The sequence below is a fragment of the Erigeron canadensis genome, chromosome 5, assembly GCF_010389155.1.
Source record: "Erigeron canadensis isolate Cc75 chromosome 5, C_canadensis_v1, whole genome shotgun sequence".
NCBI lineage: Eukaryota > Viridiplantae > Streptophyta > Magnoliopsida > Asterales > Asteraceae > Erigeron > Erigeron canadensis.
The window spans coordinates 7,304,162-7,448,340 of NC_057765.1; the positions used below are offsets into that span (position 1 = coordinate 7,304,162).

The 144,179-nt window shown below is 33.9% G+C and overlaps 8 protein-coding genes, 1 long non-coding RNA gene and 1 pseudogene across 11 annotated transcripts; 5 read left to right on the forward strand and 5 right to left on the reverse strand.

Annotated features, from left to right (window-relative positions):
- The first annotated feature begins 369 nt into the window (after positions 1–369).
- Positions 370–5,676, forward strand: LOC122599296 (subtilisin-like protease SBT2.6). Its single transcript, XM_043771788.1, has 11 exons — positions 370–468; positions 641–686; positions 1,006–1,208; positions 1,312–1,456; positions 1,841–2,235; positions 2,312–2,407; positions 2,667–3,025; positions 3,255–3,577; positions 3,859–4,126; positions 4,477–4,758; positions 4,842–5,676. The coding sequence occupies exons 3-11, from the start codon at positions 1,033–1,035 to the stop codon at positions 5,246–5,248; spliced, it is 2,451 nt and encodes an 816-aa protein (XP_043627723.1). The 5' UTR covers positions 370–468; positions 641–686; positions 1,006–1,032; the 3' UTR covers positions 5,249–5,676.
- A 1,448-nt stretch (positions 5,677–7,124) lies between these two features.
- LOC122600638 lies at positions 7,125–12,631 on the forward strand. Its single transcript, XM_043773385.1, has 6 exons — positions 7,125–7,257; positions 7,895–8,089; positions 8,570–8,648; positions 9,261–9,347; positions 10,462–10,524; positions 12,327–12,631. The coding sequence occupies exons 2-6, from the start codon at positions 7,914–7,916 to the stop codon at positions 12,402–12,404; spliced, it is 483 nt and encodes a 160-aa protein (XP_043629320.1). The 5' UTR covers positions 7,125–7,257; positions 7,895–7,913; the 3' UTR covers positions 12,405–12,631.
- Positions 12,632–18,475: 5,844 nt separating this feature from the next.
- On the reverse strand, positions 18,476–25,282 carry LOC122599991 (protein HESO1-like). Its single transcript, XM_043772621.1, has 11 exons — positions 25,075–25,282; positions 24,311–24,443; positions 23,107–23,295; positions 22,789–22,968; positions 22,408–22,592; positions 21,971–22,066; positions 21,278–21,323; positions 20,610–20,716; positions 20,410–20,511; positions 19,242–20,013; positions 18,476–18,757 (listed from the first exon to the last, which is right to left on the reverse strand). The coding sequence occupies exons 2-10, from the start codon at positions 24,327–24,329 to the stop codon at positions 19,252–19,254; spliced, it is 1,686 nt and encodes a 561-aa protein (XP_043628556.1). The 5' UTR covers positions 24,330–24,443; positions 25,075–25,282; the 3' UTR covers positions 18,476–18,757; positions 19,242–19,251.
- A 9,025-nt stretch (positions 25,283–34,307) lies between these two features.
- LOC122602165 (pentatricopeptide repeat-containing protein At5g57250, mitochondrial) lies at positions 34,308–39,741 on the forward strand. 2 transcript variants are annotated; one of them, XM_043774888.1, is made up of 3 exons: positions 34,308–37,536; positions 37,867–38,271; positions 39,158–39,741. In XM_043774888.1, exon 1 carries the CDS (start codon positions 34,373–34,375, stop codon positions 37,487–37,489), a length of 3,117 nt encoding a protein of 1,038 aa, XP_043630823.1. In that variant the 5' UTR covers positions 34,308–34,372; the 3' UTR covers positions 37,490–37,536; positions 37,867–38,271; positions 39,158–39,741. The 2 variants fall into 2 exon arrangements, with proteins under 2 accessions (XP_043630823.1, XP_043630820.1); XM_043774885.1 differs by having other exon boundaries at positions 37,867–38,241.
- A 4,480-nt stretch (positions 39,742–44,221) lies between these two features.
- On the reverse strand, positions 44,222–46,013 carry LOC122602228 (costunolide synthase-like). Its single transcript, XM_043774941.1, has 2 exons — positions 45,135–46,013; positions 44,222–45,048 (listed from the first exon to the last, which is right to left on the reverse strand). The coding sequence occupies exons 1-2, from the start codon at positions 46,011–46,013 to the stop codon at positions 44,431–44,433; spliced, it is 1,497 nt and encodes a 498-aa protein (XP_043630876.1). The 3' UTR covers positions 44,222–44,430.
- Positions 46,014–57,492: 11,479 nt separating this feature from the next.
- LOC122601938 lies at positions 57,493–69,126 on the forward strand. The gene is made up of 3 exons (XR_006324129.1): positions 57,493–57,639; positions 58,403–58,476; positions 68,796–69,126. It is a non-coding gene; the product is annotated as an uncharacterized LOC122601938 (long non-coding RNA).
- A 1,165-nt stretch (positions 69,127–70,291) lies between these two features.
- On the forward strand, positions 70,292–80,976 carry LOC122602368 (annotated as a pseudogene).
- A 308-nt stretch (positions 80,977–81,284) lies between these two features.
- Positions 81,285–88,062, reverse strand: LOC122599366 (glycosyltransferase BC10-like). Its single transcript, XM_043771872.1, has 11 exons — positions 87,855–88,062; positions 85,945–86,424; positions 85,240–85,338; positions 84,671–84,771; positions 83,910–83,981; positions 83,470–83,560; positions 82,764–82,844; positions 82,605–82,664; positions 82,285–82,407; positions 82,000–82,038; positions 81,285–81,900 (listed from the first exon to the last, which is right to left on the reverse strand). Exons 2-11 carry the CDS (start codon positions 86,299–86,301, stop codon positions 81,772–81,774), a joined length of 1,152 nt encoding a protein of 383 aa, XP_043627807.1. The 5' UTR covers positions 86,302–86,424; positions 87,855–88,062; the 3' UTR covers positions 81,285–81,771.
- Positions 88,063–97,719: 9,657 nt separating this feature from the next.
- LOC122600378 lies at positions 97,720–103,136 on the reverse strand. Of its 2 annotated transcripts, none has more exons than XM_043773087.1 (15): positions 102,887–103,136; positions 102,085–102,212; positions 101,721–101,792; positions 101,538–101,651; positions 101,314–101,382; positions 101,168–101,224; positions 100,961–101,029; positions 100,503–100,565; positions 100,316–100,378; positions 99,900–100,064; positions 99,338–99,493; positions 99,137–99,217; positions 98,679–98,740; positions 98,429–98,550; positions 97,720–98,101 (listed from the first exon to the last, which is right to left on the reverse strand). In XM_043773087.1, the coding sequence occupies exons 1-14, from the start codon at positions 103,068–103,070 to the stop codon at positions 98,454–98,456; spliced, it is 1,380 nt and encodes a 459-aa protein (XP_043629022.1). In that variant the 5' UTR covers positions 103,071–103,136; the 3' UTR covers positions 97,720–98,101; positions 98,429–98,453. The 2 variants fall into 2 exon arrangements, with proteins under 2 accessions (XP_043629022.1, XP_043629023.1); XM_043773088.1 differs by having other exon boundaries at positions 100,961–101,014; positions 102,887–103,135.
- A 3,344-nt stretch (positions 103,137–106,480) lies between these two features.
- LOC122599343 (putative inactive cadmium/zinc-transporting ATPase HMA3) lies at positions 106,481–118,694 on the reverse strand. Its single transcript, XM_043771846.1, has 9 exons — positions 118,493–118,694; positions 111,703–111,960; positions 111,429–111,526; positions 111,045–111,300; positions 110,236–110,373; positions 109,313–109,631; positions 108,596–108,798; positions 108,304–108,506; positions 106,481–108,028 (listed from the first exon to the last, which is right to left on the reverse strand). Exons 1-9 carry the CDS (start codon positions 118,677–118,679, stop codon positions 106,778–106,780), a joined length of 2,913 nt encoding a protein of 970 aa, XP_043627781.1. The 5' UTR covers positions 118,680–118,694; the 3' UTR covers positions 106,481–106,777.
- Between the last annotated feature and the right edge of the window lie 25,485 nt (positions 118,695–144,179).

A 144,179-nucleotide genomic window follows, 5' to 3' on the forward strand; every position in this document is an offset into this window, starting at 1 on the left:
AATTATAATATTTAAATTTTAATCTTTAATTGTTTAAGACCATTTTTACCATTTTTAAGATTGAGATAAAAATGGTAAAAATATCTTAAACGAAACTCATTTACTCAAAGATGACGACTCCAATTATGTTGGTTAGCTTATCTGGCGCCTTCCCAAAAAGTGAAAGCCTTAACCACCTCTCCACTCTCTCTCTCTCAAACACACAGAGACACTTTCACTGTCCTTTTGCTCTCTCTTCACTTCATCCAAAATATCCTCACATTTCCATCCTACCACTATCTTTCACTGTTTTTTTTTTTAACCCCACTTCATCATTGTATTACAGTTGTAACTTTTAATGTAATGTAATGTACCTCTATTCATTTCACTTGGAAGAAAAAAAAAAAAAACCAGTTGTGTTATTTACAACTTACTGTAGTAGTAGTAGATCAGTAAAGATTTTTGCTTGATTCTTTTTCTTGGATCAATGTGAGTAAAGTTCACATCTTTTTTGGTTTAATCTTTTATGGCTATTCTTTTTTATTTCTCATTCAACATTTTAACTTCACAAAATTCAATCTTTCCCTTTATTTTGTTCTTTACTTGCACACATTGGTTGCTAATTGATATTCTTTTCTTTATTTTTGTGTATATATTTCAGGGATCAGATGTCATTCTAAGTAAGTTTTGCAGACTGAATCAACCTGGTATGCATCTCATTTCATTTCTATTTATATATATTGTGTATATATATACATGTAGATTATTATTGAATAATATTAAAAATACCCTTTTCAACACTGTGTATATATAATTTTGTGTTTTTGTAAATAAAGTTTCAAGATTTAAATTTGTTATAATTATTCAAGTTGCCATTTTTGACTATTTGTGTGTTTCTTGATTTAAATATTTTGTGTTTGTCTAAAAGATTAAATCTTTTGCTATGCAAATGATTGGTGTTCATAATGTTGGTGATATAAAACTGAATCATGTGATTTGATATATAATTTGGCTGATTGGAAACAGATATTTGTGGTGATTATTGAAGTGAAGATGATGAATGTTGAGCATGTTATTATGATTTGGGTTTTATTTGGTTTTTTAATGGTTGCAAAATCCGAGGTTTATATTGTAACTATTGAAGGAGAGCCAGTGATAAGTTATAGGGGTGGCATTGATGGTTTTGAAGCCACTGCTGTTGAATCTGATCAGAAACTTGATGCAACAAGGTTAGTGTTCTTTTAAAGTTTTGTACCTTTTTGATGATTCTAGCAATCGGATCACCGTGGTTGAACTTTTTCTTTTTTTAATTGAATTTTGGTTTATACTCAGTGATTTGGTTACTTCATACTCACAACATCTTGAAACGAGGCATGATAATCTTCTTGAATCACTATTTGATGATGAAACGTACACGAAACTGTACAGCTACAAGCATCTTATCAATGGTTTTGCAGTCCACATTTCTCCCGAACAGGTCACAATCTGGAAATTTTACTCTTGTTTATGTTGAATAAAAGTTTAAGAATGTCCATCTCGCAAAAATTACTAATGAATGGGTGAATGTGTTAATGTAGAAGTAGAACACAATATAAATCTTCATTTGTTAAAAGAGCAAGATAATTATTTGACTTAATTAATATAATTTCGTTAATCATACTAGTCACATTAATTCTAATAAACCTTAAGTTTGTTTTGGACATAAAGTGTTTTGGGTGAACCTGACACAAACTGTTGTCGACCAATATCAAAAGTTACCAGTTTTGGCTAACAGTTACTCAAACCGCCCATATTGCAACATTTGGTTATTAGAAAATCTTGCAATCATATTTTCTTATATGTTTTTCATGAATATTAGTAGGCAGAAACGCTTAGGCGAGCCCCTGGTGTGAAGTCTGTTGATAGAGATTGGAAGGTGAAGAAACTCACCACACACACACCACAGTTTCTAGGACTTCCGACTGGAGTCTGGCCAACTGGTGGCGGATTTGATCGAGCTGGAGAAGACATTGTGATTGGGTTTGTTGACTCTGGTATTTTCCCGTATCATCCAAGCTTTCAAAATCCCAGAGTCGAGCCCTATGGACCGTTTCCAAGATATAGAGGGAAATGTGAACTTGATCCTGAAACCAAGAGGAGTTTTTGCAATGGAAAGATTGTTGGGGCACAACATTTTGCAAAAGCTGCTACAGTTTCTGGTGCATTCAATCCTGAGATAGATTTTGCTTCTCCTTTGGATGGCGATGGACATGGAAGGTTGGTGTTGGCTTATATTGGTTTTTTGTTATTGTTTTTTTTTTTTTAGTTTTAAGTGTTAATTATTGTTTTACAGTCATACTGCAGCTATTGCTGCTGGAAATAATGGGATTCCTGTACGAGTGCATGGTCATGAATATGGAAGAGCAAGTGGAATGGCTCCTCGTGCTAGGTTTGATCCATTATATTATGCTTATTAGATTCTTGTTATTGTTATAAGATTTGTATGACATGTGCAACACATTAGTTGGTTATATACTTCTAATTTGGTAAATTTACAGAATCGTGTTTCCTGATCAACCCAACCTATCCATCTTGCCACCTCTAGTATTGTTTTTTACTTTCTTTGTTTTCCTCTTTCTACAAGAATGCTGTTGTTTTGTCATCAAAATTTGCTCTTCTAACACATCAATATTGATCAATTTGGATAGGATTGCGGTATACAAGGCACTATACAGGCTCTTTGGAGGGTTTGTTGCCGATGTCGTTGCTGCCATTGAGCAGGCTGTTCATGACGGTGTTGACATTATAAATCTATCAGTTGGGCCAAACAGCCCTCCAGCTACCACAAGAACCACATTTTTAAATCCGTTTGATGCTGTGCTTCTCTCTGCTGTAAAAGCTGGAGTTTTTGTTGCACAAGCAGCCGGAAATGGAGGCCCGTTTTCTAAAACCTTGGTGTCTTACAGTCCGTGGATCGCATCTGTAGCTGCTGCTGTTGATGATCGGAGGTATAAAAACCATTTGACACTAGGAAACGGCAAGATCCTAGCTGGAATCGGCATGTCACGTAAGTTTAACTAGTTAAAAATGTTTGGATAATAATTGTGCTTATGAGATAATGAGTTGCATATTAGCTGCAACACAACTGGTTATAATAACTTTGGTGACCTTTACTTCCGTCCACATGATATTTTTCTCAGATCAATCTAATTTATGTAAAGATTACTCATTATAGAGTATTTATTCTGTGAAAATTAATATTAAATGTGAATCTGATCCAATATTAATTCATGCAGCTGCTACGCGTCTCAATAAAAAATATACTCTTGTGGCTGCCAATGATGTCTTGTTGGATTCTTCGGGAAAGTCTAGTACCGCGGATTGTCAAAGGCCTGAAGTTTTAAACAAGAATATGGTGAAAGGGAACATACTTCTTTGTGGGTACTCCTTCAATTTTGTAATTGGTTCGGCGTCTATGGCAAAGGTTGCGGAAACAGCCAAGAGTCTCGGTGCAATTGGTTTTGTTCTTGCTGTTGAAAATGCCTCCCCAGGAACAAAATTTGACCCCGTACCTGTTGGCATTCCTGGAATTCTCATCACTGATGTTAGCAAGTCAATGGTATATAGCATTGCATACTAGATTTTTCATTTCTAAAGCCTAAGGTGGGCAGGATGGCTAAAGGGTAAAAATGGGCTGGGTTGAACCAAATCCCCCCCACCCCCCCAAACCAAATTTGTAGTTAGTTTTAATAAAAAACATAGTTAAATATACCGTTTTCCCCATATTTAAAGTTTCTATGTAAAAAGTTCGTTTTTGCCCGCTCCAACTCAAACATAACATAAACTGCTCCATTGTTCTGAGTACAGAGGAAACATTATAGTTTGTGTGTATTTTTGTAGGACCTTATTGATTATTACAATGTCTCAACTTCAAGGGACTGGACTGGGCGAGTGAAGAGTTTTAAAGCGGTAGGATCTATCGGAGATGGTTTAGAGCCGATTCTTCACAAATCAGCCCCAATGGTAGCGTTATTCTCTGCTCGCGGGCCCAACATAAAAGATTACAGCTACCGAGAAGCGGATCTTTTGAAACCTGATATTCTAGCACCTGGTTCCTTGATCTGGGCTTCTTGGTCTCCGAATGGAACAGATGAGGCTAACTACCTAGGTAATGAGTGTTTGAGCTTGAAAACCATAATTGAAAATGAATAAAAAACATTAACACCCACACTTGTACAATTGGGCATGAGTGGTGGGTATTCCAAAGTGTTTCCCAAAACCACCTTCTTGACATTGTAACAGATGGTTAATTTTTTTGAGTGTCAAAATGGGCAGGCAGGTTCTACATAAAAGTATCCACATGTATGGATCAATTGCCAGTAGTAGTTGGTATCTACCATAAGCCAAGTACAATGGTTTGAAAATTATTTACTTAGCAAAAAGCATATATTCACATGTTCATCTGTTGAGATCATATTATGAAAACAATTAAGGTGTTTTTTTTTCTTTTGAGAGCAGGAGAACATTTTGCTATGATCTCTGGAACTAGCATGGCTGCACCACATATAGCTGGGATTGCGGCCCTTGTGAAGCAGAAGCATCCTCATTGGAGCCCTGCAGCCATCAAGTCAGCGTTGATGACAACATCCAATACACTCGATAGAGGAGCAAGGCCGATTCTAGCCCAACAATATTCGGGTTCTGAAACAATGACATTTGTTAAGGCCACACCATTTGATTATGGTAGCGGTCACGTTAACCCCAGAGCTGCTTTGGATCCGGGCCTCATTTTCGATGCAGGTTTGTTCATTTATGAATAACTTAGGTGGCAAAAATGATTATTTTGCCGACACTCAACTTCCAACTCTTGATTTTTTTTGAAGGTTACGACGATTATTTAGGGTTTTTGTGCACCACACCTGGACTTGACTCACACGAAATCCGAAACTATACCCACCGGCCATGCAACTACACACTTGGTCATCCATACAATCTAAACTCACCATCAATTGCGGTTTCCCATCTTGTAAGAACTCAAACCGTGAGGCGAACTGTCACAAATGTTGATCAAGAAGAGACATACAGGATCACAGCTCGAATGTCACCAGCTGTAGCCATTGAAATAAGCCCTGTATCCATGACCCTCAAACCGGGTGCATCCCGTAAGTTCTACGTCACTCTAACTGTAAAGTCAGTTACCGGGACCTACAGTTTTGGAGAGGTTATCTTAAAAGGAAACCGAGGGCACAAAGTGCGGATCCCAGTTGTAGCAATGGGTTATGATCGGTAATTTCATGTGTTGTTTATTCTTTGTAAAAGTGTTCAGATAATAAGACGTAGGAACCGCTAGGTGTAAAGAGTATTAAGTTTTGATGGTGCCCCCTCCCGCTGTTATGGCTTGAAAGCAGCCTTGATTGTACTCTGTCGGATGCAAACCGAGACTGTGCAGTTTGATATGATGTGAAAAAGAAGTTTTGGGATGCAAAACGAGTTGGGTGAGACTGATCTCACAGCAACTGAGTATTGTTTGTATTTCCTTAGGATTCGAGAGGAGCCAGCAGATTTTCCAAGGGAGCTTAAGTAGCTGTGCTCTATGCCTCTATGTAATGTCATTTTGAAATCTCTTTTAGAGTTGTAACAGTTAGAATTATAGTAGTAAAATGTTGTAATGATTTGTATTTCATGTAGTAAAAGTTTATATATTTTCTTGATTTTTAAGCTTTTTTGTTTTCTTAATATTTTTATAAGACTGTAACGGTTAAGCGATTGATTAGACCCATTCATTTTGGGAACCTTTGTGCCCATACGGCTAGTAATTTTTGACACGACATGGAAACACCAAACGTTAATCTAACATGAATTAAGCAACTAGACATGAAATGACACAATTTATGTATCGGCTTCGTCTCTACGGTTCAACCTGTATTGCCATTTTTAAATCCTTTTGGATTTAACGCTACGTAAATCTTGAGTTCGGGTTAGGTATACACCAGCTTGATAAATGACTAATCCATTTACATGATTTTTGGTCATGTTTGGGTTGATGGCTAACTTTTTGGGATTTTGGGATTGGGTTAACCCAATCCAGCTCAAGTTGTCAGCCTTAAAGCCATAAATTAAAGTAAAAATTGCTATCTGTAAAACATATTAAAGAAAGTAGAAATGTGCCCACACATAGCGTGGAGTTATATAGTTTCAACGGCTAAACTAAGGGAATAAGGGTGACGAAGTCCGGCTTTGTTGACCCCGATGGTCAATCGTGATGTAAAAAAAGTTTTAATTTTAAATTTGACTATAAAACATGGGTACTGCATAAAACATATATTGTATCTTTTAATTGGGAAAATAATCTGTTTCATTTTATTGCCTTACAAAGTTAAATGGACGCAAAAAGCCAATGGGTTAAAAACCCCGGCAGCATTCTGAAGTCCTGCAATGATGCTTGGATCCTGGGAGACCAGGGTTCGAGTATGAGCAGATGAGGTTTTACCTGCAATTTAACGTCGTGCCTTCTGTAGCGGTTAAATTGGTGGATTTTCCCTTCCCGGTGGTCCCTGACTTCGTGGATCGGTCGGTAGTGACTGTCTGCCCGTGTGAATGTAACAGCTAGCCGTTCCGTGACACAAACGTTTAAAAATAAATTGGACGCAAAAATACAAACATAATAAATGAGCATGCCATGTTTAAGTATATATTTCAGCTTAATGGTCAAAGAAATTACTTGACTTTAACACTGTATTTTCGAGTTTATAGTTATTAGAAAAGAAAATATATTTATATAATGCATTCACAAGTTTAATAAAAAGCGATAGAAAATTAAAAATGATAAGAAAAAAAATAGTTATTTACATTCTTGAGTTTAAATGAAAAGAAAGAAAAAGAAAAAAATGTATAATTTTACCCATATAGCCTTTGTAAAACAAGTATTAAATATAGATTTAAGGGTGAAGTGGTAATTTCACATCTCTATTTTTCTTTTCCTTCTAAATCATGTCAAAATTGGCAAAGAAAACTTTAGAACTTAAAATTTATAAGTTTTTATTTTTATCATTTCCTATCTTTTCTTTCATAAAGAAAACAAAGATTTAAAATAATTTTCTATATTTCTTTTCTTATTTCAAAAAAAAAAATAAAATCAAAGAAGATCAATCCCTGGTTAGGAAAAAAATAAGACAATTCCTTTTAAGCCCAGTAATAAAGTGGACCAAAACTAAAACCCCCAAAATACAACTATAGTGAATACTGAAGAAGAAGAAGAAGAAGAAGAAAGAGTATCCCACCGTGTGGCCTCTAAATAAGGTTTGGTTGGTGTATAATTGTATTTCATTGGTTAAATTTAAACCTAGAAACCCTATTGTTTCTATAGAAAATGAATCATTATAATCCCCCATATGGGCTAATCTCTATTCTTATAGTTTCTTGATTTTCAAGATCAGTGTCCTAATTTTTTATTTTTTTTTTGGGGTTGGGAGTCTATTTATGTACAAAAGTAGTAAGTAACTCCCAGTGCCGTCTTCCACGGGTTTTGGGTCCCAATACCGTCTTCGACGGTGTATGGGGAGGTTGATATGTAGACAGCCTTACCCCTACCAAAGGTAGAGAGGCTGCTTCCAGGTTCTACCATAGGTAGAAAAGGACCTCCAGCCTTGCTGGGCATGAGGATCGAACCCATGACCTCTGTTTCCAGAGGCATGAGCTCCAACCACTAATCCAACCAGTTGGTTTAGTCTATTTATGTACAATATGGGCTATTTTCAATTTTTGTCTTTCTGCTTATGATATGTTTTTGTCATCATACATTTCATTTGCAAGTATTAGTAGAACAAGAAATGGTGTTTTTTTCTTGTCTTAAATATGTGGGTGTATTTATATTGGAATTTTACAGAATTATATATGATACTATTAACAATTGTTGTGTGTTTTAATTTCTTTTCAGATTATATATCAGAAGCAAGATGGAGGAGCAGTCGTTTTTCAGTAACATGATGACGAATCTTCGGTCCACCTGCAAGTATTATACTGGATATCCAAAGGATTTTGGTCCATCCAGGGTTATCCATTTCACTTCTGAGCGTGAATTTGTTCATCTTTTACATCAAGGTCACCCGGTCATCGTTGCATTCACTATCAAGTAATCTTTTTTCCCTTTCTTACATTCTCCTTTAGATAGATTTATGTGGGTATCGATCATGTGGGTCAAATGGGTATGGGTCATATGGGTCGGGTCGAAATTCCCCCAAACTGCATTTGAAATGTATTAAATCCGCCCCAGGTCATTTTATGCGAAAAATTATGCTATAAAGTTGCTAAAGTTACCTGCTTTGACTTGTTACCCATCTCCTTCTTTTGCCCCCTTTAGCATCTTTGCTAGGTGTTAGCTTCATATATGGCTTCTGTTTTTCACTCAGTAGTGTAGTTTTATCCGTGATTCGTTTGAAAAAATGTGATTCTTAATTTTATTCCTGGGTTCAGTGGCTTTCTGGCCCCTGAATATTTTTCTTACTGTTATTTTTGAGTCCCGTAAATTTAGGGGCCCCTTGTTTGTTACCTCAAGCTTCGACTCTATTGCTTGCAATGAATACATAGTTTGACGGGGTTGTTTTTGTTGCAGGAGTAACTACACTAAACATCTTGACAAAGTATTGGAGGAAGCTGCTGCTGAGTTTTATCCTGAAATCAAATTTATGCGTGTAAGTTGATTTTAGTTCGCTAGTCAATTCGAAAAATATATATGTTTGTAAATGTAGTCAATTGTGTATATCGCAACAACGTCGTAAAGATGTTAAGCTGAAGGTGGTACCACCGAGTCACTTACGAATGGGTTGATTATTATGTTACTATCTCTAATGTGTCAAACAGTTAAAATAAAAAAGATCACTCACAATGAATGAAACTCAGTGTTAAGCCACAGGTTAAAGCTTGCTCAGTGTTGAAGACACAACCTCTTGGTTGATAACCACGCACAGCCACACATACTTACTATTTCCCCATAATGAGACTTGAACCCACAACCTCTTGGTAATCATTATTAATGCACTAATTATTGAACTTTTTTTATATTGGAAAAAAGAGTGTTTAGAACCTCACCCTACCTGGATTGATTTGGAATGTACAAGAAACGACATAGTAGTTATCCAAACCTGTTTTCCATCCTGTCTACGGCTCTATGCCCGTCCTGCCTTTTTTTTTTTTTACAGATGCATCTATTCTAGGTTAATGTAACAGAATGTATCTATCTGAATTTTTCAAGCAGCCTTGGACCATCTTTTTATGATTTCCTGTTTCTTAATGGTGTATTTCAGGTTGAATGTCCAAAATATATTGGATTTTGTATGACACGACAAAAGAAGGATTATCCATTTATAGAAATGTTTCATAGCCCAGCACAAGTAAGTTTTATACTTTTTGGTTTTATCCGCATGGTCTTCATTTAAGTCTTGTTCTGATATTACAAATGCCCTTTGTATTTCATCGCATGGCTACATGTGCCCTTTGAATCTGATGGTCCTTCAACCGTGGGACATCAGAGATCAGCATTAATTTTATTGATTCTGTTGGAAATGGTGGCAATGCATTGTTTTGAACCAATTAGAAATTTGAATGGACTTTCATTTATATGTCAATAACCATTTAGTATAGTTTCTTTCTAGAACTCATTGTATAACTTTCACAGCATTAGATACATTCACTCTATCAAAAGTCGACTCACTTCGTCCTAGAAATGTGACTAGTACTTCTGCTTGAACAATACAATAGTTCAATAACATTAGATCTGTTTTTGCTTGAATTTTCCTGCTTATCTGCTATATGAATGTCGTTCATATCCTTTACTTTAGACATTGCCACATTGGTGAGAGTAAAAACTAGAATTTACCAAGTTTTTCACTTTTTTGTAATGTAATGATCAACTCCCAAAGCAACAAAACTGACATGAATAACATTGAAGAATTACCTGAACAATAATTGGATGTTCGTGGTAGCCCACTAACACCTCGTTATAGGTAGCAGAATTCTGTTCCAGTGGGTTGAATAATATGTTAAATTAGGTAGCATTTTGGACTGATTGGATTAACAACACTTTTCGTTTCAATTTTAAAATTATATGAAGAATGTGCATGTTAGATAAACAAAAATCATATTACTTTTTAATCAATAGTATACATGTTTTATTCATTAAACTATATATTTTGTGCAACTTTCGATACGCTTTCTTATTAGCTAGTTTTTTACCTGTTAAAAGATAAATCATAACTTGAATCAATCCATGTATAGCTAAATGCCGAATTTCCCACCTTTACACTGGCTTATATGTTATAAGAGATTGATAAATCACATTTGCAGTTATCACAATATGTTTTGCCAATACCCTTCCACCTAAGATATAAGTGCCCTTGGCAGCCCCGAACATGAAGTGCAATTAAATCTTGAATCATATGGGATGACATGTTAATTAATATGTGGGTCAAATGCATGTTATTACTGATACGTGCTCATTTGGTACAGGCAAATAATCAAGGAAGAGCCGCTGATCCAAATGTTACAAAGTACTCTGTTAAAGTTCTACCTGTAAGTTTTTTGAACTTCTTAAGTTTTACGATCTATCACTTTCCATATAAAAAAGTTAGAAATATTTTATACGAAACACACACGTGTAGCTGGTATCTCACATTTGAAAATACATCATACCAATCAAGTAATTGGAAATGTCTTGGTGATTGGGGACGTAGTTCCACTCTTCACATACTCTCTTGGCCTCCTAATTTTGTATTAGAGGTCTAAATTGCACTTATAGTACATAGGTATGCTCACTGTCTATTTATTAGGGAAAACAAGAACTTGTAAATCTTTATATTGTCTTCTTTATCCATAAAGTATAAGAAAAAGAAAATCAAAATCATTGATAGGATTTAGGACATTCTGTAAAATCTAAAATAAAATATTCTTCTACAATAAGTACTTTAGAGCGTGCGTTTATTTATTTCTTCTTTTTTTTTTTTTTTTTTTTTTTTTTTTTTTTTTTTTTTTTGTGAAATCCATCTGAATTACCATGCTTTGATTCTATATTTTTTTAAAATAAAGCTTGATATGCCAACTTAAAAAGCACCAGCGATTACTGAAGTGTTTATATACATGCTATATACAAAAATACAGGTCGTCAGGTACACATATCTTATTAGTATATATGTAAGTGCAAGTAGGTAATATATACGCACACAAACATACACATGTATGTTTATATATATATATAAAAGATACGTATATGCACACAGAGGAAAGTTATTAGTACATGTACTTTTTATAGTACATGTGTAAGTTAACTAACACACTTCTTCTTTCTTCTTCCTTCCATCTCCGACCACCACCACCATGATCATCTCCGACCACCACCATGATCCTCCGGTGACGGCGACCATCTCCGGCGAGACATACACATGTGTAAGTACAACTTTTTTAGCATTTTAGGGTTTAAAATTTCTAGGTTTTTTCCTTCGCGAGACAACACCACTGGCCACCATCATCTCCGACCACCCGAACCACAGCGCCGACGCCAGCAGCAAGGGTTTCGCCTGTACCGTAGCAAACCGTCACCATCTCTTAGATCGCCGCCCATCAAATCCATACGATTCCCATATGCGTCCCTTGACGGTCAGTTTAGAACGGATAAGGGCCTCCGGCCCGTGCCGTATCCACCCGAAAACGAACCTGATTCTCGCCGGAAAGTTAACTTACACATGTGTAAGTCTCGCCGGAGATGGTCGCCGTCGCCGGATGATCATGTTGGTTGTCGGAGATGGAAGGAAGAAGGAAGAAGAAGTGTGTAAGTTAACTTACACATGTACTATAAAAAGTACATGTACTACAAATAACTCACCCCTGTGCACACATGTCTACATATAATTATATAAATACACATGCACCAGTTTGAAGAATATTGCAATCTACTATTATATGACTGTAAATATAACTTTATGAACAACTTTATGAGTTCGGTTCTAAAATGATCAGCAAATGTTAAAATTTTCCTTCGGTTCATATTTGACATGCAAGGTCAAGATTCTATTAAACTATTAATTACTTTCAATACTATATTCGAATCTATATTAAAAAGAAAAAGAAAGAGAAGTATGGACTATGGAGTTGGTATACTTTCAAACTTTGAGATGGCTAACTATGTCATATTTTAAATTTCCAGATGAAAAAGATTCTCCTATAACCTCTTATGTTTGTATCTAACATTGATTCATGTGTAATTTCACTATCTGTCCCTATATGTCCAAATGTAATTAAAGAATCATTTCTCTGCTTTGATATTGATTATAAAATGCCTCTACTGACAATCTATATGGTGACTGTCAATGTATATGCAGTATAACTATGATGTCAGTGCATACGGGTTTAGAGAGTTCTTTAAACGCCACAACATAGGGTCGTTCAGCCACAAGTAAAATGGCGATCCAATGATATTCTGGGACCTTTGTAATGCATAAGTATACGTTGTTAGAATGCTTCTTTAATTCATTTGGTCAAAAATCTCCAGAAGTATGGCGTCTTTGAGTTCTTGCAAAGTCTTTTTCACTCGGGCCACAAATTTGTTTTGCTTGCAATATAGGATAGATTAAAACATGTGTAATAGTTCGGATCAAGAAAATCAAATATGAAAGTTCATTTCACATGTACTGTATGTTGATTGTTCTTTTATGCTTCAAAAAATAGATCCATAGATGAATGTCATATCTTATTGAGTTAGAATATTATATATGCAATTATGCATCATTAAATAGTATAATGCATCATTAAATAATATACCACAAGACAATGTTCATGATGCATATCTAATAGAGCCATCATTTTTCAATTGTTTTTTATACGTTAAACGTGTAATTAAAATGTTTGTTTTAACATATCTTTGCAAAAGCCTTTATAATCAAATATATTCTCTCTCATACATGTCGACACACATCTTACTCTACACGATTTGGGGAAAGTTTTTCTAGATTAGTCTTTTAATCTTGGAGTAATATATAACTATTTACGTTTCACCTCTTTACATTCATAACGCAATTGAGTATCGTTATTTTTCAAATCAATATATTAGCTTTTTCTCACGCCATAACAATTTGGGAAGACTAGTGGAACAAATTTATTTTTTTTAACCTGACCAGTCTTTATTTGACTGATAAGATTGCTGAACTTTTAAAGAAAATGGAAGAAAAAAAAATATGCATACTAACATGCGTCAATTTTCCTGCCGTCTCAAAATCGTCCCTGCGACCATAGCCATTAGTTTCCTGCCATTAACAAGCATACATCGGTTCCACCTTCTCATCCACCATTAGTTGTTTTAATTTAATAAATGGCTAGATAATAATTAATAAAAAACTAAAGTGATGAGTTGTAAACGGCCAAAGGGTGTGCCAACTCAAAAATCAACCTAAAGGTATTGTCGTGATGGTAATGTAACAAAATTAACGAGTAGTGATGTACGTCACCATTGGGGCTAAAAGAGAGTCTACTTCATGAGCTGACGAAAATGTTTATGGATTGGTCAAAAGATTTGCTGAAGAGCATAAAGGTTTGAGCCGGTCTCAACTTCTTAATCACGCTTTAAGTGTAGTCAATGGTCATTTTCCACATGAGGGCTAAGTCTTGGATAACTTGGAAATTGTTTCTGGCTAATTGCCAAGTTTGTTGAGGTTAAAAAAGTTTGTAGAAATTTGGGTCTACTATGAAGGGTAACCTAACTTTGCTACCTTTCAATATCAAATCATGCGTTTATGAAATAAGATATCTGTATATCTATACCCCTTGTAATACAAATTAGGAGTTCTTAGATCAACATTTTTTTCTACCGAAAATATCTTTGTACACATATCTCACTATAACCACCCACCGTCGTTATTCACCGCAGTTCATTACCACTGCAACCATAAATTCCTAAAACTATCACCGTTAAGCCACTGCAACACGTGGACATCCATCTATTTATACATTGGAAGTGATATATCGAATAATCAAGAAAGAGTCTTGTCGGTCTCTTCATCACTCGTATATAGTACGAGTACTACATTGCTACAAAAGTTTCTTTCCAAATAAGTTTTTAAAAATCTGAAAACTTTAAGCAATTAAATGCTAATAGAAACATCTAACCTTCATCTTTTGGACTAATGCAAAACACATGCTTAATTAATAGCTAATAAAAACCATGGGTATGTTTGATAATGAGTTGTTTAAACTTTTAGGAATTTCCAAAACTCATTAAATACAAAGTTGTGTTTGTTTATGAGTCTTATTAATAGATGGTTACATTAGTTTAAACTTTTAGGTTGATCAAAATTTTATACAGAATATAAACTTTTGTTTTTTAGGTTTTGGAATTTTTAGACTATAAAATTACATCAATACCTCTTTTAATTCAATAACTACCAACAAATTCCATGATTAATTATTAGCTTCTGTCAATTCTTATCATTTTACATATTTTATTAATTTTTTGGACATTTTATAATTATCTAATTCTAAAACAATTTCAGCTATCAGTTTTCAACTATAACTATTGTTTAGCATCTAGTAATCCGCCATCATCTATCAGTCATTAGTTGTCAGCTAAATTTGTCTAACACATCCATTAGCAAAGTCTTCCACGATGTTACACGAATAATTGATTATTATTATCCTGGATAAGTTAATGTTCCATTTGATTATGCCAGATTGCCAGATGTATCAAGTCATTATCTAATTGTACGTTTGTACGTGGAAAGGCTTATATGGCATAGTAAATATTTTAAACAAACAATTAAGATCTCTTCACTGTATACAATATTTAAAAAAAAAACAGTAAATTATGCGAAATGCGATTAGGGTATCTTTTAAATCCACTATTTGGGTCCCGGAGGTAAGTTTTTTTCCAAAGTCTTAGATTCGAGTATTGGGTTTCTCATCTCGAAGGTATTTTCCATGAGGAGATGGTTAGTGGTCCAACAAGTCGCTGGTTAAAATTGTCTCCAGCACGTCTGAATCAAAACTAATTTTACAAAAAAAACTGATAATTATAAAATTTCATCTTTAGTGGTTAGAAAATTGACATTCCAACCTACTGAATTCCAACATGTACGTCAAGATGACCCCATTGAATGTTACATAATATTCTCTTTTTTTTTTTTTTTTTTTTTTTTTTGGTGTTCTACTTATGAACTACTCAAATATCAAGGATGAAACTATGGATTTTTGAAAATACCCCAAATATCTTTATCCACACAAATGTGACTCGAACCCTGTTGGAAAACTTGAAGATACAAAGATAAAAACTTCATCTGGTGCTTGTGATTATATCGTTTTTCATTATTCTTCTAAAACTTTAATACAATTTTTTTTAGCATAACAAAATATTATAATTATCTTACAAGCTAGCCAGCTAGGGAAGAGCTACAATACAATAAAATCACACAATATCACAACATATGTCTTATAAAACATACGCTAAAAAACTTGGTTTTTTAAACCATAAAAACGATTACAAACTGCTAACATGTAATTAATCACCTAAATCGGATTCACTTCTTCGAGTAAACGATATCTCTCTGATCATCGACAAACGTGGCCGCCACGAGAAACGTTTCCTCGGTGGTCTAGTATCATTATCTTCATTGTTGGAGCCATCACTTGACCCTTTGTCTTGTGTGCTTACGGCAGGCGCGGCTGAAGGGTCCTCGAGCCCATGAGTCTTGGCTATATTACTTAGCTTCTTTGAAAGAGAGATTTTCCTTGACTTTTTATCTTTTGGGCTAGCCGAAGGAGGCTTACCCATGGACCGAGTAGCTAATGGGCCCGTTGGCTTGTCCATAGATTGAGTAGTACTAATCAAAGGCACTTGCTTGACCATTGAGTGAGTACTAGCCAAAGGGGCTGGCTTGGCCATGGACCCACGAGCCTTGGCTACACTTGTGAGCTTTTTTGTAAGGTTGATCAAGTTGTCGGAAGACTCATTGAACCTAAGGATGGCTTCGGGTAGTAAAAAGTATATTCGGCCCGGTTCAAGTTTTGTGTCGGGTTTTAATGGTACTAATCCGATTTGCAAAAGTCTAACTGGAGTAGTCATGAAGTGTTTAGGAAAAACTGAAGTTACCTGATCAATTGTGGTTGAACTTTCATAATCTTCTATGTAACCATCTAAATGGACCACTCTTATGGCTTTCACTTTTGGCTTAGTTGCTTTTGGTTGGGTTGATCTTTTGCGAAAGCAAAACGCATCCATCAATCGGTTAAGCGTGTCTGAGCCCACAACACACGCGAAATCGGTTCACTTGGTACCGTACTCGATCGTTTAGTATGGTCACACTAGGCTCTCAAGTTTGGTTTCACTCTGTTAGACAAGAACTTCTGTTCTTTATATAGAAGCATCAATAATAATATTCCTTCTCTAACAAGTGGGTGAGACCCTTCTATTTATAACTTAACTTATGTAATATGTATGGACGGAGAGCATGAATATTTTTTTTTATACATAGCATGTCACCATGGTATTTGTTATTATATTTATATGTATATACTATATTAAATTTAAATATTTTGGCGTCACTCAGCCATTAATTTATGTCAATATCACATCAACACCACATCAAAATACTCTATCCTCACTATTAATCCACACCATTAATCTCTTATGACATTCCCAATCCATTAGTCTATGAGCTATTTATCTTTTCAATAATCCCTTGTAAATTCAAATATGGTCATTATTATGGAAAGTAATTACTATGTTTTATAATTATAAATAATAACTATTTCAATGATATATTTATGGGAAATGATTCTTAAATTTTATGTTATCTTATTTAAAATCAATTTTTGATTTTTTTTATATAATGTTTTCTATTGTTTTGTGTCATGCGTGTCTTTTCTTTTTTACCACTATTGGTTATAAGTATTTAGTTTTACGTCATAAATATTTTATGCTATATAAATAAAAGATAGTATCGATATGTATTTGGTGCCTAGAATAAAAATAAAAGATTATAAGAATGACAACAATATTATTTTTCAACCCAATTGTATATGTTACTCACGTATTATGTGGTATAATAATCTAGTTTATTAATATATTAGTAGATAATAAAGGTAAGCATTTCCACATATTTTTCATGGGTTTTACATTGCAAAATATTATAGCTTAATAAAACTTTTGCATGGGCATAATAAAACTATAATACTTCTCTAAATTATTACTACGTGGTTATGTAAAATATAATTTACAAGATAATTTATTATAATTTTCAAATATTTTTAAATAAAAAGTATGACTTAAAGGAAGTAATACATCTGTTGCGGGACGCTTGTTTGAGACTTGAGATGCTTATTATATACGGCAAGTTGACCCAAGTCATGCCAAATTCTATCCTTTTCTTTTTATTATCAAAAACATAAAACAATCAACTTTATGTAAGAAACGTGTATTTTGGTTCTTAAAATAATCATTAAATATTTTTTTTTAAAAAATAAATTTCATTTAAAAATTCGTATTGCGATTTGACAACGGTAGATCCGCCCTAATGCTTTATCGAAGTAAAAATGCCTAAAACTTAAACATTAAACCTCTTTGAATGAGGATCATTAAATACTAGCAGTTGTCTCCCCTAGAATTTTGTTATTTTATTTATAATTGTCTTGTTTTTCGTTCAAAAGTATTGCCAAAACTAACTCTGTAAATATATTTCGTTTTAACACATAAGTTTGTTTTTCGTTAAAGGTATAATCGACGATTCATTTACAACGATTTTTTGTACTATTGTTGATCTTTAAAAGTTAAATATCCTTTTTGTTCGACTTCATGCATTTTGTTTAAAATAAGCAGGCATACGTGCTAGTATGCTGGATGTATGGCTTATAAGGTTCCCCGAGACTTGAATTAAAAGTGAGTTTTTAAGAATTTACACAAAAGTTGACTCTTGAGATGATATTTCCCTTCTTAGGCAAACAAAATCATCTAGCTAGAAAATTTTAGAAGAAATGTGTTTTGTGGTATTTGGTTCGACTATAAGATCTTGAGTTTTCGACTAGAGTAACAACATATGGGTGAGACAAAGTTAACAGTTGGTTCAAAAGAAACCCAGTAAAAAAAAATAAAACATAACTTGGCCAGGCATGCCGAGTTAGATTTACTAAACAACTTTTTTGCTTGTACATTGCTGAGAATCTAAATACAAGTGCTGTCAGTTTAGACCCGTTTTACTTCTTGAGGTTTTAAGGTTGAACATTGCCGCATGTAGGTTTGACACAGCAATCTTTTAGCCATTGAGACACTCTTGAACTTAAGAGACCATCTTGAGGCATCCGGATACAAGACTTCATGTCAATGTAAACATGCTTTATAAAGAGTTGTACCCGAAGCCATTTGGCCAAAGGCAAGTCTGACTTAGCATCATGTATAAAGAAATGATCTATGAACACTTAAAACATGTAATTAAGCGTACTACAAATTATTTTAAACCGCATATAACATATACCTTGCTAACAGTCAACATCAGGAAATCAAAAGGGCACAGTTTTATAAATGGTTCAAAGATTTTTAAAATGCTCATGTGGTTTGGTACATGTGGTGCCCCTATATGAGTTTGAATCTCAATGCTGAGTTTGAGTTTCACATCAATCAAAAAACAGGCTTTTGGGCACCATTAATTTAACTTCTATTTTTAAACAGCTATTTCTAACATGTTACCACAAACACAAGCTAAAACAAACAAACCTGATGTACCCAACTGTACCAAGTCTCGACAAAAGGGTTAGCCATATGTGCAGGAGTTCCCTGTAGGAAAGAAAACACGAGATTACCAGAGTGAGTTCATGAATGCTAAAGTTATTCGATCATCATCCGAAAGTAGAAAGGGTCATTTGACACCCAGTTAAGTAAATGGGCTAATTTATATTTATCTTGAACATTTTCGGTTAATTTGGCTGAAAGGGGAAAGGTACATACTAATGCATGAAAAATGTATAATCTTATATATTTTTATTGGACATAAAAATGTTTGCAGGTCGACCCAACCCATACCCGTTTCAACTCGCTTTAGAATCTAACATACTAAGAGAAACATTTTGCCCTTTTAAATTTTATGCCCATGATTGAAGAAATTAAAAGATGGGTTATAAAGATTAGCAAAAGAAGGTTGGGTAGTTTACGCAATTTGTCACTTCTCTAAAGCTCAATCTAGGACCAGTAATCATTGTACAATACAATTTAAAGTTTGAGAAATTTAAAGTTGAATAATTCAGTGTTGGATAATAATCACCATAAGGAGGTCACTGAAGCTTTTGACCCCAGAGGTCCACTGAATGCCGCAATTCCTGTGAAGCAGCTCCATGGATCCTGGCCCAGCCACCAGTGGATGCACGTCTCCAGCCCTGATCCCAACTGGGTTCTTCCCTAGCACCTCCCCAGCTTTGATTATGCCTGGGTATTTCCGTGGCACCTCCCCAGCCTGGATTCCACCTGGGTACTTCCGTAGCAGCTCCCCACCCTCGATTCCACCCAGTTACTTCCGCAGCACCTCCCCCTCCTTGATTCCACCTGGGTTCATCCCTAGCTTGCTGCCAACCTTTGGTTGATGGCACACCCTGTTCACCTCTCAATCTTTTCGTTGGCTGATGGTCAACCGGCTGCACTGCCCCCAAAGTGTTCAGGACTGCAGCTATAGTCTGATGATGAGTTCCACCCCAGTCGCCCACTGCTGTCGCTCTTTTTAATGACTTTCGAGAATTTCTCTGATCAACTACACCGTTGGAATTAGAGACCTTGTTCATGGCCAATACTGGGTTGGTGGTCATTATATGCTGATTTAGTTTACCGTTTTCTTTATATATATTTGGTTGCAGGACAAAAGGATGATGGTGCATTCTGTCAATGCCAAAAAAGGATACATTTAACAGTGATGCTTCAATTTGACCATTCATAAAGGAACAAAGATTTTCGATTGTCAGGTGGATACGGCCATAGATTTCTCCGACTTCTGATTTTCCAACAGCCCTCGCAACGTTTTGGGTTCGATCTGTGAAATCCTCAACCTGTAGAGTTCGGCAAAAGTAATATTGGTGCATCAATAAAAAGTCGTCTATAAAAAAGCACTAAATCAGCAAACTCGTCTTTTAGATGACATGATACAGTTGCAGGTGGCAATTTCTAAACATTAAACATATGAATGGATTGTCTCTTTTAAGCTCAACCAGGTCAAACAAGTCAAATAAAGAAAAACAACTAAAAAAGAGTAGGGTCAAAGTGGTCAAAAGTTGCCATAAGTATACTTTTTGTGCATAAAGTGGTCTGTATATTTTGGAACTAAATGTTTTTCAGGACAATCTCTAGCTACGATGATCTGTATTTTACGGATATATTCTCTACTAAGGGGCATAAGTCGTGTTTTAAAATGAAAGTTGAACAGGCTAAGTAGGTCTAACACTTACACTCATGGTGGCTATTTTAGTGTCCCAAGTTTTAGATATCCAGTGTCCTTGATATGGACTAGCACATAAACCTTTAGGCCAAAGGTTTTTAACAGATGATAGCTGCAACAAAGACATACAATGTGAAGCAAAACTTCATGCATATAAAGTAAATGAAGTGGACCTTGGTTACCAACAATGAGAATAAATTAAGATGTTACCTTCAAAAAGAATGACACAAACAGTTCACCTAATGTTTCGGTATTTTTCCTACCGTAATTCTGGAAGTTTCTAACTGAATTCTGTACCGACACAAGATCTTGTCCACCTAGATAATTATTATTCAGTAAGTAAGCAATAGTTTAACAACCAAAAGTCCTGATACAAGTTTGATAATCAGTAAAAAGCAGTGTGAAAAGAATGTCAGATAATAAAATCTATGTTTCGGATGCTCATTACTGGTCACTGTGTATAAAGTATTGTAACTGGCAATACAATCCACATTAATACTTTATACTGTCACTAATGAGGGGTTTGAATATTTGACAAATAGTAAATGAGGGAAAAATCTCCAATTTATTCCTTAGCTGATGTCAGGCAGGCTCAATTGAGCCATGGGAATACAAGTTAGATCTTATACTCCTTCCATTGAGTAAAAACTTAAAATTCCCACCAATGACAAGTAATAATTGAAATATTTCACCCTTCAGAAAACTCCAAGAGGTTATGTTTGTTCAAAAACTGTTTGCAATATATATGTGAGAGAGTAAGCGATACAAAGTAATGGATGCACGACCAATAAATACTGCCACATATTTGTAATGTTGTATAGCGCAAGTTCTCGTATGATTTAACTACTTTCAAAACCCAAACTAGGTCTCGGTGCTACCTTTTAGTATCGCAGAAAATGGAGGTAATATAGGGGGATCTCGAGTCTGCAACCAAAGAGTGAACAATAAGATCAAAATACAAAGTTAGATAAGACAATAAAAAACCAATGAAAAAAATGGTAGGCAAGAAAAGCTCATCTGTTTCACAAGGTTTGAGAAGGGAAGTTTATTATAGTCTTTGCCACAGAATAATTGGAAAAAAGAAGAAATCTAGAATAGTTCATTACTTCATTATCCATGTGAATACAATAAACGGGATGAGGTTTTTCCATTTCAGGATACCTGGAAAGGGCAGAAACTATGTATGTGGCCTAGCCGGGATAACCCCAATATCGTTTCCGACCTTATCCCTGACTACCCCCAAGATACCCTGGGGATGTTTGAACCTAAGACCTCTTTTGAAGACATCAGGATGACTTACTATTAGGCCATTCGGCCACCTTGGTGGTGGTTCATATACATAAATCCTTTGGTCAAAAAGTTAAAATTCAATTTTTGCATGCCAAATGATGTCTTAGATACAAACTATAATGAGAGTGTTACAAATTGCGTGATAACTGCTCATAAAGAAATAAGTCAATAATGGTAGGTCCAAGCATATCATATTGAAGATATAAAAACAATTGAAGAGCTTTGTAGAAGCAACCAAATAAGGGTACAGGAGCTATCAATTTAAGAAATATATACCGTACCTGCAGATGAAAAGCAACCAACAATATTATGGATAAAGAATTCAGAGTTCGATCCTTTGAACTGTTAATATTATGTGCTTTTGCCCATGCTTTCATCTGCATAAATATAAATAGATAAAAGTCCCCAACTTTAATTGGATACGGTAACATTCAAACTATAAATATTTCGCTCTATCTCCTAAACATTTACTAGTTGCTGCATGCCTGCATCCCTGTTTAGCTAGTTTTATAAAATTTCAGGCTCATCTTCACTTATAATCAAATATATACATGGGAGCATATTATCAAAAATTGGTTCTTTTAAAATTATATCTTCGAGCTTAAAGATTAAAGTCCAATATTTTGTATCAAGACATGACTAAAACAATGCAACTTTGGATATAATACATTATTATTATCTTAAGCATGGAACAGAAAAAGAAAAACAATTAACTTACCAAAAAACTTAGCTTTAGAAACCTTTCATCTATAGAAGTAATGAAGCGAATCATTGCCGATTTTGAAATCCCGTCTCTATTTTCTACTGAAAGGTCACATTCAACACCAGTTCCGGGATCAACAACCTTGAGGATGGGTACCTTAGCACTCATTATGGGCTGGACACCTTGGACATAACCTCCAGCTAAAGCACATAAAAAGTCATAAACAAATATATGCATGTAACTAAGGCTTGTAAATAGGCATAAATTATAAATTGCAAGCCTATTGAAAATGATATTCCCGAAATATAATGATGTTAATGAATGTTAGAATATGTGGATTTTTAACACTGAAAGAATACATAAAAATGCGAAGGATTGGTCTAGCTAGAAATTTACTTTGAAGTGAATAGAACTTTCTCGCAAACTTCCGAAGAGTCCTAATTTTCTGATCTCGAGGGAACTCAGTGTGACCACCATTTCTAAAGTTGACGGAAAGATCGAGATCACTTCCTGTAGTAAAAAGATCCATAGAGAAAGAACCAAATTCCTCAACCACAGGACAACTTGCATTATCACCTGAACAAATAACAAATAACAAATTGATTTAGCATAGGTAGAAGTATGAAATTACTTGAAACAAACGGAAGTTGATTCATTTATCTTTAAACCACAAAATAATTGAACTTCATTTAAGAATCAATTACCAGGGATTACCATATAATTCCCTAGCTATTTCATTGAAAACTCGGATCACTTGTCTTCTATCTTCGTATTCACTGGGTTTTGGCCTACGAATTTTGTAAGCATCATTAAGTAGTTTATCGAGAACAGATAACGACGCTTGATTTAAAGTGATTTTCTCCAATTCCTTTAACTCAAACTTCTCAGCTTTCTTTTTAAGGACTGCAATATCAGTAAAGCAATTAATAAAATAAATAAATTCAATCTCATTAAAGATATAAATGATATCAAAAGAACAATAGGAACATGCATCTCACAAAGTTTAAATATGGAAATTCACAAAACCTTGTAACTGTTTCATCTTTATAGCTCAATAAGCCCATACACAACTCATTTGGATGAAGTACAAACCGTGTACCCCACAAAACCCCGTAACTGTTTTATCTTTTCAGAAAATTTTAGCATTTTACAGTATTTTTGTATTCCTTTAGCTTTTTACGAACTTCTAATTCTAAAAGTTTTCTTCATAATTTTATAAAACAAATGGATTTTCAGTAATAATCAATCTATCACATCATTTTCCAGTATACACCGCATATGTATGTTTCCAGCACTGAATAACTTGATATGTTGGGGAAAAAAGGTGGCTTCTTCTATAAAACAGGACTTCCTCTCATTTTCTCTTGCGTTTTATCACGGGGAATCTTGAGAATGTGAGGCCATGAATGAGCCAAATGTTGATAAAAAAACAAAAAAGCCAAGTGAATAAAAAAAATCTTATCAGAGATATGGTACAGAAGCACAAATGCCTAATATCACTTGAAGGTTATGTGTACCAAGATTGGAAATATATGTGCAAAATAAGAATATTTTAGGGTTAACAATATGCCATCAACAAAGAAAAAGAAGCGACCAAAGCGTAAAGACAAATAGTAATTTTTCTTAACAAACGCAAGTGGAAAAGGAAACAAAAATGATAGCTTGCACAAATAGAAACAACGAGTATATGTCCATATACATATATGTGTTGTTTGCAAAGTATAAGATTAAACTAATACTTACAAAACAGTTTATGAACAGAAAACTATTCTAACAGTATAAATAGAACCATCATCAATTGATATATGTAAGAATTTGAAGCAACTCAAACTACGCATCAGTGAGCCAAAAAATTGAAATAAAACTATTCTGATACTTAATTCCAGTTTAGTTTCCAGTTAAAGTTTTAAACACTTACCTTTTTCTTTCAACGCCATTATTCTGCCCCCAAATGTTAACAACTGAATGCTTTAGATTAAATCAAAAAAACTTATGTGGCTCCAATAATGTAATGCCGGAAACAGAAATAAGTCATCGACAGAAAAAAAAACCTGCATACAAAGTGAAAATCAACCACATTACAAACAATTAAACTACGACGTACTATATAATCAGTATAAACTGCAAACATAAGAATAAAAGCCTGTAAGCACTGTTTTATCACTTTAATACCGCCACTAAAAACTTGACAACTCCTTATTGACGAACGATGTCAATTTCGACAATCTTACACTTTGCAAACGAAGCAATATAAATCGTCAATTGGCAACGACAAATAACTATTTGGGTCTTCATATCAAGCAAAACCCACATCCATTTTTACTTAAAATAGCTCCATAAAAATGTGTCACATAACCCATCTCAAAATCTTTCTCCCCATTTTCGACAACCCCAAAAACCTCAAGAAAATGCCAGAAACATATACCCAGAACATATACCCAGAACATCCATTATCCATCATTTAGTTATTTGTATTCTAATGATTAATAAAGTATAAACCTTTTTTATAAAAGATAAAAAAAAAAAAATCTGATTTACTTAATTAACTCACACACAAAATCCAATCTTTTAATAATTATATCTTGAAGTAAAGACAAATCAATGAAGTAGAGATTACAAATTAAAAACACAGTATTTAACAAGATTTTTTATAATATAAAAAAGAAACCTAATTTAACTTACAGAGTGGGATGTAATCCGGTGGAGCCGGCAGCTAATGACTGATCGTCGGTGATGTATGTATATATATAATAACAATATTTTTATTAGGGTTTAATTTGATTTAATTTTTATACTAGAGATGATGGATGCATTCTTTTTGCGTCAATGGTGTGTTTGTACTTGTCTTTTACAACCACCCTACAGAAACAACGTCAGTCATACCCATAGGCATGTGTCTATCCATGACTCATGTGGAGATGAGGTATATAAAGATTTTACATAAAAACTACAGTAGTTATTTTGGACTTAAATTTACATCAAGTATTTAAACTCAAATTCTAAGTATGCAGCAATACGTACCCAGCAAGAACCGTTTGATCTCATTTACTAAATTGGTACTTATATAATCCCAGGGAATAGTGTCAAGGTAATTCAACCACTTAAATTCAATTCTGTTTCTGACAAGATTCGAACCAGGTTGCTGTTAGAAAGTGGCAGCTGGTGGCCAACTCTTTTATGAAAAGTTGGTTAAGTTATATATATATATATATATAGGCCAACTCTTTTATGAACAGTTGGTTAAGTTATATATAAATATTAAAACAGTAAGAATCCTAGCATTTTAAAACCCTCTTCAATTTAAAGATATTTTTAAAAAATTGACACATAAGATTTTATCCTATATGACATCTTTATATTTTTTTTTACAATATTTTTAATACATCTCTCTAATATATCGTCTCATAACATATGTCTTAAAGAACTCTTTCCTATCAAAAGATTCACTTTCCAAAACACATAAAAAGAAATTGTATCAGGTCCTATAGTCGACCGTAATTATATCAATTTTGTTATAGAGTTCATATAATGCTATGGGAATGGGCCAGGCATGTAATAGAGATATTAGAAGTTTGGAAGATAAACAAAAACAATTTCATATACCATTTGTCATTTATAGATTGAAATGATCAAACAAAAACAATTTCATATACCATTTATAATTAATAGATTATTAAATTGATCAATTATATTTTCTTCTTAATAATCCCAATCAAGCATGTTTTTATTGATTTTTTCCCCTCACATAACATATTGAATATCCTCTCATTTTTCAAATAAAATCAAAAGGATAAGTTTTTTTTATTGGTTTATACTCATTCGTATGATATGGTAGTTATGAGTGTTTCACTAAAACTGCTATGTGGGGCCTCGGGGGAGTTTACTTTAAGGTCTCGAGTTCGAGTCTTGGTAGGTTCTCTTCGACGGTATTTTCCAATTAAGGAGGTGGTATGGTGAAAAAGCTATTTAAGATCCGCTTAGTGCGAGACCTTTCGTTGTGCGATTAGCACACATCATACGCGTCTGAGGTAAAGTTAACTTGTCAAAAAAAATATATATATCTTATTCGTTATCACATGTTCAGTAATATATTGCCTTGACTATGCAGCTCTTTCGATGGTATTTGATTAGTTTTTGAATTTGATAAAATAAAATTAAAATGTATGTTATTTCTAAAATGTTGTTTTTGTTCTTGGTCAAGAATGTGTTAAGTAATTTATGTTTTAATATTCAGTTGATTATGTCAAAGTTATCAATTAAAAGGATCAAACATATTTGTCCATTGTTTGCTAAGTTAGTTTATTTTGTCACATAGCAACTTATGCCCATTTATGTTAATTGTTTATTGTGAGAAACATATAAAGAAGAAAATAAGCATCAAGCTAATAAAGTATTTCTTTCATAACTTGCACTCTTGCAGAACTTCGATCTCTCCATACAGAACTTAAGTTAAACTAACATTGTTTACAAACTCATGTTCGAAGAAAATTGAAAAGACCTGACTCGATAAACTGAAAAATACAAGTTTTTTTTTTTTAAAAACCCCACTGCGCCGCAGTGGATCGAGAACTCCCCACTGCGCCGCAGTGGAAATCCTCGGCCAGAGCAAGAACATGCCCCACTGCGCCGCAGTGGGTTCGACATACCTCCCACTGCGCCGTAGTGGGTTCGAAATACCTCCCACTGCGCCGCAGTGGGAGAAACCAACATTATTTCCGTGGGAAACCACTGCGCCGCAGTGGGCAAAGTCACCCCCACTGCGCCACAGTGAGCCACCTGACAGCACCCCTAAATACTCATTCGACCATGAACAACTTACGATCTTCACATTTCAAAACAAACTTCTCAAAACACAATTCAGAGGTTTCCAACAACAACGTAGACACATTTCAAACACAATTTCAACATAACATGTTTCACAAATCCAAGAACAACCCTAACGGGTCATTTACCCGTTTTGGCAACATTTTTGCCCAATACCATTTTCGAAGACTTTACAACTTGGACATTTACAGAAATATTACTGAAACATGACCTCCAACCAAAATGTACTATGAGCCATGAGGTGTGGGACGTTTAAGCTTCTAAACCAAAATATCGTCATTCGTTCGAGAATGACCTAATTACCTTCAAGTTCTTTAAGAGATATCTACAACTTCAAGCTTATCAACACACACTTAGTTCCTTCTTCCAGAACTACCTATAAAAGTGTAAACCACTAAAATATAAGCAAAGGCTTAGTGAATATACTTGCATACATTTATGAATACGAAAGAGGGCATAGTACAAGGACTTTCACATGTAACCTATGGCATCGTCATGTCACATTTACATATTCACCTTGCAAACAAACAATACATATATGGATCCATATAAGCTAAACAATCATTTCTAATGGGATTCTTAGGCCCGGGAGGTTCTTAGGCCTCATATCACATCAACTATCGGGATTCTTAGGCCCCGGAGGTTCTTAGGCCTCATAAACAATGCCCCACATGGGCTTCACGCCAAATCAATTACCATGCTTGGAATATTCACATCTCATGGTAATTGACCCAACGTAAACATAAGGGTATGCAAATATACTCACCTCCTCCGCAAAAAGGGACAATAATGCTAAACAAATGAGCACAAGCAAGCTTCAACCTATAATCATATCATAAAAGTGCATAAGCTTACATTCACAACTTGACTAGCTCAACCTAGTCATACTCCAATCACTAGCCTCCCTAAACCCAAAACCCAACCCATTTGTCATTGAGCTACTTTCATCTTTAACAACAACATTGGGTAGTTCAACCTACCAATTTCATCCATATTTCAATAACTAGTAAAAATTCATCTTTTCTCATTAACTAAGATTTTCACATGAACTTATCAATTTAATAATCAAACACATCACATTGCTCAATGACAACTAGGTTAACTAAAGAATTGGAAAAAATTAACCATAATCCATTTTCTAGCAAAAACCCCCAATTTGATTCATCCATGAACCTTAATTTCAAAAGAAAGAGGAAACTAAATTTAGGGGAAATCAATACCTCAACAAAGGAAGATATTAGATTAGGGTTTTCAAGCCACAATTTCTTCCCCTTTTTCCTTCAAATTTCGGCCACCACCACCAACCTACAAACCCTAGCTTTTGAATTCTTAATTGAAGATTACTGGATGAAGATGATTACTATGGAGGTTCTTATTCTTGAACTTGAGAGAATAGTCTTAATATTTGAAATGAAGTAGAAGAAATGCATGGAAGAAGTGTTGAAGAACAAAGTGAAAGTGTGAGTCAAGGAAAAAGAAGTTGGCTGGCACCTCCTTGGCTTGCCACGACCCAACTGAAATTTGTGGGTATTAATACCCGCTATCCGCCAAAGTTCCAACTAAATTAACCCCATAATCAAAAGTAAAATACTAGGAAATTAATTTAATGTCAAAACTATAAAAAGGGGTTAATTTCTTTTACCTTAAAAATATTTTGGGTGTTACAACTCTCCCCCACTTGGAACGGATCACGGCCTCGTGATCGAGGCCATATGCAAAGACGGATAATAAACTAGTACATCATGCTCGGATTCCCAAATACAATCGGACATCCTACCATGCTTCCACAAAATCTTGTAAGTTCCCACCGTCTTATTTTGTACTCTTCTAAGCTCTTCCTCGACTATGGCAATCGGCTCTTCAATATAATTCAACTTATTATCAACTTCGATCTCATTCAATGGTACATAGGAAGACTTGTCGGCAAGGCATTTTCTAAGATGTGACACATGAAAAGTAGGGTGAATTCCCGATAATTCTTTCGGTAACTCCAACCGGTATGCAACCTTGCCAACCTTAGCCACAATCTTGAATGGGCCAATAAAACGAGGGCTTAACTTTCCACGCTTTCGAAATCGTAACACACCTTTCCATGGGGAGACTTTTAACAAGACACGATCATCAACATTGAATTTAATTGGCCTTTTTCATTTATCCGCATACGACTTCTGTCGGTCTTGAGCCGCTTTCAATCTTTCCTTGATTACATCTATCTTCTCAATGGTTTTCAGCACTACTTCCGTGCCACCTATTTCTCTTTGACCTACTTCTCCCCAACAAATTGGAGATCGACACTTCCTTCCATACAACATTTCATACGGTGGCATTTGAATACTAGAATGGTAGCTATTGTTGTATGAGAATTCTACCAATGGCAAGTGAAGATCCCAAGTGCCTCCAAAGTCAATTATACATGCTCGAAGCATGTCTTCAAGCGTTTGAATGGTTCTCTCACTTTGGCGATCCGTTTGTGGGTGATAGGCGGTGCTAAGCTTGAGCTTGGTACCCATATCTTCATGAAATTTCCGCCAAAAGTGAGAAGTGAAACGAGTGTCTCTATCCAAAACAATGGAGATAGGAACTCCATGTCTAGCTACAACTTCTTTCACGTAGATCTTTGCCAACACTTCGGATGATGATGCCTCACGGATAGGGAGAAACAAGGCACTCTTGGTTAGTCTATCAACTATCACCCATATTGTGTCAAATTGATTTCTAAGGGTCTTGGGTAATTTTGTGATGAAATCCATGGTGATCTCTTCCCACTTCCATTTGGGAATTTCCAACGGTTGCATCATACCATAAGGCTTTTGATGCTCCGCCTTCACTTGAGCACAAGTCAAACATTTCTCAACGTACTTCACTACATCACGTTTCATTCCGGGCCACCAATACTCCACTTTTAAATCATGGTACATCTTTGTGGCACCGGGGTGAATGGAATACTTGGATTTGTGAGCCTCATCGAGGAGAAATTGCTTCAACTCACAAGAGAATGGGATCTAAATCCTCCTAAAACGTAAAGTAAGGCCACGAGAATCCTTAGTGAAATATTGCATTTGGTCTTGAATTCTTTCTCTTTTAGGATCATGTTGCAAAGCCTTCTCTTGAGCTTCTCTAATTTGATTCAAGAAATCGTTAGTGATCAAAACCCAAAGAGGAGAAACGACTAGGGCATGATGAGAACTCTTCCGACTCAAAGCGTCCGCTACCACATTAGCCTTCCCGGGATGATACAAAATCTCGCAATCATAATCTTTCAAGAGATCTAGCCATCTTTGTTGGCGATTGTTGAGATCTCTTTGTTCAAAGAAATACTTGAGGCTTTTATGATCGGAATAGATGGTGGACTTGACTCCATATAGGTAATGGCCAAATTTTCAAGGCAAAGACCACCGCCGCTAATTCCAAGTCATGAGTGGGATATCGTTTTTCATGCTCCTTCAATTGCCTAGAAGCATAAGCAATAACTTTACCTCGTTGCATAAGAACACAACTGAGGCCATGAGATGATGCATCACAATACACCACCATATCTTCAAGAAAACATCTTTTCCTTGTTTTCTGTTTTCCATTTTCATTTTCCATTTCCCCCTCCCTTCCTCTCACATCCCTAACATATTTTCTAGTTTTCTAATTAGAACGCGTTTTCAAAATTTTTATTTGTTTTATAGAAAATAAAAACCCCTCTAATTTTCTAGAAAATTAAAAATGGAAAACCATAATACATATTCTACAACCAAACGAAGCCTAAAAGTTTACTGTCAAGAAAATGCAAAAGTTAAAAGATAGAAAGTTTATGGGTTACAATGAAGGTTGATAAAAGTTATTATGTGTTATAAGAAATTGTAAATTCATATAAGCTTTTAGTGTGTGCGTATATATATATATAGTGTGTATATATATATAATGGGGACCCTTATTTTGAGAACCCATTATTTTGTAGGAACCGTGAGAACTCTTAAATTTCATATTAGATCGCATGTTTTTTTTTGTTCATTCACATGTGAGACGTTATAAAAACATATGTTGCAGAAGAATTCTTTTTTCAAAACCTTATATATAGTCGTTTGTCACGTGTGAACATAAAACATTAACAAATTCATTCACGAGTTCACAAAAGGCTACTTTGAAGGTTTCTTAAAAAAAAAATTTCTACAAAATATATTTTTATCTCATTTCACATGTGAATGAAAAAAAACATGTGAACAAATATGTATTTTAAGAGTTCTCATGGTTCTTACAAAAAAAATGATTATCAAAATAAGGAATATGTATATTTATAATATATCCGTTCTTATTAACGTCCCGATTTCATTAATATGGTAAATGATGAGTGTGGTCAGAAGCGGAGGGAGGGGAGGGGCTGGGGGTGCTCAGCCACCCCCAATAAGCCCAAATGTAATAAAATCTTATTACCCCATTATCAATAATCGTATGTCGAGCCCCTGTCAATTAAGTTGCTTCTTCTTTTTTAATTAAAAAAAGAAAAGAAAAAGAGAGAGGAGATTCAAGGTAGAGAAAACGAGATATAAAGAAAGCAATCGAGCATCTAAAAAATCTTCACAAGTAGTAAGCACAATAATAAGTTTCTTTTTGACTTTTTTTGCCCTTTAATTGATTTATTAATATACATATTGCTTTGGTTTTATTATCATTATTTCGTTAAAACCTTTTCCTTGTTTCCAACGATGGCTGGTTGTGGTTGTGTTGCCGTGCTGGTGGCTGGGAGTGGCAGTGGCTGTGGTAGTGGGTAGGTGTAGATCAAGATAACTAAATAAGGGGCAAGGGTGTAGTGCCAAAAGATTGGCAAATTGGCTAAATTGGCAAGTTATTGACGAATCACAAGCCGCCACATGTCGTTGTCAAAAACATGCCAAAAGTGGTGGTGTAGTGATAAGAAACTTGCCAATTTAGCCAATTTGATAACATAGCAAAGGTAACCGGAATTATAATCGAACTTGCCGGAAAACTAAAAAAGTGACTGTTTTTTTTATAAAATAAAACTTGGGCTCAGAATTTGGTGGTCGGGAATTTCGGAAGTCGGAGACGCCATGGCTGCTAACCCGAAGGTTTACCCCGCCAAGATACGCCCCAGATCATCCAAGTCCCATTTTTACGAACATTTGTATCATCATCGCCCATTAAACCGGCAACCTAAAAAACTGTTCAACGATATCATCATCGGCTAAAAACTACTTTTTCCAGCTACCTATTGCTTTAATGGAACAAAATTCGGCAACGCTACCAAGGAAAAATTCGGCAACGCTACCGCTAACACTACCAAGCTAATCACAAACAAGCAATTAACGACAATGTAAAAAGATAAATATACATAAATATACAGCAGCAGCAGTACCGGAAAACCCAAGAAAAGGGTCGCCGAAAAACTAAATGCCGTAAAAGGAGCAGCAGCAGCAACAGTTAACGGAAAACCCAAGAAAGGGCTCGCCAATCACCACCAGCCACCACCGCTTACAATCACCACTCGCTACTGCTGCCTACAATCGTCACCAAACACCGCCGTCTACAGTCACCACCAACTACTGCCGTCTACATTCACCACCAACCAACCGCCGCTGCCTAAAATCACCACCAACCAACCGCCGCCGCCTAAAATCACCACTAACTAACCGTCGATGTCTAGAATCACCACCAAGTAACCGTCGTTGCCTAGAATCACCACCATCCACTGTCCCCCTTTCAGTAACGATCAAAATCTAAACAAGGCGGTTTGTCTTTTGATGATATACGATGGGTGCCACCGCGTCACCACCATCCGCGGCTTCCGTGATTCGTTTTTTGATGATAATGCGGCCCGGTTATTTATATTGAAATTTTAGAGAAAGAAGAAAGTGGAGAAAGGAAATGAAAGAAATATGTGATGAAGGAATGGAAATAAAGAAAGGGATTTAGAAAAGAAAAATAAGATGACTGACACAAGTTTTGTTTTCGTGTTTTCGGTGGATTGATACAAGTTCAGGAACAAAAAACCGATCAGAGAATTCCATTGGAAAAGATAATTAGAGAAGATGATTGAAAAAAAAAGAAAGAAAGAATAAATTTATTTGTATGATATTTATTTTTCGTCCAGCAAGTAGCTTAATTTTTCACTTTTCGTCCCTTGGGTGTAACGTGAAATGACCTTAGTGCCCTCGGCTTGGTCCTGTCCCGTTTGGAGAATGACCCCTTATGGCACGACTTAGTCAGTTATTCTCGCAGTTCAGAGTGTTTATCATGTGCATATATTAACGGCTAAAAACTAACGCCGTTTGGCCAAAGGACCACGATTGCACATTTTTGCCAACTTTAAGGTCAAAAATGATATTTTTTCACTTTAGGGATCAAAAGTGAAAAACGTGTCAACTTCAAGGACGAAAAACGTAATTTACTCTTTTTTTTATACATTTACTCTTATCCTATATATGTACACGAACATTGAAAATGTTTTTTTTTTTTTTATAAAATTTTTTTGCTCATCTAAACCAAAAAAACTAACCATTTATTTGAGTGGTAGAGATAAAATATTTAAATTAATAAAATCAATGGATTACTTTTTATTGTTTATTTATGATATTATATACAATTAAAGATCAAGATTTAATACTTGAAAAATGTTATCTTTGAATTTTAATTTTACATCAAAAGTCAAAATGTTTCAAACTTCATCCTTTTGAGAATCTCTACCCATTATTTGAGTGCTTGAGTCATCATCTCTCTAATCATAAAATAAAATTTTTTTTAATTTTTAAACAACATTTTATTCTACTCTTACTATTAAATTACACGTATGCCTGAAAATCAGGACTCTCGAAAAACGCAAAATTAATCCATTCCATAAATGTGAGAAGTGAGACTCAAACCTAGGTGGATACTCCCAAAGTCAAAGACCTTACCAATAGGCCACCAACCCCATTGGTAGTCATAAAATAAACTGATTAATCAGTTTATTAACTTATAAAAATCAACTTAAAATTTTAAGAAATTGATATGTATTTTCCATCTAATCTTCTTTTACCCATTTATTTTTGCATATAAATTATGTTGATTTATGATTAATTGATTATAAAAAAAGCTTTGGAGATGTCTTAAGCCAACCGAAACACACCTACAGAGAGGCCCAAAAATCAAACCATTGTTGTTTCTGAACAAACAAATGGTTCGATTCAAGCTTCCAAAATCCAAACAATCATTTCAGTCTCTTACAACCTTATTAAAAACAGGTTTCAATCCAACTCTCAAACACCACATCAATTTCCTTAATCATCTTTACAAATCCAAAAAATATCAATTCATTACACATTTCATATCATCTCGACTAAGCCAAGAAAATCACATTACACAATTAATCTTTACAAAAGCCCTTCTAAAACAACATAGTTATGAAAAAGCTTTCGACTTTATCAATACCCACATGCCAAATCCCCCAAAGATTCTTCAAAATCAGGTATTTGATTCATTGATTCAAGGTTTTTGTGTCAATTTGAAAAACCCAGAAAGGGGCTTTTCAGTTTTGGAAATTTTGTCGAAAAATGATGGTTTTTCACCTTCTTGTTTTACTTTTTGTACATTGGTTTGTAGTTTTTGTAAGCAAGGTAAGATGGATAGAGCTATTGAGGTTTTGGAAGTGATGACTAGTGATAAATTTAGATACCCTTTAGATAGTTTTGTTGTTAGTTGTGTTGTTTACGGGTTTGTTAGTATCGGAAAGTATGAGCTTGCTTTAAGGTTTTATGAAAATGCTGTGAAAAATGATGATGGTTTACGGATGAATATTGTTAGTTATACTTGTGTTTTGAGTGCTTATTGTAGATTGGGACAGTTTGAGAAAGCTAGTGATTTAGTTAAGAAGATTGAAATAGACGGATTGGAATTCGACGTTGTGTTTTATGGTAGTTTTGTTTATGAGTATTTTAGGGTTGGGAGTGTAATCGAGGGTTTGAAAAAGCATAAAGAAATGGTTGAGAGGAAGATAGAGAGGGATACTATTAGTTACACAATACTAATAGACGGTTTCTCAAAGGAAGGACTTGTGGAGAAGGCGGTAGGTTTTATATATAAGATGAGAAAAGAGGGAATTAAGCCGAATTTGATTACTTATACGGCGATCATATTGGGATTTTGCAAGAAAGGTAACTTAGAGGAGGCTTTAAATGTGTTCAAGTTTGTTGAGAATTTGGGGATGGAGTTGGATGAATTTGTGTATGCTACTTTAATCGATGGATTTTGTAGGATTAATGATTTTGATGCCGTGTTTCATTTGCTTGATGAAATGAAGGAAAAGGGTATTCAGGCAAGTATTATCACGTATAACATTATAATTAACGGGCTGTGTAAATCCGGGAGGACAGATGAGGCGAATGAGGTTTCAAGAGGCATGGAATCAGATGCTGTGACTTATAGTACAATGTTACATGGGTATATCAAAGAAAAAGATCTTACGGGGTTGTTGATGACAAAAAAAAGACTTGAAGAATCCGGAGTTCCTATGGATGTTGCACTGTGCAATGTGCTTATCAAAGCATTATTTATGGTAGGTTCATTTGAGGATGTAAACATTATTTACAAGGGGATGTCAGAGATGGGTTTGGCTGCAAATGATGTTACTTATTGTACTTTGATTGATGGGTACTGTAAGTTTGGTCGAATTGAAGAGGCACTTGAAATATTTGATGAGTTTCGACGGACATCAATGGATTCAGTAGGTTGCTACAATTGCATCATCAATGGCCTTTGCAAGAATGATATGATTGATATGGCCATTCAAGTCTTTTTAGAGCTTAATGAAAGAGGTATGCCTTTAGATCCCGCTACTTACCAAATTTTATTACAATCCATTTTAAGAGCAACAGGCCCAGAAGGGGTATTAGATTTTGTTTCAAAAATTGAAAAATTGGGGCCTGAAGTTTTTCATATAATATGCCACAATGCTTTTTGTTTCCTCTGTGATGGGGGCTTTTTTAAGTTTGCCAGCGAGTTGTACACTTTCATGAGAATAAACGGACTTGTTAATACCAAAATGTCCCATAAGTTACTATTGGAATTACTTCTTAAAGATCAAAAAACGTGTGTTACTAAAATTCCTTTAAGTGATTTTGTGAAAGAATTTGGAGTTTTTGAGCCTAGAGTTAGCAGGATCATTTTACATCACCTATGTATGAAAGACATAGGCCTTGCCATCAAACTCCTGAAAACAGATAATGCAAAAATACAAAATCTTACTTTCCCGGTCTCTGTTCTGGAGAAACTAATAAAGAATGGTAGGGCCTGCGATGCTTATAAACTTTTGATGGAATCAAAAGAAAGATTACCCTTCATGGATGTCGTCGATTACACCATTATAGTCAATGGTCTTTGTAAAGAGGGATATATTGGCAAAGCTGTAGAGGTATGTGCTTTAGCTAAAAGTCTTGGAATTATCCTCAACATTATCACTTACAATTCAATCATTAAAGGATTATGCCACCAGGGTTGTTTTATTGAAGCGTTTAGGCTATTTGATTCATTAGAAACGATTACTGTGACACCCTCGGAAATCACATACTCTACACTTATTGATACATTATCCAAAGAAGGCTATTTGCTTGATGCCAAGAAGTTTCTAGAAAGAATGGTTTTGAAGGGCCTGAAACCAAATATTCGTGTTTATAATTCATTAATAAATGGGTATAGTAAGCTTGGAAGGTTGCCAGAAGTTTTAAGTATTGTAGAGGATTTGAATGAAAAAGGCATCAAACCAGATGAATTTACAATCAGTGTAGTGATTAATAGTTTCTGTAGAAATGGTAATATGGAAGGGGCCCTTGAGTACTATTTTGATGCTAGAAATAACGGATATGTGCCGGATTTATTGGGGTTTTTTAATTTAATAAGAGGGTTATGTTCAAAAGGAAGAATGGAAGAATCTAGAAGCATTTTGAGAGATATGCTTCAAACTGAAAAAGCTGTTGACTTGCTAAAGAAGGTTGATACAGGGGGTGAAGCAGAGTCGGTGGACCATTTTCTCATTTCGTTATGTGACCAAGGAAATATTCGAGAAGCCGTTTTGATTCTTGATCAAATTATGCCTATCCTCTTTCCTGTTGGAAAGAAGGTTGATGAAGGTAAGTTTTGTATTGTTGGATCTCAGCCGTTGATCTCAAATGACGAAGATGATGCGGTGAATGGTGATTTTGATGCTTATTATGGTCTGCTTGAATCGCTCTGTTCATCAGGAGAGTTAAAGAAGGCGAATAAAATTGCAAAGTTGCTTGCTGGTTTTGATGGAGGATGATTATATACCAAAAACATCATTTTCTGTATATCTTCGTATATCTGCTGGTATGTTCTCTACGTGTATGCCGACTCTACATTTTGTATTTTTCCATTAAAACTGCCTATTCATATGTGTATCTGTTCCACGTAAATAATAGCCTCAACATTGCCAGAAGGTCACTTCATATTCTACTGGACTGCCTGCCATTATATAATGAGCTTGTTTTTTTTAATTTTCCCGTTAATTTCATTGAATCATCGTGTTCTTCGTTCAACATTTTGACAACTTCATCAGTTCATTGTGCGTGCTTGAATATTATAAACTTGTAGAAAAATAATGTGAATTCTAGTTTTTAATCCCATTTTTCATATTTATCTTGAAATCTGGCATATCAGGGGGAGATGCTTTGCCTGTGAGGGTCATCAAAGCTGAGCCTAGGTTGAGTAGTTAACGAGCTACTAAGAACAACGAAACTGGAATGTGGAAGATTTATTGTGATTGCCACCATTGTGCAATGGAAGTTCCAGTCTCCAAAAGATTATAATTCTATCAGTTGGGTCCAATAGTCTTCTGGCTGCCTCAAAAGCACTTTCTTCAATCCATTCGGCCATTTGTTGCTATACCTCTCTCTGCTATTAAGACGGAGTTTTTGTTGCACAAGCAGCCGAAAATGGAGGCATGTTCTCAGAATCTTAATGTCTTGCAATCTGTGGATCGAATCCACTTCCGTTGATGACGGAGATATAAAAACCATCTAATACTCGGAAATGGTAAGATCCTAGCTGAATATGGCATGTCATGTAAGTTTAACTTATTTTAGTTGTTTTGATACAACTACAGTTTTCTGCTTTTGATATGATCAGTTGCATATTCGCTGAAACAAACCTGATTATTGGAGGGTAAAACAACACCTATCTATCCCTTATAAAGCTAATTTCAGCTTACTACACTTTTCCAATTTAGCATTAATCATAGTGATACGAACCCATTCCATAATAGGCTCGCATCATGCCCTAAGCTAGGTGTAAAACTCACTCCAAAAGCTAGCTAAAAGGAAGAGGGTACATCTAGGCTTATAAACCACCAACCAATCCCATACTTGGCCGATATGAGATCATATAATACCCCACCCTTTGAAGAGCCAACGTCCTTGTTGGTCACGGTTGACACCCTTCTTCTTGGGTCCAAGCCACCACTCCATAGGCCACCACCATGAGCGTTGGAACCTCCAAAGGTAGGGCTGACTCTGATACCAATTGATACGAACCCATCCTATAATAAGCCCGTATCATGCCATAAGCTAGGTGTAGAACTCACTCTCAAAAGCTAGCTCAAAGGAGGATGGGACACCTTGACTTATAAACCACAAACCAATCTCATACTTAGCCGATGTGGGATCATATCAATACCCCACCCTTTGAAGAGCCAATGTCCTCGTTGGTCATGGCTATGTTGGTCACGGTTGGCACTCTTCTTTTTGGGTCCAAGCCACCACCCCATAGGCCCCGATCTACCCATCTTTTATATAAATGGTTCAATTGTCCCTTGTAGTTAGTTTTTAACATAAAGCCAACTACAATAGTTTTTAAAATCAGTCATTTGGCAAAAAGAACTTCATTTTCACATGTTCATATGTTCAATACAGTATAATGAAAGCAATTAATTTATTTTATTTAACGCGAGCAGGAAACACTTGGCTATGATTTTTGGAACTAGCATGACTGCACCACATATAGCCGGGATTGCTGCCCTTGTGAAGCAAAAGCCCCCTCACTGAGACTGGGTGTTATCGAGTTCTAGCCTAATAGTATTCGGGATCTGAAACAATGATGTTTGTTATGGCCACATTTATGGCAGAGGTAAAACTTCGAGACGGCTCCAGAGGGCGCTGTCGATGAAACCCCCGATAAAGACATTCGAGGCTATCTACTGCGTATTATTGGCGCGATAGTGCTTCCAAATTGAAACAAGTACTCTGTATCTATGTACATTCTCTAGTTTTTGGAGTTCCTTAGTTTTGTATGGAGCGCTGCTGCCCTTTCCATGCTACACTCATATTTACTTTCCTATGAAAGAGATGATGTCAAAGGTCCAACTTAGATCCTGGAGGTATTTTATAATCCCAGAGCTAGTTTGGATCCTGGCCTCATTTTTGTTGCAAGTTTGTTCTTTTATAAATGATTAGCATATCAAACATGATTACACAAGTTATATTCTTCCATATTAATTTGGTCTCATGTATAAAATGATGAAGGTTTCTGTTATACTAATTTTTAGCTTGGTTCCCTTTTGACCCATTTGATCCTTTATAGATATCACTTTGAGTTTACGCGCTTGACCCATTACAGAAAATGACCCAAGTCGCCTCATTTATAAGCATGAAAAAAATTTCCGACCTCTAATCCAAGGCTTCTTTTTGCTCAAAGTTATTAATTTTTTGTAATATTTGTGGTTTGTTCATACGGTCAATTGCTTTAAATATATATAGTAGGTCAAGGGAGTAATTTTCTTGATTTGATTTGAAGGGTATGAAGATTGTCTAAGATCCATGTGCGTCACACCTGGTTGGACTCGCATAAATCCAAAACTACGCCCTCGCTTCAGCCATACAACTACACGCTTTTGCTTCGATACAATCTAAGCTCACTCGTCAATCACTGTTTCCCATCTGGTAAGAACTCAAACCGTGACCAAAACTTTCACTGTTAGGAACAGTAGGGTTGCACAGCGGAAGCAAAACAGAAAATAAATAAGAAGAACACGAGAACATAACGTGGTATCCACACAAAGTGTGTGAACTAATCCACGGCTGCAAATGGGGATTTTATTAAGCTCAATGACACAGAATTACAATACAATAGACAGGTAGATATAGGAGACAACTAGGGTTTACAAACTTGGTCCCCAAGAAACCTAATTAGAACCAGCCTTATTAAGGCCTAATTTAAAATTAAAAAACAGGCCCAAACAAGGACTTTACGGCCAACAATCTCCCACTTGAAGACCTTGCGAAAAACTTCAGCCCGCCTTCAAGCAAACAATAACCCGGTCAAAAAAGTAATCCAAAAACACATACAACAGGTCCAGCTCAACGAACAAACCAAACTTCAAACCATAGCACACCTAGTTGTAGCGGACCCCCACTAATTAAACAGAAGACCCCGTTGGAGCCTTAGATGGCCCCAACACGGTCTTACCAGACCTCAACTTCACATCCTCAATCCCATTTGACTCCCACAAAGTAGATTCGGGACTTCTCAGAGGAACACTCTCCAATGACGGTATCTCAGAAGAGATTTCATTCGGATCCCTAGTCTCAGAAGAGTAATTTTCTTGATTTGATTTTGAAGGGTATGAAGATTGTCTAAGATCCCTGTGCGTCACACTTGGTTGGACTCGCATAAATCCAAAACTACGCCCTCGCTTCAGCCATACAACTACACGCTTTTGCTTCGATACAATCTAAGCTCACTCGTCAATCACTGTTTCCCATCTGGTAAGAACTCAAACCGTGACCAAAACTTTCACTGTTAGGAACAGTAGGGTTGCACAACGGAAGCAAAACAGAAAATAAATAAGAAGAACACGAGAACATAACGTGGTATCCACACAAAGTGTGTGAACTAATCCACGGCTGCAACTGGGGATTTTATTAAGCTCAATGACACAGAATTACAATACAATAGACAGGTAGATATAGGAGACAACTAGGGTTTACAAACTTGGTCCCCAAGAAACCTAATTAGAACCAGCCTTATTAAGGCCTAATTAAAAGCCAGCCGACCCAAATTAAAAACCAGGCCCAAACAAGGACTTTACTGCCAACAATCTTCCACTTGAAGACCTTGCGAAAAACTTCAGCCCGCCTCCAAGCAAACAATAACCCGGTCAAAAAAGTAATCCAAAAACACATAGAACCGGTCCAGCTCAACGAACAAACCAAACTTCAAACCATAGCACACCTAGTTGTAGCGGACCCCCACTAATTAAACAGAAGACCCCGTTGGAGCCTTAGATGGCCCCAACACGGTCTTACCAGACCTCAACTTCACATCCTCAATCCCATTTGACTCCCACAAAGTAGATTCGGGACTTCTCAAAGGAACACTCTCCAATGACGGTATCTTAGAAGAGATTTCATTCGGATCCCTAGTCTTTCGAACCCAACGTAGATTCCCTGACTGTGTCGAGCTACTCCCACTGTCACGAAACTCCCGTACACGTTCAGACTTTCGAATACGCTCAAGCAGATTACCTGGAGTCCCAGAGTTCTTTACCGTCGACCGAACTCGTTTAATTACCGAATCAGCGAGCCCAACTTTGGCGTTCGTCTTAACAGGGGTAGTCATTTCCCCAGACTAAACAGGCAAAAGATACAACGAACTTTTCTTGAAACCACTAGCAATAACTCGATGTTTCTCGAACACCGTCCACTTTCCTCCACCAAACTTTACATCAAAACCCTAATCATCCAATTGCCCAACAGAGATTAAACTTGTTTTGAGCTCTGGAACAACCCTCACGTTTAGCAAAGTCCAGGTAGTACCGAAAGAAGTATCCAAGACAACATTACCTATGTCAGTTACATCAAGAATCTTACTGTTTCCAAGCCTAACCTTGCCAAAATTGACCTTTTTAATATCCTGCATGCAATCAGCACTGTGGGTGGCATGAACTGATGCACTAGAATCCATGACCCAAGGTTCCACACTACCAAGTACCAGTGCATCACCATTATCTGAATCAGAAGCACTCTTAAAAGCAGAATTCAAACCTTCATCGGAGTTCTTCTTATTAGGACACGAACTCCTAAGATGCCCTGTCTCATTGCAGTCCCAACAACGCACACTTGGCCGAGTTCTAGATGGACTCTTGCCACGACCCTTGCCACTATTCCTGCTATTCCCCTTCTTGCCAACATGTAACATCTCAGAAGAAGATCCCGACTGAGTACCTCTTCGCGAATGTCTTCACCCAATACCAAATCCCGAATCTTTTCAAATGTCATATCATCGGTTCCCACCGAGCTAGTAACAGCTGTCATCGTCCTGGACCAACTATCAGGCAATGAAGATAGCAATAGTACAACCTTAGTCTCATTATCAAACTCTATCTTAACAGAAGACAATCTGGACAAGATCGAGTTCAATCTGTTAATGTGCTCGGTCACTGAGCTCCCCTTTTTCATTCTCATGATAAATAGCTCTCTCATCAGGAATAGCTTATTAGCAGCAGACGGTTTCTCATACATATTTGACAACGCTAACATGATACCACTGGCAGTAGTTTGAGACATGATGTTGTAAGCCACGTTTCTCGTTAAACTCAGTGTAATAACCCCCCTGGCTTTCTTATCTTCGTATCCCAAAGAGCTGTCTGTTCTTCATTCATCTTCTCCGGTTTTTTACCAAGAACCATGTCCAGATCCTTTTGACCAAGTAATGCTTCAATCTGCATCTTCCACCAACTAAAATCTGAACCGTCAAACTTTTCAATCACATATTTCCCGTCTTCAGCTATAATGACAAACGAAAAATAAATAGCCAAAGTTACCTAGGCTTCAACTTAGTTGATTAACACACGTCAACAAGAATCAAACAAGAAAAACCAATAACAGCAACCTTATATCTTCCAATCAATCAAAACCACCGAAATCCCCGAAACAGGAACCCTAAACCTGAGATCCACGAGCAGCAGTTGGCTGCAAAACAGCAACGGTTTTTGGTGATGTACAACAGCGGAACAGCAGCAACAGCTGCAAACCAGCTCAGAACAGATTGAACAGGAAGTAACTGCAACTTCAGTAGCAAATTACAGCAAAACAACAGCAACAACAGCTGAAACAGCAGCAGTTCAGAACAGATCTGACTAGAAGCAGACAACAGTGAACATCAGAATAGATTCGAACATCAGCAGCAGCAATTGATTTAAATAAGGCAGATCACAGTTCGAACAACAACAACAGCAATCGAATTTAAAGAAAAAACTGTCACTAAAACCCTAGCCTAGCTCTGATGCCACTTGTTAGGAACAGTAGGGTTGCACAACGGAAGCAAAACAGAAAATAAATAAGAAGAACACGAGAATATAACGTGGTATCTCACACAAAGTGTGTGAACTAATCCACGGCTGCAACTAGGGATTTTATTAAGCTCAATGACACAGAATTACAATACAATAGACAGGTATATATAGGAGACAGCTAGGGTTTACAAACTTGGTCCCCAAGAAAACTAATTAGAACCAGCCTTATTAAGGCCTAACTAAAAGCCAGCCGGCCCGAATTAAAAAACAGGCCCAAACAAGGACTTCACACCCAACATCACCAACTGTTCCCGTTGAAACATTCCCCTTGCCATGACCCTTAAACCAGGTGCAATCTGTAAGTTACGCCAACCCATACGGTTAGTCACTGGACCTACAGTTTTGGGGAGGTAATCTTAAAAGGAAACCGAGGACATAAGGTTAGGATCCTGGCTGTAGCCATGGGTTTTAAATGGCAATCCATATTTAATTCATCCTTTGTATGAGTATTCAGATAGTAAGACTTGGAGAACACTTGGTGTAAAGAGAATTAAGTTTTGATGTGCAAATTTTCACTGTTATGGCTTGAAAATGGTGTGCAACTCAGATTTGGCATCTATGTGATTACCAAACTTGACTGATTTCATCTTATTTAAAATTAAATAAAATGGAGTTTGAGGGAAGTAAAAAAAAATATATATATGAAATAATATGCAAATACAGAGAATGTTAATAGCATGCATTTAACAGTTACAATGACCCTATAAATAAAATAGAAGTGATGCCAATCTGTGGTAGTTGTACATGGCTTTGTGGCCCAAACTCGAATAGCCTAACATTGACTTGACTCAATTACGCTAATTTTATTGTTTATATATGAGCCACAAAGATACTTACTAATGCAACTAAGAACGGGAAAAATGGAAGCCATGGTTTTAGTCTGCAAGCAAAGACGACATGGTGACAGGAACAACCTGTAAAGGATGTTTAGGTAATGACGAAATCATGAAAGCTTCTGTCAGATCGACATCATCTGGCTTCAACCCGTTTGGAAGCTCCCAATTGAAATAGTACAGAAGAGTAGCAAGTGCCAATTCAATGATAGCTAGCCCAAAATTAGCACCAGGACACACTCTCCTGCCAGCTCCAAAAGGAATGAGTTGATAGTCGGCACCCAAGTAACTTATAGAACTCTTTTCAAATCTTTCCGGGATGAAGCTTTCAGGATTTTCCCAATATTCGGGATCTGTTCCGCATGCCCATGAATTTATAAGTAACCTTGTCTTTGCTGGGATATGGTATCCATCAACTTGGCAATCCACCTTATTCTCTCTGGGAACCAACAAAAGTGAACCATGTAACCTTAATGTTTCCTTTACTACTAACTTCAAGTAAGGCATGTTTTGTATGTCCACTTCTACTATCGTATTGCCCTTCACCGTGTCCCTTAGTTCAGCTTGTACTTTCTTCATCATCTCTGGGTTTCTCATCAGTTCGCACATTGCCCATTCAAGCACCATTGCAGAGGTACTGGTCCCAGCTATCAACATATCCTGCATTATGGCCAAAAAATTAATATATAGTTATATACTTACATTGTCTGGAAATATATGTCAAGAGTTATTGAGTAGATATATACCAGAATGACGCCTTTGATATTATCTTTTGTTATGGGAAGATCTAAATGACCAGTTTTTTGGACTCTTAAGAGAACATCAACCAGATCTTCTTGATCATCATTGTTGCTACTTGGTCGATTTTGGTGTTCTTTCAAGATGTCTTCTAAGATAGTATCGAGTTGTTTCTGCCTCTTTAACCACTTTGATTTCTTCCCTAGAATAACTTTAAGAAATTGCATAGTAGGGAAATATGAAGCCAAGTTGAAAGCACTCAAAGCTTTCACTATATCATAGAGTACTTCTATGAGTATCTTTCGGTCTTTACATATATCTCCAACTGTAGCCCTACAAATCACATTGTTCACCATCTCTACCACCATTTCCCTTATTATAACAGGTCTTCCGGTTGATAACTCAAGAGACATACGCATACGAATAAGCTCCTCTTCTCGAATATAACTATAGGTTTGGACCCTCTTAGGGCTAAGTAGTTCCAAAGTACAAATCTTCCTCATTTGCCTCCAATACTTCCCACGAGGAGCCCATACAATGTCTTGACCTTTATAAAATAGGATTTGGGAGGCTGTTGTGACTGGTCTATCGGAAAATATGTGATCATAGGTCGTTAAAATCTCTTGGGCTAGTCTTGGATTGGATACGACCACGGTAGAAACTTGACCTATCTGTAAATGCATAAAGGGGGCGCCATATTTCCTAGCCAAGCTTCTTAGAACTCGATGGGGGGATGCACCTTTGAGTTGGTGTATGTTTCCAATAATAGGAAGTTTTGGGGGTCCTGGTGGTAACTTTTTTGATGACTTGGGTTTTATGAATGCCCAAAAAGTAGTTAAGATAACTAGCAAATAAGCAATTAAGGAGAAGATGGGAAGAGATTCCATCACTTTCTATTTTATTTAGTTGGTTTATTCTTGGATGTTTGAGCTATAAGTGATATATATATATATATGAATATAACGAATCTTAATTTTAAGAAATAAGTAAATAAAGTAAGTAATACCCATTGCCATTTTCCATAGGTTTTAGGTATAGGCAAGGTTGTAAAACTCCCTCTTGTCGGCCGGGTACCGAAAATAAACTCTTGACTCCCCACTTCGCCGAGTCGAGTCCGAGTCATAAGTTCTCTTACATCGATATAAACAAAATGATGATGAAGCGTGAATCTATCAACTAATCTTACGTTTCATTTTCAAGTTTTGAATATTATGTTATTGTTTTTAAACAACTATGTTAAACTTGAAGTTTGGAAGATATTTTTAAAGTTACATTACATATAATTTCGAAAATACTTATGTTTGTATATAAAATTCTAATACGAGTTCTCCCCGAGTTGAGTCCGAGTCTCCAAAAACTCCTGACTCCCTCCCTCGCCGATTCGAGTCCGAGTTACGAGTTCTCCAACCTTGGGTATAGGAGATGTTAAAATGTAGACAACCTTACTCTACCTACCTATCATAAAGACCTTTAGGTTCTACAAAAGATTAAAAAAAAAACCATCTGGTGAATAACTTTTTTTTCTTAGTTTGTTTTTAAACATTTGATTTATGTGAATGAGTAAAAATGTAACTAGATACGAAAACATGCAATAAGAACAATATTATCTAATTATTTGACTGTTTTAATTTCTAACTTAATTATAGAAACTGATTTAAGCTAGCACAAATAACATGATAATAGTTATTCTAGATATTAAAAGTGAATGAAGGGCTCATGGCCACGCAATATTCCATTTAAGCAAGATAACAAATATTGAAGGATTGAAGCATACCAAATTTAAATGAACACGGTAACTGAATGAAATGGATAAAACGTAATAATTTTGTACTTTTTAAGAAATTTTCATATATATAGTTGATCCCAAAAACCGAAGGATACGTGCACTTAAATAATGGGTATATCTTTAAATACTTTATTGTACGTATTACTCTTTCTTATTTCTAAAAGTGTCACTACAACTACAATTTTTGGGGTCTCGTTAATTGTACCTTCTGACATGGAATATTACTTTCATTGCCATAATGTTCATAACACCATTAGCAATGGTTATCACCAATTTCGTGTAAGACTCGTTGTGTGTGGCTAGTACAACTGATTTTTTCGTTTTTTTTTTTTTCCGTCTCTCAAGTTAAGGGTGTTGATTAGACAAATGTGAGTCATAGACTAGAGGTTAACGATAAATAAACAATATATATTGATCGAGGGTGTCGTATAAGTTAACATGATGCTGCTGTATCGGGGATTTACAAAAAGCCAGCTGGGTGCAACATACCCTTAGAGCCACTTCAAACGATTTGTGATAAAGTTCTTTCTCGGATCCTGCAATCGGCATGATAGTTAATTAAGAGAACGATAAATAAACTAAGTTAATATCATAGGAACCAAACCCATAAAATCCTTACTTTCACACCTTATGCAAAACAGGTACCCAAAAAACCCCCTTTTTTTTTCTCCATCTACGCTCATTCAACTTGTTGACACTTTCAACTCTGTAGTCAAAATTTCAAGATTTCATTAACCTATCCCTCATAGATGGTAAAGTATACAATGGGATTGAGATTTGTATACAACTTAGGATTCAAAAAATCACTATATAAAAGATAAATATTTATCTTGGCCCTAGGCATATGTAGCATTCAATTGACAGAAAAAATAATTACCAGGGTCATAGTTTAGATGTATATATGCCAAACCATCATGAGTGAACCATGGCTGCATTTGGAACAAAAGATATCAATGTATCAACTACATATATTAGCAAATGAAAAACTATTTATTAATCCAAACCATATCAGCAGTCCAATCAATCTAAAAACAATCAATTCCCATTTGAAAAGAAAAATGTTTACATGGAAATTTGTTACATCATTTTTACCTTTAGTAACTTGATCTTATGTTCTGTACTAAATCATTGCAGCACCCTGAATACATTAAAACCATAAGCCCAAGAACTTCTGAATTTACGGTTATTAAACCATTTGAATGAAGAGACGCATGCTTTTAAACGTGTAAATTGTTTCCAAGTTTTGTTTAGCGGAAAGAATTGTTATGTAAGTTAGGGTAATGAACAACTCGTTTGGCATGAGACACTGCCTCTCAACTACTGCCAAGAGTGCCTAGTCACTTCAGAGCAGGAACCCAGCTAAGGGACGATGCCCCCTAGACCCCGGCAATGAGAGCTGCCCTGTGAGGGAGTCGTGAATGAACCCGCAAAGATATTAAGTTAAGGATATAATACTCACCATCCTTATGTGATGGCATTTGCTGTACCTGCAAAGAATTTTTCAGTTCCAACCTTTTGTGTAATTTCTGCACAAAAAACATGATAACAAATGAAGAAATGCTTAGGAGGTCTTATGCGCTCAAAGTAAACTTTGGGAGATTTTCGACTAGGTTGATCCACTTCCTTGAGCGGTTTCAACTTTCAAAATGTGCTAAAATATGACATGTTTCAACCCAAACCCATCTTGACCCTTTACCAGCGAGTAAACATAAGAGTGAGCCATAATTACCTCACGACCAGTCAAACAATCAATTGCCTTCACTTGTGACATCTTTGAACCAACCATTAAATACTCAATTTCAAACCGCATATCTGAAAATCATTCCTAGATCAGTCTCACCATTCATAGAACCCTCTATTTTCCTGCCATTTTCATAAAAAAAATTTAAAAAAAAACCCATAAAAACATAATATAGGCTCAACTTTCCCCGCATAGCCTGGACATGGATCTCTAAGATCATATATGTTCAAAATATTAGCATAAGAGCTTCCAAGTTAAAGCATGCATAGAAAAGATAAAAGAGTGAATGTTGTACCATATCCATTCAGCAATAGGGATATCTGATTTTCCAGCAAAAAGTGAGTTATACCTTCTTTCTTCATTGAAGAGGATGATTTATACATTCACACTTACTGCTATAACAAACGCAATATGATGTATCCGAATGATTATAATAATTCGTTAAACTTTTATAACGAAATAACAAGCAAAAAAGTTATTGCTACCTTGGAGTGCAGAGAGAATATGGTGAAATATATCATGACTTGAATAACACAAAAAGGAGTATATTCGGATAAAAACATAAAATCATTATAAACCTGATTGAGTTGTGTTATATGCAAGATCGTTATCATTGATGGGGGCTGACTGGAAGGAATGTAGTGGTGGACTGCAGTGGCGGGTTGGTGGTCATGGTGGCATGGTGAGGTGTTGTGTGTTTGATCAGATATGAACCGGCTTGAACTTTTGAACGGACTGAGCAGTCCAAAATCCCAAATAAAGTCGAATACCAACCGTATGACCGCATCTATGTGGGGGAGGGATATATGAATGGTTGGGATTTTTTAAATGAAATGAAGCTCGTTGGTATGTATTCTATACCTCTATTAAAAGAGAACTGATCAGTAACTCTTCATGACCATTAACAACCTCTTTATCTCTTACCTTTACCGCAGGAATCATTATCACCAATTGCAGCCGGAATCATCACCACCACAGACGCATCCCCCTGTCTCTCTTGCCTCTAATCATCATCACCACCAACCGCCGTCGGAATCGTCACCACCAACCACCCTAGGTACATCAACAACCACCACCGCCAGAATCGTCACCACCAACCGCCACAAACGAAATCACAACCATCTTTCTCACACATGTACCATTGTTTTTTCGTACTAATTTCTCCTACCTGTATTAGGGTTTCATAATAATTACATAACTACTTCTCTTTTTTTTATTACAGAAAATTCTAATAATTTAAAACGGTTGATATTTTTCAATTGAGAAAAGCACCATAATAGAAAAAGGATGCAGTTTGCTGGAATACCATAATCATACGGTATGTCCTATTGACATATTTGTGTAATTTCTGTTTTATTGGATTATAGATTATGTTTGGATTTTATTTACACTGTTCATATGCATCTTGGTTAATATAATGAATTGATGATGCTGCCCGACTAAACTGATTATGTTGCTTTAATCTTTAAGGTGAAATGATCAAATGTGTTAAAGAATGTCATCAATACCATCTTTTTTTCTTAACTAAAATATATATGGCGAACATTTTTTTTTAAGTATATATGGAGTACATCTAAGGTGTTATAAAATATACTTTCTATTGGCAAATTACTATTATGATGATGATGTACCAGTGTAATGTATCACTTTTTTTCTCTTTTCATTAGTCCAAGGTAACCTAGATGGCTAGATGTGGTAGTCAAAGGTAATGAAAGAACATGCGTTTCCTGAATTTATACTAAATAAACAAAAAAAATGCATGGAAGAAACAGAATGATGCTAACAGGAAGTTGATTTTCAACAAGACTAAGCATTACATTCAAGAGTATATATAAAGCTCGATCAGGTATGACCATCGTTTTGTGTTTATGTCGGGTTTTTAGTTTTTTGGCTTTTTAGTATAGGAACCGAATATGTGTGGATATATCATATGTGTAAGTGTAGCAAAGGAGTTGATCCACCTATAACGGGAGGCATGATTGAAAGGTGAATTTTATGATCAATATTTATACTTGCATATTTTTCTTATATTTACAGGTGAAATTTGACAAGGAAATTGCAGAATGTGGAGAAAAAAATGAAGAACACAATGGGGTTGGACAAGCCAAAAAAACAATGAACCATTTTAGAAACCAAGAACAAGAAAATAAGTTAAAAGCAGAAAAGTTGGCTGCCATATATCAAGCCACTACAACCCTTCCAACGATGCTCTTTGGTTGCTTCAGAGATATACGTATTTAAAATGTCTCCGCATTATTATCGCCTTAAATTGTACAAGTTTGTAATTTATTTTATGGGTCGTTCCACGTTGGTTTGTTTGTCATGTTGTGCAGGAAGAACAGAGATATTTTTGGGTTCAAAAACGGAAGCATGGCGGAGATAAGGACCTAATGGCATTCATTGGCACAAGACCAATAAGGTAATTATAATAGTATTTCAACTTAAAAAGATTCTTCTTATGTGCCGTTTTGAGATTCTCTTTAGCTCTTCATTGTGGAACTAGGATATTAGCTTGATAGTAGCGTGTGGTCCTTACCATTTGTTTTTAAATGCTACATTCGTAAATTGATGAGGTTCTTACGGGAGCCAAACTTTTTGAGGTCCTCAAGTGTGTATTTCCATCATTTTTTACATACATGTTGCAAATATAAGATCACGATTTCTTACATTAAATTCTTTACAAGTATGGTATCTTATATTGAGGAAGTCCTATTTGAGCAAGTTATTAAAAGTTGAATGTTCTACGTGCACTAATTATCATATATTGTTGGTCTTTCTGCTTTTCTGCTGTTCTTTAAGGTTGGGAATATTTAATCCATTTTGTGTGTCTTCAAGATTCGTTTACACAGGCAAACAGTGGGTTTAACTGTTCAAAAACTTCAAAAGCATGGTGAGCAGATTCATCCAACTTGGCTTTTCACCATTATAATTGAGGCGATTATGCTCTATATGTTTTAATGTGCTTATATAAAATTGTAGAATGTGGTGTAAGAAGTAATTTTGTGATGCTCCCATTTTCAACAAAGACAAAAAGATTGTAGCATTGTATTTTAATTTTGAGAAGTCACACATATCTACATTTTAATTTGTTTTGCTAATCTTATTTTTCGCATTGCGTGTATATTTTCACTATATACAACCAATGTGTTGTGTTCGTATATTCAAGCAACCAAAAAGGTACCGTCTCATTTAACGAGTGTTTTTCCAAAGTTACCGCTGTAACGCGCGGGTACCCTTCTAGTATTATACATATCATTTTCGATATTTATAGATAACAGAAAATAGAGAATGCATTATCCATTCATTCATGCATTAACATTAAAACATATATATGTAAATTCATTTGCATATTAATTATTCTAAAGGAAACTAATTACAGATATTAAGTACACACTGTTGTAAAACTCACCGAGTGGAGCCGAGTACTCAGTCTGAGTACTCGCTACAGGGTAGGGTGTCAAGTATGCTGATTACTCCGAGTACTCCCCGACTTGGTCACTTTGACCCCGAGTGCTCGACACGTACACCCGAGTACTCACCACTGGCTTGTTAATCGACCTGGAAACGATTAGTGACTTCCGCAACCTTGAGTAACATCGATAAAACGTCAAAAAATCGCTAATTTTTCCACTACCATGATTCAACTATATATATGGGGAATGAAATATGAGATTGTTAGGCACCTAAGTTGGATGAAAAACCTCTCACATACCTTTTTTTTAAACCATAAATTCATGGGGGGCCAAACATTTATTAAAAATATAAAAATATTGATATGTGGGGGGTTTTTACCCAAGTTGGGTGCATAACAACCTCATACTCACTTTTCTCACATATATATATATACTTGATTAACTACAACTGTATTCGCGCATTACAGCGTTGGTCGTGGCGGCGGTATCGAATGGTGTAGATAATTGATGTAAAAGTAATTGATTTAAAGGGTTAATGGAGATTTTTAAAAGATAAATTGTTGATAGTGTAATTTAATCATTAATATTAAAAGAATAGTGAATCTGAAAATATTTTAGAAGTATTAAGTGAAAATATTACATAATAGAGATAAAAGAGAGCATTTTAAGTATTTCCCTATATAACTTTTTAACAGGAAAGTAGTGTTTTTTTATTTAGTAATAGAATATCAATATACTTGTGTTAAATCTACCACTGCCTAATTAAAAATCATTTTGTCACACATAAACTTTTTTCAAATGTATATTTAATTAATGTCAAAATCACATTAGTTTCTGTTTAAGCAATGCGAAGTTTTAAATATTGTGATTACATTTTGTTACTTACGATATGTCGCTATATATGTTAGCTTCAAACTTTTGGCATATGAAATAGATACTTATTTAAAGCAATACCAAAAACACATCTAAAAGTTTATAGTATGAAATACATATATTTAATATGCACAAAGAATAAGGTCGAATGAAAGTTTTCAATATATTAGTCGAAACCACATATAAGAAAGTGGGTAAAAACCAAATAAGGTACATAATATTACGGGACATGACCATTAAAAATTTGAGATAAACTTTTTGGAAAACTCAAACGGAAAAAAGTGTTACAAAACCAATAAGTAACTTGTAATAGAAAGCCCAAACGGGATGTGATGTGATAAAATCCAAATAATGGTAATGATACGAGATTTAGACATAAAAAAGTTGCAATATATTATTTGAGAACTCGAGAGGAAAAAAATATGCAAAAAACCGATAAATAACCCGAAATAAAAAGATCGGACGGGATATGATTTGGCAAAATTTTACAAGATGTTATGTGGACGAATAGTAACTTTGCACGCTTTACTGTTCATCCGTTCATTCCTCTTAATATTATGTATAATATAATATAATATTCATATTCAGTAGCTCTCACAAGCAAAACAATTGCACATAACCAACAATGTGGCATGCATTAGGTAATTGTTGAGTATAAAATATGAATGTCTGAAAAAGCATGTGGCATGCATTAGGTAATTGTTAAAATATGAATGTACGAGGGCTTAAAACCCGTCCGTTGGACGACGGAGATGATGGAAGGTTGTTTTCATGATTGAATTTCTTGGTTTTATTGAAGAGTTAAGTTATACCGAGAAGATGTTTAGTTTGTCTATTAAGCTGGAGCTTTAGAATGACACACCAAAAGAGGATATAATTGTCAACAAAGATGTATAAGCAAACAGAAATAACATAAGTTGGGTAAGAAATTCATGATCAATAAGCATGCGATTCTTAGAAACATAAACTTTGAGTTATTGTGAAAGCAAAACTAAAGTTCCGGATTAGGAAACATAATCTGGGTACAGAATCCAGACAAAACAAGCAGGCCATGCTGCTAAGCAGAAATTTAAATCTATTGTGAAAACAAAAATAAAGTTGCAGATACGAAAACATGGTTCGAGTTAGTACTTCAACTCTTAAAGGTTGTTCTAACAGATATTAATAATAAGCTATGTCTCCATTAAGGGGGAGGTCTTTGGCCATCTCGAACTTTAAGGCGTTCCACGGTTTCAACCCTGGTTCATTAATTCAAAATCTATTTTTAGTTGTGATGGACCAAGCAAGAATAGATTTTGAATTGCTCTAGTGAATCATGTTGTATTTCGAGACTAATAGTATCAAAAGTTGTAACTTTATGCTTTCCCTCGTGTTTGTATTTGAATGTCAACCTTGTGACATCTCTTTTTTTAATGATTCGATAAATGATCTCCACTGGTGCTATATATCTTTGTAGTCCACTAATTTAAAAACTGATCTTTGAATATATATATATATATATATATACTAGGTGTTTTACCCGCACGATGTGCGGTTATTAAATTTATTTTTGAAAATAATTTTGACACGGATAATAAAAAGAATTGGTTTAATGATAAAAAATTTATTTATAAATTACCGAGTATATTTTATATGCGTGGGTAACAAACAAACTTACATGTTAATAATTTTATTGAACCTGGTTAAGTTGACTATACATGTAAAAATCTAAATAAATTTTTTTTTTTTGTCAAAATCAAACGATGACCATAACAAATTCCATAAACCCCAAAATAGTTTATTATTAATTATATTTGATGAGAATTTATTAAAATATCTTTCCCATATATAGAATTTTTGGAATTCATTAAATATGTTTAAATAAGATAATTATTATAAAAATTTATAAAAATGACACAATGGATAAAAGCTTATGTGTCAATTTTTAAAAATAGCTTTAAATTGAAAGAGGTTTTAAAATATTAGGATAACTACTCTTTTAATGGATATATATATATATATATATTTTATGTATTGTCTGTTTTTACACTGACTAATTCCCGAAATTTGTTTGACAAATTAATTGTATATATGTGTAATTAGAAAGAAAGATTAATACCCTTGGTTTTCTAAAACAGTTTTTGCACGCAAGTCATTAACTTTTCTATACACATAATTTCTCTTTGCGTAGCAAGTAATTAACTTTCATGCGTATAGGTAATTAACTTCCATCTACACATAATTAGCTTTTGGAACTCATTTAACATGAAAGATTGTAATTAATTAACTTTTATGCATTCATAATATGTAACATAAGGAGCTTTTAACATTACAATTTATTATGAAAATTGCAAGTAATTAACTTTCATGCATACACGATAGGTTTTTCTAATTCATTTAACATAAGTAGCTTTTAACATTACAATTTACTAAGATAAATGGTGTAGTTTTAGAATTGATTTCAAAGTTCAACTTTTATATTATATATAGATAGATATAGATATAGATGTATATATATTTATACATTATTAATACACATAACGTCATTTCAATAACAATGATATAATGTGTTATGCATAAAATATTAACCAATAATAAAAATAAATTCTATTAGAAATAACAATAAAAAATAGTATGGAAAAACAAAGAAAAAAAATGTCATACAATTTAGCTAGCTATTTGCCACCCAGATAATATATACCTATAAAATGTATTTATAAATGACCATACATAATTATAGTTATACATAATATTATTGTAATATTATAATATTATTTGTTGTTGAACTTATTTAATTATAATTAAAATATAACAAAAATAATATCATATAATATAATTAAATAAATATAGTTAGAATATTACAAAGTAATTAATCTAATATAATATAATATAATATAATATAAACCATCACTAAAGAACAAGTGCATATTACATATTTTTCAAAATTTTGATTTATGTTATTTATATTTATTTATGCTTTTATGCTACTACGAAATGCACACGAAACATAATTTAAAATTTTAAATTTTTTAAATATAACTAAGTTATTATTTGACCTTTTAGATACTAGCATGGTATCTGTGCGTTACAGAGCATGCCATTGAGAGGTTCTAATGAAAGAAAGAGAGAAAGAGATATTGAGAGAGAGAGAGAGAGAAAGAGAGAGAGAGATATTGAGAGAGAGAGAGAGAGAGAGAGAGAAAGAGAGAGAGAGAGAGTGTGTGTGTGTTGTGTGTAAATGACTATAAATGGAAAAGGAGAGAGTTTTGATGTAGATGGTAGTTTAGACATTACCTTTCAACATGAAATATTATTCTTTTTATTATGTAATATAGATAAATTAAATGTAATAAATAGTATATACTAGATTCTAAAATTTACTAAATTAAATGTTAATTAACACAAACAAACTTTTTCACATTTCTGTCACATATAAAGAAACGATTTATATAAAGTTTTGAGAAAATACTTTATACAATACAAACTTTTTTTAACATTTCGCATACGATCGAATGAACTTTTAAAACATGCAATCTAATATAAAAGTCAAGAGTTTTCATGGTTTGTTTATAAAGAAAAAATAGGTTCCGAAAATAAAGAAAAGCTATATATATACATATGTTTTGGTATTAAAATGTATAGGTATTAAAATAATACAAATAAAAAAGATTTAGTAAAAATCGCGACACATCATAAAAATATTCGTGCAGTATATATTTGGGCTTTTTAAATATTCGTGAATTGATTTTATTATGATCCAACGGTCAATATCTTATTTTATTTATTTTACTTTAACACTTGTTTAATAAACAACACTATAAATATGAGAAGGTTATAGTGTGAATGTGTTATCATGCGAAGCGTGCAAAGGCATTAAAAACCCATTTCCGGTATCTCATATCTTCCCGACCACCACAACCACCACCACCGACCTTCCTCCCTCCCTCGTTGCCAAACCACCACTACCATCGGAAACTGTGAAATACTTCAAGCTTAGCCTTTAACCGAACGGACGTGAAATGCATTTGGGAATGATATAAATTTCATGGTCGGCGATCAAAGTGATTGTAGTTGTTGGATGTGACAACTCAAATTTATTAATGACTGGTTAGTCTTAATCTCGATCATTATTATAATTTCGTCTAACTTGGAGAATTATAGACGTGGAAACTATTAGCTAATTGAACATTTGATATAGTTCAATTAGAAGTATCCTCATGACGTAGACTATTAGCTATTTAGACGAATGCCGAGTCTTAAATATAACTTTAAGTAAATATTTAAAGGTTATATATTATACATAGTAAATAGACTGCCTAGACTTAATATTTTAAAGTTGACTTTAACGAAACTTTATTAACTTGTCTTAACTAAAATGAGACGAGGGAAAATACCTTTACTTTAAATTATAACCGTTTGGTCAAACGGTATTTAATCGTAAGCATTTTACCGAATAAATGGTACAAAAATATCTCAAAAAGGGCCACATAGGCCGGTCCTTGTTTGTGTGGTAGGAAAAGAACCACCAAAAACCTTTCCCTCTTTCTTTCTTTGCTACTGTCGACACAAACACACACACATAGAACCCATACTAGTTTCTCCTTTCAAATCAAATTCTTGGAAAGGAGAAATCAAAGGGAAATTAATAAGGGTTTAATTATTTGGTGGATTTCAAGGAATCACCATCATCTTCATCTTTTCTTTAAGAATATCAAATTTTGGTAAGTCAACATTTTCTTCAAACTTTTGATTTGATTTAAATTCAATTAAGGGTTTCTTTCAGTTTTATTAATGGAATTAGAAGCCTTTAAATTAAATGTAAATTTAGGGTTTTGATAATAAATGGAAATTTGGTTTGAAATGGGTCTTGAAATCAAAATGGTTGAATGGGTGAAATGGTTAGCGATATGGGTTGTTCCCAGGTCTATTGAACATGTTTATACTTGTTATAATGAAAGGAATTGAGTTGAAAACGATTTGGTTACAGCAAATGGTCAAACACTGCACTCAAAACCCGTTTTCTTGATTTTCGTAATCTGCGTACGATGTTGATGAACTGACGGATGATCCGTGTTCATCACATCATCCGGCAGATCGTCCGCCAATCTCCCGTCCTCCCTTAGCGTTTTCGTTCGGTTATCGGTCGACTTCTAATGATCCAACACTTATTTACTAGTCTTATATCATCATAAAAAGAGTATCAAACTTGTTAAAACACACATTTAAACACTTTGATTTTCCATCCAAATTTAGGGAGAAAAGATGAACTTGAGTTATGATATAGACTAACTAGTAAGGTGTATATTATGGACACTTGGCAATGACAATGTCAATGTCAATGACGTTAGTAACTTGAGTCAAATATATATTGAACATTAAATCATATTCTTGGTCATCGCATTCTAGGGTCTATAGCTAAGTAGTTATACGTAGGATACTTGTCGTCGTGAGATTTGATCCTCGCCATTGGTACTCATATCCTAGGTTTTGGATAGACGTGGAGACTAGACTGCTCATTTTCTCGGACTACTCATACTTTTACCTCTTTGACCGCTAAGGTGAGTTTATGGCGCCCTTTTTCCTTTTTACTTTGAAAAGCATGTGTTTGACAGACTAAAATGTTCCCCTTATGTAGTTATTACCATTATGAGATCCTAATGGTTGTCTTGTCAGATTTTGTTCCTGATTGTCATGGTTCAGGTCCGCACCCCACTTTAGACGGAAAATCCTGTGCGAGGCATATTAGTCATATTGTCGGACTTAGGTCTGGACTGTCATTATATATTGTCGGATTTTGCTCCCGGCTGTCTTGTCTTAAATAACTACATGTCATTGTGTATTCTCAATGACGACTAAACTTTGGTCAAACACACTGTAAACTCACCAACTATTTCGATAGTTGATCCTCTCAAATTTCATGCTTTTCAGGTAACCAACAGTAAGTCTTGGATCATCTTGGCATTATAGGGCCATTCATTTGACTTTGGACGTATAATTAGCGTCAGACATTGGAGGACTATTATGTTCTTAGTTCTAATTGTACTAGACGGTCCAAATATTTATCTTGTATTAAGTGGGCCCAATTCCATATATGGATGACTTGTATCCATATTCTGGGGTCCATATTTGAACGATTGTACTTGTATTAGACTTGTATTTGGTATTAAATGGATGTATTTTCTATTAGCCTTTGGTTAGTACGCAATTAGTTTGTTAACCCTGTATTTCTGCTACAACGGGGTGTGACAAAAATTGGTATCAGAGCCAAGGTTATAGTTAATACAGAGTTTTTCCGGAGGAAAAACTCAATCTATAGCCATTGTCGTTTCAAAAGGAAATCTAAGTCTATTAAGGTTTAGGATACTTATTTCAAGAGTTATATTATTTGTCTATAATTAGACCTAACCTGATCAACTACGTCCCGATTATGTAAAATAATATAAGGCTCGAAATAAATATCCTAGATTTTGTATATACGTGATAATTTGGACTATATTAATAACATACTGTAGATGTGGTAGGAAGGTTGCGGGTGACCCTATATATAAACATTGAAGGTATGTTAGAAATAGAAACCCAAATCGTATGTGTATACATTTAGACGAAGATCTCTTTAAAAACTCATGTATTGCGTACTGTTTCAGTCATTTGACTCATATTGTCTCATCCATTAGACTTATACGGATATGTTGTCTACCTTTCAGACTTATCGTGTCGGACGGAGCTAGCTCTTATGTTGTTGCTCCTGGTACTACTTGAGTTCCTGTGGTAGCTAACTCTATTCCCCGTGTTCCTAACTCTTCTGAAGAGGAACCAATGGAGGCTTCGGGCAATGAATCTCGCCCTATTAATCTGGTATCATCGTCCAGTGAATCTGGAAATGAGCATGTGTCTATCCATGTTCAACCACCTCTATCACCGGTAGCTCCATATCAGAGGAGAACTATCGAGGGAGCTCGTCTGCCTTATGCTCCTCGAGATCCTAATGCTCCTGGTCCTTCTACACCAGTCCAGGACAACCTTGGGTTTGGTCCTTCATTCTTCCTGGGCGATCCGTATGCTGCGGGTCCCTCCAGAGTGCCTGTTTACAACCCCAATCTTGTTATGCTCGTTGCAACTGAAGCTTATAGGTCGGAATATGCTCTCCGACAAATGTCAAGGATGAACAACTCTCTCATCCATACTAGAGAGGCTATTGAGAATCAAGCTCAAGGATTGACTAGAGCTTATCAGCATGCTTCTGATGCTATGACTGTTGCTAGGGAGGGGAAGGAGAGTGCTTCTGATGCTTTGACTGTTGCTAAGGAGGGGAAGGAGACTATCTGGACTGCGATATGGATACTATCAGTCTTGGTGGTTTTGGTCATGGCTTTGCTGATCGTCGTTCTTATCAAGATGTAATCTATAGTAGTTATGTATTGTAAGCCTAAAACAGATAACAACTCATATTTTGTACCTAAACCCTAAATTGCAGTCTATCATTGTGGATGTAGTTCCCACATGTCTTTTGAATCGTACTGGTCCGTCTATGTAAATTATCATTGTGGATGTAGTTCCCACATGTCTTTTGAGTCGTGCTGGTCCGACTATGTAAATTATCATTGTGGATGTAGTTCCCACATGTCTTTGAACCATATCGATCTGACTATGTAAATTTTGGGCATCAATGAAATACGATCATCTTTTGACTTATATACTTGTTCAAACTACGTCACTTGTTCATTTTAACTCTAGAATTATGATGTTTCATATTTCTTGTCTTGTTTAGTACATGAGTTCATACAAGTCAACAGATTTTGACTTGTATTTGTACTATCATCTATATTTCAAAGCAACTTTCTATATAACTTCTCATGGAAATCTCTAAATGACATTTTTGTTCATGTCATAGACTTATGGCTCCTAAGAGGAGAAGCAAGACCCAGAAAAAGACTCCAGCTAAGAAGACTGCTCCAAAGAGAGTTACTCGATCAACTCGTAGACCTAATGATACTCAACAGGAAGAGCCTGTGATCCAACAAGGACCAGAAACTGTTGCTGCAAATGTGAACACTGGTCTTGGATCTACCCCACCTGCTGGCGGGGAAAATAATATGGCGGCATTTGTGACACAACCACTATTGGCCGCCATGCCTACTCTAGTCGCTCAGATCACAGCGAGTATGAACGCCAATAATAATCATCATGTTGACAATAGTAACAATGTGGAACCTACTGCTGAACAACTTATTCCTCGAGTTCATCTGCACGGGAGTGACTTTAAGACCTTCACTTATTGCAAGCCAAAGGAGTTCCATGGCACCGAAGGTCCTGTCGGCCTAATCAATTGGCTAGAGAGCATAGAGGCGGTGCTTCATATTAGCCGTTGTGCCGAAGAGCACAAAGTGGAATATGCTGCCTCTCAATTTCAAAAGCACGCTTTGTCATGGTGGAACAAGCAGATAAGGACTCGTGGTCGAGAGCCGGCTAATAGCATACCTTGGTTGAACTTTAAAAGGATGTTGATGAAAAAGTACTGTCCTCGAGAAGAAGTACAAAAAATGGAAGGTGAATTCTAGAATCATAGTATGGTCGGATTAGACAACGAGAAATACACAACTCGTTTTCATGAATTGGCAAGGCTAGTTCCTCGTATGGTAGATACGGAGGAGAAATTGATCGAAAGATACTGTTATGGCTTGTCACCTGATGTCCGAAGGTTGGTAGCAGCTTTTAATCCTTTGACTCTTCAAGCGGCAGTTAGTGCCACCAACCGGATGGTGATAGACTTGAAAAGAACCACTGGTTCTTCTATTGGAACTGATATGAACAAGAAAAGGAATGATTATGCCTCTGGTAGTGGTTTTGGCAACGGTGGAAATGGCAAGAGGTTTAGGACTGCTAGAAACTTTGCTGTGGTTGCTCAGGATGTCAAGAGGTACACCGGCTTAGACCCAAAGTGTAATAGGTGTGGCCTCCATCACAAGGGAAACTGCCCTACTTGTCACCGTTGTAAAAAGACAGGACATTTGGCAAAGTTCTGTAGGGACAAGACACCCCGTCAATGCTACGAATGTGGGAGTGAAACCCATATGCGACCTGCGTGTCCACGACTCAAACAAGCCCTGAGCAACAATGCTATAGTTCCTATCAGGAACAATGCAGGGAACAATCAAGCTAGGAATCAGGGAAGGAATCAAGGAGGACAAGGAAGAGGACGAGTGTTTGCTTTGGATGCTGCTGATGCACGACGTGATCCCAACGTTGTGATAGGTACATTCATACTCAATAATCATTATGTCTTTGTGTTATTCGACTCTGGTGCTGATAAAAGTTTTATATCCTTAGAATTTAAGTCTCGAATTAATGTAGTAGCTATCCCCATGAAAGAAACTTATATTGTCGAATATGCAAACGGTCAAAAGATTGTTGCTAGAGATCATTTGGTAGATTGTAGTTTAACATTGTCTGGTAAAACCTTTAAGATAGATCTGATTCCCATAGAACTAGGAAGTTTTGATGTGATAGTTGGTATGGACTGGCTGTCTAGAGTTCGCGCTGATATTGGGTGTTATGAGAAAGTTGTGAGAATACCACTGCCAAATGACGAAACATTGATAGTGCAAGGAGACAAGTCAGGGAAGGAATTGAAGGAAGCCAGAGGGTAAAGACATTCAAGATATTCCAATAGTTAAAGATTTTCCGGAGGTGTTTCCCGAAGATTTGACTGGACTTCCACCTCACAGACCAGTCGAGTTTGGAATAGACTTAGTCCCTGGAGCTGCACCCGTGGCCAAGGCACCCTATCGCCTTGCGCCATCAGAAATGCAAGAATTGTCCAAACAACTTCAAGAGTTGTTAGCAAAAGGACTAATCCGTCCAAGTTCATCACCCTGGGGAGCTCCGATCCTATTTGTGAAAAAGAAAGACGGCTCCGTGCGCATGTGTATTGACTATAGAGAATTGAACAAGTTGACCGTCAAGAACAGGTACCCATTACCTCGTATTGACGACTTGTTCGACCAACTGGAAGGTGCATCACACTTTTCCAAGATCGATCTCAGATCTGGGTATCATCAACTCAGAGTCAGAGAGATGGACATTCTGAAAACAGCCTTCAGAACTCGTTATGGACATTATGAGTTTTTGGTTATGCCATTTGGTTTAACCAATGCACCTGCTGTGTTCATTGACTTAATGAATAGAGTATGTCGACCATATCTAGACAAGTTTGTCATCGTGTTCATTGATGACATACTGATCTACTCGAGAACTAAGGACGAGCATGAAGGTCATCTGAGGACCATTCTGCAACTGCTCAAGGATCAAGAACTGTACGCAAAGTTCTCAAAATGTGAATTCTGGATTAGAGAAGTACACTTCTTGGGTCATGTAGTGAATGCAGATGGAATCCACGTGGATCCATCTAAGGTTGAGGCAATAAAGAAGTGGGAAGCCCCTAAGACTCCGACAGAAATTCGTCAATTTCTTGGACTGGCGGGCTATTACAAGAGATTTATTGAGAATTTCTCAAAGGTTGCTCAACCTTTGACCCTGTTAACTCAGAAGACTAAGGAATTTATTTGGCAGGATGCCCAAGAAAAGGCATTTCAGACATTAAAGGACAGGCTATGTAATGCTCCTATTCTAGCATTACCAAATGGCATTGAAAATTTCGTGGTATACTGTGACGCCTCACATCTGGGCATGGGATGTGTACTTACGCAGGAAGGTAAGTTCATTGCTTACGCTTCTAGACAGCTCAAAATCCACGAAAAGAACTATACAACCCACGATCTTGAACTTGGAGCGGTTGTTTTTACCTTAAAGATTTGGAGGTATTATCTGTATGGTACCAAGTGTACTGTATTCATGGATCACAAAATTCTTCAGCATATCTTCGATCAGAAAATGTTGAATACGAGACAACGGCGATGGGTAGAATTACTCAGTGACTATGACTGTGAACTCAAATATCATCGGCAAAGCAAATGTTGTTGTTGATGCACTAAGTCGAAAGGATAGAGTTTCACTATCTGTCATAAAAAGAGCAAGTTTTTATCTTGGCTCGTCTTTAAGGGATAGAGTCTTGGACGATTAAAACGAGGCCCTACAGCCAGGGCGTATCGACAAATAAGCATTGTGGAATGCTGAACGTTTGTTTGAAATGGATGGCGATGGAATCCGACATGTTAAGGGTAGAGTGTGGATTCCTAAGTATAATGGACTTAGAGAACTTTTAATGAACGAGAGTCATCGATCTAAGTATTCGATCCATCCTGGAGTTGACAAAATGTACCATGGACTAAAGGACTTTTATTGGTGGCCTGGCATGAAAAGAGATATCGCCACTTATGTCTCAAAATGTCTAAACTGTTCAAAGGTCAAGGCGGAGCACCAAAAGCCTTCTGGGCTGCTCCAACAACCCCAAATTCCTAACTGGAAATGGGAAGAGATTACTATGGACTTTATCACTAAGCTTTCTCGAACCCTGAAAGGATATGATACTATATGGGTCATCGTCGATCGATTGACGAAGTCTGCTCATTTCATTCCAATTCGAGAGAGTTGGAAGATAAGGAAATTGTCTCAATTATACATTGAAAAGATTGTGTCTCTTCATGGCATTCCTTTGTCTATAATCTCTAACCGTGATGGTCGTTTCACTTCACAATCATGGAGATATTTTCAAGACGCCCTAGGCACTCAATTGCATTTGAGTACGGCTTACCATCCACAAACTGACGAACAAAGTGAACGTACCATCCACACGTTGGAAGACATGCTTCGGGCATGTGTCAATGACTTCAAGGGTAGCTGGGATACCTTTTTGCCATTGGCTGAATTTTCGTATAATAACAGCTATCACGCTAGCATCAAATGTGCACCTTATGAGGCTTTGTATGGATGAAAATGTAAATCTCCTGTTTGTTCGCTTGATGCTTGCGAACGTCGATTGTACAAATATGCACTAGTTCAGAAGACTACTGATCAAATTGTTGAAATTAGAGCACAACTGAAGGCGGCTCAGGATCGCCAAAAGAGCTATGCAGATCGTAGAAGAAAACCACTTGAGTTTCAAGTGGGAGATAAAGTCATGTTGAAAGTGTCACCTTGGAAGGGCACTGCCCGTTTTGGCGTGCGAGGGAAACTTAGTCCTCGATATATCGGACCATTTGAAATTATTCAAAGGATTGGTTCTGTAGCATATAAGCTCGATTTACCCCAAGAGCTAGAACATGTTCATCACACATTTCATGTATCGAATCTTAAGAAATGTTTAACTGATGAAACATTGGTTGTGCCTGTGGAAGAGTTGCAAGTGAATGACTCTCTTCAATTCGTTGAGGAACCTATTGAAATTGTAGATCAACAGCTCAAACAACTTAGACGTAGTCGCATCAAGTTGGTCAAGGTTCGTTGGAACTCGAAACATGGACCTGATTCGACTTGGGAACGTGAGGACTATATGAAGGATAAGTATCCTCATCTTTTTACTGAGCAAGACTTGATTTCGGGACGAAATCCTTAGAAGTCGGGGATGCTGTGACAACTCGAAATTTATTAACGATGGGTTAATCTTAATCTCGATCATTATTATAATTTCGTCTAATTTGGAGAATTATAGACGTGGAAATTATTAGATAATTGAACATTTGATATAGTTCAATTAGAAGTATCCTCATGACGTAGACTATTAGCTATTTAGACGAATGTCGAGTCTTAAAAAATAACTTTTAATAAATATTTAAAGGTTATAATAATACACAGTAATTAGACTGTCTAGACTTAATATTTTAAAGTTCACTTTAACGAAACTTTATTAACTTGTCTTAACTAAAATGAGACGAGGGAAAATACCTTTACTTTAAATTATAACCATTTGGTCAAACGGTATTTAATCGTAAGCATTTTACCGAATAAATGGTACAAAAATATCTCAAAAAAGGGCCACATAGGCCGGTCCTTGTTTGTGTGGTAGGAAAAGAACCACCAAAAACCTTTCCCTCTTTCTTTCTTTGCTACTGTCGACACAAACACACACACATAGAACACATACTAGTTTTTCCTCTCAAATCAAATTCTTGGAAAGGAGAAATCAAAGGGAAATTAATAAGGGTTTAATTATTTGGTGGATTTCAAGAATATCAAATTTTGGTAAGTCAACATTTTCTTCAAACTTTTGATTTGATTTAAATTCAATTAAGGGTTTCTTTCAGTTTTATTAATGGAATTAGAAGCCTTTAAATTAAATGTAAATTTAGGGTTTTGATGATAAATGGAAATTTGGTTTGAAATGGGTCTTGAAATCAAAATGGTTGAATGGGTGAAATGGTCAGCGATATGGGTTGTTCCCAGGTCTAGTGAACATGTTTATACTTGTTATAATGAAAGGAATTGAGTTCAAAACGATTTGGTTACAGCAAATGGTCAAACACTGCACTCAAAACCCGTTTTCTTGTTTTTCGTAATCTGCGTACGATGTTGATGAACTGACGGATGATCCGTGTTCATCACATCATCCGGCGGATCATCCGGCAGATCGTCCGCCAATCCCCCGTCCTCCCTTAGCGTTTTCGTTCGGTTATCGGTCGACTTCTAATGATCTAACACTTATTTACTAGTCTTATATCATCATAAAAAGAGTATCAAACTTGTTAAAACACACATTTAAACACTTTGATTTTCCATTCAAATTTAGGGACAAAAGATGAACTTGAGTTATGATATAGACTAACTAGTAAGGTGTATATTATGGACACTTGGCAATGACAATGTCAATGACATTAGTAACTTGAGTCAAATATATATTGAACATTAAATCACATTCTTGGTCATCGCATTCTAGGGTCTATAGCTAAGTAGTTATACGTAGGATACTTGTCGTCGTGAGATTTGATCCTCGCCATTGGTACTCATATCCTAGGTTTTGGATAGACATGGAGACTAGACTGCTCATTTTCTCGGATTACTCATAGTTTTAGCTCTTTGACCGCTAAGGTGAGTTTATGGCGCCCTTTTTCCTTTTTACTTTGGGCATGAAAAGCATGTACTGTTGTATACACGACTACTTTATAAATGATTTTTCTTTGTCTATGTCATGTGATTTGGCTACTTAAATTATTTGCCTTATGTTTGCCATGTTGACGGCTGTCTGAAAATGTGTATACATGTTGATGAGCGTCCATTTTGTGATAAAAACCCCTAAAGAAAGGCTTCATTTCTATGCTTAAATAAGTTAATATTCCGGAACTATCGATACTTAATGAATGATATGTTTGTGCAGGTTCCCGGAAGATGCGAGAAAGGGTAAATGACATCAACTGACTCAAGAAGGAAGCCTGTGAAGTTACAAGACACAAGGAAGTGGTTCGGGAGCCAAACGAAGACTCAAGTGCAAGACAGCAGCCACCAGCGCCGCTGGACACATACCCAGCGCCGCTGGTGCTCACCAGCGAACACTCTCCAAACCACAAGCGCTGCTCGAAGCTTCACCAGCGACCGCTCGAAGTTTCACCAGCGCCGCTAGCCCATTAGCCAGCGCCGCTGGTCGGCCCAGATCAGTAACCGACTTAAACACCTATTTAAGTCGAACTAACCCTCAAAACCCTAAGAGAGAGCCGATTCAGCAGCCCTAGCCGCCCAGGAATAACCCTAGATTGAAATTGCAGATTCCAAGAAGGTTTTGGAGCATCTAAACACCTTCCGATCTTCACTCTTGGTCTAAATCTTTCATCTTTATTTACTCTTTGTCTTTGAACTATGTCTTTTATATTCTCAGACTTTGTTATTCCTTTAATAATGCTAGGCTAGTAGGCTGAATACTTGTTTGGATCAATGTGATCATGTAGACGCTTATTATTTTACTGTGTTTGTTTAGATTCTGTTGGAGTGTGCTTTACTGTTTATCGTAGATCCATGTTTATTAGTAATTCATGTTGCTATTGGTTTTATATCTGAACATATTAGTTTAATTCTGATGATTGTCTATGATCATGTACTAGGACTAATATGCTAGGACAGAAAACAACTAGTCGGTCTATAACTAGAAGTAAAAAGTGATTCACTTGTAACCGAGGGATCTAGAACCATAGTAACTAGGGTGAATTGAACATGAAGCTTAACAATACCAGACGCGATCCTTTGACTTGGAAACGAGCACTGTGGTCACCGGAGGGAATTATATCTGGTCATGGCTTAAGAGCCGGATAATTAAAAGATGAATTAGTAACACAAACTTTAGGTCATAATACTTAAAACAATGAATCTAGCGAGCATTTGTTTTAAAGGGTAGTGTGAGTCTAGCGACAACACTACTACTTAGGTAAAGTGAATCTAACGAGAATCTGAACCGTGATTAAGTTTCCAACAGGCTAACAAACCAGTAGGATAGTATTTGGTCGTACCATGAGATCGGAGATGCCAAACAAGTATTTTAATTTAATTACTGATATTCGTCCTTTCAAAACTATTTTCAGAGTAGCCTTTTGCTGCAAAGCATTTGGTTATATTTTCTTATTTAATTGCTAAAAATTAGTTTATTAGGAGTTAGTGACAAACCCCCAAACAAACTAGAATTACACGTACTACTAGATTAGGTAACGGAACGCGTCCCTGCAAACGATCCTGTAATTTACCACTAGGCTATACTCAACTGACCCGGTTCGCTACTCGTTAAAGTGTGTGTTAGTTTAGATAGTTACTTGTACAACATAAATTTTAAAGACTAGGAAATAAATAAAAAACATACACCCATCACATGTCTTATGAAATTTTGTTCTATGTGACTTAGACTTGCCATGTTGTCGGCTGACTAAATGTTTATGTGTTTGACAGACTAAAATGTTCCCCTTATGTAGTTATTACCATTATGAGATCCTAATGGTTGTCTTGTCAGATTTTGTTCCTGACTGTCATGGTTGTGGTCCGCATCCCACTTTAGACGGGAAATCCTGTGCGAGGCATATTAGTCATATTGTCGGACTTAGGTCTGGACTGTCATTATATATTGTCGGATTTTGCTCCCGGCTGTCTTGTCTTAAATAACTACATGTCATTGTGTATTCTCAATGACGACTAAACTTTGGTCAAACACACTGTAAACTCACCAACTATTTCGATAGTTGATCCTCTCAAATTTCATGCTTTTCAGGTAACCAACAGTAAGTCTTGGATCATCTTGGCATTATAGGGCCATTCATTTGACTTTGGACGTATAATTAGCGTCAGACATTGTAGGACTATTATGTTCTTAGTTCTAATTGTACTAGACGGTCCAAATATTTATCTTGTATTAAGTGGGCCCAATTCCATATATGGATGACTTGTATCCGTATTCTAGGGTCCATATTTGAACGATTGTACTTGTATTAGACTTGTATTTGGTATTAAATTGATGTATTTTCTATTAGCCTTTGGTTAGTATGCAATTAGTTTGTTAACCCTGTATTTCCGCTACAACGGGGTGTGACATTAGATATGGTATAGGCGTTGCCTTTAACGAGACCATGTATGGTAAAGATGAAGTTAAGATACATGTTAGTTTTTGAAAACTGACATGGATCTTAAAAACACAAACATACAAGTAAGAAAATTAAACTTATATATATTTTCCTATCGACACTGTATGTTGTATGTTAGTACTCATAATATTTAAGTTTAATATTATATATATTAAATTATTAATGCTTCACACGTTTGACACCTTAAAACACTTCAGTAACCTGAAACTCACTATCTCTCTATGACTCTATCTATAATTCAATATATCTATAATATAACTAAAAGAGGGATTGGGGGTATACTTGGCACCTCTAATCCACCTCTTTGAGTCTAATCCTCCCTTCTTATTAATCTTCTAATTTTTTGATATTAATCTAAATTAATTTACACTTTTTGGTTTTTCATCACCAATTTACACTTTAACCCCATTAAAACAATTAATTTACACTTTTTGGTTTCTCATCACCAAGTTACACTTTAACCTAATTTAAAATAATTAACTTACACTTTTTGATTTTTCATCACCAATTTACACTTTAACCCAATTTAAAAATAATTAATTATACTTTTATATAGTTTACACTTTTAGAATATAAGAAACTGTAAATTTTTTATTTAACTAAAGTTGAAAAAAATGAGGTAAACTGGAATCAATATTTATATGGAGTTAATTTTCGTATGTTTCTTCTTTGGGCGGATAATTTTAGGAGTATTTTGACCGATGAGGTGGCTATTCAGCTAGCAAATTTTCAAGTTGATTTTGGTATATCTATTTAATATATTTAAATTCTAATTTTTTAACTTTGATTAATAATTTTGAGACTAGCCTATGTATATATTGATAGGCCTCAAACATCCAAAGAATAAACCAACTAAATAGAACAGAAAGTGATGGAATCTTTTCCCTTTTTCTCCCTTATTGCTTCTTCACTAGTTATCTTCACTGCCTTTTGGGCACTCATAAAACCCAAGTCATCAAAAAAGTTACCACCAGGACCCCCAAAACTTCCCATTATTGGAAACATACACCAACTCAAGGTGCATCCCCCCATCGAGTTCTAAGAAGCTTGGCTAGGAAACATGGCGCCCCCCTCATGCATTTACAGCTAGGTCAAGTTTCTACCGTGGTCGTATCCAATCCAAGACTAGCCCAAGAGATTTTAACGACCTACGATCACATATTCTCTGATAGACCGACCACCACAGCCTCCCAAATCCTATTTTATAAAGCTCAAGACATTGTATGGGCTCCTTATGGGAAGTATTGGAGGCAAATGAGGAAGATTTGCACATTAGAACTTCTTAGTCCTAAGAGAGTCCAAACCTATAGCTATATTCGAGAAGAGGAGCTTAATCGTATGTGTATTTCTCTTGAATCATCAGCCGGAAGACCCGTTACAATAAGGGAAATTTTGGTAGAGATGGTGAACAATGTGATTTGTTGGGCCACAGTTGGAGATATATGTAAAAACCGAAAAATGCTCATAGAAGTATTCTATGACATAAATAGAGCTTTGAGTGCTTTCAATTTGACTTCATATTTTCCAAGTTTGCAATTCCTTGATGTTATTTCTGGGAAGAAAGATAAATGGTTGAAGAGGCAAAAACAACTTCATATTATCTTGGAAGATATATTGGAAGAACACCGAAATAGATCATGTGCCAATTATGATCAAGAAGATCTCGTTGATGTTCTATTAAGAGTCCAAAAAGCGGCTGATTTGGATCTTCCCATAACAAACGATAATGTCAAAGGCGTCATTCTGGTATGTATATATCTACTAAATGCATTTATACCTATATATCAAAACATCAAAATTTTGCAACTTTTGTTAATGTTTTGATAATTATATTTTCTCTTAACCTTTTACTTCTAAACTTCCTTTGATCTATATATATATAGTAACATCTTTTTAATCATAAATAGGTATCTCTCATGTCAGTTTGGATTATCTTTACAATAAACAACCTAATTAGTATGTCACATTAGCTTTCCATATATATCCTCCTAACAAACATTTTTATATTTGCGTTAATAATAAACCCATCATTACCACATATAACCAATATATGTACATACAATTAGTATGTGTCAACACAAACATCATATCTCTTCATTTTTCACAATTTTACCTATAAACACTCAGGATGGACACCCTTCGTATCATCACCCACAACAACCTCCCCACAAACATCCTCAACATCATTTGATTCTTCCCGTAAACATCTTTGATATTGGTAGCCTTAACAACTGACTATGTAAAACATTTATTATTAATTTTGGGTCACTAAATATCTATATCTAACCATTAATATGTAATTAATACTCTTACTTTATGTTAAATGTTTTCAAATTTAATCTATACATAATATTTATGACATGGTTAGGGATTACTTGATACCAAATGATACATGTGATTAATGAATTCTCATCCAATTACTTTTTTTTTAATACTTAAACCCATTATATAAGCATCTAGTTAACACTTCAAGAGTGCAACATGGTTATGGGACGAACTTTTAATTAAATAATTTGATGATTACTTAACAATCTAAATCATGCAAAAATGACGAAATGTAATCAGCTAGTCAATTTAATTGTGATAAACCCATTTTATAAGAAAAATGCTAAACAAAGTTCTTAGGACTTCACTTAACGTGCATAAAAAAATTATACATTTTCATATTAAAAGTCCACTCTTAAATTTTATGTTAAATGTATAACTAATTAATGCAGCTTAAAAGCGATCTATAGTACCGAATCTCTTGTATAGAAGTTATGAGAATATATAGCAACATACCTTTGAAATTTAATGTCACCATTAATGTCTATCTCAAAGTGCTTTTAACATTTATTTTATAATTTAAAAGTTAAAGTCAAGTCAAATATCATTAAAAAATTGTAGTTTTAATTACTATAAAATTTGAGATATGGACTTTTGTTATGATAAAAATATATTTTTTAATACAATAATACAAGTTATGATATTCTTAGAATAAAGTTATAAGATATCATAGTATAATGTTTTTAAATTTTCACTATATAAACATCAAGTTATGATATATAAATTTTTATAGTTCTTTCAACTCAAATGGTTCTCACGTGAACCGTTTCATATATATATATATATATGAATTTAGGTAACACTTCGGTAAAAACTCTTATATGGTGAAAACACTTAAAAACATCGTTTTGATACATTAAAAGTTTATAAACTAACATACTGCATAACTAATTATCGTTATTTAAGTTTTTAACAACACATTGATCCGTCAAAATAAAAGAAAAATCACGTTTTTGTTGGATGCATCATTTTGATGAATATGCATCCAAGTTACATGAACAAAACAAAAAAACATGAATTTCACGATTTTGACAGAGTAATGTGTTGTTAAACACTTAAATAATGATAATTAGTTATACACTATGTTAGTTTTATGAACTTTTAATACATCAAAATTTAATTTTCAAATATTTATACCGTCTTCTTATTTTAAATTTGTTTTTATTTGATTGTCTCATTATGAATTTAATGTCATAAATGTTGGTAAATAAATAAGTGTCGCCCGCTTTCAAATGGAGTAGTGGGGGTTGCTTCCCTTTGATAGTTGATAAGTTCTTGGGTTCGAGACTATTCTAGGAGATTTTTATCCTCACGGTAACGTGTGAGGATGATAACAAGTAGCTGTAGCATGGGAGCTTAAGTTTGAAGTTCGCATATTTACAAATTTGAATGTTATTCTTGAGCCAAATAACAACTAATCGATCATTCAAAACACAGATAAATAAATAAGGTTACTAAGAAGTTATGGCATCCTTTAGAGCAAGGGTGTTTTTTTTTTTATTATTATTAAGTTAGTTTCGACTCAGACGTGCTGAAGAAAATTTTAACCAGCGATTTGCTGGACCTCCAAATCCTTACTCATGAAAAATACCTTGAGATGAAAAACTTAAAACTCGAACCCGAGGTTTTTGAGAAAAAACTCACCTTCACGGTCCACACAGTGGATTTAGAAGACATCACTGACCAACCCACCTAAGTGGGTATTATTAACTTATGGTTTCTTTAAACTTTCATATAATAAGGTTACTAGATTTTAGACCCGTGTCCAACACTGTACACGGGGTTTATGATATTATGAATATTAGATCTTCATACATTTAAGTCATAAAAGCTTATAATTTTGAAGATATAGGGTTTTAAGTGTTACTCTTTGCAAGTAGTAGTACAATAATCATATATTCGTCATCGTCATTATTAGCTGAAACATATTGATGAAATTGTTTGTCGTATTCATTTCACAAGGCACATGTTATAATAAAATCTCTATTATATAACTTTTTGAAACCACTTGTACTCATAATGTGATATTATTATAAAAGATAATTAAGAATTAAAATATAAACATACTTTTGATCATGTATTTGACATTCAAGTATATGTATGTAATCATGTGGACCCATAACACGCATATGTTTATTTTCAATCACCTGTCCTATGATAATTAGATAACAATTAAGATTGTTTTCATACTCTTTGATAATAATTAGGTCCCTTGATTTGAGTGACAATTGTAACTTTAAACATTAATACGCAAACCTAATATACAAAAAAAAGAGAAATTTATGTACCTTTTTGATTTGAGATATGGAATAAATCTTGAATAGAGTTCATATTGAATTCGATTTAGTATTCAAGTAACCCTGTGTTGTAAATCGTGTTTTGTTTTGTGACAATCGCATATTTTGTGATTCCTATTGTGTTTAGCATAAAGATGTTGTATATCGTCATCTAATATTATGTTTTGGATATGTATCTAGAGTGCAAATTGTGTTTATATTAATTATTAAACTAAATATTAATATTTATAATTTATAAAAATCTAATCTAATATGTTAATAAGTCATTAGGTTTTGAAATAATTTTTTGTAGATAATATTTAATATATATTGAAATTTTTTTAACTAATTAAATGATTATAAATTTTAAAACAATTTCTCAAGTTGATGGTTAAAAGTAAATATAAATTAAGTATTTAGGGTTAAAAAGTGTAAGTTATTGATGGAAAACAAAAAAGTGTAAATTAATAAGACTTTTTCTACAAAATAATATAAATAATAATATAATAATATATTTGGATAATGATTATTAGGATTTTTAATTTATAGTTAATTTAAATGATGACATAAGCAAAAGTCAATTTGATGAAATTAAGCGATTTGATTGGTTAATAAATTATTATTTTAACTGTCTTATAGTATATATTAAGATTAAGATTAAAATAAGAAGATTAAGATTAAGTTTAAGATTAGAAATAATAACTAAAGAAAAAAAAGTATATTAAAATTCGATCTTTAAAAGTTGAGTCGCATGTCTTAAATGTTAATAATAAAGTTATGACATCCATACAACAAGGGTTATTATAAATAATGAGAATAATATTATTAAAATCCATACAATTAGTTCACTAATAATTGAGTATTGAAAATCCATGAAATAAAGTTATTAGAAATTATGATAATACCAAAACTATTATATCATACGACTAGATTATTGTCCCGCGTAATACGCGAGTAAATATAGTTTTATATTTACATACATCAAAAATATAATTTTTTTAAAGTAATAATTAACGAATTAAAATATTTAATTTTACTTTATTAACATTTGATTTTTTGATCTTTAAAATTTCACAAACATTTATTGTATTGTTCATTAAGTCTTACTGATTCAATAAATTATTCAATGCCAAAAGTTATTGCTTATCCATATCATCACAAATATCTCGATGTCATTCGGATTTTCATGTCATGTCATGAAAAATGTGACACATGGCACATTATTTCGATAGTGCCAAGACATACAACCTTCTAAATTGAGTTGCAAGGTTGCCACCATTAAGCCAATGATCATTCCAGAATGTTTTCTTATTTTCACTCCTTCTTTAATAACATCTTAAGGGGTTAGCAATCGAGTGTGCCTCAAGGAATGAGGAACATATATTTGTCCATGTATTATTACCATTTGTTTTACATAGGAACGCAAACTTAGAAACATGAATCACATGGATGATTTTAAACCTCATGGCATCCAAGTTTTGAACCATATGTCATATCATGATATATAAGCATGGATGGAGTCCGACTCCAATTTGGTACAATGTAATTTTTTTTAATGGTATATTTGAATTTTTTACCCCTACAAAATATTAATAAATAAAGAATACATACAAACGTTGACTTTCTTGTCATAAGCCTCTTATTTGAAAGTACATCACTTGGTTGGAAACATTAGTCTTGAGATAAACCTCTCTATTGGTAGAGTAAAAATTTTGAAAGTTTTGATTTTTAATAGAATAGGGAAAAAAATGTTTTTTTTTTGTTTGGGTAAATGTACACTACATTGATAATATAGTTGTATGTAAAAACGTTATATTTTTTTCAAACTCTTTTATAACAGTAATCAAAATAGTCATGCATATTTACAAGCTAAATCATACATCATTAATTTCGATAATTTATTTTACTTTGTTAAAAAGAGCGCAACTTCTCCGTCACCACATGCTCCAAAATTGCTGATCAATGTTAAAAGTCGATGTTCCCAAAGTTTTCACTCACCTAAGCTAAAATTGGTCTTCTCAACACTGTCGTTGATAATTTAACTAACCTGGACATTAGATATCAGGTTTTATGATATTATTAATATTCAATTTTACTTTATTATGGTTTGAAATATAGCTTACTATTTTTATTAGTAGAAAATTAATCTGTATATTTTAAATTAAACATATCTTAGATATTTCAATTAAAATATGCTTTGTTATATATATATATATATATATATATATATATAATATTAACTATTATTGTATTGGATAAGATATAAGATAAAGAGTATTATTTTATTATTATCTTTAAAAATATATTAAAGAGAAACCTTAATTCATTTTTGAAAAAGTATGGACCATTATATGAATTTTAACTTTTTATTTACATCTATTAGATCAAATGATGATGATGATGTATACCTTATTTAACCCTTTGATTTAATTTAATTTTATTAAATTTAAGTTATTATTACTTTCTTATATAAGTTGTAGACATTAATAATTAATGTTTTTAATGATATAATTATGATAACTAATATTTTTGTATTTTACATCATTTTTTTATCTTTAAAACTAATTTTTAATGTTATTTCAATAAAACAAAATTTTTTTTTGATGTAATACGTTTCTATTAAGTTATATTTTGTATAGGATTTTTATCATATAACGAATAAAATTTGGTTATAAGGATTTTTGTATAAGATTTTTATCATATAACGTTTTTATTAAATCAATGTTTTAAAACGTGGACCGGAGTCAAACTGCTTTCTTAATAAAAAAACTAAAAAACAAATATGGATTCTATAGTAAGCTATCATAATTATATATCAGGAAAATAGTTTTATGAAAATTGCAATGATATTATGAATAATTTTAAGTTTGATTAACACAACATGCGATATATAAATTGATAATTAGTTTGCTAAGTAATTTTAGTGTATAACTAAATTATCCGGATGAATGAAAGATATTCAAAGAAACGAAAACCTTATTTAGCGAGACCTCTAATAAATGTTGTATCCAATTTTCAAAACTATGGTTAAATAACGCACAAATATATATGAGAAACAATGACTAAGGTTTGTTACAAAAGCAAACTTTATGCCTAAAAACGAACTGTCTGATAACTGTTAACCAGAATTTAATCGAAGACTAAGATAACTTCATGTTTTCTAGTTGTTTAATTCTTACCTGGTTAAATATTTGTCAACTTATGATATTTTCAAATTTTAACATGTCATTTATTATATATGTTTCCCGCGTATTATTCCGGTATTAATCTAGTTCAGATATATATTAGCTATTAATATATTAATATATTGAATATATAATAATTAAAATTATTGGGTAAAAAGTATAAATTGTGATGGAAAACCAAAAAGTGTAAAATTAAATTTAAAGGGGTATTTTTTTTATAATCATAAAAATTATAAGTATTAATATTGTCATTTAAGAAAGATAAAATAATTAAATTTAATCTAATGGTTCTAAATCAAAGATGGAATTAATCTAAAAGTTCTTGTTTATTTAGGAATGAATTTATCACTTGTTATATATATATATATATATTGGTAGATAAGATTATTAGAAAGGGTAATAATAAAGTTGTTTTTCTTTGTTGGTTGGCAAGGGGGGGAATTTAACTTAAATATGACCAACCACAACCACAAGAACCATTGTGACAATAACTCAAAGTTTCTAATGAAAAACTTAATTATTCTATGCATTGATTTTATCTACTAGTAATATATAGTAAATGGATATACCATATATAGGTAAATACACATTTATAATTTTATTATTTTTTTAGTTAAATATACTGATACTTAAAGAGATACTTGTGGTTCAGGTTACGCCTCATATGTCGATTTAATGATTTTTAATCTTTTTTAATATATTTGTACTTGTTTTCTTTATTTCCTCTAAACTTCCTCTAAACTTTGTATGTTTATCCTAGTCTCTCGCTAGCAGGTTCATATAAATAATATCTCAATTTTAATGTTCAAAAGAAAAAATTGTTTTCTTTATCCATCACTTCACAATATATAATAAAAGAAAATTATTATGACATAAACATTTTACAAAAATAGCTAATATGTCATCTTTACAACCTTTTCTTTAAGCTTAATTTTTGTTGTTTAATTACTTGTAATGTCATAAATACATTCCTTTAAGTTTATTTTATTTTTTTTATTTATGATGTAATTTTTATATAGAGTTAATGCCATAAATCGTTCATGTGAATAGTCACCTTTCGTGCTTAAAAATCCAAAACCTCAAGGACAGTCCTTTATAGCAGTATAAGGTTCACGTTTGGTCCTTTGACTATTTGACCGTCACCTTCTCTCCTTTAAACCCCCCCACGTACCTCCCACGTGAAGGGTATTTTAGTCATTTCCATTATAAAGGATGAAATGTGACTATTTAGGTAAACCACAGGGACCATTGATGTCATTAACTCTTTACAAAAACCTGATATTTTTTCATTTTTTTGTTTCATTTACTTAAAACGTAGATATTCTAAAATTAAATACATATACACATACATAAACACAATAATACATATATCTTTATTTGAATATCAATCTATCAAATGTCATTCACCTATTCAAATGAAATGGCTGTCATTAATCAAAGGCAGAGAACACAAAAAAAAATGAATGAAGATGGGGATACCATCACTTTTCTGCAAACCACCGCTGGGCTTTTTTAGGCCATCGGACCGGCGAACCTTTCGTCGAATCTTTCAGGTCATCTGCTATATATATATAAATGGTGACGACGGAGTTAGGGGGTCAGCATTATGGTGATCGGATTTTATAGATATAGGTATATATCTGGATATAAATATCGATTGGAGGTGGGGTGCGGTGGTCGGATTAGATATATATGGATCCGGATATAAATGTGACAACAAATTTTTATAGATTTAGATACAGGCTGGCGGTGTGGTGCCCGACGGATATGCGAGCACAACAACATGTGCGTCTCCGTTTGCGGCTGCTAGATGTGGTGTGGAGGGTCGAGTGGCGGTTGACGTTAGTGCTGGTGATGAATGGGCATGACGGAGTTGGTGATGAGTAAGGCTGACGACGGCGGTGAATTGTGAGGTGTCGACGGTTTTTGGTGGTGTGATGATTAGCGGTGGCGGTAGTGTGGGTCTTATATGGCAGGTGGTTTCCCGATGGGGTGATGGAGGTGTGGGGTAGGTGTTGTTGATGTTGATGTCTAGCGTGTGGTTTTCCGGTGAGGTAGCCGAAAACTCCAAAAACAGTTTCAGAAAAATGTACAAACTGTAACTTAGCGAAAGAGAGAATGATAAAGAGAGGGGGTGACAAAATGAGATATATCTATAGATTTATACTTAGAAAGAGATAGATGCAGATGTATCGATATATCCATGGAAAGGTTTAAAGGGATTGGAAAAGAAGAGGATGATTTTTTTATTATTATTAAAAGAAATAACTACACCTTTTGGTTTTTGTAAAGAGTTAATGACATAAATCGTCCCTGTGGTTTACCAAAATAGTCACCTTTCGTTCTTTAGAGTGAAAATGACTATAATACCCCTCACGTGGGAAGTACGTGGGGGGTTTAACGGAGAGAAGGTGACGGTCAAATGGTCAAAGGACCAAACGTGAACCTTATCCTCCTATAAAAGACTGTCCTTGAGGTTTTGGATTTTTAAGTACGAAAGGTGACTTTTTTGGTAAACCACAGGGACGATTTATGTCATTAACTCTTTTATATATAAAATGTTTTTTTTTTCTTTTTGAAAACTCGAATAAATTGTAAATGGTATTTTAAATTTCCATTATCTAAATAGTTTTTTATAATAGATTTTTAAGTCATCCGTATACCATGCAGGTTAATAAACTACTTATATCTATTTGAAACATAAGCTAATTATATCTATTTGAAACATAAGGTATATTATTCTGAGGTTTATGAGTAATATATTTTTGTTTGTTGTCTATGCATACTAAGTAGTTTGACCTTTAACCTTATATTTAATACAAATTAAAAAAAACTTGAAGGTACATGTATTCTAGTTATCAAAACTAAAAAATATTTTAGTAAATTATCACATAGATATTTAGGAATAGGCTCAATCAGTTTCATCCCAATTTTAATGGCGAAGATACATTTTTTCTAAAACTTTAACTAATATGACCGAGTTGAACCCGGGTTAGTTAGCTTGTTGTGTAAGAAAATTAGATTCTTTTTCTCTACAATATAAATTTCATTTTATATTTTACGCTAACGCAGGATATGTTGCTTGGTGCGACTAGTACTACTACAATGACACTTGAATGGGGGATGGCCGAACTGATGAGGAAGCCTAATCATGAAGAAAGTGCAAAAGGAACTAAGAGCAACAGTGAAAGGAAATACAATTACAGAATTGGATATACAAAATATGCCTTACTTCAAGTCACTAGTAAAGGAAATATTGAGGTTACATGGTCCACCTTTGTTGGTTGCAAGAGAGAATAAGGAGGCTTGCCAGGTTGATGGATACGATATTCCAGCGAAAACAAGATTAATTATAAACTCATGGGCATGTGGAACAGATCCCGACTATTGGAAAAATCCCGAAAGTTTTGTCCCAGAAAGATTTAATAACAGTTTGATAAGTTACTTAGGTGCCGACTATAAACTCCTCCCATTTGGAGGTGGCAGGAGAGGGTGTCCTGGTATCAATTTCGGAATGGGTATTGTTGAATATGCTCTTGCTACTCTTTTGTATCATTTCAATTGGGAACTTCCAAACGGATTAGAACCCGATGAGGTTGATATGACAGAAGGTACTGTGCTTTCGTCGTTGCCTAAATATCCCTTAGAAGTTATCCCTGTCATTGTTTCGTCTATGCTAGCAGATTAAAAGTCATGTATGCACAAGGATTTTAAGCTTCATGTGTGGTTCCTGTTATTATGTCAAAATGGGATGTAATAAATTGGCATCAATGTTGTCAAAACAAATAAGAATATTGTTTCTTAACATGTTTTAGCATTAATGTTGAAAAAAGACATGTTTTAGCATTTGCAATACAAAGCTTTCTGTCCGTCTTAAATTCATTATACATTTTAGGTTACTACTGCTTTAGCAATACAAAGCTTTCTGTCCGTCTTAAATAGTCTTAAAGTAGATAGTAATTTTGGCACATAAAAAATAATCAAAACCTAGAATATATGTGTCAAATTTGAATTTTAATACCACTGCACAATTTTTAAATCTGCATTCTGATCTATTATATAATAACTAAACATAATGTACACATTTAATTTTTAACTAGATTGGACGATATATGAACATTCATTACAAAAAGCTGTACACCGCTAACCATGTTTCTCACAAGACGCTTTTTTGCTACTCCAAATTATGTACAAACCTTTCATTAACGCATAACAAAATTCTTAATAAAATTAACACAGCCATGCAAAATCCTATTCCTACTATGCATTATATTCATTATGGGTTGTCACCCTAAAAAATTACAGAAAAAAAAAAAAAAAATTATTGGCCAAAGCTTCTACCTTAAAAACAACCAAAATGAACCATCAAACAGATTTCTCAAACCTTTCTTCCTCACTGTCAACGCAAACCTGTCCCAACTGTGAATAAACTCGAAAACGGACCCAAGTTTGAAAAGAGTGAGGGTGGAGATGGCTTTACAACAATGTGAAAACTGTTCGGACCAAATGGGTCTGACATTGTGACCCGGCCAAAGAATAAAAAGTAAAGATATAACCTTTCAGAATCAAAATGTCATGTAACTTGGGAAAAGTTCAATCATCTTGTCTAAGGTCTCGGGCAAGAACTTTCTTGCAAATAAGTAACACGGTCGGTTTATGCCATTCCACATACAAGGCGTAACTGTAGTTACCCGCTGAAAGAGAAAAAAAGTTATATGCTTGAGACTTCGTTTTCAAATAAGAAAAAACCCTGAGAAAAGAAAGAAAACATAGACGAATTAACAGAAATATACCTTTAGATTGCTTGATTCATGAACACTTTCAGTAATAGACTGCAAAATTCACACAAACAAAATGAGTTAAGCTAGTAAAAATCTAAGTGGAACATTAAGTTCACAAAATATTTCGGATGGAAAATTTTGAATGTATTTCCACTTATCCCCCAAACTTAAACAGCCAAACAAGCCAATATTACAATTAAATAGCTTTGGCACTTTTCAGGGTGGACGAAATATAAAGAACGAATATATATGGTGCAATTTATAAAAGCTTGTGGGATTGAGAAAGAGGATTAATACCGCGAGATTTTTGATAAGCTTGTAAGATACATCCTTCTGTCCGTATGATTTCGGATGCCATTTTCGTTCAGACCAATCAACATGCGTCACCGACCAATTTGCTATCCCGTTAGGATCAAACATCTACACGATTAAATCATAAGATTTCATCAAGTTCAAAGTAATAGTTATTCAGATGTGCTATGTCCGTTTTAGAAAGAGTCCACATTTGACTTTCGTCAAACTTGAGTTTGAAAAGCAATGGGTTTGAATTTGAAATGGAGTACCAAAATTGTCTAGGAATAAGACGGAACAATAAAAAAAATTCCAAATTCCCTCACATGGAAAAAGGTTGGCAAATAATGTTCATCTGCATAACAATTGCGCCCATCCATACCAGGCTGTAGTACAGAAAAAAAAAAAGCTACAATCAAATAAATAAACTCTAACCGATAAATACAAACTATAAAATCTAAACCAAGGAATTAAAAAATATTTACCCTGCAATAGTCTCTGAACTTTGTATAGTATAGATTATCAGCCATAACTATGACCGCATGTTGACGTTTCATCGTGAACCACTACACAAAAAAGAAAATCCAACATTAAAACTTACGGTGAACTTTGGATACTAAAAATAAATTGATAAAAAAGAATAGGATCCAAAATAGTCTATCATGAAGCTTTCTAAACAATCTCAAGCCACATATGCCTATACAACAGTACCGAAAGCTTAATGACTTTTCTAAACAATCTCAAGCCAACTTTTCTAAACTCAGAAGTAGAACTTGTCTATTCAGACTCTGACAAGTGTGCGGATTTCAAATTTGAAACTATTTTAAGAAAAGTTGAAGTTACGATCATCAATTTTCAGAGTCAGAATAGACAAGTTCTACTTCTGAGTATTTTCATAAGAATCAGTTTTGTGCTGCAACAAAAACTAATTATCTGAAGATAAAACAATATACCCAAGTACCCTTAATGACTTTTACTCTCTTTTCCTAAAAGCACTCCCTATTTCATATAAAAAATGTCCTAGGTCATTCTAAAGCTCATGTGATTAATCTCTTAATACTTATATTAGTCGATTATCTTATCCAGGTAATACAATACAAATATCATTATTTAAGCTAAAGACATCCAAATACCCCTTAATGCACTTCATAAAGCTCGATACACGGGCTACAATAAAATAAAATAGAAAACCTGAGCGCCCTTCCTAAAGAATTTCTTTTCGACTTCAGGTAACATATGCTCTGAGTAACGACCACTTCCATGTGGACCAGGATCCTCAAAGCTGAAAAAATTAGATATAGATAAATCATTTCTTTATACAGAAAGTGTGGTAATTCGATAAGAAATTAACAGAGTTAAAAAAAAAAAAAAAAAGTGAGCTACATTATAAATTCTTCTGATGGCAACCCTACTACTTCATGCTAACAAGATCATTAAGAATTTCATTGCTAACGTGACCCAATATGTGTGTGAGTGTGTGACTATTAATATCTATAAATCAAGGCTATGCAGGGGCAAACATCTTAATTTCTAAGTTAACTAGCAATACTTTTGACAAGTGACAACGAATATCAAATGCGTAGCTTTCTTCTGAAACAGGGATATAGTAAATTCAAAAGGAGTGTACTAACCTGTCAATAAAGCTGACATTTGTGTACATGAGATAATTGTACACATAATCAAAATCACGCAATGGTATACAGCTGAAAACAAAATTCGATAGCAATTCAGATACTAATTATCTCAGACAATATGGACAATTCATAGAGAGTAGAGGTGGAAAGATGGGCAAGTGGTGAACCAAAATGGGTAACTTTCTACCTGTCTAGTTGGCTTGACCAAAAACACATTTTACCCAAGAAATTCAAACTTTCTAACAGACTTAGTGTGAGACATATGCTTAAAATGTTTAGATTATTCCAAAACTAATATGTATGTATTCAGTAAAATGATTTAGGAAGTTTTATGCCTTGAGGAGTATTCAGTTTGAATGTTTGGAAATTGCAGGAAGGAGAATGAAAATGATACATGGTGTTTGTTCCAAGGGATGGGTTTCAGAAAAACCACACAACAATTCAACAAAGGATTCTTTGAACTTAGCTAAAGGATTGTGTTTTATGAATACACGTAAAGAGAAACCTAAACACACCACCTACATCTACACATCTAGCGACTTTCAACTTGCCTGGCCTATCTAACCATTTCCTTTAGCTATGTTTTAATTATTTATTTTACCGATTTGGTCCAAATTGGCAAATTGCCACCTCTACATGCACCACACTAAAGGCAGTTCATGCACCAAGGGTTAAAAGTCTTGCTATAAAAAAGTGCAAAGAATTGCCATAAATTTCTCAATACTTTCATGTGAGTTTTAGGTATAGAAAGCCACTACCTGTCAGAAAGTAACACAAAATGCTGATTGTCAGGGTCTTTCAATGCATTAGCCAAAAGTCGTTTCTCAGCATCAACCATTGAAATTTTCCCCCAATCTACCTGCACAAAATATCAACCAATGATGACAGGTGTTAACTTTATTTAAAGGGATCATTATTATTCAACAATTATGTAGGTTGGTGTGCTGAGTAGCTAAGTGAAAACAGGTCGTCTTTTGTACCTACAAACCCTTTTTTTGTAAACTTCATCCAAAATTCTCTAAATTGGATTATTGCCAAAAATACATTGTTAAGCATTCACTTTTAAAACTCTCCAACAGGTTTGACCCATTCAACTCATATGTCTATTCTATTTGATACATTGGGGGATTAACCACAGCCCAAATCAAGTAATCTAAAGGTATATTGAACAAAATCACCACTTTTAATGTTAAAAACCTTCACATTTCTGATCCCTATTTGCATTAAGGGATATGCTGTTCAGTTTTAAAACCATCGGATACTGTGCAAACAGCTATATGTATACATAGTATATACAAAAGAAATATTCTACAATGTATGTACAAACCTTGTCACTACGAATTTCCCGATTCTGGAAGAAACGGCTAGAATGGACTGGTTTAACTCTAGATGCATGAATATGAATGGTAAATCTACCTTCATGACCCTGCAATATGTAAGGCATCAACTATCAAGTAGATCATCAACACTAATAATAAAAAAACAAACAAAAAAAGAATTGATCTGGGGAGGAGTCTTTAAGTGATTATCCCAAATAGAGAATCAAAAATGATATAGTCCTATAACTTGACATTCAAGTGTTTTAAGCCTGGTATGGCTAGGTAACTACGGTAATGTTTGTTTAGCACTCAATGGACTAAATTAAAATATATTAATTGGCTAAGTCATATAATAGATGTTTGTTTATATAAAGTCTCCTATAACATTCAGATTTCAAAACTTCCAGATTTACCCTTGAATAATTGCCCCGGCAATTAGGTTCTTCAAGCAGCACCTTCAACTTAATTGGTTTGTGTTATCGTATTTGGCATGCTACCTATTTATCAAAACTTAAACTCTTGGTAAAAAAAAGGTGTTAAATGTCCACCCATCCTAAACAGAAGAAACAACTCCCACTTTGACTCATTACCCAACCCAGTATCCACACACAAACTGATAGATTTCTGCATCCAAGCACCTTCTTGGATTGTAATAAACGAAAATTCTTACAGAACCAAGATATATTTGTACATAAATGTGGTCAACTTCATACCTGAAAAAATTTCTCCCACAATCTCTCAAAAGCCAATGATCCAGGACTCAAAAACATAAAAGCAATCTTAGGATTTTTCGTTTCAATTGGTGGATTATTCAGCAAATTCTTAACTACAATACGAGAAGCAATCTCCTCGTCACTAAGTTGTCTTTCAGGAGGTGGAAGCCAGCTCGAGATGGTTTTACAGCTGGAAGACGAAAAGATATAGCAGGCAGTAGAGTCTCGAGGTGGATGAACATACACCACAACTAAGAACACAGAAACCAAAGCAAGCAATATGATAATCCACATAGGCTTCTTTAATGGAGAACGTTGGCGAGTTGGGGACAATGTCTGCATGTCTTTCAGGCCCATTCACCGCGCGTACACTATATCCACTGATAACTGTTAATCACACATTTGTATTCAACAGAATAGCCCGTGTACGTTATAAAAACAGTCCCCCCAGTGTCTTTGAAATACCTACATATATGAGCTCTGCATCCAGAGATTACATCAGTAAAATCAATAGCCAATTCGGAGAAGTTTTTAAGTTAGGATCTTGATAAGTTGAACATCAATGTATTTGTACATGCACTTCCCATTTTAAGGAAAAGGAGTCTCTAGAAACTGAAATTTCTAATCAAGTCAATTAAGCGTATTGATAAAGGGTGTGTTCAGATGTGCATATTGGAAGTCATTGATGTTATAATAGATCATCAAAATTACATAAAAAAAGACGCTATAACAATCATTTTTGACAAGGAAACATAGATTAGGTAAGTAAAAATATAGAATAAGGGCATATAAGTAGTGTTATTCAACCATATGATAAAGGAAACATAGATTAAGTAAGTAAAAATATAGAATAAGGGCATATAAGTAGTGTTATTCAACCATATGATAATCACTGTAACATCACACATTACCCAAAGACTATCACTTTAAAACGCACATGCAAACATAGCTAAAACTCTAATTCTACTCCCAAAGTCCCAACTAAAAGATAACTAAAACCAAGATTTGCCATTCAGCTAGTAAAACATTTTTATAAGAGAGTGAGTAAATTCTGTTTATTCAAATAAAATAAGGACACGAAAGTAATATTACTCTAGTAGTTGGGATGATCAGATTTATTGGAGCTACTCCGCAGATATTTTAATCACATAAACACATATAAATAACCCGAACACTATGACCAATAGAAATTTAGCCCGGATGCAACTTCTATCACGTATGTTAATCAAAGCAAATGTCCTTATAACCTACGTTCACTATGAATCAATAAACTCGGTGAATAAGAGCTACGAAATGATCCTATCAAATAAACTAGTAAATACTAAATAGAAGATTGGGTAATTATACGAATTCCGAAAACATTGTGACAGATGCATACCAAACAAAAATACCTAAATGATATTTAGTAATTTGCCAACTAATTTCTTTAAATAAAAAGAAGATGAAAGTCAAACCTAACAATCTAAGTTAACCCCAAGTTCAACTCCCAAATGGATAACTTTAACAATCAGCCTAGAAACCCCCAAATGCCATACATGATTAAAAATCAAATCTTGTTTATCTTTATACTAACTATAAAGATAAAGATACCCATTATTAAAAATCAAAATTTGGATGATAAAAATAATAATATCTTTTATTCCTTGGATGATAAACCCATGATTAAATATAAAGAAAAAAGCTAATTTTTCACAAAAACCTGAAAATTGGTGATTACCAATTACATAAAAAGAAATACGTTTTCTTCAAATTTAACCATAAACCCATAATAAAAATCAAATCTTTATACATAAAAAATTAACTAACTGAACTAAAAATCAAAACTTGGAAATACCCATAAAAAATCTTGAAATAAAAACCAAGAATTATTATAAAAAATAATAATAATAAAATTTGTGGGAAAAAAATACCTGCTTCAAATGATCTTTTTCACTATTTTTTGTGATAAAATATGCCCACAAAAAAAAGGTATGAAGATCTTGGAAAAAGTATATTAAATGGATGGTAATAATAATTGAATTGAATATAATCAAAGTGGATGATGAAGATAAATATGTGGGTTTTGTGATTGAATTAATGAAGTGATTAATGGAAATTTAAAGAATGGTGTGTGTATTGACTTGGCTAGTCAACAAGATAGTACAAGAGAATTCTATTTGATTTTTTTTATTTTTGAGCCGGCGATTTTGTTTTTATTTGAGAATCACATTTGCAAAAACCGAAAGTGATCATTTGGGAAGTTGGTGAGTTGCACTTGCACATTGTAAATTGTAACTATAAATGTAAAATGAAATAAATAAAATACGAGGGTAGTAACAGCTAACTTAGGTATTTCTATAAATTTGTGAAGAAAATTTGTATTCTTGATTATTTAAGTGGTGTTTGGTTGACAGATTGTAATAAAATTTGATGAATTGTAATTAAATTTTATTATAAGATGTGTTTATTTGGAAAAAAAAAAAATGAAAGAATCTTATTTCTATGGAATGTACACGTTCTTTTAAATGATGGAATTTACAATTCTAGGGTAAGCCAAAGAATGTCATTCCATCAGTAAGTGGAATCTAAAAAAAACAGATATACCCCTTACAACCCTACACAATACACAAACCTCCGTCTCTTTTTTCATTCACTTCTATAGATTTGATCTCCTTCATATGGCCATAAACGAATGAGAAATTCGTTCGTGTTCGTTCATTTACTTAAACAACCGAACATGAACACTAAAATACGTTCGTTTAGTTAATGAACAAACATGTACAAAGCTCTCGTTCGTTCATTTATGTTCATGACTGTTCGATAATCTGTTCGTGAACTTTCATTCGTTTACGCTCGTGAACAATAATTCGTTTATGTTTATCAACATTTGTTCGTTTACATATATTAATACCTGATCAACTATACTTTATAAAATAATTTAAATATATTTCTTTTATATCATATATATATATATATATATCATTGATACCTAGTCATCTGTATTTTAAGGAAAATATAAATACTTATTTATAAATATTTCGTTCATTTGTGTTAAACTGGTTGTGTTCATGAACAAAACAAATGAACATGAACAAGACATTATGTTGGTTTATCCGTTGAGAACACAACGTTATGTTCGTTTACCCTTTCGTGAACCGTTCATTTAGTTAAAGAAACGAACATGAACAAGGTCTCGTTCGTGTTAGTTCGATTCTTTACAACCCTACTCCTTCATACATCTCCTTTTCCATCTGGTAATTTTTAGAATTCTTATTTCATTAATCGATTCTAAGTAATATTTTGATATTAATTCATATTATATCATCTTTTTCTTATGTAGATGATATTTTTTGCAATTTTCTTTTTATTTTTCTACACCCTTTTTTTTCCAATTAATTCCAAGTAATGTTTTGTTTTCTTCTTTGTTCTAATTGTATTTTAATTGTGCCATGAAGACTACACTGATAAAAGTTGTTAACTGATCAATTCTTCTGCTTATATGCTTTCAAATTATTTTTTCTATTTATGCTATTTAAGGGTTTTTTTTCAATCATATATGTTATTTCTTATGCATTTGATGATGACAGAATCTTACGTCTTAGTTTAGTAAGACTTCGGCGTAGGCAAAGGAGAAAACAAATAGTTATTGCATTTTGGAACCAAGTTATGACTTTAGTTGTATGGTTTTTTACTACCATATGCATGTTGTTGGTCAAATACAGACTTAGTAAATCACGTATTCGAACCATTTCATCACGTTTCAGTTGATCCACAATAATAGATAGGTACGTTTACCAGAGTGACATTTTGTGTATCTCAAAACTTAGGATGGATCGAAGGTGTTTTATAAAGTTGTGCGACATGCTTACGAGTATAGATGGATTAAAAGCAACTAGAAACATGAGTATTGATGAACAAGTTGCTATTTTTCTTCACATTTTTGCACATAATATTAAGAATCGCGTCATTATTTGCAAGTTTTATCTTTAGGGAAAACGATTAGTAGAGTTTTTGCTCAAGTTTGTAACGCGGTGATAAAATTGCATTCACATTTGCTTAAGAAACCTAAGCCCGTTCTCGAAGATTCAACTGATCATAGATGGAAGTGGTTTAAGGTAGAATAGTTATATTTAAGTTTTTATTTGTAAGTAGCTTGATATGGTATATTGACAGTTTCTTCTTTATGGTGCGTAGAACTGTCCAGGGGCTTTAGATGGAACCCACATAACGTGTCGGGTACCACTCGAAGAGAAACCTAGATATAATAAAAGAAAGAATATAGCTTATATTAACATTATAAAATAGGATAATGATAAATATGCTTAATAATGTGCCTAAAAGTATGCCTAATACATTTAAATTTTGACACATGATTTCCACATATTCTCTTTCATGATCTTTACCATTGGATTTGTCATGTGTCAATCCCTACTCATTAAGCATACTTTTAGGCCTATATTTTAGGCACATTAATCATTTTCTCATAAAATATTAACTTTGAAAATTTTCATGCTAATGCTACTACTTGACAAAGCTTATACTAATATCTATATAAATATTAAAAGAGTAGTTAAACAAGTCTTTTAAAGCATTCTTCAAACTTAAAGCTATTCTAAAAAATTGTCATGTAGGATTCATCTTATGTGGCATCTCCATAACTTTTTAAACAATATTTATCCTACTTTATACAAAAATATATAAAATTTATTAAAAATAATAAGCATTTTATAAGAGATTAAAATGAAAATATGATTCCATAATCTTCTTAATATTATTCCTAAAAGTAGGAAATCTCGACAACATCACTCTTTTCAAAACTTGAACTTTTAAATCTCCATTATTTTAAAAAGATTTGCTCTTATTTATTCACAAAATATTTATCTATATATCTATCTAAAATTGTTTTTTACATGTATAAATACTGATGTGTGAAATCGAGTTTAATAATTTATAACAAGATCTACCGCTTACTGACTACCACACACTTACGGGCAGTGTACCCGTTCGTATGTAATATAGTTAATTGGTAAGACCATGATCGAACACAAGGACTGAATGTTGTACTTAAGGTTGTAAAAATGTAAATCAAGAGAAAGTTTGGTTTGTGACCGAGTTGTCACTTTGCATTTCAGAAAGCTAATTAATCAACAAGTAAAATAAATGAAATACTCAACCGGTGTCAATCGAGAGTATGCAAAAATAGTTTGAGATGTAACAAATAATTAAAAAGCCATCTATGTCGAATCCGCTACACAAGAAGTCTAGGTTGCATATGGTTTAAGCTCAAAATTCGATAATGTTGGTGACAATAATCGTGATAAGTTCAAAACACAAACGGGTGCACAACGTTTGTAAAGTTCACTCAATCACCTAATCAACCCAATTTCTTGCAACAAGTGGTACCACCAACCCTATTACAATTCTTTGAACTAACTAGTTTGTTTGATTATCTAAATAACAATTTTATCTTTGTGAAAGAAACGTGGTACCACCAACCGTTAAATTCACTTAACAAAGTAATTTCTATTAAAATTATATTCTTTACTATCATACCATGACCTAGCAAAAGTTGTTCATAGACAAACAACTAAAATAATGCTTGCATTCAACTAGTACCACTATTGAAGAACACAAATATCACCAAGAACATAAATTTAAGTAGAAGAAATCACTTCATTAAGATCTTGACAAAATGTTAAATAAAACCAACTTGAATTCAAAATACTATGCAACCATAACTAATTGTTTCACTTCATCTTCATAGATGTATAAGGATTTAGCTACTCATAATGTTAAAAGCTAAAGATTGAAATAGAAAGGAAGACATAATGTACCCAATATAGAGAACAATATCTAAACCGAAGTTACAATCGAGATACAATGAGTAACAATAGCTAAAATTAATCTTCAAGTCTTCAAATGATGTTGGAGTAGTGAAAAACTCTTGAAACCCTTGGAAAAACGGCTGAAGTATAAGTGTGTGAGCTAAAGTGTCCAAGACTAGGGTTTGGGTGGAATGGTGGATGGTATTTATACCCCAGGAGAGAGAAAATGGTGATGTCAGATCGATCTCGCGCCGCTAGGGACTTGGGTCGCGCCGCTAGAGGTGTCCTTGAGCATTTCTGTCCAAAAAAACTACAAACTCGCGCCGCTAGATGATCTGATCACGCCGCGACTGGGTTGAATGCAAAGTCTCGCGCCGCTATGTCTTCTCCTCGCACCGCTATCTCATACAGGCTAAAGTTCTGACTTGAACTTCCTCGACTCGCGCCGCTAGAGCACCAGCTCGCACCGCGAGATCTAGCCTGGAGTTGCCGTTTCAGCTTTGTTCTTCTTCCGTTATTGCATATGGACCACTTCTGAGCTATTTTCTACCATTTGGGAGCAATATACCTGTTGTAGGCCTGAAACCACTAGCAAATACCATAACGCACCACAAAACAAGTATAAATGGCTATAAAACTAGTACAAAACGTCCAATTCGGTGTAGGGAAACATGTACAATTTGAGGCTTATCAATACCAAACAGGTTCATTACTTTTTATTCTTTGTGTTTTGATATTTTGTTTTTTATGTGTTCTTTATTAAATTGATGTCCTCTTTTGTTTTAGAATAATTTTGATTACAACCATTAATACAAAATTGTGATTATATATTTTTTTCATATTTTATGTATTTTTTTTTCATTATGAATACAAGTTTTTTTATGTTACTCTATGTTAAGGATTTTAAGCCCACGCATTAAGATTTATAGTGTTTAACAGTTCATTAATTAGTATGAAATAATACTTTGTTGTCTTTTTTTTTTCTATCAAGTTTTTGATTTAATCATCCATAAAAATAATTCTGACATCCTTTCTTTAACCAAATTGTTGTTTCTCTTATTATGTAAGTGTTAACTTTATTTTCTCATATAAATGTTACTAGATCGATCAATACATCAGATATTTTATCTTTATTTCACTTTTTTTTATGTATTTAGAAAAACAGCTAACTGCTAACAACTAACTTGCTGTTAATATATATATATATATATAACATTGATTTAGAAATAGCTAACTACTAACTGCTAAATATGTATACACTAGCATGGTACCCGCGCAATGCAGCGGTGGTCGTTGCGGCGACGGTGTGGTGGTGGGGCGATTTAGTGGCAGAGGCGAATGGTGTAAATTATTGATGTAAAGGTAATTGATGTAAATGGTTAATAAAGATATTTTAAACGATAAATGATTGATAATGTAATATAACTATTAATATAAAGGAGAAGTGTAAATTAAATTATTTTTAGGAGTGCTATATGTATTACACAGTTTCAATATTTCTAAAAATAAGGAATTTTTTTTTTATAATATACTAGTATTAATGATTTATAAGTCAATGAAAATCACTTTTGAAACTTACGATAGTCAGTAGGTTTGATATTTGCTTAAATAAATTTGATTTGATACTCAATTTACAATCATAAAACAAAACCAAACGTTTTTAAGAAAAACTAGTAGGATACCACACAATGTAACACAACAATACATCTAGTGTAATTCATTCATATAGAGGTAAGGTCTGCCTACATCTTAACCTCCCCCATACACCGTTGAGGTATTGGGGCTCAAAACCCATAGAAGGCAGCACTGAGCAGTTACTTACTTACTTACTATATTTTTTTTAAATGAGATCATGTTTATTTTACTGGAGTAATAGATTATAATGGATAAAAAAATATGACGTTGGAAAACTCTAACCAACACATATCTATATACTAAATGGGTGGGAGCCATCTATATACATCCCCACATCTCCCCCAACTTATCCAATCAAATTACTTCATCTCATTTCAACTCTTTAACCTTTTTTAGTGGCAATCATCACTCTAAACCTTTTTTTCAAATTTTAATAATTTATTCTTAACATTAGAAACTTTGCATAATTAACCCTTTTTTAATTTATATGTTTTATTAATAATTAAACACATTACATAATACTTAAAATACATTACATATTAAAAGTAAAAATAATACATACTTAAACTTAACCGTCCATAATAAAAACACACAATGCTTAACTTAAAAAAACATAAGTACTGATGACGACCCTCTAGTGACATACTTCCTATTCCCTGGTGAGCGTTTAGGTCGAGTCACCATTGGTCATGTTTCGGCAATCTAACATCTTCCATGGTTTTGTCTTCACCGCAATTATCATGGTACGATTCGGCCCAAGTGCATTGGTCTTCCAACGTGTGACCGACATAAAAAACAACCTTGATTGCGGGCTTGACCCTCTTAATTTCCTCCTGCAGAACACAGACATATTGGCCTTCATGCTTCGAAAGGTCATGGCCTAGCACATGTATTTTCTATAACGTCACCTCGCAACGTCGCATTTCTCCCGTAAACATTCCATAATACTAGAGATTTCTGTATGATGGAGGGTCTTCTTTGATATCAGCCATGATTAGTGCCTTCATCTCATCCACGGTCATGCAAGGTCGGTGAACGATGTTTGATGATGAGGCCATTTGGATGTGAATAATGAAATGGAAATAGAAATTTGATTGTAAAATGGAAATACGAAATGAATTTGGGATGTTCTGGAATTGTGTTTATATTGTGAAATCAACGTTAGCCGTTTAGGGGGTAAAGTTGTAATTTATTTGAATGTTTGGCCGTTTGAGGGACTAAATATGTAAATATTTTAAAATTTGAATGTTGAAGTGACTAGTTTTGTAAATAAATTTGAATTTGAACGTTGGAGGAGAGCCATCCACTTTATCTATATATATTGTCTTCATAATCAAACCTTTCTGGCCCCCAAAAAACAAACATTTCCGATCAAATATACATACACTTTATCTATATATATTTCTATCGTCCAAATGGCTTCTTCATCAGATATCATTTTCCCAAAACCACCATTGACTGTCAATCAGGTGGAGTACAGTATAGTGGCCGATATCCTAGACCACGTAATGTTTCGAGAGTAACTGGAGACAGTTATGCATAAGCTAAATGAAAAAAAGAAATGGTGTCGAGAACAAATTTCTATTTTACAAGCAAGAGAATGTTCCGAACTTGAGTGGCAATATATAAATTATTTGCAGGGGAAAATCGACAGCCTTCAAAATGCAATTGAACATCTTGATAATGCGGAATTCGCATTGAGGGACTAGAACGTATCGATGCAACGACAATATGAGATAGTTTAATTAGTTTGTAATGTCTTTTAATTTCTAAATAGTTTTAATTAGTTTAATTTCTAAGTAGTTTTAATTAGTTTATGATGATTTAATTAGTTTTAATTTCTAGTTGTTATACTTTTTTATAAATAAAATGATATTATAGGAATTAATATATTATTTTGGTTGTGTTTTTTGAAGATTAATTTGGTATATATATATATATATATGGAAAAAAAAGGTTCAGCAGCTTTACATATTTGGTCCTTGGCACCTAGCAGTCCCTTAACGGTCATATTTGTGTTTGAATTTCTGTCACTTTTAGTCCCTCCTCCCCCAACCCTCCTTCAATCTTTCGCGAGCTCCCAATTTGCCGTCCAATCTCCCTCTCCATCTCGCCGTAGTGACGGTTGAAGCTCCCCCAACCCTCTCATCTCCCTCCCATCTCCCTCCACCATAATACTTATTAATAAATTAACAAAAGATTATATTTATAAAAAGTTTTGAAAATAATGGAAACTGCAGCTGTTTTGTACTGATTCTTACATATCTTATATGTGATGAATAAATAATCAACCCCCGAATGTAAGGGTACTTGCTTCAAAGATCCGAACAGTTACAATATAGCTGATTTGCCCATAAATAATTAACTTATAATTTTTATCATGACGTGAACTTCTGAACTTTTGAATGTATATGTATGCATATATGATGTTTCTTGGAAGATGGGAGAGTTAAATGAAGGGTTTGGAAATAGAAGAGAAAATGAAAGAACGAAGAAGAATTAGGCGTGTCGGAGAGAAAGAATAAAAATAATCAACCTTAGTAAATGAATGTCTAAGATCCAATCTTAACTTAAATTTTAAAATTTTGAATATAGTTTGACCTTAAAATAAAAGACGATATGATATTATAAGTTTTGGTTCGAATAGACTAAATACTAAAGAAAGATTATTTTTTTCTTCACTTAATCATAAAATTTATTGTATCTATAATATAACTAAAAGAGGAGGTTAGGGGTACATTTGTCACCCTAATCCCATCTTTGAGCCTGATATTCTCTTCTTATTACTCCTCTATTTTTAATATTTAATTTAATTTAATAAATGGCCGACCTTACTATTAATTAAAAACTCTTTTTATGCTAAAAAGTCTGCCAAAAATTATTTATGTATATATACAACTTAGAAAAAACCCTCACGTATTCTCAGCAAAAAAAACCTACGGCAAAAAAAAAAAACCCTATTATCGACTACCAAAAGGGTTTTTTATTTATTTATATACTTTGTTCATATTTAATCATTATTATTATTATTTAACATTTAATTCTTATATTATTGTTATTATTATCTCTTTTATTTAGTTTGTTTTCCATAATAGGTTCGTTATATTGCTTTTTCTTCAACACCAAAAAATAAGACCACATTAGTTCATTTTTTGAAGATCTTAAGCCAACACATGTTAACCATCATCTACGACTCCGTGTTATGCATGTATGGATTGTTTAAGAATGGAACAACCCGAAGAAAGTCAAAATGTTCGAGATGATCTTTGTTGATGAATTGGTATATATTTTTCAAATTATATACTTTGTTGCAAATTTTTTATTTAACTAAATTTGAAAAAAAGGGGTAAAGTGGAATCAATATTTATATGGAGTTAATTTTCATATGTTTCTTTTTTAGCTTTCGTATTGATTAAGTTGTGATATTGGTCATATTGATAATTGCTCGAATCATATTAGCTTTGATTAATATATTTTGAGACTACTCGTCCATTGGATGAGTCTGAGCACTGGTATCAATATATACCAGTGTTGTTAAAGGCGTGCGCCCAGGCCGCCCAGGCACAAGGCGATGGCGAGGCAACACTTTGCCACCTGATAACCTAGGCCCAGGCCCACCAACAATTTAGGCGGCAGTCTACTATTTTCCATAAAACCCTTTGGCACCTAAAAACCCTTTGGTTATCCAAGAAGTGTATTAATAGCATGTCATAAATCACGTTTATATATTCTTCCAAATATCAACATCAAATCATCAATAAGAGTATATCAACATCAAATCATTCTTCATCAACATATTCTCCCTTCAACTTCAGGTCAATTTTCTTACTTTTTTCTTAAAACTATTTTTTCTTACTCAAAAGATTTTTCTAACTTAAATTTTCTTTCATATCATCTGTTAGAGCCAATGAATTAAGGTGGTAATGTTTCTCAACATCCTAAATCTAAAGACCCTGGGTGGAAGTACAACAAATGGGCATGGCATAGTCCGTGGTTCTATTTAACTTTTGTCAATGGTTTTGAACTTTATATGTTTAACAATTTGTCTAAAACTTTTTGGGATTAATGCATTATGTGTTATTTAGATGGAATTTGCTAATTTGAATGACATTTGGTTTGGTTTTTACTTTAGTGCGTTTTTTTTTCGCCTCTCGCCTTCGCCCCATATAGGGTCTTTGCACTTTGAGTTCACCGTCGCTTTTAACAACTATGATATATACATACTCGAGCTTTATAGTATATCAGTTTTACCATGAATTAAAATAATCTTATATTATTCCTTTTACTTTAATATCTATTTTATTATAATCAGCCTTGATACAAACATACAGAGCAATTTAATGACCAAGAAAGACTTAGTTGCTATGTTATCAGCGGTCACCAAGATTCTCTTAATTACTTCGTCCAGTCGAAGAATACATCCACAAAACAAATACATGTTAACTTCCTCTCCTTTTCTTGGTGTTAAAGAAAAAAAAGATACATCGCTAAAAAATTCCAAAAAATGGACGATTTAAGAGGTACAGAAATGCTGTTGCATTGATTTCTATCTTCTTCCATACTTTTTTTTCAATTTACAAAACATTCTAGTCTATCTTGTAGTATTAACATACCAGTAATTTTTTGAATCTATGATTCGGCTAGAGTCCTTTTACCATTCTCGATGTAATCCACCACAAAAGTATGTCAATAGCAACTGCTATGCGCTCAGGATTATACTGTTTATTTTCAAAAGGCAAAAGGATCAGAACGGTAAGAATAAGACTAACAAGTAATTAAGAAGGAAAAGAAGAAATAGGTTGGTAAGCAAACCCCGCCTGCCTCTTTCTGACATGTTTAAATTAAACACCCCGCTTTGATCTATAGAAGATTTTATCTTTTATGACTTTGGCTAAGGTTTTTTTTTTTTTTTTTTTTTTTTTTGACCTATTTGAGATTAACATAATCTAAACTTACAACGATATGGGCTAAAATCACGGCATCTAGTAGATAAAGATCATGAAAGCAAATAGAAGACCATGCTTAAAGGAGAGAATGAAACGAACATTAGAATACAGCATTACAGCCCAACTATCTTGATAAGTTTGTCTTGTCAGGATGCACCCGTCTTGCCTTACGACGTGTATGACTTGTATGGGGACCACGCGTATGCCTTCGTGGTTTTTTACTGCACAAGCAAGAAAATCCACATTTACACACCAGACTCATATAAAAAGTTTAAGATCCTCAATACATATGCATTTAATTAAACTCGAAACAATCAAAGACAAGTTTTGTGGTGGAATCCAAAGAAACCTGAATAAAGTCGCCACCCAAGAAAGTATAATCAGCACAGGGAAAACCATAATAAAAGAGGCCTACATCAGTTACATAAGATGTTGTTAGTTACACAACCATATAAACCATGTTTTAACATTAGGGATGGCAAAATGGATGGGTTGATAACAGGTAACTTAACAGCACGGGTTAGGTTGAGCTGAAACATATATTGTCCTATGTTTTTAATTAGTGTGTCACATATAATTACAAAAGTTATATAATTTCAATATTAATCTATAACTTTAATCAAAATGACCTAGCACAATTTCCAACAATATTTGACCCAACTCCTTTCACAATATGTTTTTCAACTTTCCCATTAAAAATAATATATAGCCCAAATCAACCCATTCATAAGATAATGGCTAGAAATTGCCACTACACAAAAAATGAAACAAGAAAAATGAATGAATAACATATTAACTGGTTCGTACCATAAACCACACCAACTCATTACTTGCAACAGAACGTGTAAATTCATTCTGCTTCAGCATTTCGTGAATATTAGCATAGACCTTCCAAAATAAATATTAAATCAGCCATTCAGACAATTAATTAATTGCCTTGATAAGACCACCAGCGTTTTTGTTATCATTATCAAAAAAGAAAAAAAAAAAAAGAAGGCAGAAGTTTACCTGGTGATGGTATTTTAGGGTGGTCTTAGATAACCTTCTATAACCACGAAGAACTTTCTTAGTGTAAGGCTTTAAGAACATGTGTGCCTTTTTAATATGAGGTCTCAATGTGTTCGAAAGCTGATTGATGTAGGGATTTATGAACTTCTTAGCTTCCTGAAACAATACGGAACAAGTTTTTAAGTTTTAACACAATTTATATTCATATATAATACTAGATATGAAAAAACGGTTGGTGTGTCTTTGACCCACACTTTTTTGTTCACTTTAAATTTCTTTAGATAACTAGAACGTTAAATATGATTCTAACACTAAACAATAGTAATCTTATCTTCTGTATGAATATTAAGAAGGTGCAGGCTTTAAAAGTAACTTTGGAATTGGACCTATTTGAGCCATTAACCAGTATCCTTTTTAGTTAAATATTATTTACCGCCTCACTAGATAAAACTTGTGACCCAAATCGACCCATTTAGTAATAATTGGGCCAATATTGCCACCTCTAATAAATAAACACTCCCACAAATCTAAGAATCAAATGAATGGACAAAACCTACAGGACCTTAACGTACGGATCCAACATAGTTTGTATGTTGGTAATGTGAGGCCCTAGCTTTTCCCTAGAGTCATGGTAAAATTCAACAGTCTTGGCAGTAAATATTTGCACATGTGGTTCCATATCTGTCACAAATGTAAGCCACTGCTCCTTTATGGTAGGGATCCACTTCTGCAAATACGAATATAATCATTAATAGTAGAAAGACCAGTCAAGAAACAAAACTTGGTGAAAAGAAATAAAAGCCTGATAGAAGTTCTGAACAAAAAAGTAACCTAGCCTGGCCAACCCGTACAAAAATTTAAAAAGTCCTTTTTGACCCGTTACCCAACCTGCTCAACCCACAAATTTGCCACGCCTAGAAAATACAGAGCTTATGCATATTCAGAGCAGCAACTATAACTTTATGGAGACCAACTTACCATGTGTGCCTCCTCAATGTAGGGTTGTGCCCAAATTTGCACTTGAGCTTTTGTTTCCAGTACCTACAAACAATGTTTAAATCTTGTAAGAAGATGCATGACCAAATGTAATTGGTCGCTAACAATAACATGTCTACTGCAATCACAAAATTCGTAATTATATTAAAATAACAAATGACTGGAAAACCTTTTGAACTGTAATATCCAAAGCTGGTCTTCCATATACATTCCAATGAGTTACCATGACAGACTGCACATTGAAAACAAGATGCATGATCAGATGAAATATTCCAATTAAGCCCAAACCACAGAGAGCAGAGAGATAGAGAAGTAGCAATTCCAAACCATTTACTTGCAGAGTTGATTCCAATTTTGTTTTACTTATAAACAATAAATTTATAATGGACAAAATGATAAAACAAAAACAGATCAAATGGGTTGAACGGCTTAAATTTCACCCAAAGACAAGTTATGTTGTACTGACCTATTTCAGGTAAGACACAATATTTATAGGAAATCGGACAAAGAGTGTTTCAGGTCAATCCAAACAAGACTAATGCAAGAAGATTTCTCGTTTTGACATGTTACCCAGCCCACCATTGGTTCAGCTATAGATATGCATGTTACAATACGTAGAATACATACCTGATAGTGAACTAAATAAACTGACAGCCAAGGTGGTAACCAAGACTCATAGACCTGATGCACAAACAGCTTATATACGATAAGCGTTGGTAATTAATAAGAGCAATAAGATTACTAGAAACTAAACGCAACTGAAGAGTAAAGAGAACATCTAAATATGGAGAGATAAATCAACACGCAATGACAATGACAGTTGGAAGCATATACCTCTGCCAGTTTCTTAGAGTGCCTAGCACCTATAAATTGGGCTCTGATTCTTTCTTCCTGGAGAATTGAAGATACATTGGGCTCACACAAATCATCTAAACATTTTGCCATTTTGGAATACTGGAAAACCCAAGTTTTCAACATACCTCAGCCTTCTGTAGAGCAAGTTCTGTATTAAAAATTATAATCTTCTGTTCTTCGTTAATCCTCTGGAGCTGTAAGAAGAGAAAAAAATGAAACGAAAAAGAAAGATTTATAAACATACCAAAGAACAAAAATTAAAATACTTGTATGATCAGAAATGACTGCCTTAACATAATCTAGTTTCTCAAATTTCTGGTTACAGAAAAAGAATATATTTCATGGTTACCTTTTCGAGTTTCTCGTTCAATTCTGCAATTTTACTCTCAGCAATATTTATTCGAGCTTCCATTTCATCCCTTTTTATGCTTTGTTTTGCAATTTCCTCATTAAGAATTTCAACCTATAAAACACTGTTAGAGGTATAATATAAACGTAACTATGCATTCGTCAATACAATTACAAACATCACCTGCTTTTCAAGTTCACCCGCCTGTGCATTAGCCTCGGCCTCTTGTTCCTTGGCATCAAAAGATTCCTTTTTCTGCAAAAACCGACTCATTTAAAAATAAACTCTAGTTTTCTAATCAAAACTCATTGCATACGATTACTAAACGGAATCAAGTTAAACAAAGGATGCTAGCAAAAATCAAAATGTAGCTAGCAACTACAAACGGAATTAATGGGTCATGATTCATTCAACTATTAATGTTTAAAATCATAATTGGCCGAACATGAATACAACGAACAATAGACTAAAACAACAACATCAAGTAAACTACACACACCGCGTGACTAGTAACAGTCCGTAAGTAAATACTTAACGAAAAGCGAACCTGCAGGGATTGAATTTCGCTACGTAAAGAGGCCAAACTATTTGATTTCTCAAGAACAACGGTCTCCAATTGTTTGATTCGTTCGTCTTTGGAATTAACTTCACGGCTCCTTTCATCAATGCTGGTCTCTGAGAACAACAATGTTTTATAATTCCATACAATTTTTATTTTCACAAGTTTCCAGTAGTAAATTATTAATAATAATTACACGAGAGCAAGTACCCGCGCGTTGCGGCGGTGAGATGGTGGGGTGATACTTAGGTCATAGAGTATGATAGGTTATAGGAGTTGATATGTCATAGAGTATGATAGTGAAATGCCTTAGTCATACGGGCTCCGCCCTCGGATTTAAAAATTTGTCGAAAGTATATCGAATGACATCTCTAATGAAAGAGCATGAAATTTTAAGAACACCCATACAATTTATAATTTATCGATGTACGGTTTTTGAGATAAAAAATTTTGAATGAATCGGAGGAATAAATGATTTATGGAGAAAAGAGAAAAAAAATGATTGGTTGAGATTTGAGGAGACAGGAAGGGTATTATAGTTATTTTAGATAAATATAAAATAGATAGAAGGGGCATTTTGGGAAGTAATAAATATCTGCTTTATAATATAATAATAATAATAATAATAATAATAATAATAATAATAATAATAATAATTTGTTCAAGTGGGGTTTAATTACTATCTTGGGAAAACTAACTACTAACGACTAACAATTTCCGTAAAAAAAAAAAACTTATAATAATTATAATTATAACAGGGAAAAAAATGTTAAAGAAAAAGAGAGGGTACCTAAAATGAGGATTTTTGCAAGAAGTTGTTGATGCTTGATATTGAGAATGGAATCGGAATCGGAATCAGAATTGGAATCAAAATCATTATTGGTATCAGGGAGGGTTTGTGAAGAGGATATATTGAGAAAGAAAATTAAGAGGAGGGTTATGGAGAGTAAGCGACGTCGTTTTGGTGCCGCCATTGGAGGTACGGTGAGTCAAAAATGGAGCTGCTATTGAATTTGAATGTTAGTACTAGAAAATGTATCTCTTCGGATTTACTAGAAAAATGTATCTCTTCGGATTTACAGTAATTTTGGACAACCAACCAACCAACCAGGGAAATAAATTATCACACCTTTCTTCTTACAATGTTGTTGTTCTTTTTTACCTCGGTCATTTTTTTTCCCCTGTATACATATATAATTAATTAATGACATATTAAATTTATATAATATTATAAGTTAAATATTTAACCAAGTAAGAATTAAATTACTAAAAATATGAAGTTACATTATTGGTCGTTTAGATTCCGGTTAACAGTGACCAGACAATTGAAAAATTGATACATCATCTATTAGAGGTCTCGTTAAGTAAGGTTTTTGTTTCTTTGGATGTCTTTTATTCATCCGGATACGTCTGCATTATCATTGTAATTGTGTTTTCACATTTTGTTCAAATAATTTAGTTATACACTAAAATTACTAAGCAATTTAATTAACAATCTATATATTGCATGTTGTGTTAACTGTGAAGTCCCTCACTCGATGGTTTAACCAACAAGGTGTACAATAACAAGTCAAGTATGTACTAAATTGGACTAGTATTGCTTTGAATATAAATGTAAGAATATAAATAAAGCAATAAAGACTTAAGTAATAAATAAAATAAACAAGTATGTAAATGGTGAAACACAAATGTAATTTTCATGTGTATTTATTTATTGATGTTAAATAAAATACAAGGTTGTTGCGGAACCTAGATATCTAAACAACCTATGAAATACAAGTGATCTATATTTGCTAAATAAACTCCTTGATCGAAATACTTAAAGTTGTGAAGCATAACTGTTAAGATCAAGAGTATTTAGGCAAATGCACCAAATTACAAAAGTGATTTGGACGAGGGAGATGACTTGGTATTTATAGACAAAAAGAATTAGTATTTAATTCTTTTTGCCCACTAATTCTTTTTGCTGTACAAATAAGGTTTCATGCATTTAAGAAATATAATATTTATTCCTTAAAAGCATTGGTTAAAGTACATGAATAAAGTCAATATGATGTGACTTGTAATACTTTAACCAACCACCTTTACACGCGTGTAAGAACTTTTAACAAAGGACAAATGGATTGTCCGAATAAAAGCGTGCAAAGGCAAATAAGTCAATTCCTTGTAATCAGTGTTCAGACTTGTAAGGTCTAGAACACTGAAAAGGACTCCAGTTAGTAGATCTGGTAAGACTGCTAGTGGGCCCTGCCATTTGTCAGTCTTTTTTTCTTCAGACTTCAGTCTTCGACTTCAGTGAGAATGTCTTCAGTGGAAAGATTTTGACTGGAGTGGAGTCCAGTGAACCAATCTGGTGGAATCCAGATTCCTATACAAGTAAATGGTTCACTGACCTTCTCATAATTTCTGAACAAATCTTCAGAGGACTCCAGTCTTCACGTGTGGAGCAAGTCCAGTAAATCTGGACCTAACATTAATCTAATTTAAAATTATGCACAATATCATACAATTTTCATACAATTATTTATCTGGTATATAAGTGTAATATATTAATCTAAGATATTGACGGGGCAAAGTTTTTTGGACTAAAACTGTAATTTATTAAACTTAAGGACGAAAGCTGCAAGTAGAGGTCGATGACAAGGACGAATTATGTAATTAACTCTAAAACTAATGAAACTTTTTTCTATGCATGGCCCCTAAAAAAGTTAGAGTGAGACCCCTTCTTTATAGATAAAATCCGGTCAGCTATCATAAACCAACTGCACATCGGGTATGCTAGCATCTTAAGCGAAGCCTTAACTAAACTCATTTATTCCGACTTTGTCCAAACTATTGAGACTATTTTTTGCTGATTAAAGTTATGTTTTGGTTTGGAGAATTGTATGAAAATAGGGTGGAAGCTATGTATTCATATGTGTTTATATATATAGGAACAAGGAGTTAAAAAAAAAGGTGAAACTAGTCGTTTTCCCGTTTTTGCAACGTTCAGTATTTGAAAAATAGAAACAGTGAACGGCGCCTAATCGGCGTCGTTAAGGTTTTATTTGGACGTAGAATGCTTTTTTGGGACAATGTGAGAGGGCGGCGAGTTTTCAACCATGTTTTCATGTGTCTTGGAGAACGCAATTCAAACTACATGTGTTCTCACCAAATTCTGGAATTTGCGTTCTCGTGAGGATGGAAGAAAACAGACAGGAGACCCCGTTTGCATTTAATGCAGGTTAATCAATCATCATACATCAAGTCAATATAAAAAAAGGGCTTAAAACACCACAAAAATAGGAAAGGGTTAATTGCAAGATTGATCCCTTTTGTTTGTTAATTTTTGCAATGGTGGTTTCTTTTTTAGTTCACTGGCAATGGGGGTTTCTAAACCAAGAATTATTTTGCATATTTATCCAAAATTAACGGATATGATAGTATGAGTTTTTATCTTCATGCAAGATTGGTCCCTACATGTGAGGGGCACGTCGGCACTTGACAACCCTCGCTAATAGATCCGTTGATTTTGGACTAAAATTTTATTTAAAGACCCCCATTGCTAGTTAAATTGAAAAGAGATCCTCATTGCACAAATAACAACCACAAGGACCAATCTTGCATTTAACTCTATCTTATTTTTGTGGTGTTTTAAGCGATTTATATCTTCAAAAAAGATGTTGAATCTCTCTAAGTAAACATTATAGTTATGGATAAGGAAAGGTTTGAAACTATCACGTGAGTTAAAGACTCGCTCCTCCCAATATAATCCGGTTAGACCATGTACATGCCGAGTAGGCCTTTTTTTTTAATTCAAACTAGACAAATGCGCACGCGATGCAGCAGTTTGGCAACGGTGGCAACGATGATGGTGGCGGTGATGGGTGGTCATGGCGGCGGCGGCGGTAGCGGTCTGTGTATTAATGTGAAAGTGATTAATGTAAATTAAAAAGAGTGGTATAATTATTTTAAGGGAAAAACCAATATGCTGCTAGAAACATGGATCTTCCATGTTTCCCCTTCACAAACTCCTCCCATGAAAATCACATGTGTAAATACAAAATCATCCCCCCTTACAAACTCCTGGAAGTAGGCTGCTGCTAGAAGCATATATAGTTGTTAACCCCTTATTTTAAAAGTTGATGGATATATGTTGTAAACAGTTTCATTAAGAGTATTATTGATATCTTAGGTGAAAATGTTTAGATTAGTGAACAAAAGAAAGAGATATTTTGCGGTTAATTATCAACTTAGTTGAAAAAATTGGAAGAAATAAATGTTTTTTAATGTAGTAGAGATAGAGATAATTTTAGCAGTGTGTTACACCAAAAGCTAAACAATGAGCCACGAGCCATGTTCTGCACGCGCGATGACATGTAGGTGTGTGCAAAAAATACCAACATTACTGTAAAAACCAGGACTATGCTAGTTTGGCTTTGGTCCGTCGAGTCATTGGGAAAGACTAATGTAACATACAAAGCGTTTGATTGATTAGTCATCTCGATTAACACGAGATAAAAGGCCCTTAGCCTTTCTTACAAACATATTATGTATCTACATTTACTTCCACTGCAACATTGGAAACAACTATGCAAATCTATTGCTTACTTCTAACCAAAAGGCCCAATAACTTTTAACCTGTTTGAGCTTAATTCATCATTACCATCAGCCTAAACCAAAGAGTAGAGATAGTGCATGTTTACTCGATCACAATTTCTGATAGATATCCCTTTCTGTTGAATCCACGTCCAAAATATTGCGGCCCACAGCACTTGTAACTAACGAAGCTCTTGCAGCAGCCACTTACATGCCTCTTTTTCAATCCATGGCTCCTGCAACAGTTTTCCACTGCTTTCCCCAACTCCTCTCCCGTTATGTATTCTTTCACGACATGGTGATGTTCATGATGATTATGATCGTGATGATGATGATGATGGTGGTGGTGATGGTTATCATGCTTTTTTGTGTTCACACTGGTATGACAATGTGGCTTCTCATTGTTGGCTTGGTCATGACTGCATTCACCTTTCTTTTTACCTGACCCGCAACTCTGTGATTCCAAATCTTTAGTAACGTTACTGCATTTGGTTTCTTGTATTACAGGCTTTTGTGGTCGTGTCACTTGTTTTACCTCGTGTATTTCACCATCATCTTCATGAGCACAACACCCGTGTTCTTCTTTTAAATGTTCCGGTTGGACCACATGCTTTTCTTCATGGACTTTGTTGACATCATGAGCACAACAATCATTTGTTTCTTGTGTGCAGTGACTTACCTCGTGTACATGATCATCAGCAACACAACAACTGTCATTAGGTTCAACATAATGGGCATCATCGTGAGCACAACAACTATCATCCTCTTTACTCTCTTGCACCAAGTGCTTTAGCTCTTGCACATTATCTTCATGATCACAGCAAGTGCCATGTTTCTTCACAACATTACAACACTTGTTTTGAACCTTAGAACCCGATGAGCATTGTGTATAGTTATGTGATGAATGCGTATGTGTTTTCATGTTTCTTGAGGTTGTTCCTTGAAGTAGAAGCATGCTATTGAGAATCACTACAATACAGGTCCCAACATCAGCAAGAACAGCAGCCCAAACGAGTGGATGGCCTGCAATAGCCAAGGCAATAATAGCAGCTTTTGTTATAACAGCAATAAATATATTTTCAAATATCTTCCTGCGAGTTCTTCTTGCAAGCCTCACAGCTACCGGGATTTTCCTAATATCATTCGACATCAGAATCATGTGTCCGGTCTCATTTGCTAATGCAGACCCAGATACGCCCATTGAGATACCGATATCTGCTGTGGCTAAAGCAGGTGCGTCATTGAGCCCATCTCCAACCATAGCTGTTGAGGATTCTTTTTGAAGTTCTTTGACAATATTGGCTTTATCTTGAGGTAGAAGTTCTGCATGAACCACATCTAATGCACCTCCTAACTGCATAATCAAGCTAAAATTAAGCACATATAAATAACCAAAAAGTGGAGATGTTAAGTAGAGGAAGTGATATCGGCAATCAGTGCGTTGGGTAACAGGTTAAAAACGGGTTTGTCAAAAGGTTAGTTCTGGTTGGTAGACACCTTTTCAATTTTTTGCCACTTTTTGCAGCTTTGTCTAATATTTTTTTTAATATAGCTACAACGTATAGCGTTACAAACTAAATTAAAACTCGAAGAAACGAAGAATTGGAATCAAAAAGTTTAGTTCTCAACCTGATTTTGGGCATGATTTGCCGCAGCTTGAGAATCTCCTGTAAGCATCGCTGTTCTAATTCCCATGGATTTAAGTTCTTCAAGTGCTTCCTTAACTCCAATGCGGCATGAATCAGTGAGACTAAAGGTGCCAGCCAATGTAGAGCCCAAAAATATGTACCCGACTGACTTCCCTTCATTATTTTCACTCCCATTTTCCAGAACTAGTATAATAGTTAAGAAATCAAGTTAAAAATAAGCGGGGGAATAAAATGAAGTCTCAAAAAGTGATGTTGGGAGCATTAGATTTTACCTTGTGAACAACCTGCCCTAATGGCAATCTTCTTGTTTCCGATATAAAGATCTTTCCCATCAATCTTTCCATAAATTCCTTCTCCAGGGAAATCTTTGAATTCCTCCACGTTGTCTGGTTGAGGTTCCACTGAATGAGACTTTGCATAGTCTACAAGTGCTGCCGCCATTGGATGGCTGGACTTGCTCTCTATACTCGAAACCCTTTAGAGAATCCAAAAAGAATGACTCCAATGTCATAAAAGAATATAAGGTGGCACATTCCGGGATCCATTTATTTGTGAACGGATAGATTTGGGTCATTTTTACTCTAACGGGTCAAACTGGGAAAAATAACTTATGAAAAAAGATGAGCAAAAATCGATACACTTGCTCAAATTTTAATGCGTAAAACCTCCTAATAATATAACTTCTACATTCATATTTGACACATTAATGAAATTTATAAATACATTTATAGTTCTAGAGAAAACAAAAAAGGCGGAGTCAACACAACCTAACCTGCCCCGCCATACTCCTTTACCCCTTCTACTAGAAAACTGAAAGTGCTTATGTTTAACCCAATCCGACCCGTTTTAAATCATACTGAAGATATTTTGACCTGAATATGTTTTGACCCATTATCTCAGCTTGGCTCTCCTATGTTTCCACCTCTATTAAATCCGCTTCAAATGACAAGGGAATTAAATGTGATATAAGTAGCTTGTGTAATATATACCAGTAGAGCAATCTGTCATCTTCGGTAAGTGGATGAAAGTTTGACACAGAGAACTCCCCTTTAGTGATTGTTCCGGTCTTGTCAAAGCAAATAAACTTGACGGTTGAAAGTATTTCGAGGTATTCTGCTCCTTTAACTAGAAGTCCGGATGTAGCTGCTTTTGACAAGGCACAGAATGCTGCAACAGGCGTGGACAAGATAAGTGCACATGGACATGCACTTACCAATACAACCAATGCCAGGTGATACCATTTGTCGAGATTGTGAACTTGCATAGCAGCTGGTATTGCTGCCAAGCAGGCGGCTACCAAACAAACAGCTGAAAACCAAAGAACACGGATAAGGGTTAGGACGATTTTCTTTTTTTAATAAAAAATAAATAAATAAAGGTGGCTGTTTCACCATTTACCTAAAAATTGATCGATTTAGGCTACTTTATCTCTGACGAATAAAATATGAACAATTATCTCATAATGATTTGGGGCAGAAAGTCTCCCAAATCATATAATAATTGTAAGAATCCTCTAAATCATCTTAGTCAACGTATAAATGTATAACCAAAACAATACAAAGTTGTAATCATATTTGACATAATACTTCCTCGTCAAAAAGTAAAAACAGATACGGATATGAAGTGTTCACGTTCAACCCAACCCAACTCTGTTCCTTTTAACCGTACAAAATGTTCCTTGTTTTGACATATTCATGTGTTATCCCACCTGCACAACCCGCCCATATTTCTGTCTCTACTTGCTTTATTATTGCAAGTAAAACATAGAAAATTTATAGATTTTTTGTGATATGAGTAAGGGCATTCATAAGAAAAAAACAACTACCCTTGCATGAAGAAGAAACAGGCAAGGCAGTGATGCTTAGAAATCTAAAAGAAAATACAACTTCGCCGGTAAGAATTCAAAGTTTACCTGGCGTGTAATATTTGGCAATTCTGTCCACGTATCTTTGAGTTTTTGACTTATTATTTTGAGCCTCCTCAACAAGTTTTGCCATTCTAGCCACTACACAAGCTTCGGCTAGAGCTGTAGTTTTAACACTAATATAACCTGAAATAATTGATTCAAACTCACATGACTAGCTACACTTAGACTTTTAAGGTCAACATGACTGCTTAAAGTTAGAATCGTTACATATTTTGTACGGAAATCTACAACAACAAATATACTTATTAACTCTCTGACACATTGTTTAATGTAGTGATTGAATTTTGCAGCAAGCCGTGAAGAATCCAAATCTGTTCATAGCTACATGGCAGTCCAATTGTTTTGATAATGATGTAAAAAGAGTAGCTTTCCATGTAATGGACAATGCCAAACATTTAATGTGATTAGTTTTACTCACAGGTAGCAAGATGGTAGTCGGGTGCGTTGGGTTGGCTAAAGGGTAAAAAAAAGTTAAGTTCAACAAGAGACATCTTTTTGTATGAGTCCCCAACGGGCGGTTTTTGGTTTGGGCTGCCTCGCAAAGAATCTTTTGTCCATCTCTATAAAAGTAAGTCATAAGTTAACATGAATACAAACACATTACTGATACATACTAATTTCAATCTTTTAACTTAAAGATTTATGATACTGTATGCACTAGAATTTTATTTCATACATGGCTCTCAACCCGTTTGAACCATTTGACCTAATATATTTATTTGACCTTTTTTAGACATTACCACCTCTAAATTTAAGTATATAATCTATAAACGGATTAAGAAGTGTTTTAATACCATTGAGATTGATTGTGCCTGCATACACAATTGAATCTACTTGTTTAGACACCGGAAATGATTCACCAGTTAAAGCTTTTTCATCCACTTCACAATTTCCTTCCACGACAACTCCATCAATGGGGATCATAGTCCCCGCCTTAACAGCAACCCTTGTGTTAACCATCACTTCATTGACGTTGACTTCTGCACCAGTGTCAGCTATCACAGCCTTTTGAGGAGCCATGTTCATCAATGAAGACATTACAGCAGTCGCCTATACATAAGATTTTATATGACCCGTAATTTAGATTTAGCATTCCTATATTGTATAAAAAAGATCGACAATGAACTTATTAGTATGTATGTGTGTGTGACAAAGGAAGATAGAGGGTGAAATTAGACCTTGTGACTTGCCCTTGTCTCGAGCCATTCTGATATATTTAATAAGAACACAATTGTGCCGGCTTCCCAATAATCCTTGAGAAAAATTGATCCTCCAACTGCAAGTTTGAACCAATTAACACGAGAACAATGCACTAAGATATATGTTTGTACACTTTCTCCAGCATGAAAACTGTATATCCTATTCAATGAGATAATCATGATACAATGCAATGCAATTCATAATCTAGCATTCGTTAATGAATAACGCAAATAAAGATATGATATAATGTACCTGCAATGAGCATAAGAACATTGATGTCAACTCTAAGATTGCGTAAAGATCCAATAGCTTTTAGAATCAAAGGTACGATACCAACAGCAACAGCTCCAAGAGCCAACCATTTAAAAGGTGAAAAAACATATCTCAAAAATGATAGCAAAAGTAGCACACCGCACAATATTGCATATGGGCTTGGCCACTTATTTCGATAGCTTTGATCTCCTTTCATTCTCACATTTGCTTCTAATCGTGCTTGATTTAGCGCCTTAACTAAAGTAAACAAATTGCACCAAAAGGGAGAATTATTAGATGATATATATACCCATATATAAATTTTGTGACAGTAGTGTAGTGCCATCATAGAGTACATCAGTACAACTACACTAACTACAATATACAATATCTAATCACACTGGTGTGCATGGTATAGACAGTCATAAAGTGAATCAGAACATGCCATTAAAGAGTGTTAACAATATTTTCTCCACCCAAAAACTTTTCTTTAGAATTCTAAAGCTTTTAATATGGATATTGTACGTGACTTTAGCTCTTTAAGCTAGTAATTAACTTTTACACTAGCAAGAATTCTAAAGCTTTTAATCATTCTTTATGCAATAAGCAATAACATAGCTTAAGTACCTTTCCAACTTATTTAGACTGGAACTTTTTAGTTGATTTGATAGATATTTAGAAGAAGCTAATCCACAAATTTTATATTAAAAATTACATAGCTTTTTTTGACCAACTTATATGATTCGCAACTTTCACTGCAAGTCATAAAATAGAATTTTCATCAATTATGATGTGATTATGCTGCATACATTTTTTTAACTACCTAGTCATCGGGTCCTAAAATAAGCTACAAAATAATATTAAGCAAGGTATATTGGAACACCATTAACAGGTTAGAATATTTATATCTGAAAACTAACAATAAAAGATTCAAAGAAGGTGTGACAAATCATGAATCCACTAAAAGACTAGATACCCAAAATTTATGCGCGCACACAGATGTGACTATGAAACTATTTCCACTAATGAGATATTTTCAAACTAGTGTGGGTCTCTTTAAATATTGGTGATTAAGACAAGTGTAACCATTTTAATGAATAGAGTGAAATTGAAATACTATGCTAGACATACCATTTTAATAAACCTTTTTAATACTTTGAAAATTGTCCGCGTATAATAGCAGAGGCGATAGTTCCTACTTAACCCATGGTTTTGACTCCGGGGTTTTGATTCTGAAGTTTGAGATGAGTAATTAACTCCAACAAATGTTATAATTGTGGGGAATTTTTAAAATCAGACGAGATAAAGAAAATGAAAAGATCATAGTGTTTTTAATTTTTTTTTATTGGTAGTAAGTCCCAAAAGAGACTACATGTGAAAAACTATTTCATGATTTAAAAATGTTTTAAATTACCATATTATCCTTAGTATAATATGAGATTGAATGGTCTTAATCTATCTTGTTAAAAATGAATGACTAGGACCGTGTCTCAACTTAAAAGTTGAAGTCTTCAAATTTTTAAATAGGAATAGTCATTAGTCAATATGCTTTATATATGAGTATAGATATAGATTACAGGTTCGATACCTAACTTTTAAATATTACATCAGACATAACTAAGTTATCATTTTCCATTCGGACCAAACCCACATATATCATCCATATAAATTACTACAACATTATCAAATTTTAAAAGTTTCTAAAAATTACATCAATAAATGATTATATACTCCCATTGTATTGCACGGACACTATTCTAATATAACTAATCAATATATTTAATCATTAATTATATTTTGTGAGAAAATATTATACTCGATTCATTTTCAGTATATCTTTTGTTCTCGTTATTTCATTTACCTTTTAAATATATTTCGTTATTAAATTAATAATTCATTTCTATTCATAATGACTATTATCTATAACAGGTACAACATAAATTTAAAACTTTTCACACTAAAGAATCTTTAGAGAAAAAAAAAAACTGAAATAGAAATTCTTAATAAAAAGATTAGGTAAAAACAAAAACAAAAAAAATAAAGCAAAAGATAAGGTTCTATATTTGCTATATTGGTAACCACACCATGACCGGCCTATATTAACCAAGTTAGTCGTATTCTAATGAAAGAATGTTGACTCAGTGAGAACGAGGTCATGTGGACATAACATGCTATAAGAAAACTACTCGTATAAAAATTAAATAAATCAATTTTTTTTTTTTACCATTTTCAAAAGATTTGATAAATAAAAAGTTAGAAAACTGGCGGAACCCATATACAGTTATTGTAACTGCCTATTTCATTCAATAGCTTTACCCATTTTTTTTCCCATTCCGTCCTATTTTGGACCCAATTTACTATCATGCCCTCATGTTTCAAACGGTTAGCTATTATTATGCCTGCTAAATCTCGATTTATACATGTTTGCTTTTTTCAGTTTCACTACATATCAACAATAGTATTTATGTCTACGGTCTATTAAAAATTACAACTTTGAATCTTACAACTAATTACATACGATCATATTTAGTATGGGCATTGTAGTCTTTTTCCCATTAATTCCATTCTGTTTAAATTCAACAACCAAACATTGCAAAGAATAGTAATAACTTATTCAATTACCACGTGTATTCCATTACCACGTTCATTCCATTATGTTATTATTTCATTCAATCCAACTTAACATACCCAAAGTTTCATTAGTTTATCCTTCATTACGAAATTTTTTTTATAATAATATAAACAAAGCTAAGAAAAGCAAATCAAATAATTTTATTCCTAAACAATATAGACTCTATATGACTATACTTTTCCACTAGTTTTAGTCTTTTAGATTCATCCTCTACTTTCTATAAGAAACGTTACGTTTGTTCCATCCACTAACTTTATATATCTTATTAAGATAAGATTAAGATTCAAGGTCGGCATTTATTTTATAATAAAAGATTCTCAAACTTATTTAAAACATAATAGCCCATTGATAATTAATTCTTGCACTATTATTAACTTTTAGAATTAGCATATAAAAATAATAATAATATTAAACTGATTGTAAAATTCTATATGACTAAACTAGAATTCAGTATTATTAATAAATAATTATTTTAAAACTTCATTAACAATGAAAGAATTTAGTCTTTCATTTGATCATTCAAAAGCTTGTTTATCAGTAAACTAGCTAATCAACCCGAGTTAACGTATAAACATTTTGTAAATAAATCGAATGATACTGAGGTAACTTTAAAATATTTTGTCATATTAAAATGTATAATAACAGTGTTACATAAGTTGAAAAGTCGTAACAAGTTATTATGTAAAAAAGGAAATTAAACGGAAATAAAGGTTGTGTAGTTGTGGACACACATTGAAATACTGAAACACATACGATTGTTAAAAACAAAAAAAATAAAAACGTTATCCGGAAAGACGTCATTATTTTCGACATATTATAACCACAAATTAAGGTAATTAAAAATCTTACACAATAATATGGACATTTAATTTAATAACAATCTATATTAGGATATGTCTTTTAAAAAGGAAAGATATTTCAAATTATAAATTAATAAAGTATAATAATCATGTCATAATTAAATTAAAAGATGTGTGGGAGAACCATACAAGACATTTTTAAAAAATCTTATTTCATCACAATTTTATTTTATTTATATAATAGAATAGATGGATAACCTTTCATATTTGAAATAATTCTACAATTTATATGGTTAATAATGCTTATATAAAGTTAGACTTTTCTAACTAAAATCTCTATAACTTAAAAAAAGTACGAGTATATAAGAAAAATCTCTATGACTTATTGAACTTATCTAATTTAAACTCATTATCAAGAATTAGTATCTCCGATTACAAAAATATCTCTACAATTGATTGGATTTAACTTACATTAGCACGGAACCTGCGCGATGAGTCGGTGGTTATAGCGACAACGGTGCGGTGGTGGGGGCGACTGTTGGTGGTGGAGGCGGCGTCGAATGGTGTAAATAATTGATGTAAAAGTAGTTGATGTAAAATGTTGATAGAGATATTTTAAATTAAATGTAATATAAAATTAAATGACGGTCAAAAAAAGAAAGAAAGATTGCCGAACCAACTATCCATGATTTCCTATTCTTGGAAACTAGCTAGCATCTTTTATTCTCCGTATCTTTCTACTTATTTTTTATGCACTCTTACACTCAAAGTCTCTTTCTATAACTTTACTATGCCGGCGCAATACGGCGACGGTAGGGTGGTGATGGCAGAAGTGGTGGTGGGAAAGACGGGACGGCAGTGAAGACGGTGATGGAGACGACGATGGTGGTGAAGATAAAAGTAGTTGATATTAAAGGTAGTATTGTAGTTATTTTAAGTGTCGGGGATCCATACTGTAAATTATTTCGTTAAGGGTATTATAGTTATATTAGATGAAGATGTTTAAATTAATGAATAAAAGAGAAGGGTATTTTTGATAAGGAAAAAATGTGTTGATTTGTCTTATTAGATAGTATAAATTTTATTTCTTCTTTTTTTTTTTTCTTTTTTTTTTTCTCGAACGGCTAGCTTGTGTTCTTAATTTCCTTTGTTGTGCGTTTTATATACATTCATTCATTCATGTAAAAACAACCATATAGTAAATGCATGTTTTTTGCATTAATGTTCAATTAAATGAATATTATGATAATAGCTACCTATAATGCATCGAAACTTCAAACAGGTAGGTGTACCTGTTTCGAAAATTTCATGGGAATAGAAACTCGTACAAAATGTTTCCTTGAAGTTTCCATATATACCGAAACGTTTCTATGAAGCTTCTATAAAGTATCTAATTAATATTATGATTTCAATGAGCTTTTTTTATTCCAAAAACGACTGTCATTTTGAGACTATGCATACCCCCAATAATCCGTGATCACCGGTCGCCATCAAACATATGTTATAAAATTATACATATATATATATATACACATTATCTCTCAAGTCTCAAGTCTTTCTTTATATAAAATCAATATATTTCTATTTTTTAATATTTTGTATTGCAGTATCTTTGTCATACGCATATCCTAAATTTTTTATTTTTATCGTTTCTCGTTCCCGTGTCCCTTTGTCGTATCCGTTTCAGTGCTACACAGGTAGCTACTCAGGTAGCTACTCTGCTAAATTCTTTTATTTTACTCTTGGTGCAAATGTGAAATAACATAAAAGGAATCAGAAAAAATCCAAATGACTATAGTCAAATATCTACTATCGAATCCATATACATATATACTGGCATGTTGCTCGCGCAATACAACTAGGGTAATGTGGTGGAGACGGATTGACGGGTGACGATGACGGCGATGACATGTGGTGGTGAGTGGTGACGACGAATAATATAGGATATTGAAGTAGATGTGACTAATATAATGATATGTAGTTATTTTAAGAGTTAAAAAAGTGGTGGTGTAATTAAAATAGTGGAGATAATTAAATTATTGAAGTGATTTAAAAAAAAAGTATCTTTATTGCATGTTGTAATATTCAACATTTCTAAAAATAAAATAGGCTATTTCTTTATAAGATGTATAGATATAAATGCATTATCATAGATAATCAAATATTCTACTTAATTACTTTTAAAAAAAATATATATATTTTACTTAATATATAAGATTCTAACAAATTGACTTCACCTTTTTGTATTGTACTACAAAATTTAGAATTTCCCTTTTTTAGTAAAATTTCATAGTTCTATTTTCATTATCTCAAAAATTAGTAGAAGTTTAGAAGGAGGCTATTATATTAAAAATTAAAAATATAAATATAAATATAAAAAGAGATGTTTTCATTTAGCTAATTAAGAATCAAAATCACATGTCTTATAACCTAATTAAAGCCACAAAAGAATATACGTTAGGATTTATAGTGGAGTATTTGCAAACTTTAAGTTGCTTGTAGGACATGATTTCTCTACGTGTTTATGTCTTTCTCAAATCTTTATACAACTATATAATCCTATATCTATATGACTATATCTATATCTATATCTATATCTAGTAATTATCATAAAATAATTTATTTAAATCATTACTCAAATGGAGGAGCCACGCAACTCATCCTTGGCACAGATTATCATGTCCTAAAATCACGATCTTTATCATACACTTTCACAGCTTGATAAAACACAAATAATCTATGGATTTTTTTTTTTTTAATATATGTTTTTACAACTTTAAATTAACCACCATGTTCTTAAAAGAAGTGTTTAGTTCAAAATGTGTTACAAAACATTTTAATAAATAGCTAGACAAGAATTCCGAAAAACATTTAAAAGCATGTCTCTTTCAAAGTTGTTTCGGACTTGTTTGGTCTAAAAATTTGTAAATACTAAAATGGGACGGAGGGAGGGAGTATTTATGTAATTAATTTATGGAAATGATAAATTCTCTTAACTAAATAGCCTAAAAATCCTCCTAATATTTTAAGAAAGAGAGATGTGGTATCCACTAATTCTCTTTCATAATTTTGCCCATCCAATAGTTAAAAGAGGATTTTTAGTCTATTTATTTAGTTAGGAAAATCACCTCCCTTAATTTATATAAAGACAGTAACATTTGAAATTAATTACTATTCAAATACATCAAGTTGCAAATAAACATTACAAAAAAAAATCAATCAATCTTATTTATCTATAATCGGATCCATATACTTGAATAAAAATTTATCACTCTATACAAAACATAATATAATATTATAAAAACAATACATATACATACGTAATATATATAAGATATATATATATATATAAATATACCTATTTGTAGCTGAGAAACAAGAGCAGTGTCATGGACAACGATGACGGTTCTAGAAGTAACAATGACAGAAACATGATGAACACCTTCAATAGGTTTAAGAATCTTTTCTATTAATGGTACTTCAGAGGAACAACACAATCCCAACACATCAAAATAGCTTTTTTCTACTGTTTCTCCTCCTTTCATCTTACTAATTTATATATGTAAAAAAAAAAAAAAAAAGATTGATTTATTTTGTAGCTAGATATATGTATATATGTGATATGAAGAGAAGAAAAGAGAGAAAAAAAGGTTTGGAGTGAATAATTGATGTGGGATGATAGGAAAAAAAAAAACCGGGTAGTTGGTTGTATTTGTAGTCATTGAGTGAGTGGTTGCCTGGGGGAGAACGCACTTTGGCTGACTCATTTTATTGCCATTTCTTTTACTTTTATCTTGCCTTTACGTACTTTAGATAATATTATTTAACTTATTTTTGGGAAATGACAAAGCATTTTCTATTTTTTTTTCTAACTTTGTACAACTAGCAAATTTATCCGGGTTTAACCCGGACGTTTTTATTAAAATTATAAACTAAAAAATATGCATGTGAGTAGTGGAAGTTGTTGATGTAATGTGCCTATGATGTATGATACATATGCATTAGAATTTGTACATTACTAAAACTTATAATCAATATTGAAATTTTAAGTTTAATGTTAAAAATAAAAATGAATATAGTATAGATAAACTTTCTTTGTTTGTAAGAAAAGATTAAGAACTTCAAATAAGCATTTAGAGAGGTATTTAAATTAAAAATATTGTAAATGATTTATGACATCATAATTAAGATAAAGACTTTTTAAGTAAATTATAGACCTGTCACATCACATTGTTTCTAAAAGTATTTTTGAAAGATAATTGTCTTTTATTTATTATAAAGATACGTATATGTTTGTTGTATGGTGAAATTTTATTATTATGAATCTATTATTGCCTTACATCTTTCCGTTTAAACACTACCGTTTAGTATAAGTGACAAGGTCGAGCATAACGGACAAGATTACTTTTTAATATATTATTATATCTTTGAGTGGATTAACAATTCTAAAAGTCACGTAAACCTTTAACAACTTCTTATAAATTAAATTATATACTATAGAAATGTTAACACATGTTCATAACCATATAATTATAATCATAAGACTATTTCTAGAATCTCATGAATCATTTGGTTGTAAAATAGTTGCACACATAATGTGCATATATATACTCATAGGCTCATAGCACTATTCATGCACGTATGCAGATAGAATGCATGTCTTCACATAATCGTATAAAGGATAAAGATCCATATCTCGACATAATCGTAAAATCCAAAATTACACCTATCTACCTCAAAAAAATCATAATATAAAAATTTATCAATAAAAAAGATTGATTTAAAAAATTCATAAGGATTCGTGTAAGGTTCGTAACCAAACTTTTCACTATAGATATAATATTACATATGATAAATATTATCCTTTTAAATGTATGTTTTGTTTTCATAGTAATTAGGTCATCCTTAAGGGGTGAAAGGGGTAGATGAAAGTATTGACTAAAGGGTGAAAAGTTACAGTTACGATACGTGGGTGAAAGGGTCGGTGGTGGAGTAAGGAATAGGGAAAACTACCGAGGGTGATGATAGTTGTTGGGATCCCTTTCTATTTTTATTCTCTTTTATTACTTTTGTTTTGATTGATTATTTAGATATATTGAAGACTATAGTGGAGTATTGAATTTTAGGGTGATGAGTTACAAGAAAAAGAGATCGATGTTGGTGGCAAGAAGGTGATATTGACATGACAACAACAAAAAAAAAACATATCATGATGGAATGACGTATTAAGGAGGGTCTTATGGGAAAATAGGTTATTGACTTGGTACATTTATCAAATTTATTTATTTCATATTTGGACGATCAAGTTTATGAAATAACGTTAGGGTTGTCAATCAATTCGACGCTTATTGGGTTGCAGATTTCTAACTCTGGCCTACGAAGAGTATCAGGTCAAGAAATTTCAATTCTTACCTCACCTATATATGTTAACTCGATTGTCAATATGATTAATTATAATGGTCTGTCTTTTTTGGTCATATGAGATGGTGGCCGGTTGTTAGGTCAAATGAGTTTGTTTGTGTCAAATGGGTTGTTTTAAGTCAAGTGGGTTGCCGAGTTGGCGGGTTAGCTTACCAACGGGCACCTTTGTGGATCAAATTTTAAATAAAAAGATTTACGTTGACGAGTCACGAGACGAAATAGCATCCGCAGTCGATGGCGTCGAGGGTGTTAGACGGTTGGGGTTTGTTTCTCCAATCGTTGGCAATCTGTAAGTTTTTCTCTTTCGTTTTTTGTAGTATGTTTTCAATATACTCGCATGTCATTTGTATGTTTGTTTTATTTTATTATTTTTTTTTAGAACGGCAATATATTAAAATAAACAACGCATCAAGCAAAATACTTGATACGAGAAAATAGTACAATTACAATTACAATATATAGGAATAATGACAAAATGGCTACGAAAACCTAGATACATCTTGGAACTTAAACTGCGAGGCTAGCAAAAAGGATGAAAAAAGCTCACGCCAATTACGACAAACGAGACATGAGAAAAATCCTCACCGACAGAGGCCAAGCCACCGGTTTTCACTCTGAGATGTTTTGATACTAGCCCATATACGTCCCAAGGAACAAACGAAAAAACTATAAAAACATAAATGGATTTTTAAACCACTCGTCACTCTGAGGTGTTTTTGATGCTAGCCCATATGTTTGTTTTATTTGTTAAATCTATTTATATATTTTGGGTAAGGAAGAAGATAATTCAAAATCTTTGAATACTGTATATTTATGGCCAAAATTAATAGAAAAAAATGACATTTTTTTAAGCTTTAGAAAAAAAAATATATTAGACTTTGTTATTTATATGTCAAAAGTAATAAATAAAAAAAAAGAACTATTCATATGTATAGTTACAATATAGTAACACTGTGATCTTGAGTGTGTTTATTAAAAGAAAGGGAATGATTAGATGTGAATTTCCTTCCTTCCAAATCACCCCAAATTTGGGCAGAAACATTTTTGAGCAAAATATAACTAAATCTTCCATCTTATTCCTTGGTATTCATTTCCTTTTCTTCTTAAAAAAAAACTCAAGAACACAAATAGTTTTGAAATCATTTGTATTTGTTCAAATGTATTTCGTCGTCTAATTACTAAAGGGTTGAACTTGCTAAAGGAGGGTCAGAAGAAGGTTGATTATGTTTATTGGCGGTTCCCTATTGGTGATGGAGGCTACTCCACGCCACTAAAATAATCAGAGCAAAGTGTGTTGTGTGTGAAAACATTGTCCTCAAATGAATGATTGAGAGGAGTATTTATAGAGGCTGAGGAGACAAGATCTGAGTACCTGCCTCCTATGACGTCTTGGTACGGTTTGGAGCCCGTTGGGAGCGTACCTTCCTCAACGATAATTGGCTTAGTACTACGTCATCTTGTCATGTTGGTCGACCACGTGCTACTCATGTGACAATCTATTCGTTCTATCATGTTGGATCGGAGCCTGGTTCGGATCATGCGATTATATCTATTCGGGAGCTATGCTGCTTTATATGTATTCAGGAGCTACGCTGCTTTATATGTATTCAGGAGCTACACTGCTTTATGTTGCTTTGATCAGGTCATAGTGCTAACTAGGATGGTACACTATCAAGCCCCCCAGCTTGGCATTGTAATACTTAGAATGCTAAGTTAAAAATAAAGAAAAAATGTCGCTAAGCAATGTATTCTTTCCGGAATGTGTTTTAAGGGTCCTTCCTCTAGTTCAAATTCATGTTGATGTCTAGATACTGATCCTGAATGTTCATCATACCTTACCCTTCCCCTTTTTGAAAAATAACAAAAATGAAAATTACTCCAAAATATTTTGAACATTTTTTTTTATCTAAAACACAAATTCGTATTTTTTATTTATTTGTTAATTTATTTTTATCTTTGGAAAGTATCGTGCTTCGATCCGGGTTCTATGAAAAATATCCTGCTTAAATTGTGAAACGTTTTATCAAGGAGACGCTATAAAAAAGGAGGAGGGGCTCTCATTTACTTTTCTTTACTTTTTACTTTCACTTTTCTTTTTCTCCCAAAAACTCTTTTCCCATGGTTAGTGTTATTCTTCTCGTTCTTGTACCCTAATCGGAGCGTACGCTCCTGATCCGGAACCTAACCTTCCTATTCGGAGCCTCGTGTTTGTTTTCCTTTAAATCCAGAAACTACGCTCCTGGTCCGGAGCCTATTCTTGGCCTCCGTCCTTCTGTTACTGTTCCGGTATACCTTTGTGACCTCCGGTGTTTCTGCAGCCGTTCCGTAGCCTCCTCAAATTCCGGAGCCTGCTCACTTTATCCGGGGTAGCCGGAGCCTACACTATCAAGTCCGGAGCCTCTTTGTGGTTCCCCGTTTTTTTGCTGCCGATCCGGACCACGTTTCGGTGCCCCATCCGTAGCATATATATCTACCGGGTCTGACTGTTTTGATAACTTCATGCCTCCGATCCGGAACCTTTGATTGGTTACCGGAGCTTAATTATCGATCAGGAGCCATCTTTGTCATTGATCCAGGTTCTGTTATACCTACTTGATCAAAGTCGAAACCGGAGCTTGTGATACTTACCTGACCAGATCCGGAGCTTCGTGTGGCCTCCGGTTTATTTGCCGATCCGGAGCCTCCAGTTTTCTCCTTGGCTTCCGTAGCCTACTCACCTAACCCGGAGCCTACACCGCTGATCCGGAACCTACTTTGCTTGAGCCGAAGCGTGTATTTGAGCCGGAGCATATACTTGAGCCGGTCCGAAATCCTTCATTTGGTTTCCTGATTTCCAGTCTCCGAATCCGGAACCTATATTGCCGAATTTGGAGCATAAGTTACCGTTTTCTCAGGTTTGTCCCATCACTTTACCTTATCTCATGGCAAAAAGCGATTTGAAAAAGCAAACTTGTAGCTTGAGCTTTGATGAGTTAGAGTCCTTTTTATCGACACATAGGTTTCCACCCGGGTTGGGATATATGCTTCCGCAGCCATACCATATAGCTACTAGGGCTCCCCCAGGAAAAGTTACTCTTTATTGTACTCCTTTCGAGAAGGGTAACATGCGTCTTCCTTTCACAGACTTATATTGTAGAGTGCTTAACCATTTCCGAGTCCATGTTTCTCAAGTAAATCCTTATGGCAACATTAGGGTGACTATGTTTGAGCTTTCTTTTCAGAGTCGTGGGAGGGAGCCTAGTCTTACTTTGTTTAGGAGGTTCTTTAGGTTAGCTAAAGCTGGGAGCTGGTACACTTTTGAGAAGCGTCCTGAAGATGAGGTGGGTGAGTGTGTAACTGGGGTACCGTCTTCCATTAAAGGTTGGAAAACTCGATTCTTTTATGTTGATGAGTCTATGATACCTTCTAACTACCCTTTCGCTCGGACCAAACGAAAAAAGTCTAGAGGGAATATGTCTTTTGAGGTTCCGTTTAGCGGGTTCGACATGTCTTTAGTTGTCGAGATGACTGAGTATCCATTGGAGTATCGTGTGCTTCTGGAGCCTATCCTTTATCTTACCGGCTTATCCAAGCTATGGTCCCATCACCCTGCTATTCCTAAGATAGCCGTTGGAGGGGCGATATCGAAGACCATGAACGAAACCGGCGATTTTTTGATCTTCATTCAATCCTTTGATAAGGGATGTTTCTTCCGTGTACCTTGTGATGAACTGACGTATGCTTTGATTATCTTTTCTCTTAATATTGTGTACTTCCAAATGGATCTTCTTATACTTTCTTTGCTGGCTGAAAAAAGACCTGAACTTTGTCTTAAGATCTTCAAAGTTCATTATGCTTCCCATAGGTAAACCATCTAACCATGCCCGAGCAGTGTCTTTCAAGGTAAGTGCGAACATATGGCATGCCACCGGGACTGTCCACCTCTTCATCCGGATTATGGCATTAAAGTGCTTTAAGTGATTATTTGGATCATCCTTTCCATCATACATTTCTGCTCTTTTTGGCAAGCGAGCTCCCTAAGGTAAAGGGTATTCTTCAATCCATTGAGTGAAAGGACCTGGTTCCATTTGCACCAACATATCCTTTTCATTTGGAGCCCACTGAGGATTCATGGTTGGCACCGCCATGCTATATTGGGGAACTACCTGCTCCTGCCTTATCCCTGGTGTTTGCCAGTAGGACGGGAGGGTGTTTTGAGTACTTAGCCTTGGTTGCAGAGGTGATACTTGTGTGAAATTCGGTGCCGGTGTGTTGTACTGTTGGGTTGGAGTAACATACTGTGCGTTGCTTTGGGATATTGGATTGATATATTGTGTGTTTGGTGTTGCTACGTAGGGTCCATACTGGTATCCTTGCATCTGAGGTAGGGGAGCTTGCGCATATTGTACTTGTGGCACACTAGTATACCCATGATAGATTGGGTTATATGTTTGCCCTGTCTGTTGAACGTATGCTGCTGTAAGAGGAGGCAGTTGGCTTGGTTGTTCCGGTACTGCTGTGCCTGCTCCATTCCCTGCTATATGCGGCATCACTACCGGGGCTGCATTAGTGGGTACGGACCTTTGCTGAATCCGTGGTTCAGATTGGCGTACTGGTGGAGCTTCAGCTTCTATCTCTTTGTCTACCTCTTCACTTTCAACATCGAAGTTCAATTGTGTTTGAACTTCCCCTAAAGTAGCTCTTCTTAACACTTCTCTTAGTAATGGCTCAATAGCTTCCACCTGCCTTTGAGTTGGTCGGAGGGTGGTTCGGATTGATGATAAAGCTTCATTGTTTCCGGAACCACTTCCGGAAGGGTTGCCGAACCCGGGGGGTGGTCCCGGATTTTCTTCTGCTGACATTGTAGCCTCCGTCACAAGCTCTTCGGAGTAGAGTGTGGATGGCGCCACTTGTTTAAACGTATTTCGTCGTCTAATTACTAAAGGGTTGAACTTGCTAAAGGAGGGTCAGAAGAAGGTTGATTATGTTTATTGGCGGTTCCCTATTGGTGATGGAGGCTACTCCACGCAACTAAAATAATCAGAGCAAAGTGTGTTGTGTGTGAAAACATTGTCCTCAAATGAATGATTGAGAGGAGTATTTATAGAGGCTGAGGAAACAAGATCTGAGTACTTGCCTCCTATGACGTCTTGGTACGGTTTGGAGCTCGTTGGGAGCGTACATTCCTCAACGATAATTGGCTTAGTACTACGTCATCTCGTCCTGTTGGTCGACCACGTGCTACTCATGTGACAATCTATTCGTTCTATCATGTTGGATCGGAGCCTGGTCCTGATCATGCGATTATATCTATTCGGGAGCTATGTTGCTTTATATGTATTCAGGAGCTACGCTAGGTCATAGTGCTAACTAAGATGGTGCACTATCAGTATTCATTTCCTTTCCTTCATAAAAAAAACTCAAGAACTTACCGTAAATGTCAACATAGCTTGACAGTTGACTAGTCATTAAAAGTTTGTGTGGAATGCTAAGTTATTGCTAACTTGGATCCAAAAATAATTCATCTGCGCCTCTTGAACGCCTCTCCATGTGTTAGAATTGTTCCTAAGAACATGCAAATATTTTTGAATTATTTTTTTAACTGAAGCCGAATAAAATGTTTAGGGACACATAGAAGAGTTTCCGGGGTTTTGAAAGGATTTTTTTTTTCTCGAACGGCGGCCGGGGTTTTGAAAGGATTTACAAATGTAAGTAACTGATAAATGTTCACATGAAATTTTTAACGATATGTACGTGAAGCTACGCTTGCAGTTAAAGGATGACCAACATATGCAACTAATGATAATACCTTTTTGGATTAATTTTTAATAAATGTAATTCTTTAAATGATCAACATAGGTTTTATCTTTAAATTTAAACTAGCACGGTACCCGCGCAAATGCAGCGGCGTTCGGGGCGGCAACAGTTTAGTGGTGGGGATGACTGTTGACGGTGGAGGCGGCGTCGAGGGTTATAGATAATTGATGTAAAAATAACTTATGTATAAAATTAATGGAGATATTTTAAATTGATAAATGACTGATAGTGTAATATAATCATTAAGGGCATTTTAGACATTTCCTCTCATATAACTTTTAACATGAGGGCTATTCTTTTTATAATATAGTATAGATAAACCAATGTGGTGTTAACCTGTTTTGTAGAGACTTTGTTCTTTTGGAGAAAATGTCGCATTTAAGTAGAATGGTAAAATAATCCAAATCCTGACATTTGTATCTCTTTGATGTAAGCATTTAAGTAGAATGGTAAAATGAGAAGAAAAAGTAGATTGGTTAAATAAACTGATGAATTAACTTTAACTATATTATTATAAATAAATCTTGTAACGATAAAACATATACTAATAGCTGAAATAATATCAATAAACTATAAATAACTAGAAAATGAAAAGAAATGGTATTGTATAACGAATACTTTAGAGTTTAGGATATATATATATATATATTTTGATTCAACAATATTCTTACAATGAATCTAACCAGATTCACTTTATTATAAAATAGTTTTAACTTAAATTAGTATCTTTCACATTCTAAATCATGAATATTCAACAGAATTTTTGCTAATTACATTTTAAGGAGTACGAGTGTACGACAGAATCATGTATGTTTTGTAGTTTTGTACGCATGCTCCGACTAAAATAAAGATACTACTATATTAAGTAGTGTAAATGAATCGTATTAAACTATTGCTAGCTAAACGACGACTGAAAAGGAATATATCCTTAATTACTATTACGAGTATTTGGAAATAATTATAATGTTAATATTTGTATTAATATGTAACTTAAGATTTGAAAGTTTCAATTTTTTAGCTCAAATGAAAAGCACAACAATTATCATAATGTCACTACAAAAGAAATCACTTTTTACAATGAACTTTTTCGTTGCAAAAGACATCATTTTCGTTGCAAATTCTTTTTTGCAATGAAATTTAGGACAAAAATCTTTGTTTCAAAAAAGTGGTTAAAAAAAAAATTTGCAACAAATTTTTTGTGGACCCTATTTTTTATTATAAAAAAGCAAAAAGAAAATAGAAAAACAATTGCAACGAAAAATTTACCACAAAAGTTGCAACAAAAATTTGTTGCAAAAAAAAAATTCAAATTTTTATTGAAAACATAAGAGGGAAACACGAAAATAAAGGAGACAAATGAAAATTTTCAAAAATTTTGAATTTTTTTAATTATTGTGGCAAAATTTAGTCACAAAACAAAAATTTTTTTTTTACCATTTCTAATCAATAAATTTACCATTTTTACATCAACAAAATTATAAACCATATACAAACTATTTTAAAAAACATATACCTCTAATATCAACAAGAAAAACACATACACACTATAAATAAATAACAAATTAAATATATACTAAAACTAATTTCATTAACAAGAATTACATCATAAACCCAATAATGCCTTTAATCTCATAAAAAAACATAAAAGTACACAATAATTAAAAAAAAATTAGTATAATACATTAAAGTGTATAACAATGATATATGCAATCCTTCACACTTTTGCTCCTTGAAAAATCTAAAAACTATATAAATTAAATTATCAATAAATCAAAAAACTATTCAATAAATCTGAAATACTATATATATATATACGAATAAATAAGAGAATGTAAAATCAAAATATACAAAGAAAAAGAAGAAAACTTGGTAACAGGTGGTTCGGTGGGTGGTGTTATGGCCGATTGGTACGACGGGCGGGGCTACAAAACAAAAAACAAGACTATAATCATAAGAAAATAAAAGGAAAATCATAAGAAATAAAATCAAGAATACCTTTACTGTTGTAGTTTAGGTGGCTGTTGGCTGCGACTTTTTCCGGCGACAAAGAGCAGCGGCGGTCGTCGGTTTCCGGAAGCTGACGGCGCTGGTTGGCCGGTTCAGATATACCAAGAGGGGAGGGAAGAGTGGGAGGGAGAGAGATGTGTATGTGTTTTAGACTTTTAGTTGTGAAATGAAAAGAAAGAGGATAAATAAGTTTATACAGGTAGGGTTTGTTAGTGGGATTTGGGCTTTGGGTAAGGTTGGGCCGAAATTTAGGGATTAAAATGGTTGGTTTGGGCTTTTTATTATTGTAATATTTATTTGTAGTTTTATAAATTATATTTTTATTTCAAAAAAGAATATAAATTATATTTAATATTTTATTCAAAAATCATGATTTTTTTGTTTGTATAAATACTACTAGTCCTAATACCGGTACGATGTACGGTATATATATATATATATTATATTTATAAATATAAATAAATTTGAAAATGTCACAATTATGATTTGTGAGTATGAAATAAAGTATGGTTAATGTAAACTAATGATCGAAGCTAAAGTATAACAAATAAATATAATATATGTTTATTTCATGATGTATTTACCTTAAGTTTTACAATCATATCAAAATAGAAAGCTATAAGGATATTGGGTGATGGCAAATAATATAAGTAATAGGAGTTGAAAAATTAAGAAAGAAAAAAAAATTATTAATGTTAAAATAAAAAATTAATAAAAAGTTATATATAATACATAATTTTTATTTTTTTCTTATAAATAGAAATTACGTTTGATCAAAATTAAAATTGACAATGTTTTTTTTGTATATAGCTTAAATAGAAATTACAATGGCGAAGTCGATCAGTTTTGGTGTTCGTGAAAGCAAGAATTTGCATTTTCAATTAGGAGGAAGTTAAAATGTCTCAAGTTCTCCTAGGTGATCATGATGTTTCGTTTATTGTGGATCATCTTATAATATGTCTCTTCTAGCTATCGAAAGCTTCGTTTGGTGTGTTCATCTAATAATATGTCTCTCTAAGTTATTCAAAGCTTCGTTTATTGTGTTCTTCTAGTAATTGGAGCTGATAGACCCAATATGTATCTATGTATATATGAGTGTATCTCTTTTAACTTTCAAAAGCTTTGTTTATTGTGTTCATCTAATAATTGGGCCTAATGACCCAATATGTATGTATTTTTGAATGTATGTCTCTCTTAGCTTTCAAAAGATTCGGTTATCGCGTTCATCTAGTAAATGGGCCTAATAGGCCCAATAAGAAAGTATATATGAATTTATGTCTCTCCTAGCTACTAAAATCTTCGTTTATTGTGTTTGTCTAGTAATTAGGCCTGATAAGCCCAAAATTTATATATGTATAAATGTACCGACATAATATGCATGACTTATACAGGGTGAGTCGATAGATATCCAATTATGATAATTGAACTAAGGTTCCAAATTACTCATTTATTTATATTGTATCTATGTATGTATGTTTGTTTATTGTATAAATATATATTAATAAAAAATTATAATAAAATTATTAAAAATATATAATAAAATCTATAAAGTTTAATAATTATTTGCTATTACTTCATTGTTAAACTTGATTTATTAGTTTAATAAATTTTAATTAAACTAACAAGTTTATAACAATGAATTATTATATTTGTAAAATTTTATCAAAGTATTGTAATAAGGACGAAAAGTCATAAATTAAATATTCCTTTGTATATAACTAAATTAATTATTTATTATCTTTATTTAATAAATTAGATTGATTAATAAAATATAAATATTTAGTTTTGATTTTTATTAGATATTAACTAATTTTGATAATTAATTTTTACGAAACCTTCAAGTTAACTAATTAATTGTTAAATAAGAAAAGTCAAAAAGTCAACTTTTTTATTTGCAACGAATTTCCGTTGTAAAAAAGTTGGCGGGAAAGTGAAAATGTTAGAGGGAAAAATGAAAAGTTAAAATTCTTTTTTGCAATGAAATTTGTTACAAAGTTAAATAATTATTTGTTAAATAAAAAAAAGTCAAAAATTCTATTTTTTATTTGCAACGAATTTTCGTTACAACAAAAGTTGGCTGGAATGTGAAAATGTTAGAGCGAAAAATGAAAAGTTAAAATTCTTTTTTGAACAGAAATTTTGTTGCAAAAAACATGGCGAGAAAATTTTTTCATTAAGGCGGGAAAAAGTAAAGACCAAAAAAATCCGGGAAAAAAATTTGCGACGAATATTTTTCGTTGCAAAAAAGAAAATATATAAAGAAAATGAAAATTAAAGTTTTATTTCTTTTTCGTGACGAATATTCGTTGCAAAAAAGAAGTTTGAACAAAAAAGTTAAAAAGCAAAACTTTTTTGTCTTTTAGTGGGTTTTTTGCAACAAAAAATTTTCGTTGCAAAAAAAATTGTCGCAAAAAATCATTTTTCTTGAGTGTGTTATGTAATAAATATTAAATGGATGTCCATATATGATAATTATGGGGGTGCCTGGTAAGAGATATTTGGGGATATAGAATAGGAAAGGGAATGAATAAATATGCTTTGTTATAGAAAGGTAATATTATCAATACTTAAAATGGGTAATGAAGCATCACCCAATAAATTGGGGGTTAAGATAATCATTCCTTCCACTCTTTTTCTTCCTTCCTTCTCAGGCCTATTGGAATCCATCACCCCCTTCCCAATTCCGACATCAACTCCGACAGCCAACACCACCCATCCTCCCTAGTCAACCGCTGACACTCCCACCCTCCTTAGGATGCCGTTAACACCCCCACCAGGCCACCACCCATCCTCCTTAAGCCGTCGCTAACACCTTACCCCACCCATTGAAACCCACTTTTGGCCATGACCACATTGTCGTGGAACATCATCACCATCGCCACTCATACCACGACAAAGTACCTGTATATATATATACACACTAGATTTAGATCCCGCGTAATACGCGGGTCTGTTGAATTATTTCGTTTTTAAGTATTTTTGATATCCATTTGACTATTTCACTGATGACACTGGAGAATTTCACGGATGCCTTTCACTTCACTGAAGCATTTCACTAATGCATTTCACTCAAGCACTTCACTGAGAATTCCACTAATGTCTTTTATTTCACTGATGCACTTTACTGATGCATTTCACTGAAGCACTTCACTGATGCTTTTAACTTACACACTTCATTAAAGCATTTCACTTAAGTAGTTCATTGATGCAGTTCACTGAAACACACTTCACTGATGCATTTCACTGATGCTTTTCATTGAAGCATTTAAGTGAAGCACTCACTGATGCATTTAACTGAAGCACTTTACTGATGCATTTAACTAAAGCACTTCATTGATGCTTTTCACTGAAGCACTCACTGATGCATCTTATTGATGCATTTAACTGAAGCACTTCATTGATGCATTTAACTGAAGCACTTCATTGATGCATTTCACTTAAGCACTTCACTGAAGCATTTCACTGAAGTACTTCATTGAAGCACTTCACTGATGCATTAGACTGATGCATTTAACTGAAGTACTTCATTGATGCATCTCACTAATGCATTTTAACTGAAGCACTTTACTAATACAATTCACTGAAGCACTTCATTGAAGCATTTCACTGAAGCACTTTACTGATGCACTTTTCTGATGCATTTCACTGAAGCACTTCACTGAAGCATTTCATTGATGCATTTCACTGAAGCACTTCACTGAAGCACTTCACTAATGCATTTAACTCAAGCACTTCACTGATACTTTTCACTGAAGTATTTCACTGAAGCACTCACTGATGCATCTCACTGATGCGTTGAAGCATTTCACTGAAGCACTTCACTGATACATTTCACTGAAGCACTTCACTGAAGCATTTCATTGATGCATTTCGTTGAAGCACTTCACTGAAGCACTTCACTAATGCATTTAACTCAAGCACTTCACTGATACTTTTCACTGAAGCATTTCACTGAAGCACTCACTGATGCATCTCACTGATGCGTTGAAGCATTTCACTGAAGCACTTCACTGATACATTTCACTGAAGCACTTCATTGATGCATTTCACTGATGCATTTCACTGAAGCACTCACTTATGCCTTCAACTGAAGCACTTCATTGAAGCATTTCACTGAAGCACTTCACTGATACATTTCACTGAAGCACTTCATTGATGCATTTCACTTAAGCACTTTACTGATCCACTTTATTGATGCATTTTACTGAAGCACTTTACTGAAGCATTTCATTGATGCATTTCGCTAAAGTACTTCACTGATGCATTTCACTTTAGCACTTCACTGATGAACTTTACCGATGCATTTAACTGATGCTTTTCACTAAAGCATTTCATTGGAGCACTCACTGATGCATCTCACTAATGCATTTAACTGAAGCACTTCACTGATACGTACATTTCACTAAAGCACTTCACCGATACATTTCACTGATGCATTTCACTGATTATATTCACTAGAGAACTTTACTGATTTATTTCACTGATGCATGTCACTGATGCATTTCACTGAAGCACTTCATTGATGCATCTCACTGAAGCATTTCACTGATGCTTTTCACTGAATCACTTCACTATGCGTGTCACTGATGCATTTAACTGAAGCACTTCACTGATGCATTTCGCAGATGATATTCACGAGAGCATCATTTCACTGATGCATTTCACTGGAGCATTTCACGCATTTTGAGGTTTTTTTAAGCAAAACGATTAATTCTTATTAGCATTAGTTTAAAAAATCATCCTAAACCCTATAAATGTGACATGTGTATTCCACTCATTTTTTTTAATAAATAAAATAGAATTTGGTTAATGGAATCTGACATCATGATGACATAAGAAAAGCATTGTTGGCCATACTATGTAGCTGACAACTCAGCTTTTCTTATGTCATCAGAATTCCTTCTTTAGTAAGATAGTAAGATAAGATAGTAAGATTGTAAGATATATATATATATATATATATGTTTGTTGTTGTGTGTGATCTACATATATGTTTATATGTGTGTGGTGGTCGGAAGATATATGGAAGTGGTGGCTTGATTTGATATCGAGTCGGTGGTGGTTGAAGATGTATGTGTTCTTAAAGAGAGATATGAGATTTGTGTGTTAATTTGTGTGTGGAACTATTATATGTATGATATATTAATTGATATACATACATAATATCTAGAGGGAGATAAAGAAATAGCAGAACACGACATTACATTGAGATACTCAATGCTTTATTTCACAAACCATGCAACAATTAATTAAAGGAATACTTTGATTATATTGCTTAGCATTCCCATAATCTTTCCCATTCTCATTACCCTATTTAAACCAAACACAAATATTTGTATTGTATCACCTTTCAAAAAAAAAGGAAAAAAGATTTTGTATTGTATTAAGAGATTTGTTTCTTGGAAAAAACTCTATCTTTTATCTATATAAAAAAATGTATTGATGATGATAATAATATAATTCTCAATTGTTAGTATTATATATATATATATTTCCGGTAGAGAAGAGAGAAAAAAATAAATTTAACTTTCGATCTCGGCCATTGAAATTAATAAATCAAACGATCTGAGCTTTTGAAATTAAAATTTAAGATATGGTAACTAATAAATGAACTAAAACTCAATTTTGACTATATTACATATATGATAACTCTTTTTATTTAATTTAATACGAGCATGGTACCCGCACAATACAGCGGCAGTATTGGGGAAGACGGTCTGCTTTATTAGGGATTTAGGCTAGTTATGTGAAGAAAAAAAACAATAAAGTCCAAGCGCAAATAAGGTATTTCAAAGACAGAAATATTTAATATGGGGGATTTGCTTTATTAAATAGTAGAGATATTCTTTTGTAATTATAGTAACTATTTAATACTGAATACATGGTAATTACTTTCAAAATGACTTGTATGTGTTAGCCATTAATCATGATAATTATACACAACATGGTAATGGTAATTGCTTTCAAATTACTTGCATATTTCATGCACGAACTAAACATTAACTTTTATATGTATATCTCCATTATTCCATTATTAGAACATTAGAGGTGATTATTGTTGGTAGAGCTAAGAGCAAAATAAAAACTTGTCTTTTGATCTTAGCATTTGAAATTCATAAACAAATTAATCACAACCATCTAAATTAAAGTCTAACTTCCATATTTAACTATAGCAACTATTTATGGTATTTAAGATACTTAATTTTTTTAACAATGTCAACATGTTTTAGTCTTTTATGTGGCAAATTCAACCAATACTAACTCATATAAATTTCATATACATTTAGTTGCATATTTAAATACAGCGGCAGTATTGGGGAAGACGGTCTGCTTTATTAGGGATTTAGGCTAGTTATGTGAAGAAAAAAAACAATAAAGTCCAAGCGCAAATAAGGTATTTCAAAGACAGAAATATTTAATATGGGGGATTTGCTTTATTAAATAGTAGAGATATTCTTTTGTAATTATAGTAACTATTTAATACTGAATACATGGTAATTACTTTCAAAATGACTTGTATGTGTTAGCCATTAATCATGATAATTATACACAACATGGTAATGGTAATTGCTTTCAAATTACTTGCATATTTCATGCACGATCTAAACATTAACTTTTATATGTATATCTCCATTATTCCATTATTAGAACATTAGAGCTGATTATTGTTGGTAGAGCTAAGAGCAAAATAAAAACTTGTCTTTTGATCTTAGCATTTGAAATTCATAAACAAATTAATCACAACCATCTAAATTAAAGTCTAACTTCCATATTTAACTATAGCAACTATTTATGGTATTTAAGATACTTAATTTTTGTAACAATGTCAACATGTTTTAGTCTTTTATGTGGCAAATTCAACCAATACTAACTCATATAAATTTCATATACATTTAGTTGCATATAACTTATTCGGGTTTAACAATAAAAATATCAACTTATAGCATAAACATTAAGTTTAGAATGGAATATTACAAAAGGTGAAATCAAAAGTATAGTTTAGGATTGACTAAATAGATAGTACTCTGTAATATAGTATAGTATAACCTATATAAATTAATACTCGATAAATTAATAACTTCGATAAAACTAATAATTTGTCCAGTCTAAACTTGGGACTAGTACAAAATTGGACACCAATCAATAAAATAATAAGATAATATTTTTTTTTGAAACCCCAAGGTAAAAATATAGGTCCCATCAAAACTATAAATTAATAATTCCTTAAATATTCCAAAATTTTAAAATTGTTTAGTAAAAAATGAATCTATATTCCCTTGTTTTTTTTTAAAACTTTATATCTATGTTGAATATATATTTAAATTTCTACATTGCACTTAGGAGTTGAGACATTGTCGCAACAAAAGGTTGCGAAGAGTTGTTAGCCGCTTATAATTTTTCTTTCCGAGTGATCAATTTCTAAAACAACTGTATCATCCTCAACTTCATCATCAACTAGACTTTGAACAGTATCCATCACAAATTATTCAATGCTTTGAATCTCATAACATTCATTCTTTTCACCTGGATAATCCGGCAACTCATTCACATCCGTTTTGTGCTAATAATGCATACCCGTAATCAAGCTCTCAAGCTCACGAATGTCTTCTCCGTAGTTTACATCGTTTAAATTACTTGAGCCGATTAAATTCATGGAACAAATTTTTATCGTGTTGAAAGGAATTTGCTTTGGACTCTTGTGTCATTTAATGTGTGAATGTACATTGGATATGAAAATTTTAAAAATGATACATGAACCTCTTTAAATTAATAATTTATTAATATATCGATATAATAATATCTCGATAACTTAATAAAATATCCCGGTCCCAACATTATTAATTTATATAGGTTTTACTGTATTGTGACAAATTGTACTCGCGGGATGAGACGACGATGGTGGTTACTCCAACGGTGTTACGATGGCAGCAATGGGTGGCTGTAATAGGTGGCATGACGGGTGGGGTAGTGACGTCGACGAGTGGTGGGAGTGAAGGTGGTGATGGTAATAGGATGGTAAATGTAAAAGTAATTTATGTTAAAAAATGTATCTAAATAATTTTCAGAGTTAAAAGAACTATGTTGTAAATTATTTCGTTAAAGGTATAGGTAGCCAGTTTGGTTGATAAACCATTGATAAGGTGTTTGACCTTAAGGTGTTACACTATGATTCGAGTCCCATTGATAGGTGACCGAGTTGTGGGGTGTGTGTGTGGGGGGGGGGGGGGGGGGGATTCTTACGTAATTTAAAATAAGGAGTTGATTCATTTGCATAACCATTATTGTTCATATAACTACTTTAATCTTAAATGGGATAATGTACATATTTCCCTACATATATATTTATTTAAGTTATTTATAATATATGTTTTCAAATTATAAGGAGTTTTTTTTTTTTTTTTAATAAGAGCTTATTAAGCTTTAAAAGACAAAGTTTCTTTATAAATATAGTTTGGATATATCCAACTCGAACCTGACCTGATATCATAATCGGAATAGAAATTTCAACCCAAAGTTGTCAGTCAATAACCCCGAATAATCGACCGACAAGTTAAATAGGTTGGTGAATTAATTTTAGTTCAAACATGTCATATGGTTTGGCGGGGTTAGCAGGCTGAAGAATTAATTTCAGGTGAAACGGGTTATGGGGTTGTGAGTCATATGGGTTGGTGGGTCGATCTATTAAAAAATTTATATAAGTTTAAAATTTTTCCTAGTTAACAGGTTGGATCGAGTATTAATAGCCTCAATATGTTATACTAAAATATCTATAAGTGTTAAAAGTTTATCTCAACATTATCTTCGATTTCATACTAAACTTTGTCTTTGTTAAGACTTTTATTTTTCACAATATGTGATGCAAGTATAAGATTATTTGTAACCCGGTCACTGACCGAGTATTAATCAGTTTCTCTTGTCACATGTTATAGCACGAGTCTCTAACCCTAAATATTTTTTTTGGTCGACGGTATTTTTTTAAGGGTGTTTTATTGTTCCCGAACATGACCCCAACAACCATTGTTGATGTACTTCAAAAATTTTGTTTTCACATGTTCGATTGGCAACATTGAAAGCTTTTAATAAGGTAACCTTTTACACTACCGTTTGGTATTTGATGTTAATCTATTGCCTTATATCTTTCCGTTTAAACACTACCGTTTGGTATAAGTGACAAGGTTGAGCATAACGGACAAGCTTTTCTTTTAATTACATTGTTGTATTTTTTGGTGGATTAAAAATTCTTAAAGTCACATAAACCTTTAAGAATTCTCTATAAGTTATATTATTTACTGTTAACACATGTTCATATAACCATATAATACTTATACAGGTTGATATGACTATTTCTAGAATCACATGAAACATTTATATGTAAAATAGTTGCACACATATGCTCAACTTGTATATACATTTGTAAAAACAGACTTTCAGAGATTGAAAAATACTGACTAATTTTTTATATTATATAGTTTGGTACCTTTTACGACTAAGCTGTAACTAAACAACAGTGACTGATTTTTCAGTCTCCAAATGCCCTTTTTTTGTAGTTAGGGAAGAAGATAATTTAACATCTTTGAATATTGTATATTTATGGCCAAGATCAATAGAAAAATGATATTTTTGTTTAAGCTTTGAGAAAAAAATAACCTAATTAGACTTGTTATTTATATGATTACATTATCAAAAATAATCAAAAAAATAAATAAAAATATTCATAGTTACTGCCATTTTAACTTTTAAAAGTTTGTGTGGAATGCTAAGGGGGTGTTTGGTTCGCATAATTCGTTGGAATTCGAAGGAATTGGAATCTGAATTCCATTCCATATCCTGTTTGGTTGACGGAATGGAATTCGGATTCCATTCCATGACTTGTTTGGCTCGTAAAAAATTGGAATTGGAATCATTTGAATTCCATCATATGAAGGAATTCTAGATTCCTTGACAAATTGGATGGAAAGTTTTGAATTACAATGGAATTCACAATTTAACACTTCTAAAGATATTATTATGTTTTATTTAAAAGATATTATATTTTTCTATTACTATTATTTATAATAATAATTATTAAATAATAATAATTATTAGTTATTATTGTTATTGCATTAAATTCTAATAATAGTTATTATTATCATTTATATTATATAATAATATAAAAATACAAATAATTATTATTAGTCAAAATAATTAGTATTTTATATAATAATAATAATAATAATTATAATTAATAACAACAATTATTATTATAATTAAATAATAATATTTATTAGTTATTATTACTATTATTATTATTATATTAATTTAAATAGTAGTTATTGTTAATATTTATAATAATTAATATTATCGTAAAAAAAAATTACAATTAATATAATTAACAATTATTATTGTGAAGTCCCTCACTCGATGGTTTAACCCACAAGTGTAGAATATAACAAGTCAAGTAATCACTAGATGGACTAGTATGAAACGTCAAGTAAGCACTAAATTGGACTAGTATTACGATAAATATAAATGCAAGAATATATATAACGTAATACGTACTTAAGCAATATAAAGATAAGCAAGTAAAGTAAATGGTGAGACACTATGTAATTTTCAAGAGTATTTTATTTATTGATGTTAAATAAAATACAAGGTTGTTGCGGAACAAGATATTACAAAGTAAGTATTTAAACAACCTATGAATTACAAGTGATCTAAATTTGCTAAATAAACTCCTTGATCGAAATAATTAAAGTTGTGAAATATAACTGTTTAGATCGAGAGTATTTGAGCAAAGACACCAAATTGCAAAAGTATGTGATTTGGACGAGGAAGTGACTTGGTATTTATAGGCAAAAAGAATAAATATAATATTCTTTTTGTCGTACAAATATGGTTACATGCATTTAAGGAAATTACTTTAATTCCTTAAATGCATTGATTAAAGTACAAGAATAAAGTCACATAATAATGACTTGTCTTCTAATTAACCAACCACCGTTACATGCGTGTAAGACTTTTAACAAAGGACAAAAGGATTGTCCGGGTAAAGACATGTAAGGGCATAAAGTCAATTCCTCGTAATCAGTGTTCAAACTTGTAAGGTCTAGAATATTGATAAGGACTCCAGTCAGGAGATCTGGTAAGTCTTCCAGTGAGCTCCGCTATTTGTCAGACTTCTTTCTTCAGACTTCAGTCTTTGACTTCAGTGAGAATGTTCTTCAGTGGAAAGATCTTGACTGGAGTGAAGTCCAGTGAAGGTGGAATCCAGATTCCTGTACAAGTAAGTTGTTCACTGGTCTTCACATAATTTCTGGACAAATCTTCAGAGGGCTCCAGTAGCCATGTTTGGAAAGAGTCCAGTAAATCTGGATCTAACAAATTCCCCCTATTTGTTTATAAATTATGCAAGGATTTTCAAGCTCTTATCTATATAAGTTTGTACTTGAGAAATCCTTAAAAAAAAAAATTGAGTAAGTCTAATTTGAATTACTGGAGAGCCACTTTATAGATCATCAATGTTCCCAGTTTTTACATTTTAATTTCTAGACTTAATCTAGATAAGTACTTGTGAAAAATAGGAATTGCAACTTATATTTACAGACATCAACTGAAGGAAAGTTACAATTTTATCAACATAAAAAAATACAAGTACAATATCAGATTCAGGCCGTTTTCTTTTCAGCATGCCCAGATGGCTGTTCAGTGGCCTTCCTCTTTATACCTGGAGATGATGAAGTAGTAAGAGAAGTCCTTAAGCCCAGCTCCATCTTCATCAGTTCCTTCCTCATCCATTCCTTGCCAATAATCTTCATAAAGTACTTAACATCCTTAGAAACATCTTTACCCCTGAATGAAAGGCCAATCTCTCTTAGTTCTGACCATCCGAATGCCCTGATTGACGTGTCTTTTCTTTCATCAGTAAAGTTCCCTTCTCTAAAGAGTTTGACATGGAACTTTGAGAAATTGTCATGGTTTTCTGCCAGATGGATCTCAGCACCCAGTATAGATCGGACATCAGCTCTAAATTGTGACAAATGTTCATACTTTTCTTTAGTCTGAGCCCTTTTTACCATCTCATCCATTTCCCTAGACACTTTTCTCTGTTCAGCAGCTTGTTGAAATTTTTCCTTATTGATTCTTTCAGTAGTGTTCAAAGGAATGAAGGTGCTAAGATCTGCATCTCTGGCAGCTTTGGTTTTTCTGGCTGGTGCCTTTGGCTAACCCTTGACCTTCTTCCAATATTCATGCTCCAGAGTAGTAGCATTACTCCTTACTTGTTACTGGAGATTTTTCAATTCTTCTCTTCTCTGGGCAATAAGATCCAGTATGCTCACACCATAGATTTCAGAATCATATACTTGTTCATCCTGAGCATACATGGATCGAATATAGACATCATCCAAGGCATCCAGACATTTCTTCAGCCTGGGATCATCCTTTATCTTTTTGTATACTTCAATTTGTACGCCCAACCTGCCAGCGTTGTAAGAATCCAGAGTCCCATGCCTGGCCATATCTAACTGGTGAGCAATTAAGTCATCTTTTAGTTTCTTCTTGAAAATTTCAATCAAGATGCATTCTTGCTCCAGACTCTTTGCCTTGGCCTCATCAGCAAAAACATATTCCTCTTCTGCTTCATCTGTTGGTTCACCAGACACCACTTTCTTTCTCTTGATATTTTTCATTGTGGTTGGGATGTCTGGGAACTCTTCAAACACGGTCTCACTGGCATCAGTACCAGCAGCCTCTTCTTCAATCTGTCCACTAGCTTCAGTACCAGTGACATCCTTTCCAATCACCTTCTTCCAGACTTCGATCTTCTTTTGAAGATCACCAAGTTTTTCTGTACCAGAACCAGAACCTTCCCCCTTGGAAGCATCTCCAGATTGAAGATGATTCCACACCTGGTCCAGCTTATGTCTGTCAGCAGAATCAAAGGTTCGACCAGACACTGGAGCAATGTTGTTCACAGTTTTCCTCAATTGCATCACTTCCTTTTTAATAATTTCAAGATCCTGAGGAAAGTGGCGAGGCAACTGGGTGTCAATCATCTTCATTACTTCAGGCAACAACCCATCACGAAGATTTCTAAGGAGAGTTTCAAACACCTCCTCAGTGATTTCTTTCAACATATCTCCCCTGAACTTTCGAACAACTTCATCACTGAGGGTGCTGACAACTGAGTTTTTCTCCAGGGTTAGCCTGCTCTCCAGAGAGCTTATTCTGGTGGTCAAATTCTGAACTTCACCAGTTAGACTTGTCAGAGGTTGAGCAACTTCAGCTTTAATGGCAGTCTGAACAGTTCTCACCATATCCTCCTTGATTCCCTGGACTGCAACTTGTATCGATTCAGAATTTCTATTTGTTGCCACGACAAGTTCATCCAGCTTCTCAAAGACTATCTTCTCATTTCCAGCAAATATGTTCATTTCTGACATAAGATTATTGGAAATTAGAGATTTGAAGTCAGAAATAACCTGAGAAGAAGCCTGAAGTGATCTCTCCAGGTCCGCCACCTTATCAAAAAGGCCTTGGACCTCGATTGAAGAAGAAGAGGAGAGACCACTGGAAGAATTGGTGATTCTGGTGATGGATGATACTGGCAACACCCTTGTGATATTTTCAGATGGTTGGGTGACTGCCAGTGGTTCAGAAGTTTGAGATGGTTGAATTTCTGGTGCAGTTGTTGATTCAAAAGTTGTTGTAGTTGTTGTTTGTTCTGGAAGAGGTGTTGGTGTATTTTCTAGTGGTGGAGGAGGCATATCAAAAAGAATGGACTGGGAGACAGAATGGATGGTGCGATCAATTTCTTCTTCTCCCAGAAAACTCATATTTGTATCAAAATCATTGTCTTCAGACAGTGGAGAGTCAACCATATCCCAATCTGGGCCGGTTCCACCTGCCTGGTCCTCTACTTGAACATTCTCCACCCCTATATTCAAATCAATCTAAGCCCCTTGCTCCAGATTGTCTCCTTCAATCTGCCCAACTTGTTCCCCCTCAACCTCTTCAACTATTAAGGACCCATCAGTAGCCATGATGTCCCCACTTCCAGTAGTTGAGACTTATATCACAAGAGGTGAGCCAGACCCTCTTTCTTCTTCACCACTTCCTTCTACTGGTACTAAGGAAGTGGTTGCTGGGGCAATCTCCTGAACTAAATATCCAGAATCCAGATGAGAGGATTCTGGAAGAGATGATACTAGAACTCCGTCTCTCCTAAGACGACGAGTTCTGTTCCTTGGCCTGGTGGGATTAGGTAGAATTTCAACAATATTCTCAGCATGCTCCTGAAGATCAGGGGCTATCTGGGAAATAGGTTGTACCCTTTCATCAGTAACAACTTCAGAATTTCCCTTATTGTTATGAGGCTCACTAGCAACCTCTTCATCTGGTGATGATGCATTTGCCTCTTCTTGATTTTTGAATTGATATAGCATCACCGATGGAATGTCGACCTCAGTAGGAGATGAGGTCAACTGGTTGAGGTCCCTCAGATATTCACATATTGAAAAATGAGTTGTATTTACAGAGTACTCATTTTTCAAGGCCTTTCTGAATATGATGGACATAAATTGAATGAATGGAATGAAGGCTTTCCTGCTCTTGACCTTCAATCTGTCCACCAGATCATTAAAGAAAATCTGGGCAAAGTCCACCCTATACCCATGCCACAAGCAGTAGGCAATCTGGAGCTGTGTCTGTTTTATCTGATCTAAACCTCCAGAACTGCCACCCAAGCACTCAACAAGATGAGTGAAGAAATATCTCCATGAATCTGTCAGCCTGCTCATATATACAGTCCCCTTCCTGAGCAGCTGACCATTCTCATCCACAATCTCCGTGTGCCCCATCAATCTGCACACTTCCCTGGTATTGATGCCAGAGGGAATTTCAACGGGCATTTCATTCTCATCAAAATAATTCATCCTCAGGGCATCTCTGAGGGAATCAACAGTAATTGTGAAGCTTTTGGTGCCTTGTTTTAGTGTGTAGTGGATGGATTCATCACTTTCCACATACACTGCAATATACCAGAACTCACAAAGATAATCGTGATACATTTTGCCCAGATTTAAGGTTAGGGCACCATAAAGTGGACTCCTTAGGAAGAAGGTATTCAACCTTCCAATAATGGATGTTGCAGAGTGATTGGTTGATAGTTTGGCCATCCAGTTATTCATATTTATTCGGATGGCATCGGCAGAAAGAGATATATGATTTGCCTTTTTAACATTATCAGCAGGAGCATAATTAGCGGCTAGAAGATTTTTAGTAGATGGTTTAGGAGCCATTGAAACTTAATGAAATTGAAAGTGAAGGAATTTAAGATTGATAAAGGAAATTTAATAAGAGAGATGATGACGATTGAAGAGTAAATGAAGAAGGAAATAAATGAAGGAATATAAAGATATGGGAGTAAATGATTTTCGAGATAAAACTGAAAGTGAAAGTAAATGTGGGTATTTATAGAGGAAAGAGAAAGTGAAATTCAAAACGGTAAGTTTGAAAAATTTCAAAACAATTTTGATCTGTTTTGACATCCGCATTTAATGTTTCCCATCACACATAAATGTATGACGGTTGACAGCCCACAAGAATTACCAACTAGCACTATTGGTCTTCCCAAGGTAACAAAACCATCATTTAAGTTGAAAAAGTTATGCCACGTAAGTTGAACAGTAAATGTCCAGATGAAAAAATTGTAAGGTTGGCATGCACTAGTCTTAAGTATTAAAAAAAATATATAATGATTTGACACATAAAGACTCATTTTAATGCATCTGGAGGTTGACTGGACACTCCAGTTTCACTGGTGGATTAGGCCAGTAGAACAT

Coding starts and splice junctions, on each gene's coding strand:
- LOC122599296 (XM_043771788.1), top strand. CDS start 1,033: ATGATGAATGTTGAGCATGTTATTATGATTTGGGTTTTATTTGGTTTT. Junction 3,578..3,858: donor CTGATGTTAGCAAGTCAATG/GTATATAGCATT, acceptor GTATTTTTGTAG/GACCTTATTGATTATTACAA. Junction 4,759..4,841: donor GGGCCTCATTTTCGATGCAG/GTTTGTTCATTT, acceptor TTTTTTTTGAAG/GTTACGACGATTATTTAGGG.
- LOC122600638 (XM_043773385.1), top strand. CDS start 7,914: ATGGAGGAGCAGTCGTTTTTCAGTAACATGATGACGAATCTTCGGTCC. Junction 8,649..9,260: donor CTGAAATCAAATTTATGCGT/GTAAGTTGATTT, acceptor GGTGTATTTCAG/GTTGAATGTCCAAAATATAT. Junction 10,525..12,326: donor ACTCTGTTAAAGTTCTACCT/GTAAGTTTTTTG, acceptor ATGTATATGCAG/TATAACTATGATGTCAGTGC.
- LOC122599991 (XM_043772621.1), bottom strand. Junction 22,969..23,106: donor AATAGCTAGGGAATTATATG/GTAATCCCTGGT, acceptor TTATTTGTTCAG/GTGATAATGCAAGTTGTCCT. Junction 20,014..20,409: donor CTAAAATAGCCACCATGAGT/GTAAGTGTTAGA, acceptor CGAACTCTACAG/GTTGAGGATTTCACAGATCG.
- LOC122602165 (XM_043774888.1), top strand. CDS start 34,373: ATGGTTCGATTCAAGCTTCCAAAATCCAAACAATCATTTCAGTCTCTT.
- LOC122602228 (XM_043774941.1), bottom strand. CDS start 46,013: ATGGAATCTCTTCCCATCTTCTCCTTAATTGCTTATTTGCTAGTTATC. Junction 45,049..45,134: donor ATATCAAAGGCGTCATTCTG/GTATATATCTAC, acceptor GCCATAATGCAG/GATATGTTGATAGCTGGGAC.
- LOC122599366 (XM_043771872.1), bottom strand. CDS start 86,301: ATGGGCCTGAAAGACATGCAGACATTGTCCCCAACTCGCCAACGTTCT. Junction 82,408..82,604: donor ATTTGCCAACCTTTTTCCAT/GTGAGGGAATTT, acceptor TTAATCGTGTAG/ATGTTTGATCCTAACGGGAT. Junction 81,901..81,999: donor ATGAATCAAGCAATCTAAAG/GTATATTTCTGT, acceptor TTTCTCTTTCAG/CGGGTAACTACAGTTACGCC.
- LOC122600378 (XM_043773087.1), bottom strand. CDS start 103,070: ATGGCGGCACCAAAACGACGTCGCTTACTCTCCATAACCCTCCTCTTA. Junction 99,494..99,899: donor TGTTGGATCCGTACGTTAAG/GTCCTGTAGGTT, acceptor GTATTGTTTCAG/GAAGCTAAGAAGTTCATAAA. Junction 98,551..98,678: donor TGGGTGGCGACTTTATTCAG/GTTTCTTTGGAT, acceptor TTGCTTGTGCAG/TAAAAAACCACGAAGGCATA.
- LOC122599343 (XM_043771846.1), bottom strand. CDS start 118,679: ATGAAAGGAGGAGAAACAGTAGAAAAAAGCTATTTTGATGTGTTGGGA. Junction 109,632..110,235: donor TGCCAAATATTACACGCCAG/GTAAACTTTGAA, acceptor TTTGGTTTTCAG/CTGTTTGTTTGGTAGCCGCC. Junction 108,799..109,312: donor GATGACAGATTGCTCTACTG/GTATATATTACA, acceptor GATTCTCTAAAG/GGTTTCGAGTATAGAGAGCA.